General features: G+C 35.1%; 8 protein-coding genes across 24 annotated transcripts; 3 read left to right on the top strand and 5 right to left on the bottom strand.

Moving 5' to 3' along the window:
• Positions 1-10,768: 10,768 nt before the first annotated feature.
• On the bottom strand, positions 10,769-44,969 carry LOC106615526 (putative fatty acyl-CoA reductase CG5065). Of its 3 annotated transcripts, XM_014231776.3 has the most exons (9): positions 44,707-44,969; positions 25,490-25,774; positions 24,392-24,817; positions 13,331-13,529; positions 11,980-12,130; positions 11,640-11,728; positions 11,443-11,574; positions 11,260-11,385; positions 10,769-11,011 (listed from the first exon to the last, which is right to left on the bottom strand). In XM_014231776.3, the coding sequence occupies exons 2-9, from the start codon at positions 25,764-25,766 to the stop codon at positions 10,891-10,893; spliced, it is 1,521 nt and encodes a 506-aa protein (XP_014087251.2). In that variant the 5' UTR covers positions 25,767-25,774; positions 44,707-44,969; the 3' UTR covers positions 10,769-10,890. The 3 variants fall into 3 exon arrangements, with proteins under 3 accessions (XP_014087251.2, XP_036218432.1, XP_036218433.1); XM_036362539.2 differs by lacking the exons at positions 10,769-11,011; positions 11,260-11,385; positions 11,443-11,574; ... (1 more) ...; positions 11,980-12,130; positions 13,331-13,529 and adding exons at positions 15,654-15,856; positions 16,630-16,758; positions 16,831-16,962; positions 17,020-17,259; positions 17,392-17,590; XM_036362540.2 differs by lacking the exons at positions 10,769-11,011; positions 11,260-11,385; positions 11,443-11,574; ... (1 more) ...; positions 11,980-12,130; positions 13,331-13,529 and adding exons at positions 20,099-20,486; positions 20,585-20,713; positions 20,784-20,915; positions 20,974-21,213; positions 21,287-21,485.
• A 21,481-nt stretch (positions 44,970-66,450) lies between these two features.
• On the bottom strand, positions 66,451-68,951 carry LOC106615556 (putative gamma-glutamylcyclotransferase CG2811). Of its 3 annotated transcripts, none has more exons than XR_011395884.1 (4): positions 68,370-68,949; positions 68,085-68,312; positions 67,902-67,997; positions 66,451-67,838 (listed from the first exon to the last, which is right to left on the bottom strand). XR_011395884.1 is itself a non-coding variant. In XM_014231825.3 (4 exons), the coding sequence occupies exons 1-3, from the start codon at positions 68,693-68,695 to the stop codon at positions 67,925-67,927; spliced, it is 507 nt and encodes a 168-aa protein (XP_014087300.1). In that variant the 5' UTR covers positions 68,696-68,951; the 3' UTR covers positions 66,451-67,838; positions 67,902-67,924. The 3 variants fall into 3 exon arrangements, 1 of the variants encoding a protein (XP_014087300.1); XM_014231825.3 differs by having other exon boundaries at positions 68,205-68,312; positions 68,370-68,951; XR_011395883.1 differs by having other exon boundaries at positions 67,902-68,312.
• LOC106615555 (protein CDV3 homolog) lies at positions 66,577-67,884 on the top strand. Its single transcript, XM_014231824.3, has 3 exons — positions 66,577-66,780; positions 66,848-67,135; positions 67,251-67,884. The coding sequence occupies exons 1-3, from the start codon at positions 66,577-66,579 to the stop codon at positions 67,491-67,493; spliced, it is 735 nt and encodes a 244-aa protein (XP_014087299.1). The 3' UTR covers positions 67,494-67,884.
• Positions 68,952-70,589: 1,638 nt separating the features above from the next.
• Positions 70,590-79,492, bottom strand: Tina-1 (Troponin C-akin-1). Its single transcript, XM_014231768.3, has 3 exons — positions 79,206-79,492; positions 71,228-71,547; positions 70,590-71,152 (listed from the first exon to the last, which is right to left on the bottom strand). Exons 1-3 carry the CDS (start codon positions 79,218-79,220, stop codon positions 70,987-70,989), a joined length of 501 nt encoding a protein of 166 aa, XP_014087243.1. The 5' UTR covers positions 79,221-79,492; the 3' UTR covers positions 70,590-70,986.
• On the top strand, positions 79,475-99,808 carry LOC106615550 (LHFPL tetraspan subfamily member 2a protein). 13 transcript variants are annotated; one of them, XM_036362528.2, is made up of 5 exons: positions 93,148-93,549; positions 98,495-98,520; positions 98,586-99,078; positions 99,168-99,281; positions 99,344-99,808. In XM_036362528.2, the coding sequence occupies exons 3-5, from the start codon at positions 98,610-98,612 to the stop codon at positions 99,484-99,486; spliced, it is 726 nt and encodes a 241-aa protein (XP_036218421.2). In that variant the 5' UTR covers positions 93,148-93,549; positions 98,495-98,520; positions 98,586-98,609; the 3' UTR covers positions 99,487-99,808. The 13 variants fall into 13 exon arrangements, with proteins under 13 accessions (XP_069965261.1, XP_036218421.2, XP_036218426.2 ...); XM_070109160.1 differs by lacking the exons at positions 93,148-93,549; positions 98,495-98,520 and adding an exon at positions 79,475-79,604; XM_036362533.2 differs by lacking the exon at positions 98,495-98,520 and having other exon boundaries at positions 93,148-93,643.
• LOC106615530 (wnt inhibitory factor 1) lies at positions 86,500-88,794 on the bottom strand. The gene is made up of 3 exons (XM_014231779.3): positions 88,024-88,794; positions 87,843-87,950; positions 86,500-86,727 (listed from the first exon to the last, which is right to left on the bottom strand). Exons 1-3 carry the CDS (start codon positions 88,443-88,445, stop codon positions 86,610-86,612), a joined length of 648 nt encoding a protein of 215 aa, XP_014087254.2. The 5' UTR covers positions 88,446-88,794; the 3' UTR covers positions 86,500-86,609.
• Positions 99,548-102,224, bottom strand: LOC106615549 (dnaJ homolog subfamily C member 21). The gene is made up of 2 exons (XM_014231811.3): positions 101,464-102,224; positions 99,548-101,386 (listed from the first exon to the last, which is right to left on the bottom strand). The coding sequence occupies exons 1-2, from the start codon at positions 102,067-102,069 to the stop codon at positions 100,217-100,219; spliced, it is 1,776 nt and encodes a 591-aa protein (XP_014087286.2). The 5' UTR covers positions 102,070-102,224; the 3' UTR covers positions 99,548-100,216.
• Positions 102,225-104,575: 2,351 nt separating this feature from the next.
• On the top strand, positions 104,576-126,000 carry LOC106615529 (uncharacterized). Its single transcript, XM_014231778.3, has 11 exons — positions 104,576-106,384; positions 119,223-119,482; positions 119,597-119,945; positions 120,078-121,328; positions 121,883-122,096; positions 122,216-122,597; positions 122,741-123,043; positions 123,110-123,565; positions 123,629-123,826; positions 123,884-124,719; positions 124,784-126,000. Exons 2-11 carry the CDS (start codon positions 119,397-119,399, stop codon positions 125,044-125,046), a joined length of 4,338 nt encoding a protein of 1,445 aa, XP_014087253.2. The 5' UTR covers positions 104,576-106,384; positions 119,223-119,396; the 3' UTR covers positions 125,047-126,000.
• The last annotated feature ends 6,192 nt before the right edge of the window (positions 126,001-132,192 follow it).

The following is a 132,192-nucleotide window of genomic DNA, read 5'->3' as shown; positions in this document are numbered from 1 at the left end:
ACGGACGGACGGACAGAGAGACAGTCACCAGGATTTTAACTCGTCTCGTCATACTGATTATTTATACATACATAACCCTTTATTTATCTCGATTAGTTTTAGGTGATATATTCAACCGTTGGGTGAACAAAACAATTATTCTCGGTAGCAACATGTTGCAAGAGTATAAAAACGCTAACTTTGGCTGTACCGAAGCTATATCACCCCTTACATGAGCATATCTTATAACGGGTGTTTTTTGTTTAGAGGTATAAAACTTTATATTGCAGTAAAACAACGATTATTCGATTGACATGAATTTTATTTATCCGAAAGATAATCTTATGGCATTACATTTTAAATATAATTTTTGACAAATGACCGCCGCGGCTGGCTCGGATGTAGTCCAATCTGGACGTCCAATTTTCGATGACTTTTTCCCATATTAGTGGAGGTATATCGGCAATAACACGGCGAATGTTGTTTTCCAAATGGTAAAGCGTTTGTGGCAATGACTTTACATAACCCCACAGAAAGTAGTCTAGCGGTGCTAAATCACAAGATCTTGGAGGCCAATTCAAAGGGTTCAAAACGTGAAATTAGGCGGTCACCAAACGTGTATTTCAATAAATCGATTGTGGCACTTGAGGATTAGCTTCAGTTTTGTTTGTTGACGTAGCCATTCAACCAGAAGTGCGCTTCATCGCAACATACGATAAATGAACGTAGTGCGCGATATGTATTCCGCACAGACCCATTATTTTCGAAATAAAATTCCACTACTTGCATGGATTGTTTAGGCGTGACTCTATTCATGATAAATTGCCAAACCAAACTGAGAATGAATCAGACAGCTTGATTGATTGACAGCTGATAAATCGGTCGCCAACTTAAAATTCTATACCTCGAAAAAGAACACCCTTTAGCATACAAGGGTATAAAAAAATGTTGGTTTTGATTTTGATCGAGCAGTTTGTATGGCAGCTATATGGTATAGTGAACTGATTTCAACGATTTTTTTAGAAGATTCTAGAATTTTTTTATTTTCTAAAAATTGTCCACAAAATTGGTGTATTTTTGTAATTTTTTAACTGAGATCCATCAGCTTTTGAGTCATAGTCGTTTCCTGCTCACACATTATTGTTCTTAAAGTGAATTGACTCTGCCTCTGCAGCGTTTGTGTTCGGAACTCACGAAATCGCCATTGAGTCTATGTACCGATCACAGTCAAAGATATTTCCACTTTTTTCAGCTTTTATAGGCATACCATATATTTGTGTAAGTTGTTAGTGTATATATATAATCAATTAGTACAATTAAAAAATTAATATACAAAGTCTTACGCACTAAATAAACAAATGATAAAACAAAGTTATTTATTATTCCACAAAAGAAAAAGGAAAAAAATAAATAAAAGTTGTTTGACATAAGTCTTCTTAAGTAAAACATTACTTGTTAAGTTAGTTCGATTTCATGAAATGATTTATTTACTTTTTGTAGTATAAAAATAGAAATATATCTTTAAAAAACGGGCCTTGACTAATATCGTTTCTTGTTTGTTTGAATTTAAAAAAATAATTAAAAGCAAAAAATTGGAAAACATGTTTGAAAAAGTAAATTTTGTTAATCTCTCCCTGTGTTTACACTTTCTTATTCTAGGCGAAATTTTTTCATTGAAATGTGTCATTGCACCAGGTATCTCGATACAATATCAGCATATATGATATAATAAATCTTGCCAAACCACCTCATCAGTTGAAGTTCTTAATGTTAATTCAAAAATACTTGATTGGTTTGTTCTTCCAAGGCGACTAAATGACTTGAGAAGAATTGGTCAACAGTTATTCCGTCTGATTGAAAATGATTGTAATTGCAATCAGTTGAAAACATGGATCAGTTTATTGCTTGATTATCGGAAAAATTATAAAAGTTGCAAACACTATTTAGCCCTAGAAACTGTTCAACAAATGAATTCCTCCTTCATTCATTTTAAATTTCGTTACGATTTCTAATTCTCCTTCGAAGCATAGGATTTGATTGTAACAAAAATCGAAAAACATTGCGTTAAAAATCAGCAGAAAAAACATTGGTATTTTCGACTAACGAATTAAAAACCCGAAATTAAAAGTTGCAATGCTGTCTTAAAAAGTTCGCTTTATAAGGCCTAGCTTATTATAATATACCGTTATCTGGATGGTGGATGAACATATGGACCTAATTTTTCTACCCATTTTTATTAATACCATATATTATATTATAAAGTGGTCGACCCGTATAACGAACTTTCAAAAAAACGAACCATCAAAATTATTACATTGACATTTCTATATTACGAATGCAAAGAATTTATATATATTTTTTTATCTTGTACTTCGCATTCTTTACAAAAACAAAGGTTTCGTTAAACCAACGCTAGTTTAACTTTTGTATTTAGAGCATCTGCAAAAAATTTAAATAATTTTATTCAAGTTTCCATTGACCTTGAATTATATGTAATTAAGTCAGTTCAAAATACTTTTTTCGTGCGGTTGGTTCTATTTTACAATATTTGCTTTAAAAAGAACAACGGCAGATGGAACAGGTTTATGATTGGAAAATATACTAAAGATTTTGACCGAATCCACCAAGGGACTTTCAGTTAAGAATGTATCCGCGAAATATGGAGTTCCAAAGTCGTCGGTTTATATAATACTATAAAACAAAGAAAATTTAAAACCGAGAAACGGGTTTAAAAAGCGCCTCGCACGAAATCAGTACGTAAATCCCTACAAAGTGAATTTCCTAGAATGGAGTAGACCCTCTACAAATGACTTATGACTCTCCTCGAAACATAATCCTTATTAGTGGGGCCGTTTCAAAAAAACGAAGAAGAAGTTTCATTCTTCGAGGGAATTGGATTACTAAATTCAAAAAACGCATCGGAATACGTCTTCTTAAAGAATATGATAAAAAGCAGTCATCTAAAGTAGATAGTGTTGACCCATTTATAAAGTAAGTAAAAAAAAATTAGAAATTTTTCCCTCGAAACAATTACCAATGCAGATGAAAGTGATATTTATTGGAAATTGCTTCCTGAAAAAAATACGTTCTTCCGGAAGAAATATCTGTACCAGGAAAAAAAAACACCAAAGAAAGGTTAACAATGTTAAAGGTCCAATGTTTCGGGCAATAAGAAAAATAATTACCACTTTTAGTAATTGAAAAACCTCAGCATACTTGTATATCATAGCATATCTATCGTAAATAAATTGCTACACGTAATTGGTTTTCTCTGGTTTTATTGTAGGTAAATACAACTATTAATTTAAAGAATGTTTCGATTTTACGAATTAGATGTACAACTTTAACTGGATAAGACAAAATTATTAAGTTAAAGGTATCGGTATGTTACAAATTTTGTTTGATTATTTAAAGTTACTTGTTATCAATTATCAATGTGTTTTTATAATCATTTTAAATTTTATGACGTAATAGGTTCAGTTTTAAAAATACTCTTATATGGGAGTGGTCGTAGTTCGAAATAGTTAACAACTCTATAAACTGGTTTGGGCTTAATGACGGTTTTGATCAGTCTGAAGACTATTTACTTCTTTCTGAAGCTCAGGACACATTTTTCGGTTATACGTGTTCAGACACTAACACCTCTAGTAAAAGCAAATCACATGGATAATGTATAAATTCGATTTTAGTCGGCCGGCAGCTCGTCTAACAGAAACCATTTGTGATTTTCTACATTTGTTTGCTCTTAAACCTTACGTGTAGGATTGTGACTAGTATCGTCGGTATGACTAAATAATTTTATATCAAGTACATTGCAGTAATAAAAAACTAATAACGCATTAATATATATGCATGTGTACATGTGTATGTATGTATAGCTAAGGGCAGATGCGCGTGAGTATACGTATTTATTCGTATGTACGTGATATTATCTGTTTATACGATTGAGCTGAGAATGTACCATCATGAATGGGATAAGTAATCCCACACCCTATTGTTTATACTTATGAGCGCACTTATTCAAAGCCACTATGTGAAATATGTCATTTCGTAGTTGGATAATAAAGCGTCCCATCCGAAATCAGAATCGAAAGGATCGATAGCTTAAAAATTGAGGGACTAGTTTGTATATATACAAACAGACGAGCTTGGCTAAATGAAATCAGCTCGTCATGCTGATCATTTATATATACAATTTATAGGGTCTCCAACGTTTCTTTCTGGGTGTTACAAACTTCGGGGAAAACTAAATATATATATAAAGATGTATTAATCATGACTCTATCGCGTTCCTCATTGACTTTAACATTATGTTCGGCTTCATTTTCAAATCGGCGTCTCAACAATAGTTTGTGGATTATCATCACTACAATTACGACAATTTTGTTTATTAGAGCACGCATTCAACCAAAAGTGAGTTATATCACTGAACAAAATATTCTCTAAAAACTCACGTCTATACGAAAGGTCATGGTAACTATCCGATTTAACTTATTTTGAAATTATGTTATGAATAAGCTTATTAAGTTTAGCTGACAAGGTTATTGTAGTTTCTAACTTAAAATTTGTTAAAACTGTAAGAAATTCGGCTCGATAGATCTTACCTAGAATATTCGGATATTCTATAGAGGAGAATATATGATCCTGTTACCGGATATCGCAGTTTGGATTGAACCACATATTAAAAGATGGTTAATTTTGGATTATTCCGCGACCGAAGTGGAGTGCGTTTTACTTGCGTGCTTGGAGTACTCTCGTTAGAGAACTGTCTCGAGGTGTTAAAAATATGCATATGTACATGTATTAAAATTTACATTAGGCACGTTTCTCGTTGTTGTAAACATCGTTTGTTTATTTACTTTGTCATATGGTATTACTGAGTTAACTTTTCTTTTAATTGTTAGATTAATTTTATTGGTGTTTTGATTGAGCGGTAAGGATTTTTGTTTGCACATCTTGTTTGCATTAGAATTTCAGTTGTTTATTGCTGTACACTCTCTACTGATTTAATGGCTTTCAATAGTTAAGTCAATTTATGCGTATTGCATCCTAAAAAATCATGAAATTCTCACTAAGTAGCTCTTAGGGTTACCAATTCTACTCAAATTGATCGAAGAGCGCCAGTAGTTGTAGTTTGACCACTTGTCCACTTCCTTAATACCAATACTTTCATTAATATTTCATGTGGTCTGAACATAACCTATCATTTTATAAAAATCATTAAAGTATAAAATCTATAAAACTTTCTTATTGCTTAACGGAAATTCTCTTAATTATAAAAGTCTTAGTTGACTTATAACAAGTTAGGCACTTAACCCGTTATGTAAGTGCATAGAAAATTGGTTCAATTGGTCAACACTTTTTGACATAATCATTTGGAAGCGCCACGAGAAGCATTTGGTAACCTTAATGGATTCAGTTTTACACTTCATGCATTAGCGGCTCGGCTCGTCCGTCTTTTTCCTGCTACGTTTACCAAACGAGATCTTACGATGCCTAGTGGCAATGTATTTGAGTAAATAGACATAAGCTCTGTCACGCTCTGTGGCAATGATCAAGTGGCAAGTGTGTGCTTTTGTGATTATGCAGCAATTGCGTTTGTGCGCTTTGGGGCACTTCGGTAATTTACGCAAATATTTAGTTGCATCTTCATTTGTATCTCAAAATTGTTCGCACAAATACGATTTATGCTCTTATTTTGTCAACATAATAACGATGCAAATCAAATATGTGAATCAATAATTTTAAAAGTTTCTCATTTCCAATGATTTCGATACTGTGTTCCAGCTTTAATTTTTCAGTTTATCTCTAGAAAAAATGGAAGTATTCCGCGCATGCATGCAAAATATGCTCCACATTTGTCAGAAATTAGCCCCAAATACGATATGTTACCCAATTAACATTTCGATTGCCTAGAGCGATATCACATGCTCCAGCTTTAATTAATATTAGAGTACTCTATGGATTATCTACCGAATATTACTTTAGTGACTACTATTATTTGTCAAATTATTACTTAGAGTACAAAAATTTTATTTTATTCATTCCAGCACATATTTGGACGAATAATTGAAATTTTTCCACTAATAGTGTAGTTTAGTTCGTTAATTTACTAGTTTTATTTTTTTTTTTTACCGATTGTATCGTATACCTAAAACTAATAGGTTATATTTATCAAAATGATCAGAAAAAATTGCAGATCGATATCTAAAAAACTAAGGGACTATTTTGTATATGTACAGGCAGAGAGACAGACGGACGTGGCTAAATCCGCTCAACTTATCATGCTAATCGTTTATGTATGTATATATTTTATAGGGTCTCCAACGTTTTCTTCTGGGTGCTACAAAACTTCGTGGCAAACTTAATATACCCTGTTCAAGGTATAAAACTGCCTCACAAACCACTAAAGCCAAATCAACCTAACTGGACCTGAAAACTGTCTTCTCTCTGCCACTTCCTCCTATAGGATATGCGATAGCGCATTAAATGACGTATTTAGGCTTCATAAGAATCGGTGTAAAAAGTAGCCATTGCGTGCCTTTATCTCAGGAACTACTCGAGAAATTCTAACTAAATTTGGTGCATATTACTATTTTGACAGACATACTATAGTGGCTCTATAGTTCCCGCACATCACAATTTTAAGTTTCATCTGCTACTTTCATTTTAAAGTATATACATAAATCAAGCACCAATGACATTATCGGAATAAAACTTTGCAAAAATAGTACTATCTCATGTTTAAATTATGAAGTTCAGATATAATCTTTCTCTTATAATTACGTATCCTTGTACCCAAAAGATTTTCGACTTTATACTGTATAAATTGATCAATACGTTAGGCATCTTACGAAACTTATGAATCATATTTTTGTGGTAACAACGTGTAGTGATGTCAAAAATGAATAAAATTGGGTCAATTCTACCTCTAAACTCCAATATTCGTTATAAAAGAATTTTCAACTTCCAGTAGGCTTTCTACCACCGTATATATATGTGAATATGAAAGATATCCTCCCAAGCTTATTCAGTTTCCACGAAATAACTTTGCTTCCATATACTGTGAATAATGATTTTGGTTATTCTAGCAGACCATATGCCGATCTTGAGCCTATCTGAGTAATGCTCAAATTTAATGGAATAATTTTCTTTACCATAATACAAGTATTATATGATTTCGAGAGCATAAAATGTTTGGTTACACCCGAACTTTGCCTTACCCTACTTGCATTTTTCTATTCTTGCACCAAATCATATATTTATCACCTAATTAAGTTAAAATTTTTTTGTTATAAGGTATTACAATGTATCAAATTTAGTTGAAATCAGTCGGGATGTGTGTGAGAAAGTGAGTAGGACCGCGCTCACAATCCATATTTTAAACTCACCCACGCTTAAGGCTAGAGCATCATTCTCTCAACCTGCTTTAGATTTTCTTGAATTATTCCTTACAATTCACATGGTTGTACTATACCCAATTTTTGTTTAACTTAATTAGTTACATTATGATAGCATCATATCGGTTTTTAAATAATACGGTTTTGCGAGTGTGGCAGAAGAGATGATTTATTAATTATAAACTGATTCTAGAAATATAGTTATTTCTTGAAAGTAATGTTAAAACTTTTCACAAAATTAAAATAAACATTTGTTATATTTATAATATTGGATTAATAGAAGCATGGAACAATTGTAACGACTAATTTTTTTTCAACGAGTGCGCAGTTAGTTTAAAATTAGATGGCGCTGCGTACGCACAGGGCGACTCAGAGTCGTTTGATTTTTCTAAATTACAATTTTTGATATGCTTCAAATTTTACTAAGCAGAGAGTTCACTACATTCAATTATTTTCTTTGTAGCCATCAGCAGTTCTTTAATTTAAGGAATACATGAGATTTAAGAGAGACCCTCATATAACCGTCTCTTTTGATTTGTTTTAAAATTGCATATCTCACTATCCACAGTTTCTGTAGAAAAAGTCAGTCAGACCTAAGCAAAAGGCTGACTATTATAGTTAAAACTACTATTGTACGTAATACCAAAGAACTGATTTGATGATTCTTCTCATAAGTTCCTTCGGTTACCTGTTATGTTAACTTATAAGAAACACATATACAAGGCATAACGCTTTCCTTTCATCGGCAAATGCATTTTTCCGAAAAAGTAGAAGTCGCACGGTGCCATACGGGGAGTGGTTGATTGTTAAAATGTGATTTTTGGTCAAATAATCGGCCACAAGCGTCGATCGATGAGACGGCGCATTATCGTGCAACAAACGCCAACTTCCATCTTCGCGATATTAACTCGTCGAATACGGCGCACCAAACGCTTCTAAACTCCAAGGTAGAATACCGCATTAACGTTTTGGCCGGGTGCAACAAATTCTTTGTGGACAATACCCTTGGAATCATAAAAACAAATCAGTATTGTCTTTACATTTTTGGGTTTCGGCTCGTGCGGCGCCTTTAATTCAGCACAGTGGCGTTTTGTTTCGGGATTATATTCAAAACACCACGTTTCGTCACCAGTCACAATCTTGTAAAGAAGTTCGGGTCTTTTTTTGCCTTTTTAATGATGTCCTTCGAATGTTGAATTCTGAGCAATTTTTGGTCGTCAGTCAATTTATGCGGAACAAACCGTGCACACCCCTTTTGTAAATCGATGTTTTCGAGATGTTCAATTCTATTTCCATGATGATTTCGGCTGATTTTTTATGAATTCACGCACAGTTTCGTTGGAATTTTCGGTGATCACGGATTTTGGTTGGCCCACATGTTTATCGTCATTTATGTCCTCACAACCACTTTGAAAACATTGAAACCACTCGTGCACTCTTCTACGGGATAGGCAATTATCGCCATAAACTTGTTTCATCAATTGAAACGTTTCGGTTAAAGTTTTACCAATTTTAAAACAAAGTTTAATGTTGGCTCTTTGTTCGAAGCTCATTTTCGCACCGATGACTGTGTGTTTATACTGACATTTAAAACGCAATAACTTCACACCCATAGATGAAATGTCATGAAATTTTCCTATTCCTATTCCAATAATAATTTTATGCCATTCCTATAACGACTTTCCGGAAGCAAAATACATGTAGTTTGCAAAATATCCGTCTACGGCTGTAATAGCTTCTTTATTCGACAAAAAACGCCTTCCACGAATGAATTGTTTCAGGTTTCTGAAAAGGTAGATATCGCTGGGAGCCAAATCTGGTGAATACGGTGAATCCTCAAGCAATTCGTACTTTAATTCGTTGAATTTCGTCATTGTTAAAACACCTTTGTGAGCAGGTTCCTTGTCTTGACAAAAAATTAGATTAATAAAAAAATTAATAAACAATTTTTTTGTGCTGCAAACCAGGTCTCTTCTCATGAATTTTTTCATCCAGCTGATCCAAACGGCAGCAATAATACTCAGAGTTGATTGTACAAGTAGTTCTGCAGATATCCAATCAACAAAATTCCTTTTGCATCCCAAAAACTGATGCCATAACCTTTATTGCTGATCGTTGTGACTTCACCTGCTTCGGACCTGAACAACCAGTTTCCACTGTAAACGTTCTTGTTTCAATTTATGATCATGGTGGCAGATCCAAGTCTCATTCATAGTTATAAAACGACGCAAGAAATCGGTTTTATTCTGCTTAAAATGCTCTAAATTATGCTGAGAAATTTGCTTTCGATCCAGTTTTTGTTGAATTGTGAACGTGTGCGGCACTGACTTTCCAATCAGCTTTTTCATATGTAATTCTCCATGTGAAATATGAAGTACTCGTTTGCCTAAGATATCTATGGCATTAGCAATTTCACGCTTAATCAAACTTGGATCTTCACTAACAATATATCAAGGATTTCTGGTGTGGTTGCGGTTTTTGGTCGTCTTTCGCGTAGATCGTCTTCAAGCCTTGTACAACCACGCTCAAATTCACCAGCCCAAAATTCAACGGAGCGTTTTGAAAGTGTGTACTCCTTATACACTTCAACGGATTGTTCATAAATTTTCTTTGCTTTTAAACCTTTCAAAACAAAGAATCTAATCACTACGCGATATTCGATTTTTTCCATATTAAAAAAATACTTTGACACGTCAACTTCAAATGGATTGTAAACAAAGAATTAATTGACAGAATGACTTGTAACTTTGCATGTGTTTACACGATAGATGTACTAACTTGAAATATGAACAGTATTTTTACCCGAAACTCAAAATGAAATTGTAAAATTTAGTTTCACGTAGAGTTCTATTTAAATACTAAAAGTCTTTCAAGCCGGTTTGTAAGAACATATATTTAAAAATTTAGTGAACTGTGTGCCGAGATATATGCCCATATGTAATTTGTCAATAAAAAATAACTATCGGAATAACGTCAGCAATTGCCTGACGAATTTTAATTGAATTTGAAGTTATTATATAGTTTGAAAGTGAGAGAAATGGGGTTTAACTCAATCCTGGTTTCAATGTTAATATCAACACAAACACACAGTACTTCTAGTATAACGTGCTTCGGTTGACTTTACACCGATAATGTATGTAATTTTATATAATATATGTAATTTTGTGATATATCTTAGCTTTAATTACGTGGGGAGGTTTGGACCATGGAGCCCAATATGGACGTAATCAGCTCAGTCCATTACTCCTTCCTGAAGTCTTACGGTGGGAGATGTGTGAAACATACTTTAGATATATACTTTAGTATGTAGTTGACTAGGTAAATACCTATTATACGGTACAAAGAATGCGTTACACCCCTGGCAAAAAACGAAGATTTGAAACAACAAATTGCGGTGCAAACTAATTATTATTTGTTAAAGGCGCAGTAACTATTTTCAGTGGCATATTAAATAATATTTACATACAAGGACGAACATGATGTTTAAAACATAATAAAAATAATAGAAAGCTTATTTTAAATTTTCAATTGCAGTGGAACGTAGAAAGCCGAATATATCAATTTTCGAGCCCAACCAGTAGAGGATACCAGCCAAAAATGCAAATTTGCAAACTCGATCCAAAACATATAACCTTGAAGAAACAATAGACGTTAAAAATGTCTCACAAAAAATATATATAATCTTGTACTATTACGTATATATCGGCGATTATGTGGGAAAATTAGCTTGATTTGCGTGACTCATAAAGTTCGTTATTCATTATAATAATCATAATCATCATCTTTGAACTTAAATTCAATTTGTCTACATCTTCGACCTAAGCTATTTTTCCATACAACCACAAATTATACATACATATATTCAACTTCGCATTCTTACATTTTGATCTGAATCCTCGCCCGGGGCAATGAGGACAGTGGTTCTTTCATCACATATTGACGTCCGCCGAGAATGGACGTTCGCAAATAATCATAGTCATCGATATCATTCATTTCGATTTTAAACCTTTTTGAATTTACAACAATATAAGTTGAAGAACATGCGTTTCAAAGAAATACTTACATGATTTTGTCGCGTGGGTTTAACACCTCTTGGATTTGCTCAAAGTTTTGTGATTTGAAGTCCCAGTAACGCGTGGTGAAAAACTGCAGCATATCCAAGCCAGTGGCAATACGTGTCTGAACACGCACCATGCTAAAATAAATGTTAATTATAAATTTTTCTTAAAAGAAATATTATCATTTTAGGCTTTTACTTACAAACGACGTTGACCGAAAACAGTTAACAATAAATCCACAGCATAAGCTGGCAACCACATGAACATCACAACGCAGAACCAGTGATAAATCTGAGCAAAGCGAAATATAAAATATTTTGTAGCGGAAGTACTATAACAAGAATGATTGGAATAGAGATTACGCCAAGCATTTACCGTTAGTGTTTTTTTAATAAAATTACCAGAACTACATATAATATTTTTATATTAACTCGAACATTTTACATACTTGACGGAATTAACTGCTTTCTTTTCATTTCATATTACTACCCTTTAGACCTCTATCCCATATTTCACGTAAAATGTCTTATTTTATAAATTACCTTATTGGTAGTGATATTGCCATCCGGATACCAAAGCCCTACTTCGAATGGATATTTTACACCTAGATCACGTCCAACATCCATAATCCATTTCCAAGTGCGCTTTTTAGATTCGGGTACCGTTAGATTATAGACTGGTATATTTTGGGGCCTAAGTGACAAAATATATGTGTCAGATAATATAATATTAATAAATAAATATTAGAACTATATGAGGAAGTAATCTTACAATTGCTTAGATCTTAGGTTCAACTATCTCATAGAAAAATGTTCACACTCCCTTTTGTTCTGTCTTATTATCAGATAGAAAAATTTATATCTCGCTTCCAACTACTTGGAAAAGTATCTCGTTTCATAGATTTTGTAGAAGATTGAATGGTCTACAAAAAAGTCTCTTTCGATTTTTAAGTAAACCCAACTGTTTAAAAGAACGGTTGAAGTTTAATTATTTAAAGAAAAACTTTACAACTAAGAGCTCATACTTGGAGAGATTTTCTTACAGGTTTCAAAGAACCTATTTTTCAGAGTACCAAGCGAAAAAAAATATATTAGTTTACTTTTAACCCACGCTATTGTACACGCATGTAATAATTACATTATAAGTAGTATTATTGTTTCCAGAACTTTCAAATGAAGAATGTGATAAACTTAACTTTTTACCAATGTTTTTAGATTAAAGTTTTTCTCATTGAAGTCGCAAAGTATTCAAGTCATTAAGAGTTTTTGAAGTGCAACTCCTATAGTAAATCATATTTTTGGAGGGTTGCCACTTATATAAAAATTTTAACTCACATATTTGAATTGAGATAAACGAATTATAACAGTACCACCATAAAGAGTTTAAGATACCTTCCAGTTTAAAAAATATTTGGGTAAAATTTAAGTGTTCAATCTTAGAATATAATTGATGAAATTCATTATATATACACATTATTAAGTATATGTATATATACATATAAATTAAATAAGTGAAAAAATTTTCTGTGGAACTAATTAACACAAAATAAAAAAGCTTTCCATACAAGGACTTAATTTTGATAGGTCAGTTGGTATGGCTGCAATACGCTATAGAGAAACGTGGATGTGTGCAAAATTTCAGATTGATATCTCAAAAAGTGAGGTACTAGTTCGCGTATATACAGACACACGATCATGTCCAAATAGACTCAGCCTCCCATGTGTTACAAACTTCTTGGCAAATTAAATATTCCCTGTCTACTCCAGATCCTCAAATCTTTTGACTTTGATTTTGCTGGAGCAAATTAATTTAAAATGTGTACTAAATTCTTTCTTTATAAATACAGATATATATTAGTTTTTATAAAGCATGGAACATTTCAAATTATATTACCTCTTCTCCATAATATTGAAACGGAACGGTAATAGAATTAAACCGTTTATGGCTGTATCAATCGGCATTATCTCCGATTTCAATTCACCATTGCATAGCATTGAACGTATTACTCCTTTTCCAGCTCCGATCATTACACCAGTGGGCCCATTTAGATTGTCCACCCAACCGGGAAACGGTTCTTGCACAGCAGGCGTCACTATTCACAAAAGTATTATTGAGTTATAAGTAATATTTAAAAGCGAAAAAATGTACATTTCTTATCCCTTATACATATACATCATTTTTTCTATTATAATAATTGATGTGTAAAAAACGCTCAACCACAGGTTGTTTTATAACGAAATACTAACACGTTCGGCCAGGATTTTTAAAAATTTACTACAGAGGTCTTAGTTAAGCTCTGAATACATCCATTAATATTTCGCTTAATTAATGACCAGAACTACGCTTTATAAGTAATATCGCTTTATTTCTAGATACAAAGTGTTAACGGTATTTCAACATTTTCAGTTTGTTAAGGTCTGTATAAAAACGAAATTAATTAAATAATAATATATGTAAATATATAGAAAAATTATGTGTCATCAACCTGATTCGAAAGTCATCACATCCGGGCAACATGATGCCAGTAGTAGAGTTTTGAAAGATCTGTCACCAGTTGAATTTAGTCGCTTTTATAGGTAAACTAATCATCAACCATTGTTATTAATTATACATACATATTTTCACCTCCAATTAAAACAGATTTCTCTTAAATATACTGTTGAAATAATTGTTTTTGACAATTAAGATATTTTATGATTTGGTATGGTTTTTATTTTGTATATTATATTTTGGCAGGCTTTGCCTCGTTTAGATTTTTAGGGCCTGCTAGAAAATAATTATAAATTCTATATATCTATAGAATATACATATTGTTGTTTGCTGTGATGTTTTCCTAGAAGTGGATAATTTTTCAATTTTCAAATATCTTTTTGATGTTGGTCGGAAACTAAGAGCTAACATGGGTCATGGGGATTGATAATGCGCAACTCATAACGTTTCATATTATTGTAGACAGCTCGTTTCGTATAACGGTGGCGTTTATGTAGCTGGAACAAACCTGGTTTTTCAATTACTAAAATTTTAGACTGTACATAATACTCGAATCCATTTTTATACTCTCGCAACCTGTTGCTACAGAGTATAATAGTTTTGTTCACCTAACGGTTGTTTGTATCACCTAAAACTAGTCGGGTTAGATATAGGGTTATGTATATATAAATGATCAGGATGAAGAGACGAGTTGAAATCCGGGTGACTGTCTGTCCGTCCGTTCGTCCGTGCAAGCTCTAACTTTAGTAAAAATTGAGATATCTTTATGAAACTTGAAACTACCTACAGTGTAAAAATAATTGAAATCGGGTGGCAACTCCGCCCACTCCCCATATAACGGTACTGTTAAAAACTACTAAAAGCGTTATAAGCCAAGCACTAAACACGCCAGAGACATTAAATTTTATCTCTGGGATGGTATGAGATGACTTTATAGGAACCGCGTTCAAAATTAGACTTTTAGGTGAAAACCCATATCTTGGGATCTGCTTAACCGATTTCAACCGAATTCGGTACATAACGTTCTTTTCATATTTCTATGTTATATAGCGAAAATGGGCGAAATCGGACTACAACTACGCCTATTTCCCATATAACACCATTTTCAATTCCATCTGATTCTTTCACTTTCCACTATTCATATCAAGCAACAATGATTATATCGGGGTAACACTTTGCGTGAATAATACGTTTAAAGTATGCCACCTTGTGACCAAAAATTGTCTAACTCGAACCAAAACTGTTCAAGCTCCTAAGTACTAAAAATGTAGACCCCAGGGCCTATATTTGACCTTCTACCGAAAATATCAGTCAATCCACAAAGAAATCTCAAACGAGTATACCATTTGACTTTGCGAGAGTATAAAATGTTCGGTTATATCCGAACTGAGCCCTTCCTTACTTGTATGTTATTTTATTTATACATAAACGAGTTGTATATGTCCACATATCATATATTCACCACTTCAGCCTCAAATACTAAAGGTAAATAGCAAACTTTTAATATATGTATATATTTATTTTTTCATTTACTTTTGAATAAAACCCATTAGAAATCTTGATAATAAATAGCAGCAAAATTATATTATAACATAGGCATATTTTTTTTATTATAATTTTATTAGAAAACACGCCTTCAATAAAAACGCAAAAAAATCATTTAAATTTCATATCCAGTAATAACAAAGAAGAAATATACAGTTATTGAGTAAAATTATTTGAGGTAGGTAGAATTTTTCTATAATTGGCAGGCAAGATGAGGTTATTAAGTACACCTATATATATATATAATATATCTATATATGTATATATATATATTATATTATGCTATTTCCGGAAAACAATGCCAAAACGCCAGTCCACTTCAGTAGATAATATATGAATAGTCCTACAAAAACGATTTTGAAAAATCGATCAATGCCATACATTCTGGAAAAAGAAAACAAAACGTTGATTGAATACAGCAAAAATATGCTTAACGATATTTACACAATTAATTATGTTGCGGCATGATAGAGTATTTGAGGTCTAAGCCTAGCCGCCAATTAAATTATAAGTTTTCGTAACTCACGTAGGCATTCCCAAAACGCTATATTTCTATTATGAGAAGGATCTACATTAAAATCTGACGCTGAGTCACCTACATTAGTTTGTTGTAAAAAGCTTTAAAATGTACTCTTTGTATAAGAACCCTCTTAAAAAACTGTGCTGATTGTGCCGTCAATTTAGAAGGACATTTTAAATTTTCAATGTTTTATATAAATCTAAATTCATTAATCGACAAATGCAATATTTACTAAGTAGTACCGTTCTCGATATCTCTGGCACAAACAAGATTAAAGACATAATTTTAAAATCAGTTTTTATAGTTCACACTTTGGAACTTTTCAGATTTTGAATACATACCATATTCAAACATATTACTCTTTTCATTTGTGGTATTGAACCTAATGTCCATCATCCAATAACATCCCACAGAAAGACTACAAGTTTTGCATTAAAATGCCTAGTGATGAATAATATAATACTTTACAGCTCATATACTATTTTCAATTACTATATAAGGTTGGCGCTGGTGTAGACGGTCAAAATACTATATTGTGAACTCACTTAGTTGTGGTTTTTGCCTTCTGATCATAATGTGTTAATTCATGCTTTCAACTAAATTTGCAATGTATTTTTTTTTATTCATTCACACTTACATCTTCTGGTGGAATCTGGCCTTCGGCAATTCTTCAAGCTTTTCTTTCAAAATGTACTCGCGACCTCCCTTAATGCATCCGATGAGATACTCCTCTTCACTGTAATCGGAATGCATGTCCATATTGAATCTAGATTTCGTTGGGAAAATAATCCAAAATTTTTTAAGTTTTTGTTATTCCAAAAATTATCACAATACTTACATTGCCCTGTCCTCAGTTGTCAGGTTCCGCCACAAACTGGCAAAATTATCTGATTCAAAACACCAAGGATGGAGGGTGAAGAATTGCAAAACGTCAAGACCCGTGGATATTTTATTTTGAACACGCACCATGCTGGAAAAGAGTTTTGTATTGATTAAGTGCAATTTCGAAATTGTAACTTCGACTTACAATCGCTTCTGCCCGAATATCAATAGCAAAAAGTCCAAAAAGTATGCGGGTAACCAATGGAACATCAGCACATTAAATTTATGATATATTTTATTGGTAGTGACGACAGCATCCGGGTACCAAAGACCCACGTTGAGGGGATACTCGCGCCCCAAGCGTTTGCACATGGTAATCACATCGCCCATTTTCGTTTTGCGGTGATCGGCATTCGTGATGTTGTAAACGGGAACATCCGCAGGTCTAAGAGATATAAAATTATTTATCGGCAATTATGGAAACAATACATGCAGTTATCCTTGTTCCAAGTAGTTAATTTTTTTAAGGACAAGGGCGACTTTTTCGCTAAGTTAAGTTTAAGTAACATTTGCTAACCGTTTTTGACTTTTGTAGAACTGGTAAGGTATCACAATGAGTCCGTTTATGGCATAATCGACTGGTATAACTTCGGAGCGATTTTTCTCATCGACGAGTACCGAGCGTATGACGCCTTTGCCAACGCCAATCATCAGACCGGTGGGTCCATTCAAGTTGTCCACCCAACCCTTCTGGGGCTCAAATGCGGCGGGGGACACTAAACGTAATTTCATCGATTAATTTAAACATTTTCTATCTCGTATTTACTAAATATAAGTATATTTACCGGTTAACCGCGCCACAATGACTGTATTAGTTGACTGAGAGTGTATGTGTGTTATATATGTGATGTGTGGCTGTGTGAGTAGGTGGCTTGTGTTAAGTGTGAGTGTGCGTGTGATTTCTTGCTCTTTTGTTTTATTTTGAATAAATTTCTTATGTAAATATTTAAATGTAAGTATTTATTGTTGTAGAATATGTAAAGTAGTTCTATATGTATGTGTATAAATAAATTTAATTATGTGTAAATTTTGGTTTTTTTAAGTTATGGTATAATTTAGTGTACATGCTCTGGTAAGTAGTAATTGTGTATCTGGGATAGTTGCTTGTATTTTATGTTTTGTGTAGCCAACTCGACGACGAAGATTTTGATTTCACATTTCAAACAATCCGAAACAAGACGTCAAAATGCGTGGACCTTAAATTTTTTCCCGAATTAAAACTGTGATGACTGTAATCGACAAGAGCCCTTAAAATTAAGTACGAAAACTATGACTTCACAAGAAAATTATGACCAGATAATGTCAGATCTTCATAAAGGTCACGTGATATTCCAATGATTCTTAAAAATATTTTCGTCGATGTTATTGGTTACTTAAGACTATTAGAATTATTTTATTGAAGAATATATTCGAAGCGATTTAAATGGCTGTCAAAAAATATTATCAATTTTAAACGTATAAATGATTATATAAATTTGGTCTATCCGCTTGTTTTTCCATTCTTTGAAAGTTAATATTGTTTTAAATATTTTTATTATCTTACAATACTTGTAGGTTATTCAGAATTTTTTATCATTGTAACTATAAGTTTAATGGTAATAAGAAACATGAGTTTAATACTTAATATCCTCTAAATATCATTATTCATTTTTAAATTAAAATTTTCCGAAAGAAAAGTGGTTAACCGCTCTGATATTTTATCAGCGAAGTTGATGTTGAAATCACCAGCCCAGATAAGTGGAAATTTTTTACCATTGATAATCCGATTGAAATACCAAATTTTAATTTTATTGCTTAATTCAAACGAGATACTGTTCCAAAAGGTGGGGTGGCTATTTACCGAAATAATAATAATATAATATTTAATACTTTATTTTTTAAAATTAAATTTCTATTAAATTCTATATTATTATTTGGCATTAAAAATTGTGTCTTAAATACTATTATTTTTGAATCACCCTCATCTTATGCGGAAATACGCCTAAAAGTATGCGCTTACTTTGTGATCGTGTTAGGTTTATTTCCGTTACGGAATTTCTAGATTCAGTCCCCGCGCTCCAGGCCCTCGATAGAAGCTATGCAATAGCTTAAACATTTTCTATACTTATAGAGCCATTATTTGAACCCACGACCGAGTATGCATAGGCAAATATTTTGGATTACAGATACGATCCCATAGAATTTAACGGTTTTATATAGTTTATAAATCAACGAAATAGAAAATAACTATCCTACTCGTTTGAACAATTTCCACCGAATATTTTTAGTATATCGTGATCTAAAAGAATTTCAATAATTTTATTAAAAAAAAACTACTATGAACGATTTAACATCGCGCTCTGCTATAAGCATGGTCACAAGTGCTATAAGCAAGGTCAAATTAAAATATTTCGAATGGGTTTTTTGAAGGATAATTCGAACAAGGAACTTCGGTTACACCTAAGCTAGAAACCCTTCACAAATAAAAAAGTTTCCATACAAATTTGTAAGAAAGACAGACTGACAGACGGGTATGGTTAAATCAACTCAGGGCATCGGTTCTCCGTTTTTTCTTTCTGGGTATTACAAACTTCGTGGCCAACTTGATATTCCTGAAATGTGTACTGTCAAAGAGGTCAAAGTCCTTAGCATAAGATCTGTAGGAGTGAAGTTTGTTCGCAAAATGCATAAAACAGCTTTCTGGAACTGGTCGCACTAGATACGGTAGTAGTTGACATATTCATGCAAACATTTTCTGTGGTTTGCCGAAATATGACAGAGACAAAGCTTTAATAATAATAATAGTATGATACCATTCTTAATTTGAAGAATATTATAACTTGGAAATTGAAATGATAGTTTAAGTACTTTCTCCTTAAGTTTACGTTGTTCCAAGTTTAAATACTTAAAAAAAATCTATACTTTTACTGTAGTTTTACATATTTTAAAAGGTCTAATTTTGTCTACTGAGCTAATTTTCCGTAAATTTTCAGATTTCATTAAAACTCCAGCTATTTTGTATAAATTTAAACATAATTTACTAAATTAAGTTCAGAAGGGAGAATATGTAGTTCATAACTGCAGTTATTTTTTTTTACATACGGAAACCCTCATTTATACTAACATTCAAAAAATCATTTCATATTTTTAATGTATTGAATAGTAAATACTTCCGTAATTCTGTCTCTCTATTCCATAATGATAACACCCTGCCTGGAGCTGTTGAAGAATAAAATCCAGAAGAATAAATTCGCATAAAAATATGCATTTTTATTTTATTATAATTACAAAAGCATCGCACAAGTATTATATGAATATATGTACATACATATGTACGATGGAGTGGCTTAGAACTAAACAATGTAACCTATAAATATACAAACAAATATTTTATAACCATTAGGTACTTTTCGTGCATGTAAAGCGAATTGAAGCAAAAAATTCAAAATTCAGCGCTGTAAATATAATTTTAAAAAATCCGTTCATTATGCTCCTTGCTACATGATTATAATCTCACGCCACTATAAAGAAATACAACTTTAAACGGAGATAAATGACGCTATGCGATTATAAAGCCAATAGGCCAACATGCCGATTATCACTATCTTACAGAACCGATCCAAAACGTATAAGCTGTAAAAGGTAGAAGTATATACAAATACATAAGCAAGTTAGACTTTCAGGTATTTCACGAAAGTGAGACTCAGTCCACTTTTATTTCTATCGCTCACATTTTTAGATTGCGACGTGCACGTGGCAGTGACTCCGGCGTTTCTTTCATGAGATATAGACGTCCGCCATGCAGGCAGGAAAGCATATACTCTTCAACCGACTCCTTGGGGTCCATATCCATGTTGAAACTATATACAGTTATTATTATTTGTTTATTTCATAGGTTCATTTGCTGTTTATACTTTTTACGTTACGTACATTTTCTTATCCTCTGGCGTGAGTGATTTCCACAGCCCGTCATATGCTTCTGACTTGAACACCCACGCGCGCAACGAGAAAAATTGTAACACACTGAGGCCTATTTGGATACGTCGCTGCACACGTAACATGCTAAAATTTTGAAGTGTCAACACCACTTTCGATTTCCGAAAAATTTCAACACACTTACAATCGCTTCTGACCCAGAAGAAATAATATAAAATCAATAAAGTATGCCGGTAGCCAATGGAAGAGTATAACGTTAATTTGGTGGTGCAATCGATTTGTGGTGATGCAACCATCCGGATACCACAAACACAACTCCATGGGGTACTCATAGCCAATTTTCTTACCCATCTCGATCGCCTCACCCCACTGCATTTTACGGTGTTCCGCTGCGGTGATGTTGTAAATAGGCACTGAAGCCGGACTGTGACGGTAAATGTAAGAGTTTAGAGATTTCTTTCGGATTTTATACAAGAATATGGGAGGGGTATGCATACCGCGTTGGTTGTGTATTAAACTCGTAAGGCATAACAATAAGTCCGTTGATAGCATAATCAACCGGAATAACTTCAGATTTGAAACGCGTATCGATGAGCATCGAACGTATAACACCTTTACCGGCGCCCACCAAGAGACCAGTGGGCCCATTCAAGTTGTCAACCCATCCGGGTACGGGTTCATACGCCGATGGCGACACTGTATAATTGGAAAGGAAGGAATGAATTATAGTTAACAGGAAGACAAGTAGGGATTTTTCGTACAGGATAGGAAACTGTTATAGAAAGGATGCTGGCATAATAAGGAATGGTTTACGGTATGTGAGAAGGAAATTAATGTATGCAAGAAAAAAATATGATATGATATAGAACCTGATATGTCATAGCTAGTGATAAATGGAATAAAATTAATAAACACTAGGGGTATACAAATATGCAGACAGTAACCCGTAGAATACATAATTGAGACCTCGTAGTGTGAACGAAGTTTGGTAAGAACCAATTGCTTGGAATTGGTTGGTTGAATTCAAAGAAACTTTAATTTTGGTTCTGAAAACTTGTCCTCGTTCACCAATTATTGCTAGACTATTTAAAAAAATTTAAGTAATTTATAGGATATTTTTTCTCGACTACCAACCAATTCTTATCTTATTTAAGAGGAAATATTGGAAATACAATTTAATCGCCTAGGGGTTTTGGTAATTAATTTTTAAACCAAACCACTTATTCAACTTTTATATAGTTCCTAGCTTTGGAAGTACATTTTTGTCTTTTCATACAACATATTTACAAAAGACTAGTGCGAGAAAAACGGAAGATGAGTGGGTTATTTTCAGATTTCAATCTAAAGTCTGAGTACGGATGAAACTACTAGACTGTAATCTATAGCACTGTTCCTAATATGTTAAAAATATAATGAAATAAAAATGTGAAAAAATTGTGGTAAACAATAAATTAATTTAAGGAAAGAGGGGTATGTACCTTTTTAAAAATTATCAAATAAAAACAAATATGATGAGAACGAAAAAATATTTGAAATTAGATACAAAAGAGAGGAGTTTAATAAAGAAAAAAGGCATGATTCGTTGGTATGGGTGAAGGAAGCATGGTTCGGGATCTCAGGATGAGAGTATTTGTTTTGTCTTCAACTTTGATTTGCAACATACCGTTATTCACATGTTACTTTTCTCTTACTTTATTAAAGAAAGCACTGCATTGGCCTTAGCAAAGCTTTACAACGACGAGATAGTGTAAAATGTTTCAGGACGTGCGAGTCGGTGTCGGTATCGAGTTATCAGCTGGATATGTTTAGCGGTGACATTGCAACATCTCATTAACACTTTTAACTGTTTCACTCAAACACGTTTCGTGTTTTTTTGTTTTTGCTTTTTAATAACGACAATGATAAATTTATGTGGAGGCGAGCGATTGTGAGGTATTTAAGCTTGAGTTTGTACAATGAACAGAAGCTGGCGGCAAATAGATCCGCTTGTAAGCACATTTTGTAAGCAAATAAGGAGTTCGTTAATAAATGTAACTGTGTATGCATGTTGGCGATGTGTAGCAATGGCGGTTCATTTTTGTTGTATACAATTTTTTCTTTGTTTTGTAAGCATGATTTTCACTAGTTGAGGCACGTAATGGATACATTATATATTGTTTTTTTTTTTTTTTTTGTTCATTATTTCTTTTTGTAATTAAGGATTTTTTTTTCAATTTTCAATTTAACTTCTAGATTTGTGTTGAACAAAATTTTGATAAAAGCACTTGTCGGGTAATTAATACATGAGGAATGGGGGTAGAAACCAATCGATCTCTAGTTATGCACATTTGACTTTTGTCACATGTGTTGAGGTATAACACTAATAAATATTTGTTTTAGAATATTCGTACTTTGTTTATGTATTAGTTACACAACGCAAGCGAGCAAGAAGCCTGAATATCCGAAAAGCGTTTAACATTGAAAGCACATAACTTAATTCCATATAGAATTTAGTTAACGAATGTAAAGCGAGACGAAATTAAGCCTTAAAAGAAGAATAAGTATTAAATAAGCTTAATAAGTATCCGAATATAACAATAATGGTTTTCAATTAGAATATTTCTGAAAATATTATTTCAATTATTTTTACAGCTATAGATATTATATATCTTAATACAAAAATAGAAAATAAGAATATAAAAATAAACTGAGATAATAATATTCAACAATTTATCAGCGATAGTGGATTACCTAAAATAAAGTATTAATTCAAAGGGTACAAGATCCAAAATTATAGGGCTTAACACTATCAAAAATAGTAAAGGAATATAAGGAGAGCGTATTTCGAGTTCAAAACTCATTTGCAATCAAGATGAAATATTTGCAAATTGTTCAATAGAAGATATGAGTATTTTATCACATAGTTTTTTATGTTTTTTTTTAAATAAATTTAAAATTTATTTAAATTTTAATTTTAATATTAAAGTTTTTATTTAGTTTTAAAATTTAATAACATTTTTAAGCAAACAACTTCATTTGCTTCCATATACAACATTTCCATGTTCCGAAAAAATCAAAGCAATAAGGAAATGTCTAATCAAATATATGTATGTCACCGAAAAGCAATTACTGTATTTACAGCTCTTTAATTTGCTAATTTAGCTCAAAGTGCGACAATGTTGAGCGACGTGTTGCATCGAAACTGTTGATACAACAGACTGAAATTTATGCAAGTATAACATATGTATATGTGCAAGTATCTATGCTGCCGGAATTTTCTACTTGGAAATTACTCTAAAGTAAAGTTTTGGTAAAATTGCCAATGATTGGTTATATAAAAAATATTACTATATTGTTATTAAGTACAGCAACTAAGTTCTGAAAAAAAAGTCTTGAACATACTTAAACTAAATTAAATGAATTGTTAATTAATTACAAAGAATTTATTGAAGCGTTAACGCATATTAATTATCTTACAGTTACAGTTACGAAAAGGGGAAGATGAAGCAAAATGCGCCACGCCCGTTTAAAGATCGCATAGTTAAATATACATGGTATATAAGTAATTAATATTTAAATGATTATTTCTGTATGTATGTAAACATTTTTCATATAGCACTTACCGATACTCGGACGCGCTATAATCACCGGCATAGTCTCGTAGTGATCACGCACCAAAATCTCAGCCAAACGCTTTGAGTAGGTGTAAGTGTTTGGATGGGGTTTGAGCAATTCAGGCGTGATGGACTCTAAGGTCTTAAGGTCCATCCATTCAACCATGCGCATGAGATCCTCTGGTTTGTGTGGATATTCATAGACCTTCTCATACATAACCTCCTGATCGCAGTTACAGAAAGCAGTAGACACATGTACGAAAGCCTCAAGACCCTTCATTTGTTTGGAAATATCCAGAGCGCGGCGCGTGCCTGTTGTATTCATGTCAATAGCGTCCTTCAAATTGCCCTCCAGCTTGAGAGTGGCCGCCATGTGGAAAACGATATTCGTGTTGTCGGTGACATATTTCAAGTTTTCACCACTGAGACCCAGATCTATAATTAACGCAGACAAAAATCATTGGATTCACACAAAAATTTAATAGCATCAAATAATTTTTCTCGCTGTAGTCGAAACACCTGTCTTGAAAATCGCATTTTGACTGTTTATCTATATTTGCGTCATTTAGTTTTACATAGTGAAAACTTAGCATTATTCTTTATAAAAGAGTTATATTGTAATGAAGTAACTTATTCGAAAGGTGATTTAGAAGATATTTTGACTCCACCGCCAAATATCGGACGTAAATATGGTCCAAATATTTCATGTTATATGATTAAAAAGAGATCCAAAGATAAACTAAAGCGAGTAGTAAAAATGTTTTTAGAAATATTTTTGACCTACTAATATATCTCAGGGATAATTTTGATCCAAATATGATTCTACTATGAGGTCAGTTAAAAGAAAAAAGAAAGTGGTTTGAGTATTTTTTAGCAAAGTCAAGAGTTTCCTTAAAATTGAATACTATAGAAGAAATGTAATTAGAGAATGCGCTTTTGATTAAATAAACTGTAATTTTGCTTGAAATTGGGAAAGGACTACAATCAGCAAAAAAAATGGAATTTAGAAAATTTTATTGGAAAGTTTAAGGATTCTGAGTACTACTATATATGGCTGAGATATTAGTTAAGAATTCTAAGCACTTAAATTTATTTAATAAAACTTACTTTCATAAGTGACATCGCCATTGAAACTAGTGACCTTCTTCAGCACCTCCGGCTTCTCCTCTCGTATACGCTGGAAAATCGGCAATTTGAACATCTCCTCCAAACGAACTTCGGGGCTCTTTCCGCGCTTTGGACGAACAATGATAATGATCTCCTTCAAAGCAGAGCATGAGTACAACAGTTTTTCGACTAAAACCTTGCCCATAAAACCAGAGGCGCCAGTAATGAATATGGTCTTGTCCTTATAGTACTCCTGAACTGGTGTCAACTCCGGCATCTTGATTACTGCAAATAAAGTAATAAAAAAGGAACTGTTACTAGACGAATCTATATCCCTGCTGGTAACGTTATAGATAAACATCTTTTGACAACGCACCCTCAAGTAGTAGAATTCGGAAAGTATTTTTGGGTTAAACAAAACTCCATCGAAAATTAAAAACTTCTTTAAAACTCCTATAACTCAGCACGAGGAGAGAAGCTCCACCTAGACCAAAAATCGAACAAAGAAGTGTAAGCCCCAATCATAGATACATACTTGTATGAGAGTATGTTAGATTAGGTCATAGAGTTGATCCAAAAATCTATGGACCTCACTTGGACAGATACTCGTCTTTGGGTTACCCATAAACTACTAAAAGTGGAATACTATATTCTCATAGATCGAAGAAGCCTTTTAAGCTTACCACAGTTTTATTAAGCCAGTTAATATCAATCCCAGCCACTTCGCTAGGCTCGCCAAAGGTGTGTCTACCGAGATATTTCAATCATAATCTGCCATAAGTCGGGCAATAGAGGAGAAAGTGACAAGATTATTTCTCCTCGCCTTCCTCTATACAGCTTTGGGAAAGAACCGCGTGTGAACCAGTCGGAACACCTATAATTGCAGCGAGATTGATTTCGTTAAGAGCAAGTAGTTCGGAGGAGCTCTTAATGTTCACTCTGGGCTAGAAGAATCTCACAGTTGCACAAATTCTGGTTATTAACCAGCGCTTGCTGAGCTCACTGGAGGTCCATAGGTCCAATGTCAGATCACAGGAGGATATCGGGAAACCGGCTCGCTTCCAATCAGATTAAATTACGGAAAGGGTGTTCTGCCTAGCAAGCTCATCGGCTTTGCAGTTTTCGGTGATTCCGCTGTGACCCGGCACCCATACAAGTTTAACATGGAAAAAACTTGAAACCGTTTCAAAAGAAATCATGTACTCCTTGATAGCCTCTCGGCTATGGAAACGAATGTACACCTTGCTGAAGAAATCTTCACTTCGGAACAGTACACTACTGTTTTATTGATGGCAGTGTATAAAAGTAAGTAATCTCAATATAGATTTAATAATAGAGGTCTGAATGGTGTCGAATATGGTTAGTTGAATACCAAATGTTGAGGTAACCAGGATTATTCCGTTAATGTTATAAAAACTATCTTAAACCTTTGCTAATAAGTTGCAGCATTAATTTAAAAATAATTTAACTGTCAAACTCTGCCAATAATACTGTATTGAATAAGAGTTGCCTGGCGAAAAACGTTTTGTTAGTGCCACTTGAAGAGGGGTTCAAGTAAATGAGTAATTGCCACAATTGTTAGCTTAAAGCATTTGAACGTGAACGTGTGTTGTAGCACAATGATTAATTCCAAAGCCAAACCAAAGCTTACATTCTCTTGCGAGCAGTTAATATTTAAGAGTTCTAGGCACTAGTTCCAATAAATAATATTCGATAACATATAGGGTTACTTGCAGTAACTCAAATATAACTCTAGATCATCTCTCGCTGATGAAGGAGATGTGAAAGCAAATAAGAATAGCAAAATATTTTTATGTCATTAAAGTTCAATAAAATCAGTGTGAATTGAATCAATGAAGTTCGAGTGTTTTGCTCCACACAAGCACACTTGGCTTCGTTCTAACACCATTAGTCCCTACTATTGCCAGTGGCTCAGTATTACAAGCACAAAATATGAGTGGCAGTGGCTTGACAGCTGGCTATATTTTGTTGTAATAACAATGCTTGACAACAAAGACAAAGTGCAACACACCATAGTACTTGAGTGGCGGTGTAGACGGGCATTTGTATTCATTGCTCTATTATAATTGGAGTGTCCATTACAAATGTTGTCATACATAAATATTTTTCTTAGCTGCGCGTATTGCTGCAACAGCAACAACACCATAAATATGTACAATGAATGTTGTAGTAAGTAGTGGTAGTGGCGGAGTTTCGAAATGTTGCAATGCATTTTCCTTTCGAAAATAGAGAATGCGCTTGCGCATGCGTCGTCGGAGCAGTCGAGAAACAGGTTGCAGCGTACGCGAACGAATACTAGTAACATACAGCAGTGGCGGATTGTTGTACGCGCGATTGCCAATATCCATGCCACATTTACGGCATTGCATTTACGCCGCAGTTATGTAATGAAAGTAGCGCTCAAATAATGAAAAAGTAGCCGCTATTGGTGATAGAAGTGAGCTCACCACCACACTTACATAGTTATGTAGGCAAACCACAAGTGAATTGGGTGAACAACTGTTGTTGTTATTGTTGCCAATTGTATGGTCGGTGGTTAGAATTCATGTGCAATGGAGTGTGTGGGGCAGGCAATTGTTTGTGGAAGAATTAGCTGCCTAAGTGACGGCAATTGTGTGGCAGTTGCACAATAAATGGCCAATTGAAGTTACAGCTAAATGTGGTCGAAGAAGTAATTGCAATTACGTAGCGCTTTCCGCTTTCTCCTTCTGTGGACTTAGTAGTTGCATATTTAAAAAGGGAAACATATTTGCAGTAAAGAAAATTTCTTAAGAAATTTCTCTATTATGGGCTCTTAATTGTAACGGGAAGTCCCCCCACCTTACAGTATTCTATTTTCTTCTTATTATCCTATATGCATTTATCTCCCTTTTAACTACGTGAAAAACTATCACGTTTCATAGATTTTGTAGGAAAATGAATGCCCAACAAAATGATCCGCCGGATTCCGCCCATTCACAATATGACATAGGCGGGGTTATAATCCAATTTCATCCATTTTCACACTATCGATAGGAGTTCTTATAAGAATTGTTTCGACTAATGCCATTTTGTAGGCTTGGCAGTGGTCTGGTTACACCAGCTACGAAGTTGTTCTCACTTTTTTGCCAAGGAACACGTGTACCAAGTTATATCCGTTAGGTGAACAAATCAATTATACTCTGTAGCAACATGTTCAAGAGTATTAAAATATATTTCAAAGAAATTGTCAGTGATTGTTTTTCAGCAGAAACCTTTTACAAAACAGAATAGTCTATAATGTAATCAAATTCTCCATATAGCACACTAGTGGAAATATGAAAACAAATGTTTGATTAATGTGTACAGCATTATATAAAACAAAACCTGATATATGGAAATATCGTACAGTAGAAGGCCGGGTTTGCTTCATTCTAGAAGTATCACTGCAATTAAACTGTGTTATTATTGCCGGTAATTGCGATGCCATAACTATAAAAACCACTGTTGTTACAGGTAAGCGAAAACATTTAAGTGAGGTCATTGCTCTGCCCCGTTCAAAGTATAATTTTGCCTTTTTCACACACACACTTATATATATATATAAAATCGTAAGTGTTTTTACAAAATGTAAACAATGCCTCATTGCCCGCACTGGTTAATGTAATGCTGGCAACCATTGAGAAGCAGCAAACCGGCTGCCATCTAACACTTTCGTTAGTTTGTGCCGCCGTTCCCCCTCTCGGCATGCTCCAATTGCGTTACGTTGACTCAATGGAATTTGTGCGCATTGTAAAACCGCTAGCAAAATGTTGTATGTTTTGACGAGACATATATAATAAATATGCAATGCTATAAAAAATCTATATGCAATTTTAAATATATACATAATACAGTGGTAGAGTAGAGGAGAGCAGCTGTCATAATTTTTACAAAATTGCTTGCGTGATTTAAGAAATTGATGGGAGTTAAGCTTAGCTTTTAATTTTAAAATTCCTTCGTGGTCACAACTACAACTACTGCATTTTATCGCTCTTGCAACAAGTTGCATGGTGTAGTGTCTTCACCAAACGGTTATTCTTAACAACACTAAATAATCATAGTATGTAAATATTAGATAATTTCAATTTAAATTAATGATACTTTCAAAAATACATAAAACAGGCGAAACGTTGACGTCAGATAATTTTAAACAAACATTAAACTATATCGAGAACCGATAATCATGTGTGTAACATAAGTTATAGCACTTTCAAACCAACTTAATGAGTAAATAGCGGGGGATTGCCTATGGGGTTATTGAGAAAGCGTAGTTACTACGAAACCTTTCGTATATAATAATTTTTGACATCTAGTTATCGTTATAATATTATATATATAATAAATAAAATAAAAATCTAAGAAAGAAATACTATACGTCCACCTCCCATGATATGATATATAACTTTCAATCAACTTCAAAGGTAGCAATAAAAATAATTGAGTACAATTTTTATAATCTTGCAACATGTTACTACCCAGTATAATAGTTTTGTTCACCTAACGGTTGTTTGTGTCACCTAAAACTAATCGAGACAGATATAGGGTTATATATATGGTATATATATGCTTAGAATAATGAAACGAGTTGAAATCTAGGTAACTGTCTGTCCGTGTAAGTTGTAATTGGAGTAACTATTAAGATATTTGAATGAAACTTGATACACATATTCCTTGACGATAAAGTAAGCACGAGTTTGTAGATGGTCGTAATCGGACCACTTCCACGCCCACCAAACACAGAAAAAACAGAACTAAAATCGGTTAAAAAGAATTACATTTAGAAGGGGCCCCTATAAAGTTTATTGTATATACCTTCCAAACCAATAAAGCTGTGTCCCCAAACTTTTTGACCTTTGACCTTTTTTATGATAGTGTGAAAACAGGTGATAACCCAATAAATTTTACATCCAGGATGGTACGAGAGAGCTCTATAAGAACCGGTGTCACTTTCCAGTATACAAATAAAGCAACAATTAATATAACGGGACAAAACTTTACACGACTAGTGCCTTTGAAGTATGACCAAAAATTATATAAATCGATCCGAAACTGTTCAAGTCGTTTGGTACCGAATATGTGGACCCCAATACCTATAGTTGACTTTATTCCGAAAATATCGGTCAATGTATGAGATATAAATTGAAATTCAGAGCAGATCTTTTCCTGATGATAGTATCACTGAATGTCAAAAATGTCAATACTTGCCTTGGCCCCCATATACCCAATATAAAGATTTTTGAACTTTCGGATGTATCGGCCAATATGTGAGTTATCTCAATGAAAATTGGGGAGCGTGTTTTAAGTATGTATCTTTGTATCTAAAATGGATAAAATTGGACGAAAACTTTACCTAGCCCCTATATAACTAATAACAGGGTTTTCGAACATCCGGCTGACTTTACTCCATGTGCATGAGTATTATTTATGCATAAAAATTCAAAATATATTCTAGAGTATACCTGAGCAATATACCCCATAAAATGATTTCCGTCTTTTCACCTGTATTCAAACCGTTCAAGTTGCTCAAAATGTGTGATATTTTAATAAAATTAAATGGATAAGTTTTTAAAAATTATTTCGTTTAGCGCTGAATTAGAATATATTTAATTTAGTCTCTTTGGTCGAGTTGATATCACATACATATATCTCATTTGCTCATGTTGTTTTTAATATAATTTCAGCTGACTCGGTGGACCGGCCTCCTAATAAATTTAATGTGCATATTTCCTAAACCGCTAAAGCTATGATAACAAAATGAGCAAATGTTTTTAGCACCAATATCAACATTGTGAAAATGGGTGAAATCGGGTTACGACCCCGTCCACTCCTTATATAACGGTACTGTTAAAAACTTCTAAAAGCGCGATAAATCAATCACTAAACACGATATATGAGATCACTTTATAGGAACCGCGTTCAAAATTAGACAGTGGACGTGGCACTGCCCACTTTTAGGTGAAAACCCATATCTTGGGATCTGCTTAACCGATTTCAACCAAATTCGGTACGTAATATTATTCTCATATTTCTAAGTTATAGTGCGAAAATGGGCGAAATCGGATTACAACTACTCCTCTCTCCCATATAACACCATTTTAAATTTCATCTGATTTTTTCACTTTCCAGTATGCAAATCAAACAACAATGATTTTGATGATGAGTTTAAAGTATGCCACCTTGTGACTAAAAATTTTCTAATTCGAACCACACTGTTCAAGCCCCTAGGTACTGATAATGTGGACCCCAGTGCCTATCGTTGACTTTTTAAATAACTCAGCCAACAGTTCCTACTTATAATTGTTAAAATATATAAAGAAATCTCAAACGAGTATACCATTTGACTTTGCGAGAGTATAAAATGTTCGGTTACATCCGAATTTAGGCCTTCCTTACTTTTTTTGTATACATTTAAATTTGAATATTTTACAAGTATTTGGATATCATTACAGATTAATTTGGGTGGAAGACGAATTCAAAATATCAGAGTTGAGATGAAACATAACCAGATTATATAAAGCTGAATGTAATAAGTGCAGGAGGTAAGGAAACATGATCGGATTCACAATCAAGCTTGCTCAATACATTATTAAAAGTTGGACTCATTAAATTAGAAACAAATCAAATTAAAATTTTGTAGTGGACTTGGTTTTGCTTGAGGTCGAAATTCATACTGAATGATATACTAAGTGTTAAACGTCTTACTTCTTCACCACAGGAATTTTAACCATAGACGTGTAGTATTATAGAGAAGATTATCTATTAATTAACACCTTCATATCTACCACGATGAAGTGATAATTTTCCCCAAAAAACGTCATTCTCAGTTACAACTTTTATCACCGAATGAACGGAGTGAGCTGCCAAAAACTTTGCGCACGTGTCAAATGCTACCGGTTTTACCTTACCGAATGATAGCAGCGTGGCTTGGCAACTTTAACACCATATCATGTACGTGACGTTGCGTAAGTTGTTCTTTTGCAACAGCATTTGCAGTTTACTTGCCGTCACTGCCTTCTAGTCGAGCTTGCAACATAAGAGTCAAGTTTACATTTGCAAGTCCGTATGGCAAGGAAACCGATGCATGGAAGCTATAGAAGTGGCAATATATTTATTTTATTAGAATACACACATACACATTAGCGCATGTTTGCTTTGAAGATACTTGCCAAGAAGCATTTTGTATTTGGCCAATTTAGTTTTTTCAAATTCGATAATATTTAATACAAAAACAGAGTTGTAATGTGGGTACATAAAAGTACTATAAGCTGGAGTGAAAACTTTGCGCATGAAAAAATTTTGCAAATTTCAATAAAACTCGTTTACGGTCAGTATTTTTCCACAAGTTTTTTGATGCGGCATTATCAAGTTAAACTAAAATTAATTTATATATATTTTACGATTTCTCTTCAACTCTTGAATAATATGTGATGGTAGCGTTTACTATAACCAACGCTGCATAATAATAAAAACAAAAGTGTTGCCTTTACTTTAAAAAATACTCTAAAAACTTTTAGATTTTTGACTGGGAAGCCTTTAAAAGAACTACATTTGGAACATTCGATATTATCGGGGGGTTAAGGGGTAAGACCTAACGGAATAACCATCCTCCTAAATAAATTTGTCATATGTTTATCCTATTTGGAAACCCTTTTAGAATTTGCCGCAGATATTCGACACATTATGGTTAACATATATCATACGTAGTTGATATTTACAACTTTTATTTGAGTGAACTCTCCTTAGTTGCGATAGCTTACCTGTGTTAAAGTTCTTCCAAATGGCTTTTGAGTTTTAAAAGAAATTTCATAGTCAAATTAAGATATTGTTAATAACTTTGATTTCGTATATGAAACATTTGTTTGATTATACCAGGTATTACCTAGGGCTGAGCAAAACTCAGAAAACATAATATGCGTGTTGATCTAAACGCGAGAGGAATGAATGTTCTCTCAAATTATAATCAACATTAATTACATTTCTACGATTTTAAATGTTTCACACATTCTTTCTATTATCAAATTTCTTGAACAATATAAGCTATTGAAAGTATTTTTAAGTATTTACATCAAATATTTATCGAATACCATTCATTTAATACAAATGTAATTTAAACCGGTGACAAATCTCTATAGAAACTTGTCAACTGAAAGTATTTTTAAACCCGCATTCTAATAGTCCTGTTAAAATGTCGTCTTATTAAATGAAAAAGGTTTAAGAGATGATAATCCTCCACAAAAATTCAATTCCAGTTAGAATTTTCTAAAATCTCTGGAGTTTAATACTATTGCTTATATATCTTAAAAATTTGTTGACTTATAATTATCAAACAGATTGGGATCTTCTTTCTATATTAGTCGATAATCGATATTTTATTTCTTTGGCTGAATAACTTTCACCTCAAAAGGGAAAAGCTGGGACGCAAACAAAATGTACAACACCCAGATATGTGACAGAATTGCTCGAGAGCGTCGTAGCTTTTAGGTCCCGTTATTTAATGGTCAAGTCGTCAAGTACAAATATATATACATAAATTTATAAGATATTATATAAATTTTCAATAAAAAAATAAATGAATTTCACCAATTCATTATAATTTAATATCACATTGGACATTTTTTCACCAATACAAGTATTATTTTCTATTTCGGTTCATTATGTAAACCTGTTACATTACTTTAAAGAAATATGCGAGCAATATATAATATAAGAGCAGACTTCATTTGTCAAAATATTTACAAAAACATATGCGCAATTTACTATCCATAACGAGACGAAGCCAGATTTCGCAAAACGCTTTGAAATAAGCATGATAAAAAAATCATTAACTGTAAAATTTGAAAGAAAGAGAAACCTGTTAGCGTTTTTGTGTAAATTCAGGTTTATTATGGATACGAATTAATTTTGGTAATATTTTAATTATGCAAAATAGCAGAAAGTGAAAAAGAAAGAGGACAACCAGAAAAAACGTAAACTTCGGCTGCGCCGAAGCTATAATAATATCCTTCACACATTTCTTCAGAGATTATAGCATTATCTACAATAATGTGGTATATGCCAAACTTCGTAAAAGGTATCTTGTCAAAAAGAAAAGCTTTCCATACAAGGATTTGACTTCGATCGTTCAGTTTGTGTACCAGCTATATGTCGTCCGATATCGGCTTGACCGACAAGTAAGCAACTTCATGTGTAGAAAAGGACGTGGGCAAAAGTTCAGAGCGATGGCCCAAAAATGAGGGACTAGTTCGCATATGTACAGACAGATAAACGTACATGGCTAAATCAACTCAGCTCGTCACGCTGATCATTTATAAATATATTTAATAGCGTATCCGAAGTTTTCTTCTGGGTATTACAAACTTTGTGGCAGACTCAACATACCCTGTTTAGGGTATAAAACTACGGGAACAATTAAATAAGATAAGCTGGCTAGCTGGTCAAAAACGAAAGTGTAGGTTGCATGGCGACAGACGAAATAATAGCATGAGTGATATCGTTGGCGGTTTTTCATTCACTCCGAAAGCGACTAATTTTGTAATGCTACATATGTATGTGTGTGTGGCGAAAACTCGATCTCTATTTTTACCAAACTGTTTTATTGTTTTTAACTTTTCGCTTGTAATTAATATATGATCGAAGGAACGGTTTTTAAACCGTGTCTGATGTGCAGTGAGTTGCAAAAAATTACCGTTAAACTGGAAAATAAAATACAAATATATTTATGCTGAAATTAAAATATATAATTAAGAGATTGTGTAACTCCTCGAAATGTTCGAATGTAAATTATTTTTGATTTCGTTAACTGAAATTAATTGTTTAACATAGCAAACGGTTTTGCAACAGAAGTTGTTGCGAAATTATACTAAAAGTATAATTAGATTGTATAAACTGCATTTAGAATTTTTATTGTTTTCAAAAATTAGTAATTGCACTTTGAGTGCTTTTAATATTTGCTTATTACTATTTCTCACATTTTGAGCAATGGCAATATATAGCACAAATATTTGGGTCTGAAAGCAATTATATTAGAGTGTTTGTTTACTTCAATGTCTTGTGCATATTGTCACTAATGGACTAATGGAATTAATTGCATGCAAACGAGTGTTCACAATGATTACGAAGTTAAAGAGAATCGTAAAGCTAAGCTTTACCATACCCGAAACGAGCACACTACAGACCCCATTGCGATGGTGCAGTGCAAAAGACAATAGAAATAAAACATATAAAAAATTAAAACGTCCGCTTATAACTAATTGAAAGCTCAGCAGTGACTGTGTGGTGTGAAATGCATGAATGGAGGAGATGAGTATGTAAGCAGCGCTTGTGCGAGCCCAGAAGATTTAAGCACTTCGGCATTTGTGTTGCTCCGAATAGTCTCATTTAGAATGATGCAACGTTGTGGCACAAGTTCATGGTCTGACCTTGTGCTACTTTTTGTAAATTTTGTTAGATATTGGGTAAACAAAACTAGCAAAGAGTACGGGCAGGTTTCGAGTGTAATGGAGGATTTGGGCAAAATACTCACAAACATAGTTTCCGCTGAGGTCTGTGCGAAAAAGTGAAACTAGGTTCCATGTCTATGTCGGAATCCGACTATTGGTTGGAATGAATTGCCATGGATCGAATCTAAAGCATAGAATAATGGAACGGTCAGCTATGGCGTCAATAGTTTTGGATGTGCAAAGTTTAATTTTCCGCAGCTGTCTTGAAAAAAAACCGACAATGAAGACAAGAATATTGAAAAAAAACTTTGAAAACAACTTTAATTTGAGCGGCACTGAGGACATATTTGTTGAGACTGAGAAGTATTTTAACAAAAAGTATTGCCTTTTTTGTCAAAATACTTATTAAATAATATTACACAATTTATATAAAAAACTTGAAAGATCATTATAATGGGTTTATTCCTGCCTGGTAATTGCGTTCTTATATTAACAATGCCAATGAAAATTTACATAGATCTTTTCATTGATTGATTATTCTCAAGACTCTGAACCAGCGGTTCTAATATCATGTCAATATCTTTAAATCACAAAATTTCTCTACTGGGAATATATGGCATACAACAACAACACCGAGCTATAAAAAAGTTTTATTTATAAAGTAAACGAAGCGCTTTCGATTTTAGTTGGTTAAAATTTGTGTGCATTCGTATAAACTAAATTACCTCAGTGCCCTAGTGCTAGATGCCCCTTGTCATATACCATACCTTTATATACTAACTTACTACCAAATATATACACACATATCTAAATATGCCCGTAAGCCGTTATTGGGGTATCTTCTCATTTATCTTATTGTTGTTTACCGCCACCTACTTTTTTTCAACTTCAACTTGTAACATTTCGTTACAAAACATTTTAATGTTGCTGTCGAATACGATTTCGATTATATTGTGTACTTTATTTCCATTTTTGCGTTTTTATACTCTCGCAACCTATTGCTACAGAGTATAATAGTTTTGTTCACCTAACGGTTGTTTGTATCACCTAAAACTAATCGAGTTAGATATAGGATTATATAATATATATATAAATGATCAGGATGAAGAGACGAGTTGAAATCCGGGTGACTGTCTGTCCGTCCGTCCGTCCGTGCAAACTCTAACTTGAGTAAAAATTGAGATATCTTTATGAAACTGGGTACACATGTTTCTTGGTACCGTGAGACGGTTGGTATTGCAGATGGGCGTAATCGGACCACTGCCACGCACATAACTAAGCTCCGCAATAAGATGCAAGACTGTTATTTGGTACACAGGATCACATTAGGGAGGGCATCTGCAGTCAAAATTTTTTTTAAGTGGGCGTGCTCCCGCCACTAGTAGGTTTAATGTGCATATCTCCTAAACCGCCAATGCTATAATAACAAAATTCACTGGAAGCAAATGTTTTTAGCACTTCTATTGACGGTATGAAAATGGGTGAAATTGGGTGAAAAGCCCGCCCACTCCCCATATAACGGTACTGTTAAAAAATACTAAAAGCGCGATAAACCAAGCACTAAACACGCCGGAGACATTAAATTTTATCTAAGGGATGGTATGAGATGACTTTATAGGAACCGCATTCAAAATTAGACAGTGAGCGTGGCACCGCCCACTGTTAGGTGAAAACTCATATCTTGGGATCTTCTTAACCGATTTCAACTAAATTCGGTACATAAAGTTCTTTTCATATTTCTATGTTATAGAGCGAAAATGGGCGAAATCGGACTACAACCACGCCTATTTCCCATATAACACCATTTTCCATTCCATCTGATTCTTTCACTTTCCACTATGCATATCAAGCAACAACGATTATATCGGGGTAAAACTTTGCGTGAATAATACGTTTGAAGTATGCCACCTTGTGACCAAAAATTGTCTAAATCGAACCAAAAGTGTTCAAGCCCCTAAGTACTAAATATGGTGGACCCCAGTGCCTATATTTGACCTTCTACCGAAAATATCACTCAATCCCTTCCTTACTTGTTCAATTTTGTTTTGGATGCTGCTCTTTCATGTATTGAACAATTCCGATGACTACATTATATTACTCATATAGTGAGTAGGATTTTTTTAAAAATGAATGCGTAATATTTCAAAAATTTTGTGTTTCAATTTCAAGCCTATTGGAGGAAAATTTACGAAATTTTGAGTATTTGCGTTTTACATCACATTTCCAATCTTTAAAGAGCCCCCACAACTCATATTTTCAAAGCCAGTGTCACCCACATCTTCAAAACTACTATACCGATCATTTTAAAATTCTGAACAATATTTCTATACATAATAATTACTCAATTTCAAATTTGTGAATATTATATTATTAATTTTATAATAACAAATTAATCGATTTTTTCACACAAAATCGCGTTTTTTCCTTCAAAAAAAGTGAAAAACTGAAAATTCGACAAACCCCCAGCATTATTTGAGCAAAGTGATTATTTAAGGATATATTTTTAATTTTTTAATTTCAAATGATCAAGAACCGAGTTATGAGGGGCACCGCAATTCAACCCTTTTCCGAGTCGCGCCTAGGTAATTCTTTTTATTTTCCTTGCTTCCTTTGTATTTTTTAATATTTCTCCTTGGACATTTAACGAAATAGTTTACAAATGTCAGATTATAAAGTTTTAAAAAAAAGTTTTAACTGATTCATCAAAAAAAAAATCAAATAATAAATAGGCCTTGTTATAGGCAAATTAACCCTACTCCTCTAAAAGAGCAATTTGAAAAAATAACGAACCTAGCGAATTATTTATTTCTCAAATTCTTCTTCTTCCTTCACAAGTAAGTTTTGCATATTAGAACTCCACCTATACTTTGTTAAAGAAACAAAGAAGTTCTCCATTAGGAGAAATGCGTAATATTAATTAATACATGATTCGAAATACTGACGTTAGCATTCAACGTTTTTTGTTTTTTTTATTGGCTGCACAAAGAAATTTATTGCGAAAAACTTTGCATAATTACCTTACTTTTACAATTTCATTTTCTTAGCATGAAAACGTATAATAACGCAAGCCGATTCAGTAATTACAATTAAGACAATACGAATAATGTTTACTCTTTAAATTTAAAGACACATACTTTTTAGTTAAAAGAAAATTCCAGGTCTTGTATTCAGCTAGATTCTTTATTTCAAAAAAGGGAGGTCGAAATATCTTAGTAATACTTCACAAGTTTTTTAAAACAACCGAAAGAACTCAATTTTGTAACGCAGAGTTTGCGTATAGGGATAATAACCTAAAATTTCAATACGACCAACGTCGCAATTAATTAAGGTAGGCTTCAGAACTACATTCTGAAAAATGATTGAAGGAAATATGAACTTTAAAATTTACATTATCCAAAATTAAAATAATAATTGCTATTAAGTTTTTTGTTAAGTACCTAAGTAAGTGAACCTTTTGAAGCAACCACTCAACTGGTAGCCCAAGTAAAGTTGATAGCTATTGCTAGATGATACAATACTTTTACCTAAGGCTTTAATACCCGGACAGTGAAGTTTGAAGAGCTCGTAATATAATTTAATTGTTCCCCGCTTGCTTTTGCAATCCTTGGTCTATTTTGTATGTGTTCCCGAAAACTCTACAATCTAGCGAACACTGTACGAGATCGCAAAAAGCTAAACAATGATTAATTGTCACTTAGGGTTAATTGTATTTTCTTGTTCCCTTTTTTACTTTCGGCAGTATAATTGGAACTGACTTTCGTAAATTAGTTAAACTAAACCCACACTTGAACAACTTTATATATATCGCTTGTTGACCAAAGTTACGCTTTCGATAACATTACGAGTATATTAAAATCAATTTAAGCTGCTGTAGCGGGAGCGGCAGATATCTAGCTTGATTGATTTAAAAAAAAAATTGTAAACAAAAAAACACGTTGCACCGAAGCTGTAATACCTTTTACAAATACAAAGGTTGTTTTCGATTGTTCAATTCATATGTCAGCTGTATGATATAATGATCTGATCTGAACAATTTCTTGGAGAATACATTGTTGCCTTAAACATTTCATTTCATGCAAGCACTTTATTCCGATCGTTAATTTTTTACGGCAGCTATATGCTACTAGTTCCTATATATACAGACAGACGGACAGACAGACGGACAAGGCTAAATCAACTCAGCCCATCATGCTGATCATTTATGTATATATTTTATAGAGTCTCCGACGTTTCCTTCTGGATGTTACAAACTTCGTGGCAAACTTAATATATCCTTTTCAGGGTATAAAAAGAAGATATCTAATGAAAATATTAAACGGAAATAGATACAACTTTTTACTCACTGAATTTCCTAACGGGCAGCATTTACTGCTATTAATGAGATGCTGTTAAATACTAATCTATGATCTTTAATAGGAAATCACATATATTTGTGTTATTTAATCTTTAAAAAAAATACATATATAATCGAAACCGAGTGTCCGGTAAATCGACTATTGTGTATTTAAAGGATATTTTTTCGCCACAAAAAATGATTTACTTTGCCTCTATATAGGATATAATAACAACAAATAAAATTAATTTATTGAAACATAACAATAGCTTCGATCCAATACGTTTAGTAGGTCAGACATGAGTGAAATAATACATGTAACACTGCTATTAATTGAACAAAATACCAGGTCCACAGGCTTTAATTAGTATCTACCATATATAAACATATTTCAACGACCGACGAAAAACTTTTGCAAGCTCATCATCTTTAATTTTCTATGATTGCTTTTTGGGAAGGCACTCATATAAGCCTTATCACGAATCATCCAATTAAAAATTAGGCTAAACTCTCCGTAGCTTCTATTAGCGCGCAGTCAATGAGTTAAACTCAACACTATTAAAAAATGTTTATATGTAATAATAAATTAAATGCGAACAAAGTTCAGTTAGCAACAACTTCTACAATTGGCTGTTATTAGAAGCGGCCCTAATTACATACATAGAAAATATAATGTCTTTAAAAGCACACACGGGTTAGCAAAAACCCCCCCGCTGAACTCTCCCCGAGGGTGCCGGTAATAGACACCAAAAAATACTGACAAAGTCAGAGCTGGTAATAGTTCGCCACTGTTGCAGTTAGGAGGTATCTAGCTAAAGTCTGATTTGTTATCTGGGTGTTCTTTGCTCCTCAATAGCACAGCATTCAGATGGTCTTACTATACGGATACCTCGCGCCCTCCGTAGTAAGATAGCCTTATTTGCGTAACGGGGTTTATGCGCAAGAGGTTATACTTTCCTCTATACTCGTGGGTTCAAAACATGAAGCAGCTCAACAACAAGAAAGAAACAAAGGAGTCTGGATCTCTTATAAAAAAGCCGCAAGGAACTAGTTTCGAAAAGATGGCAGTGCTTGTAATGAGCTCGAAAACAGCCAGTACAAATACAGGAGCAAAGCTTGATCTAAGTACAAGGGAGGGCACTAGCAAGGGAGTTGAGGCAGGGAGGGAATGGAGATATCCCAAAAGTGTCGTTGTTGGCAGTGCGTCTGCCAGGGAATGGCCTAGTTTTAAAGTGATGACCCATCGAAGGCTAGGTATGCGGAGAAGCTGCCTACCTACTGAGAAAAGTACAGCTGTAACCGCCAACCAATGAGAAGCTTACGAAAGAGCTCCAGGAATCCATTGATTGCGCGAAAGCAGTCTTGCCTAAATATAAACTGGAAGCAGTGGCAACCAAACGACAGAGGTCAGCTGAAAAGGCTAAGCCGTCAGCCAAAAAACCGAAGACAAAAAGAGTAACGCCCACAAAATCGTTTGCTGATGTGGCCCGAAATCGCATTATCATTGGGGTGCTAGATAAGAGAGATCTATATATATAGGTAGGTAAAAAAAAAGTATTGCTTGTGATGACGAGAGATCGGTCCAGCTTAATAAGGCCACAAAAGCCAAGGTTGGGGAGGTATACTCCAGAGTCAAGTTGGTATCGGTCGATAATGCAGCTCATCAGAGCCTTTAACCCAAATCTGCCAACTAAAAGGTAGAGATTCGCCTTGGAGGAGAGAGAGCCTTGGAGGACCCCGCAGCAGAATCTGGCGAGGAGACTAAAAAGGCAGATCCTACTGCTACTAAAAAGTACTAAAAAGTCCATAGGACTGCTGGCAAAAAGTGGCGGGGAGATAAACTATGAATTCACGAAGGTGAGATCATGATATTCAAGTCAGACGCCGATGCTGCTGACTTAACATCAGAAAATGAGATGTGTGAAGTCGAGGAAGATCTTATGGAGTCCTCCAGTGATGTAGATAGCATTGTGCAAGGTGAGTGTTTTTCGGAGTCTGAGCTTGTTGACAGACTTTCTAAATTATATACTGAGAGAGAGTTTCTGAGCGACTCTGAAGAAGATGCAGATAAGACAATTTAAATGCATTTATTTTAAATTAGTCTCTACCATTGCAAATTAGCTTCTCTATCTCTAATTGACCGCATGGCGATCAAAGGCCTGAGTTCTTCTTCATTCAGAAGCCATGAGTTAATGTAGGGCGCTTTTGCAGAAAATTGATTGAACAGATGCTCACGAGCAGGTTAATTATTTCAACGCTGGGAGCTTCAACGAAGTGCAGATCTGTTCAAAGAGCAACAGCTCAAGAAGTCTTGTTATATCCATTTCTCTGGATCTTAACAATGAATAAATTGTTGTAAGGTTCAGAAAAGAAGGGGGTACATGTTGGGGCTTACGCTGATGATGGGGTGGTTTCGGTAGGAGCTAAATTCCTGAATACCCTCGCTAACCTTATGCAAACAATATTAAATGACATAAATCGTTGGGCCGCATCATGCGGTCCAAACCTAAATGCTAGTAAGATGGAGCTAGTATCGTTCACTAACAACACAGTTAGTATCGTTCACGAAACACAGTACTCCAGAAGTTATGCCACAATTATTAAATGGTACCAGGCTAACAGTAGGAGATAAGGCAAGCTACTTACTTCACTAGAGTGAAAAAAGCAGCTACAGCACTTTACAATTGCAAAAGGATGGTGGCCCAAATGGGGATTAACGCCTCGAGTAGCTTATTGGCTCTATACAGAAGCTGTTAGACCGATTATAACATGTGGTTTATTGGTATGGTGGCCAATAATGGAAAGCATACAAAAAAACGTGGAGCTCTTAGAGGAACGCTAAGTCAGGCACTAAACATCATTTTACATTTACTGCCAACAGACTTGTTCTGTAACCAATTGGCAGCAAAGTCAGCTCTAAGATTAAGGCAATCCTCCCAATTGGTCGTCTGTACTAAGAGGCAAAGCTCCTATTTCTACCCATTACCACGGATTTGCGGCCAATATTGCCTTCATTTCCAGAAAGAATAGGAAAGAGCGAAGTGGACAAGGACACAAAAATAAGCATCTACACGGATGAGTCCAAACTGGATAATCGAGTGGAAGGTGGAAAGACAGCCAAATTAGAATACCAAAATCGCCTTTCGTTTACCAGACCAGAATAGAGTCTTCCAAGCGAAGATCTCAGCAATCAAAAAAAGTCTTATAGTTCTGACATGGAGTGTAATCACAACAAGGAATATATTTATATATACAGATAGCCAAGCAGCTTTGAAATCACTAGGGCCTTCTAGGGTTTTGTCAAAGATGGTGAAAAAATGCCTTGATCTCTTAGTGGACCGAACATCCTATTTCACGATAAACTTGCAATGGGATCCAGGGCATAGTGACATCCCACCACAGACAACACTCTACAATTGAACTCCGGAAAAGAAAGAATATATATGCCTCTGGCCACTAGTAGATATTTAATATACGAACATGTTGTAAAATTAGCTGAGTCTCAGTGGAGTCAATCAGTGACTTGCTCAACAAGCAGACAAACGTGGCATGCTGACTATTAAAATTCAAAAGGAATGATACAAGAACTCTAATAGGGGTGCAAACAGGTCACTGTCTAATTGGCAGACATGTAGCAGACTAAGTGCCCCATACAATGACTATTGTTGAAGCTGCATGGAGGTAGAAGAAGAGAGGTAAAACATCTTTTATGCAAATGTAAGGCTCTTTACAGGAAAATAATCGCAATTATCGGTCGACGCTTTCTTAACGCACGTTGCACAAATAAAACTTTTTGTTCTAATGAATTTCATCAGAAGCACCGGGTGGTTCAGAAGGGAGACAATAGAGTAAGGGGATATTTGGATTTTATCACAATTGGTCTCCTAAAGGCCTAGGGGCGTCGCCAGACGTATATTGACATTTACCCTTTTACAATTAGCTAAATTGCGAGAAATTATAAATAATCTGTAAAAGGCCATACATGTAATACATGACGCCAAAAAAAGTGTGTACTTTCCTATATTCAACAAAAGACTTAAGCGACGAACCGCGATGTATTTAGAAATTTACGAAAAAAAAAACACTCGTTGTCTTCAAATCAAGCTTTTCAATATTTTCGGCATCGACGGCCGCAAATAGCCTAAAAACAAAAGAAAAATTATTTGTTATGATTTGTACACTATATCGGCAAATATGTTCTTCGGCTTCATTATGACTACAGTTAAATTAAACCTTTTGAGGCAGCATAAATTGCACAAGGCACACATGCTTAACCACCATCCAACACATTAACCAGTACACGGGGAGAGGGTGTGACAAAATAAACACAAATTAACAAAAGTAAATAGCCATAAATAAACTTATAAATATGCAATAAATTAAGACACTTGTGAGCTGTTGTCTTAAATTAGGTTTGTACATACACGTTCGACGGACACTGCGTTTGCTCGACTGATGAATTGATGCTGTGCAATTATATTGTAGAAGTTACACACAACTTTGTTTCGAATGTGTCAAAATCTGCTGGCAGTAAATTAATTACAAAATTTTAACCCTTCACAAACCCAGAATGACTTAAAACCAAATGTTGTTTGCTTTTAGTACAACTCCACTTAAGAGCTTTCACGTTTATTTTTGCGATTTGCTGGCGAAAGGCGAAGACTGTGCACCGAGCAACGTCCGATTGGATACTGAGTCCCAGCCACTGCTTGCCGGCTAATATGAATGGAACGGCCAGAGCAGCCCGAGGCGACGCCGACGTCGCCAAGCGCCATCGCAGCACCAACAAAAGCAATACGGCAAATTGTTTACTAACAGCAATCACAAGCAGGTTGCGACCGCTGCGCGTCAATGCAGCACACTCTCATTCAAAGAGCTATACACCAAAGCTATACTATGTATGCGTATGTGTGTATGTGGTTGCAGCGTCACACTTGCAAAAATATAGTTGCGCTTTTCGGTTTGTAACATAATTGGCCCGCTTAATGGCTGCGCTACGAGTGGTTTGAGTTGAAATTGTTGCCATTAATGTTATTGCTCTATTAGAATTAGGCCTGTTGTTGTTTTGCGCTTTAAGTTGTTATGCTTGCACAATTAGCTGCTTCTAAAGAAGAACGAAGAAATGCGCATGCGAAATAATAATATCTATTTAGAAACTCAAAAAGTACAAGCTTGAAGCTGCCTACTTTGCCTTTTACTTTTATTTTATGAGAAAACAAGTCGCACACCACAATCTTCGATCGGACGCGCATGAACGCCGAAATTTTCAACGCCGTCCATCAAGAGAACCAGTTCAGCTGCAACGCCCTGCCGTATAGGGCTATCATTGCGTTGCATGTTGCTCCACCGCTTCGGCCGGTTTCGAGCCACACTTTGTTTCACCAGCGGCAGTTCACTAATTAACCAGCGGATTATTGATTTTCAGCTGCAAGCATTTTTAGTCGACTGATATTTGATTGCTTTGTTGGTTTTTCTGTCAAATTGTTTACTTTGTGCTTTCCTAAATATGAAAAATTTTAGTTAGTTGCAATCGTTGCTTTATCTTAGAGGATGTACTTGGTGGACAAGTATGAGTGTGTAAGTATGTGTGAGGGCAGAGTGCAGACCTGGTTAAGTGTCTTTTCTTGTATCGCGCTCCGCTTACTGTTATGCTTGATAGCAGGTTCAGATGCTCTAACATTGATTTTATGTTGTTTTTTTATGGGTTGATGCTTTGAATTTTGTATAAAATTACTTAAAATTATTGAATTTTTTCTTTTTGACCTCACGTTTTCCTTGCATACAGCTTGTGAAAATAATGGAAACCAGTGTTAAAAATCTCAAAAACAGTTCCGACTTTAAAATATGTCGAAAGAGGTGAGAATGGTTGGCCATTAGATCTCCAGCAATACATTGGTCGATATTATATTAAAACAAGAAAAAACGTTAAATTCGGTTGCACCATAGCTATAGTACCCTTAAAAAATACAAAGAGTTCCATACAGGTGTTCCATATCTTGTCAAATAAAACTATATTCTTTAGTGGTTCCGATAAATGAGCAGCATAACTAAATCGACTCAGCTCGCCACGCTGATTATTTATATAGATAGGTTTCATAGTGTCTCCCAATCTTAACATACCCTATTCAGGGTATAAATATAGTTTAAACAAGTAAGGAAGGGCTAAGTTCGGATGTAACCGAACATTTTATACTCTCGCAAAGTCAAATGGTATACTCGTTTGAGATTTCTTTGTGGATTGGCTGATATTTTCGGTAGAAGGTCAAATATAGGCACTGGGGTCCACATATTTAGTACTTAGGGGCTTGAACAGTTTTGGTTCGATTTAGACAATTTTTGGTCACAAGGTGGCATATGGTAAACGTATTATTCACGCAAAGTTTTACCCCGATATAATCATTGATGCTTGATATGTATAGTGGAAAGTGAAAGAATCAGATGGAATTGAAAACGGTGTTATATGGGAAATAGGCGGGGTTGTAGTCCGATTTCGCCTATTTTCGCACTATAACATAAAAATATGAAAATAACGTAATGTACCGAATGCTGTTGAAATTGGTTAAGCAGATCTCAAGATATGGGTTTTCACCTAAAAGTGGGCTGTGCCACGCCCACTGACTAATTTTGAACGCGGTTCCTATAAATTTATCTCATACCATCCCAGAGATAAAATTTAATGTGTCTGGCGTGTTTAGTGCTTGATTTATCGCGCTTTTAGTAGTTTTTAACAGTACCATTATATGGGGAGTGGGCGGAGTTGCCACCCGATTTTAACTATTTTCACACTGTGAGTAGAGGTTCTAAAAAAATTTGCTTACAGTGAATTTTGTTAGTATAGTATTAGCGGTTTAGGAGATATGCACACTAAACCTATTAGAGGCGGGACCACGCCCACTTTTTAAAAAAAAGTTTTAACTGCAGATGCCCCTCCCTAATATGATCCTGTCTATAAAATAACAGTCTTGTATCTTATTGCGGAGCTTAGTTATGGCAAGTTATTTGTTTTTGATTAATGGCGTTTTGTGGGCGTGGCAGTGGTCCGATTACGCCCATCTGCAATACCAACCGTCTCACGGTACCAAGAAACATGTCTACCAAGTTTCATAAAGATATCTCAATTTTTACTCAAGTTAGAGCTTGCACGGACGGACGGACGGACGGACGGACAGACAGTCACCCGGATTTCAACTCGTCTCTTCATCCTGATCATTTATATATATATAACCCTATATCTAACTCGATTAGTTTTAGGTGATACAAACAACCGTTAGGTGAACAAAACTATTATACTCTGTAGCAACAGGTTGCGAGAGTATAAAAATTTAAACTATGGAATGAAATAAAAATATCTCACATGATAATAATTAGTTATTTCAGAGTTGTTAAATTTTAACAAGTCGATACAACATATGGTGCACCCTGTAAACCTAATATAATTTCATATATCATCTGAAGTCATTAATTGTTGCATTCCCATCTCTAGATTCTTATTGTATACTTAGTAAAGTCGAAAGCACCAGCCATGAAGGTGAGCGTCTTGATAAGAAAGCTGCGATTAATGTAAGTGATATATGGTTGACTGAATTTATTTTTAAGCCTGCAACTTTACTTGAATTACATTTGACATTTGTTTATGGTAGTACATACATATAAATATGTGACTACTGCTATCTAAAGTGTAGTTCAGATTTAGTCTGTTATGATGGATACTTTTTCCTATATAGGACATATATTGGATATATAAAGTGGCGGACAAAAGTCTATGTCCAACTTCTTTTTTTTGTGGTTCGGTTATTTGGACCCGCGTTGACATCTATAATTGCTTGAAGACGTCATGTTTTAGGGTTGATACTCAGTTCTTCGGTGCAAGCACAGTCTGGGTTTTGCTTCAAACTTTGTTTCTTCCATAGCTACCAAAAATATTGAACTTCGACTCATTTGGAAATAAAACCTTTTTTAATAAAATCTATCCCATTTTCTTTATGACAAAAGAATTCTTATCGAAACCGTCTAATTTTAGAGCAATTACAGCTTTCTGAAATGACCACTGCTTAACTTCAGTAGAACCACAATGTCTGAAGTTTTTTATAATAGTCTGTACTGTCGACTGTTCGACTCTTCCTTAAAATTTCACTGATATTTCTTTTGGGTGGTTGTAGCTATTTGGGTGTTCAATCTACAACAAAATTCAATAATCATAAAAATAAATAAACACGATAAAGAAAAAGAAGATAATATAAGATTAGAATAAAAATGTATCAACGCATTCTTTTATAAGATTTTTGTACTTTCGGAACCACGAAAACAAGGGGTATGTACATATATGAGGAAAATTAAATAGACAACACAATCATCAGAGAAGATATTTGGAACTCGCATTGTTCGCTCATACAAAAAAGTGAAAAATGCACTCCTTCAATCAAGAAAAAACGATCGATTAGGGTTTTTGAATCTATATACATCCTTAATCGATAAATATCACCAATTGAGTATTCTGTAACAGTAATTTTATTTGTCTACATATTAAGTCATATATTAAGTTTGCCACAATGTTTGTAAAATACCCAAAAGGAAACGTCAGAGACCTTATAAGGAATATATATAAATGATCAGCGTGATGAGCTTAGTCGCTTTAGTCATGTCCGTCCATCTGTATATATGCGAACTAGTCCGTCAGTTTTTTAGATATCGTTCTGAAATTTTTCACCGTTACTTTCCGCACGCAGAAGCTGCTCATTTTTCGTAACGCCAGGTATCGGACCTTTATATCATGTACTTAGCTGCCGTACAAACTGAACGTCAGCAATAAAGTGCGTCTATGGAAACAGTGCAATTTGTCCTTTTGTTCCTTTATTAAGTATAATATATAAATATTTTTTAAACACTCGTGAACGTATAGCCGAAATGAGATCTGAATATTTTATTTTTATAAATTTAGCTCCATAGAAAATGGCGTGATGAAAACTCTTCATGACTATGAACATATGTAATATTACTGTTCGAATATGTGAGACATGTTATTTAAAAATATTTATCACAATTTTAGTTCTACTCTCTAAAAACTGCTGATGTTTCTACGAAGTTTCATTTAGATTCGTAGTTTTTGTTTTGCAAAAGTTATCTAAGACCAGCATTAACTTTTTCTACTTTTACATTTTTACTCTACCTATAAAAACCAGCAAAGATATTCTTGTTATATTATTATTTCAATATGGCCAAACACTCTCATATGTTTTATATATCATGTATTACAATTTACTCGTAATAATCGATAAAGTAAAGTTTCCTACGTTTTGTTTACTCTCACAACGATTTCTTAATCAATTACTTCTGTTGTTACTATAAAGATAATAATAATTAATACAGGTGGAGTAATTGCGAGAGCGAGTTGAGATATACCTATAATATGTGTATTGTTCCTGCGTAATCGATTTTATTTAGTTGCGTGTATACGAGTACATATGTTATGATATAATATGTAAACATGAAACTGAGTAGTGTTAACATTAATGTTAGCAAAGTATTCGCGGGCGCTTTGGAATTTTTGAGACCAGGAAGCTAGCAGCAGCGGCAATTTCAAATGCGTTTTACTCAAAATTAACATAGCAGAATTCATTGATATTTATACAGCTTTTTGAAAACATCAAAAACTAGTTCCGTTTAAAGGACTTTTTATACTCTCGCAACCTGTTGCTAGAGAGTATAATAGTTCCGTTCACCTAACGGTTGTTTGTATCACCTAAAACTAATCGAGTTAGATATAGGGTTATACATATATAAATGATCAGGATGAAGAGACGAGTTGAAATCCGGGTGACTGTCTGTCCGTCCGTCCGTCCGTCTGTCCGTCCGTCCGTGCAAGCTCTAACTTGAGTAAAAATTGAGATATCTTTATGAAACTTGGTAGACATGTTTCTTGGTACCGTGAGACGGTTGGTATTGCAGATGGGCGTAATCGGACCACTGCCACGCCCACAAAACGCCATTAATTAAAAACAAATAAATTGGTATAACTAAGCTCCCCAATAAGATACAATACTGTTATTTTGTACACAGGATCACATTAGGTGGGGGCTGCAGTTAAAAATTTTTTTTAAGTGGGCGTGGTCCCGCCTCTAATAGGTTTAATGTGCATATCTCCTAAACCGCTAATGCTATAATAACAAAATTCACTAGAATCAAATGTTTTTAGTACTTCTATTGACGGTGTGAAAATAGTTGAAATCGGGTGGCAACTCCGCCCACTCCCCATATAACGGTACTGTTAAAAACTACGAAAAGCGCGATAAATCAAGCACTAAACACGCCAGAGACATTAAATTTTATCTCTGGGATGGTATAAATTGGCTTTATAGGAACCGCGTTCAAAATTAGTCAGTGGGCGTGGCACAGCCCACTTTTAGGTGAAAACCCATATCTTGAGATCTGCTCAACCGATTTCAACCAAATTCTTAACATAACGTTCTTTTCATGTTTCTATGTCATAGTGCGAAAATAGGCGAAATCGAACTACAACCACGCTTACTTCCCATGTAACACCATTTTCAATTCCATCTGATTCTTTCACTTTCCACTATGCAAACCAGGTAACAATGATTATATCGGGGTAAAACTGCAATTAAAGTATGCCACCTTGCGGCCAAAAATTGTCTAAATCGAACCAAAACTGTTCAAACCCCTAAGTACTAAATATGTGGACCCCAGTGCCTATAGTTGACCTTCTACCGAAAATATCAGTCAATCCACAAATAAATCTCAAACGAGTATACCATTTGACTTTGCGAGAGTATAAAATGTTCGGTTACATCCGAACTTAGGCCTTCCTTACTTGTTCAAATTCGTTTTTTTATAAACAATTAATTGCTGATTTTTTTCCGAAAATCTTGGAAACAAATTTCCTGAGGCCGCAATTTATATAATTAAAAACGAATTTCGATCAGGCACTAGATTATCTATTAATAAAATTAATTTTTTTGTCCAATTGATTTTAGATGAATCTTCGAGGATTAGTGATGGGCACCGCAAGGAGTTTCGGTTGGAACTAGATCAACACAAATAGCTATTACTTTTAAGATTATTAATTTTCTTACAATTTCTGTCAAGTTAAAACCTTATTTAATGCAACCGAGTTTTACTTTTATAAAATAAATTAATGTACTGGCAAAAAAATATTTAAAATTGTAATATTTTCATGTCTCTGATTACACCTAATCCCTTAATTTTAGGTGTTGCAAAAAACCATGAGGTCATCAAAACTGCTATATTCTGCGAAAATAGAAATTATCAGTAAATTTAACACAAATTTTCAATAATTGGGCATTCCATCAGATGAAATAATCTTACTTACAACAGAAATATCAATAATCAACGAAATCATCGAAATATAACATAGCATGATTAAAGCTTTTAAAGCGTTTTAGGCGTGGTAATAAATGTGATATTCATTTTTCTTCAATAACAAAATATATACAAATATTTTACATATTTTAAACGTCTACAAATTTCAGTAATATATTAGTTAGGTTGTTCCTTATCTTAGCTCTCCCACAAAATTTGTCAAATGATAATGAAGTTTCAGGAATGAAACACAAACAAATTAATTATAAGAAAAAATAGTATGTCTAAAAAATTGTATTTTTGGAGCAATAATTAATACTAGGTTTATTAACAAGATTCACGTATGACAACGATGTTACTTTCTCAGTAGCTCCGTATAAGTTGTATTTTTATTTAATTTGCTATGTATATCTACGAGGACGGTAGCGATAACATCCTCATTTGAGAAAGAGTTCGTAGCCTAATTCGATCACTTCTTCGGATCGTCCCGAATGATCTTTGGTCTTAGGAGTGTACCAGTGTATCCAGTCTCAGAAACTCCTTCGGATTGCGCTTAAAGCCATCATTGCTGTGAAATGGTCTCATGGTAGCACTTGTTGTGTGCGAGAGCGAACGCAGCAACTTTCTTTTTCTTATACCCAATATTTCGCAAACTTACAGTCGGCGGGCTGTCAATACGTGAACTTGAATTATGTCACGTTATTCAACACGGCATCCGTTGTCGGATGCTGGACGTGGCTTCTCAAAACCCAAGGGCGGAAGAGAAGACTCACCGTAAACGAGTATAGCATTTAAGCGTTCATACCTCGTACTGCTATTTTCTCCAACTTTCATAAATGAGAACACCTTTTAGTAGCCAAGAGACGATAATGGCCTTAGAAAGCCTTACCGAACTCTGAGCATAAAAAGTGTTTCGAAAATTAAGTCAATCATTGGCATAAGTGTGTTACATTTGGCGGGAGTTTTCTGAAGAGAAATGTATTGAGAACAATACTCTTGAATTTTTAATTTTTTATCAGATATACCTTACAAGTTCGTTTGTAAGTCAGTCAGTCCATAGTTCGCGAAACTGGTTCAACGAAATTCCCTGGAATTCATATCAACTTAAATAATAACTTCGACCATACTAAATTCTAAACATCTTACTTCGCTTAGTTGTAAAATAAAAGCAATACGGCAGTCAACTTGGTCTTTCACTCGGATTCGATCAATCTATGAAGAACTGTATTGATTCCAGATAAGGTGAATTAATGAGATTTCAAACTTTGTTTGGTATTTAAAAGAGGATTGGAAGGTAGAAATATTCATCTACATCGACTTGAAATTTCGACAGCCTGCTTGAGAACAATATACATATTATAGTATAGTAGCGTAAGGAGAAAAGTCAAAAGTCAGATGACACTACCGTCTGATTTAATTCATTAAATTAGCGCAGCTTATATCTAAATACATAGCGATTTATTTAACGTCGCGCCTATTTGGTTAGGTATATTGAAATCAAAAAAGAAACGAAAAGAAACTAAATTTCTTTCTTTTTCATTACTATGGTATATCGAAGATTTAGCCAGAGATTCACCAGTCTGGTCAAGCAAGCAAGCACGGGTGTATTTGTATTTGCATATTTAGTTTCTGTTGCATCATGTGTGTACACATGTGTGCGGCTTCGATTGTGTGAACTTGTTCCGTTTTTTTTTGTTTTAATTTTCTTTGTTCGCTTTTCGCAACTGTCTCGATTTTTGCAAACTTTTGACAATTTCCTTGGCAAAGCTAATATGCAAATCTTTGAATCTATTATTTATGCAATATTTGTGCTTAATTTTTTGCAAACAAAAAAGCATCAAAAGCAGCCAGTATTCAGCGCGCTCAGAGGAAAAAATTTTATGTTTTTAGTACCCATTTATTTGTATTGGTGAGTGGTTTTGCATGAAATTAGCAATTTGTAGGAAACCAATTATGGATTTTAAATAATATTTCATTTACTGGAGATTATACAGCGTGTTCGTATCTTCCAATATTTTAATTTATTATATTATATAATATGCACATTTTTGATCACTACTTTATGGAAAGTTTATTTAACGCGACGAGATAACTTTCTCAGTGAGGCTTCACTTCCACTTTTACATATTTTTACGTTCCGAGACTACTGTTGTCAATGTGAACTTCGGCTGCACCGAAGCTTCAAAGGTGCACTTTTTATGGCTCGAAAAGGTTTAGAAAATCTTTATTCTGATTTTGAATCGATCTAAGCAATATGTTCGGAGATTGTAGCCATGCCTTGGATAGTAATCTATGCCAAATTTTTTAAAAAAGGTTTACATTCAAGGACTTGAGTTTGATAGTTATATTTGTATGCAGCTATATGATGTAGTTGTCCTATATCGGCGGTTCCGACAAATGAGCTATATACTTTATATCGGTAGCATTGAATATGCTCTGTCGAGCAACATTGACTATGTGGGTCAGATTTGGTGTAACATTTGTCATGCAATTACTTTGCATCAAAAGTGCTTCTTCCCGTCAGGAAGCATTTTTATACTCTCGCAATATCTTGCTACAAAGTATAACAGTTTTGTTCACCTAACGGTTGTTTGTATCACTAAAACTAGTCGAGTTAGATAAAGGCTTATGTACATATATATAAATGATCAGGATGAAGAGACGAGTTGAAGTCCAGGTGACTGTCTGTTCGTCCGTCCGTATGTCTGTGCAAGCTGTAACTTGAGTAAAAATTGAGATATCTTTATAAAACTTGGTACACATGTTTCTTGGTACCGTAAGACGGTTGGTATTACAGATGATAATCGTAATCGGACCACTGCCACGCCCACAAAACGCCATTAATCAAAAACAAATAAATTCGAATAACTAAACTCCACAACAAGATAAAATACTTTTATTTGGTACAGAGGATCACATTAGACCATATGCAGTGTAAAATGTTGTGGGGTGGTCCCGCTTCTTATTAGGTTTAATGTGCATATCTCCTAAGCGCTAAAGCTATAATAACAAAATTCGCTGAGAGCAAATGTTTTTAGCACTTCTATTGACAGTGTGAAAATGGATAAAGTTGGTTGACAACACCGCACACACCTCATATAACGGTTCTGTTAAAAAATACTAAAAGCGCGATAAACCAAGCATTAAACACGCCAGAGACATTAAATTTTATCTCTGGGATGGTATGAGATGACTTTATAAAAACCGACTTCAAAATTGGACAGTGGGCGTAGCACTTTCAGGTGAAAACCCATATCTTGGGATCTGCTTAACCGATTTCAACCAAATTCGGTACTTAACATATTTCTTTGTTATAGTGCGAAAATGGGTGAAATTGGATTACAACCACGCCTATTTCCCTTATAACACCATTTTCAATTCCACCTGATTCTTTCACTTTCCCCTGTGCAAATCAAGCATCAAATGATTTAAAGTATGCCACCTTGTGACCAAAAATTGCCTAAATTGAACCACAACTTTTCAAGCCCCTAGGTACTGAATATGTGGACCTCAGTTGCTATAGTTGACTTTTTACCAAAAATATCGGTCAATGTGTAATATATATAAATGTAATTTATATAATAAAATAAATAAATGAAACTCTTGATAATAGTATGTTTTGTGTCAAAAAGGGGTTGAATCAAATCAATACTTCCTTTAGTATAAGTTGGCAAAATTTTATACTAAAGGAAGGAACCTGAAGTAATTTCCCGTTTTGATCCTTGCAAGTTGCGAGAGTATAAAATGTTCCGTTACACCCGAACTTAGAACTTCCTTACTTGTTTTTATCAAAACTCGAAATCCACTTTTTTTGCTTCATAAACAAAAATAGGGGATAGCGTCCCTTTGCCACCAATAACTTAAGAACGATTGAATCAAATGTCATGACACTCTATGTACAAGTTTTTATTCATAAGATATCTCGCTCAGACCAATGTGACACTTAGTCGCGGTCAAATAAATACGATATAAACTTTAATATTAAGCCACCCTTGTTGAAACACACCGATCTTTTCAGAGTATTGGCAAAATGTTCTCTGGATAGTTAAGTTTTGTCAAACATATTTTCTGGTTGTTAGGCTCTCGAGTTATTCTACAAAATATTTAGAATTACCTTTATTCATGACCTACATTACATTCATGCGTTACTAAAGCAGTATGTTTGTTAACAAAGATGCGAATTAGTGTGGGAAGTATACTGCATTTAAGAGACTGAAATTCAATAACATAAAACAAAATTTCAAAAATTTTTGATGAAAAATATACGTACGTTAATACCATATGTTAACATCGCGCTACTTATCCCGAAGCAAAAGCTAAAAGAGAGATACAAAAACGCAATGTAGATGCATCAATGAATAAATTTATATATTTTTTGTATACTTAATTGGCATTAGACTAATTCAATAAATAAAACTTGAATAAACTAGTTGCATATAAAATGCATCTGCTAAGGCCTTGACAGAGAAAAAACATATATGCGCAATTTAAGCAGAGCGTTGTTTATTTAGCTTATTTAATCGTTAGTAAAAACATTAAGAGATGCTCTGAACACATATTTGATTCATTTATTTATAACTTAAGGAAATCCTCGGAGTTGTTTATAAGTTAAAGACTAAGCCATGTTGATTGTGATATCGCATTTCCAAATCCTACATTTTTCGAAAAATCGAAGAGCCCAAGCTTTTCAAATACACTTAATAAAAATAACTGATGTTCCCTTGAAAAATCCCTTGAAAATAAATTTATCAATTAACAAGAAAAATCGTTAACTTCCGCTGCATCGAAGCTAGAATATCCTTCACAAATAAAAACGTTTCCATAGAAGAACTTAATTTTGATCATTCAGGTTGTACGCTAATTATATACTATGCTAGTCTGATCTGAACAATTTCTTCAGACATAGTAGAGTTGCCAAATCTAAACCAAATTTTGTGAAAATATCTCGTCAAATAAAAAAGATACGTGCGGCACTCGGGGACTGCCGCATCAAAGCTATTGCATCGCATTTTTTATCAACTTATACAATTATAATTATTTATTTATTTATTATGCAGTTTTTTTTCTTTGATATTAATTCCAGTTGCACTTTTTGAGTGTGGTTACCGATAAGTTAACAAATTTTTTCTTCTATTGAAGAAATGAGAAGTTAATATTGTTTAAAATATTTTTATTATTTTACAATACATATAGGTTATTCAGGAATTTTTATCATTGAAACCAGAGATCTCTGATTGAAACTATAGATGTTTAGTAATGGTACGGTAAAAAGTAAGAAACATAGGTTTGAGAGTTGATATTCTCTATATATCTGGAAAATATCTCGTCAATGGTGGTCCCATATATTGATGTGGATTCTTGTGGAGCATTATTCATTTTCAAATTCCCATATATTGATGTGAATTCTTGTGAATCATTATTCATTCTCAAATTAAATTTTTCCGAAAGAAAAGTTGTGAGCCGCTCTGATTTTTTATCAGCAAAATTGATGTTGAAATCGCCAGCCAAGATAAGTGGAAGTTTATTACCATTGATAATACGATTAAAATACCTAATTTCAATTGTATTGTTCAATTCAATCGAGATACTGTTTCAAAGGGTGGGGTAGCTATTTACCTTTGTAATTGTATATTATTTTTGAATCACCCTGCTCTTCATACTGCACATATTTTGTGATCGCCTTAGGTTCATTTCTGTTACGGAATTTCTTGATTTAGCCCCGCGTTCAAAGCTCGCAATAGAAACTATGCAATAGCTTAAAAAGTTCATACACGAGGTCTTGAATTTGATCATTCAGTTTGTATGGCAGCCATATGTTATAGTGGTCCGATGTCGCGGTTCCGACAAATGAGTAGCTGCTTGGAGAAAAAACGTGTGCAAAATTTCTGATCGAAATCTTAAAAACTGAGGGATTAGTTCGCATATATACAGACAGACGAACATGGCTAAATGTTGATCATTTACATATGTATGTATACAAGTATGAGTATATTTTATTGGGTCTCCGACGTTTCCTTTTTACGTCGTTTACAAACATCGTGGCAAACTTAATATATTCTATTTATGGTAAAAAAGAGCTATGTCGGAAGCAACCGAATGTTATACCCATACTCTCGCAATTTCAAAGATATCGAAGTAGTTCCAAAAGTCTTCAAAACTTAATTAAAAAGTTATCGAAAGCAACCGACCGAAATTAGGGCCCCATTTTCCAAGTAATCGTTCAGTTTCATTTGACGTAAATTATAGACATATATTACTCATTTTTAGTGCAGAATATGAAATTTCAGCTAAAAGGGCATATGTATAATTAGGTAAAACTCAATGTTCGGACCATTTTTGATTAACTCGACTCAACCAGTTTGTGAGATATTTAGATTAAATGAAACGTGGAGAAATGTGGAAATTTTAAATGCCTTCACCAATGTAATCCACTGTATTAAATTCTAGTTTTGCAGCGTAAATTAGTATAACACGTCGTAAAAACCGATTCTGTTCATCTGCAATAACATAAATCAGAATACCAAGGAATGCATGTTCCGAGTGTCGATATGTTAATTTTCATTTAGCTTATCTAACTAACTAAAAATTAATTCCAAGGATTAAAGTAAAAAACTAAAAGATTATAGGCTACAAGTAATTCCTATATATTAGTGAAGACGCTTCGTTCAATATACACCTTCCTAATCTCATCTCGTTATGGAAGGTAAAAACCCGCAATCAATCATGACAAAGTATGTCGATAAAACGAAAGAAAGCATCTCGCAAGTTTTTATGGCATATATCCAGTACAATATTTTCATTATAGTAAAAGTTTGATCATTAAAATACTTATAGTGAATTAAAGTAAATATCAGTTTTTATATCGAAAATTTTCAGAACCGTGGTATGTACATATGTATATTAACGTAGACATCCTATACATTTCAAAACCGAAATGGAGCTACATAAATTTCCATTTGGTATTTTATTATATTCGAAAATTAATTTCCTACTTCCGAGTTTCCGAATAAAAAATGTTCCAAAATACTGCAGGCGTTTTGAGAAGACTGAAAACTTTCGTCAAAATTTCTTTAAAGAGCACTCGGACATAAAAAATCGATTTTCGTTCTAAACTAGTCGTCGTCTTACAGAAATATTGTATGCTGGGGTTTCAGACTAGAAGTTGTTCTTTTGAAATTTTGATTATTGCATAAACAAAATAACTCGATTTTGATTTGCATTAAGATTGACTTAAATTTTTATTTTACACAAGGTCGTTATGCAAGCTAGCTTTCTGTGGTTAAGCGCTTCCCATGTGAAGTAGTTATTATTTAATACCGCTCCGCTGCACATGGAATTAAAGCGGAAGCCGCGCTGTGATCGGCGGCTGTCTTTAAGGCAAACAAGTGACACACATTTTCGTACATATAAACGTGCACACATATGCACGTATGGCTTATGAAGATATGTGTAGGTTGAAGAAGAATGTCTTGTCGGTTGCTGCCATAAAGTTCTGAAATGTCGCAACTTAATCGATTGCGAAATTTCATTCGATTTGTTACTTTAATGTGTATTTACTGAAATTATAGTTTATTTTTCAATGTTGTCGCATTGAGTAAACATATGTACATACTGGTATCCTCAATTAGTAATTCATTCACAGTTGATAACGTTCATTTACTACTTACTTTTAACACCATTTTCGTAATAAAGAGATTTTAATTCCTAATTTTAGATTTAATTTATACTTTCTTATCCTAATTATAAATCCCTATTATGTATGTAGACTAGCACAAGTATAGTAGCCACTAGGCAAGCATACACCCAAATGAAACGCCAGTTGTCATTTTTTGTTTATCATCTATTGCCACTTTTCATAAATATAATATCCAGAAATGTTAAAATCAGACAACGGCTTTAGTCTAGACTTTTGCGTATTTTGGTGCTTGAATATAAGGGAAATATGTATACGTACTTCTTTTTTTTTATTTATTTAAGGTTCTATTTGAACAAATTGCAAAAATTATTTGCTAACAATGGTTGCTCTTTGAATACTTTATAAATTTTTCAAATATTATTTACATTCGTACTTTTACGACTACTAGATTTCACGCAGAATATACAAACTATTTCAAATCCTCCAAACATAACGATTTTAATCCTCAATTACTTTATTGTTTTCTATTTCTAACTAAATAGAAGTTTTACAAATTTGAGCAATGCTCTTAAATCTTGTAAATATTGGTTGTTATTTGCATTTTCGAATTTACTTTCTTCAGTAGTCATCTGCAAAGCAAAATAGTGTTATAGTAGCCAGCGTAAGTAGACTGACAACGCAGTAGGCTTACAATATTAAATATTATTTTAACTATCATGAATCAAACACCACACGAACTTCCTTACAACGCCATTTTGAATTATATCAAAACATAAGGTGATCCTGCTAAGGGTAAATGAGTAAATTCGATACTAATACTCGGAGCATCTATTAACCGATATCACTAATTTGTATACTGAATCAGATTAAAATTATTACAACATCTCCAGAAGCATGTCGCAAAAGACCATATTTCGAACCCAATTGTTAAATACCCACAAGTTTTGCTCATTTCTGGTTTGGTACCTTTATTAATGCGTAAGATATACATAAATATAGGTATGAAAAAGTAAAAAATCTATCGCGTTTCCAAATAAAGTTCTATGGGAAAATATAATTATAACCTTTTAATTCGGGGCAAAACTACATCTACTAGCGCGATAAATTTATAATCGTTTGAACATTACACATACACAGCGTACATTTCGCTGTTCCCCTTTTTTTTTTGGTAGAAACCAGAAATGTAAAATACAATAAATCGAAAAACATACTAAGAGAATCCGAGTGTTGACTGACTAACAATAAAACTGGTCCATACATTCGGTATCTGGAGACTTAAAAAGTCCGTATAGTCCGTGATTATTAATGTGATTTATGCACAAAATTTAGTTGGAATTGAACACGTAGTTCCTGAGGTATAGGATTTTATTCAAAGGTGGACGGTGCCATGCCCATTGTGAAATTTTTTCACCAGCTCCTATAAGCCCTTTCGTATCATCTTAGGTGCAATATTTTATGATTCTGACGCATTTACTTATTGAGTTATGCACTTTTAGTAGTTTTCAACATAACCGTTAAATGAGGAGTGAGTGTGGTTATACCCCGATTTCAACCATTTTCATACTGTCGGAGGAAGTACCGTAAGCACTTATTCTCAGAAAATTGTAAATTGAACTTACAAGGAGCCGGGGCTACGACTGCTTTTCAAAACTATTCAGCCCACAGGTGTTGCGATCTATTGAACCAAATTCCAGTGTTTCGTTATAGCACATCATTCGCTTAAGGTCGTTTTGTGGATGTGGCAATAATTCGATTACGCCCATCAGTAATTTCAAACCTCCTTAAGTGCCAAGGAATATGTGTATCTAGTCTCATTGAGAATTTAAAATTTTTACTCAAGTTATCGTTTTCTCAAATGGACTTACAGACAGTCACTCGGATTTCAACTCGTCTTGTCATCCTGATCATTTATATCCATATGGACATATGTATAGGTACTTCCATATAACCCTATATTTATCACAATAGGTTTGAACAAAACTACAAGTATTGTATTATATTATACACTGTTTCAACATGTTGCGCAGCATGTTGAGCAAATAAACATAATACTGTCTAATGTGTTACTGTCTAAACAATAGTATTTCGGTACAATGTGTAAACAAATGTAAGTGAACGAAATTTACTTATTTTTATTTTATTTTAATCAGATATCAAATAAAACAATCATTATTCCAAACTTTTTGCTATATTATTGTTAACTGAAAAGCGTCAAATCATGCGACGATGGTATCTACTAGATATCTTATGTGTTGCTTTACAGTAATATTATCTAGTAAACTGGTGGACACTTTTTTCTTTAAAAAATTGCCGTCATTTTTTCGGCTAAACACTCTAGCTTTTCTACAAGTCCACCATTCTACGAAAAATGTATGTAAAACTAAAAACGTACATAGTATACTAGCAAGTATTATATAGATATAGATCCCATATTTGATTTTGTTTTACATAGTCCCTAGAGTCATCGTCGCCCGTCGGGACCCTTCTTCCAGAATAAACTGTTAAACTGCCTTTTTCAGAGCTTTAGACTGTCGCAACCCGCTAAATAATGACTACCCCTAAGCATTTCAATTCACTACAAATAAAAACATTAATTCATTCCATCTGTATTTAAAATATACTTTATATTTAAAAAGAAGGATTAGTTTACACTTGTAGCTAAACGATGCAGGAAAATTGAAAATCCTTATTACACCCTGAACATATACCCTGTTAAATTAAACACGAAGTTTATAACGCCCTGAAGAAAATGTCGGAGACGCTATGAAAGATATATTAAAATGACAAGCTTGGTCGATTTAGCCCATAGACGGATATGGGACTTGTAGCTGCCATACAAACCGAAATCCGATCAAACTCAAGGCCCTGTATGGAAAACTTTTTTATTTGAAAATGTATCTTCACAAAATTCCGCATAGATTACTGCCTAAGGAGTCCTACAATAATCGAAGAAATTGTTCAGATCGGACTACTATAGCATATATCTGCCATATAAATTGAACAATCGAAATAAAGTTCTTGTATGGAATCTTTTGTATCTGTGTAGGGTCTTATTGCTTCGGTAAAACCGAAGTTAACGTTTTTTTTTGTTTTTCAATCCATTTGATTAATTTCGATAAATTTGCAAAAAAAAATAATAATATGTGCTTAAGGAGTTCGACGATGTTGTTGTTGTTGTTGTTGTAACGATTATCTAATCCCCGTTTGGGTGATAAATTCTAGATTCGTTGTCGTCGAGGTCATCTAACGGAAGGCCCACGAAACGAGCTGTTTCGACGGGGTCGGACCATAGGGAGAGGGGTGTTAGATGAGTGGGGTTTGTTGGGCATCCAAAGAGGTGGTTAGTGTCATGCGGAGACTCATTGCATGCAGGACATGTGTTTAGTATGTCAGGGTCAATTCTGGATAAGTAGGAGTTTAACCTGCTACAGTATCCGGAACGAAGTTGCGCGAGGGTCACTCTGGTTTCGCGAGGCAACTCGAGCTTTATGTCTGCTATGGGTGGTGGTTTGACTCCTATTACGCCATTCACTGAGAGGGAGTCTGTGAAGGTGTTGATGGCTCCACTGTGAATGGCGGTCAGTGCCTGTCTAAAGTTAGTTGCGTCCGAAGTCTGGTCGGCGTGCTGTCTGATGTCGTCGACGTAGTCAAGGAAGGACCTCTTGATGTTCCTAGGAGGCTGCTTCGCTGCAAGCAGGCGTCTGCAGGGGTGGTTTCTGCGAAAACCTTAACCGGAAGCATACGGGCCTCACTATGTAGGTGTTCGATTGGAGACATCAAGAGGCATCCCGTGATAGTCCGGAGTGCAGTGTTCTTACAAGTCTGTAGCTTCTTCTTCTGCGTGTCACTGCATCCAGGCGACCATATTGGGGCTGCGTAATTTAGGACCGGCCGGCCGATTGCCTTGTACGTTGCCAACAACGTTTCTTTGTCTTTTCCCCAAGAGCTGCCGGCAAGCGACTTGAGGATTTTGTTGCGGCTCTGTACTTTGGCAGTTATCGCGGTCGTATGAGGAGTGAAAGAGCACAGACTGTCCAAAGTGACGCCTAAAATTTTAGGGTTATTTACTGTCGGAATTTTTGTGCCATCGACTGAAATGTTCAGGTCCAGTCTGTACTCCTTCGTCCAATTGGTGAAGATGGTCGCTGTGGATTTAGTGGGGGAGAGTGTTAGGTTCCTTGCAGAAAAGAAGCGAGAAAGATCGGTGAGGTAGCCGTTTACTTTTGAACACATGCCATCGATTCCATTGCCCGACGTCAATATCGTACAGTAATCTGCGTACGAGGTCATTGAAATTCCCGCTGGTGGCTGGGGGAGTTTTGAAATGTAAAAATTAAACAGTAGCGGGGAGAGGACACCGCCCTGCGGAACCCCCTGTTTAATTTTCCTCAGTTTGGAGTTTTGACCTCGAAATAGTGCGGAAGAGTGTCGACCGCTCAGGTAGTTCATGGTCCACCGCTTCAGCCCTGGAGGGAGCGTTGATTGTTCCAGGTCCTCAAGTTGCGTGATTGACTGTGTGGAAAGCTTTTGACAAGTCCAACGCTACGAGGATCGTCCTCTCGCAGGGTGGCTTCTGGTTCAGGCCATAAACTATCTGGGCGTTTATGACGCTAAGTGCTGTGGTGGTACTGTGCACTTTACGGAAGCCATGCTGATGGTCTGCTAGGCTCAGGTGGTGGGTGAATGACGGGAGTAACAAGGCCTCAAGTGTCTTCACTACTGAGGAAAGGAGAGTTATCGGGCGATAAGACTCCCCTTTGTTGGCGGGTTTCCCAGGTTTCAGCAGTGGGACCACTCTTCCGACTTTCCACACATCGGGTATTTGAAGAGTGGATATCGACAGGTTGAGGACCTTGATGAGGTAGTTTACTCCCGTTGGGAAATATGTTTTAACATCAGCATGCTTATTCCGTCAGGGCCGATGGATTTAGACGACTTCGCCTTTTTGATGACACTCTGAACCTCCCCATCGGTGAAAGTAAGTGGTGCGCAGTCTTTTGGCATTTTGCGCAGCCGTCGGGAAACACATCGTTTGGCCTTGTCGGTCGAAGGGTGCAGTATAAACTGCCGGCTAAAGTAGCTCGCGCACTTCTTCGGGTCCGAGGAGGCATGGCCATCGAAATGAATTTCAACCCGATCGTCATGTTTCCTCGGATTTGACAGGGCCTTGACAGTAGTCCAAAGCTTACTCACACCGGTGGAGAGGTTGCAGGACTTCAGGTGCTCTATTCATTTTGTCCGCTTATGATGATTTACCATTTGCCGAATCTCCAAATTGAGATCCCTTATTCGGGGATCACAGGGATCGGCATGGCGTAAGGTGTCGCGCTCATTTGCTAATACAGCTGCTTCGGCTGGGAAATTAGGGCGGAGTTCCGCTATTCTTCCAGCCGGTATGAAGCGAGCTGTAGCAGCAGCGATCACCTTGCGGAATTGACGCTCGCCAACGATGACGTCCGTAGGAATGGATAGTGCGTTGAAGGTGCTCTCAGTAAATTCTGTGAAGCCGACCCAGTTAACTTTGTTAAAGTTAACATAGGTGCGGTTATCCACAGAAATAAAGTCAGGAGGTTTCTCGATCGAGATAATTATGGGCAGATGGTCTGATGCAAGAGTTAGCATAGGTCGCCAGGTTATACTATTTATCAGACCACCGCTAGCGATGGTAATATCTGGCGAGCTATTACAGGTGCCCATAATTCTGGTGGGGGCTTCGTCGTTCATTGTGCAGAATGTCGAATCGTCTATCTGTTCCGCCAGCTCCATCCCCCTACGATCGTTTGACAGGCAGGAATGCCAAAGATCGTGATGCGCGTTAAAGTCGCCTAGCACCAGACGGTTTTCACCACGAAGTAGCGCATCTATATTCGGGTGATATCCTGTTGGGCAACATGTAACTGGGGGGATGTATATATTAAACATTTCGAGCTCGACATCGCCTGACCGGACAGCTATACCCTGACATTCTAGGGTGGTGTCCCTGCGGTCGATGTCAACATCGATTAGACGATATTGCACGGTGTTGTGCAATATGAAGGCTAGGGCTCCACCATTATCCCGCTCGCGATCCTTACGTAAAGCGTTGAAACCTGCACAACTCAGAAGATCTGAGCGGCTGTTTAACTTGGTTTCTTGGACCGCAGCTATCGTTACGCGCTCCCGGCTCATAAATGCAACTATCTCCTCGATCTTGCTCTGGAGTCCGTTGCAGTTAAATTGTAAGAGTCGCGTTTGTCGCGGGTGTCCAGTCGTGATCCTAGGGGTGAGTGGGGTGCGTGTAGGTGGGGGTTGTTGCAGCTGTGCTATCCGCATGGGCGGTTGTCGCACTGTGGTGTTGGTTGGCGACGCCACTGTATGTGATTGCGGGGGCAGACTCCTACAGAATGGGGCAACATACGACGCACTCCACTCTCGTGTGGTGCGCAGGCCAGAACACGACAGAAAGTGACACCAGCCAGTACAAGAATTGCACTTGACTGATGTGACATTCCGGCGTATTATGGTCTGACACACGGAACAGATTGTGCGAGGAACCAGGAGTTGCTGTGTGGTTCTCGCACGAGGATTGGAGCTGGATGAAGGTTGGGGGAGGGAGGTTGGTCAGATTGGGAGTTATGCTGTCTATGTGAGCTCCTTAGGACCGTGGTGTGCAGTGCGCGAACATTGTGCAGGTTGCACGGCCGTTGAGGCAGATGTCGCATTATTGCGTTGACAGCATGAGGCCACGTAACTCGTGGTCCACTCCCTGTGTGTCTTAAGGCCCGAGCAGGTATTAAGATGGCTCCATCCATTGCATGTATTGCACCTAACCGAGGTGGAATTTGGATGGAGCCTTTTTGCGCATACGCAGCAGTAGAATACCTCGGTACATTTACCCTTCAAACTATTTCTTATAAAATTTTTTGTACAAAAGTAAAGCTAAAAAAAAAATATTTAAAATCCTTCTTTTTTACTTATATAATAACTACACTATATATCAAAAAGCAATGAAAATATTAAAAAGCAAATGCGGATCACCCTAATATATGGAAAGTTTTCCCCCTAAGTCTTTTGCAAAATGCAACACTGTGATATATTTACCCACCCGCTACTCGTTACTTTCGCCAAATCGTTCCGAGTTGACTCGTTGTGTTTGGGATATGTCAACTTCAAAGTAAATTCCTTCTTTTGTAAGGTCGCAAGTGGTAAGTAATCATTTGCACGCATGCTGTTTTGCAAAAACTATCATTGAGTGAACTTTATTTTTGAATTTCATTAAATTGTATACAGTTGACGGAGGCAGCGACTGCTTTGGCGTTTGCAAGTGCACAAAAACAACACAATGGCGGATTTGGATGATTTTTTTGCTAAGAAGGACAAGAAAAAGTCCAAGGCCAAGCCCAAGTTTTTAACTGCTGAGGAGTTGGTAAAAAATTTAGAAAAGGAGGCGGCAACGACCGCCAAGTCAAAAAAGGTGGAACCAACCATACCTGCGCCAACAATTGCGCCTGGTGCTGTTGAAGAGCCAACTGAAGTAGTAGAGCAGGTAAGTAACGAATGGTAATATAATATATTTGGGAATAAATATTATAAAAGTGCTTCTCTTTTTGTAGGCGCCTGAAGAAGAATGGGATGATTTTGAGCAAGAACAACGTAAAGATTATACTGGTCTCAAAATCGGTCAACTGACTTTGAATGATGATGAAGAAGAAAGTCCCGGTGAAGGTGAAGAAGATGATGTGGACAGTGATGGCAATGTCAATACTGAAACTAATTTCTCGAAACGTAGTGGAGGCGGTCCTTGGAGAAAGGTTGTTCCCGCCGAAGAAGTGACTCAAATTCCGATGGAAATTGAAAAACCCACATCAAAACTTTATATATCACCTGCATTAAGAGCTGCTGTAAGTTATAAGGAAATAAATGCAGTTATAAAGATGTTAATGCTTGCCACGTCAATTATTTACAATTACTTTGTTTACAAATATTGACTTATTTACATTGTCATTATGTGTTTAGCAAGCTGGAGCGGCGCCTGGACCACGTCTAAAGCCTCGTAACCGTGCGGCGCCCGATATTACAAATGCAGAGTACTTCCCCTCGTTGAGTGCTGCTCGCCCTGAAGAACAACGCAAGAAAAAGAATGAACCAGCTTTCGAAGAGGTTAGACACGGAGGTAGGGTGCAGCGCATCCATGAACCAGTTTTGGCGCCCGTTTCCATGGCGAATCGATTCCAGTCGCTGGACGAGGATGACAGCTAGAAAGCGATCGCCGCCATTCAAGTGTCACTTCTATGTGGATTATTTTTTTTTTTTGCTACATGTTTTCTAAAGAACAGGATTTAGAAGTCCGTCTGTATTGTATGTATTGTACGCTTTGTATCTATATTTTTTTGTATTTTCCTCAGAGCTGTTTATTTTCACACTTTTTATACTTTTTAAAATGGAATACGGAGTTGTGGTACCTTATGTGCCGCCACTTTTCATAATTGTCCGAAAACTGCCGCTTCACAATAGAAATGATAATATTTAAATAATGGTAGGGACATATTAGTATCCAACAACCAAACAATTCCCAAAATGGTATAATAAGTATATAAGGGAATACTATAAAATGAAATAAAATATAAATGAAGTCAACTGCTAACAAAAAGTCGTTCTATTTTTTACATCACTTTTTATCTGTCACATTTTCATTTGGTCTCATCTTTAACGTGATTTAACTCATCCTGTACGTACATATCTTCTTTGGAGCTGTCCAAATAACTGCAAAAATTGAGTACATCGTTAGTAAGGAATGAAACCTATTGTCCAGTCTTTGAAATACATAGATAATATCAACATAGATGTTACCCAACAATTAAACACTAATTAATAAGATGCTATAAAAAATCGGATATCTTAGCCAACGCTATAATTATAACTCAATAAGTCATATCATCTTTAGCTTTTACTTCAGGCAGTCTTTCTGACCTTTCGCAGTAGGGGAGTGTCTCTGAATTATTATACTTTTCTAGGTAACGCTTGAATAGTAGCTGATCCGGGTATTGCTTGATCAAATACAGCCAACAATCAATATATCTGGAATATAGACATATTTATTTATTTTGAGTTAATACTTTGTAAAGAAGTACTTACTCATTTTTCTCAGTTTTTATTTGCTGTATTTCTCGGTCATAGTAATTGGGGTAATCTTCCAGCACATCAAGATTTGCGAACATTGTGTCGTCTACCTCATACACTTCCCCATAAACATTGTAGCCAACTCCAGGTTTGTTGAGTAAAAATGGAATGTTGTAGCGTGTGCCTATGACGAGTGGAAATTTTACTACCGTTTGCGCTTCACAGAGAAACCGTGAGTGGCCATTTTCGGATCGTGTTAGCCAATGGTGATTAGGCTCACCCCGTTTAAGTGTACCGTAGACGAATACTTTTATTAAATTGCCAGACATTTTTGTAGACATAATGTCATTGAAGTACTGAGCAGGTATTTAAGTAGCTAATAGAAGTTATCTGAGGGATTGGAGTAAATTGATAACAAGTGATTAAGAAATAAAGTGTGCCCGGAGGTAAATAAAAACAAAAACTGTCACAAGTTGTTTCCGTAATATTTAATGTGAACATTAACGCACATATTTAAGGACACATGCATTTAAATTGATGATATTAATATTATTTTTTTAGCATATCGCTTATTTTCGGCCTTTGCTATTATTAATTATCTTTGTTTTATGAGACCATCCACTCTTGTTGCTTACATATGGCAACGCTAAATATTAACCGATAGGGGTTGATATAAAAATGTTGATGCAGAAGTGACCTCATGTATGAAAACTAGCGAATTCCAGTCTAGCTCAAGTCGAAATCATTTGATGATTTGGAACAATTTAGTGTGAAAGTGAATAATCATTGTCGTTTGTTGAATCAAACTAGGTCTTACCTTCAGATTTGTTTTCCCAAAAATCCAAAATGTTTAAATCGCGGAAGAAAATATTGCCCACATAATTTTGTAGGGTGCTGCAGAATTGGCAGTCCTTGGACAGATAAAAGCCTGGGTTCATTCTGGTTACGTAAAACTATTGTAATGGGATTGATTTCTATTTTCCGCCTTTCCTTTCGATAGTCTGTCAGTACAACCGTTAGCTTAAGGAAATCTTTAAAAATTACGTACACATTTTACTGATACTCTGAAGAGGTAGATATCGTTGGTCGACCATTGCCACGGTAAAAAAAAGTACGTGTCGCACTCGATGACTACCGCGGTAAAAATTGCATAGCTTTTTTTATCAACTTATGCAATTATATATATTTATTTTTTATGCAGTATTTTTTTTCTTTGATATTATTTCAAGTTTTTTCGTTGATATTAATCCAAGTTACACTTTTTGAGCGTTGTGATCGATAAGAAAACAATTTTTTTTCTTTTATTGAATAAATAAGAAGTTAATCTTGTTTAAAATATTTTTATTATTTTACAATACATATAGGTTATTCAGGAATTTTTATCATTGAAACTATAAAACTGAAATGAGAATCATAAGTTCGAGACTTGGTATTCTCTAAATATCTAGAAAATACCGCCAGGTATTTTGGTGTGGATTCTTGTGAATCATTATTCATTTTGAAATTCAATTTTTCCGAAAGAAAAGTTGATGTTGAAATTGCCAGCCAAGATAAGTGGGAATTCATTACCATTGATAATCCGATTAAAAAGCCTAATTTCGATTATATTGTTTCGAAATACTGTTACCAAAGGTGGGTAGCAATATAAATATGCTAAATAATAATATATGATTTATTTTTTAATAATTAAATTTTTAATATATTCTATATTTTTATTTGCATTGAAAAAATTGTATCTTAAATATTTTTGAATCACCCTGCTGTCACTTCAATTGATTTGTTCCGCTTGAGATATGCGATAATACACCTAAAAGTAAACAAACATTTTGCGCATACTTTGTGATCGTGTTAGGTTTATTTCCGTTATGGAATTTCTTGATTCAATCTCCACGCTCCAAGCCCGCGATAGAAGCTATGCAATAACGTAAAACTCAACGTGTATTTGAAAGTACGTGAAGTGAAATGTAACAATAAACTAATTTTTGTACCAGAGGGTTTCAAAGTTCAAAGTTTTTAATATGTAGAAGCGACCTCCCATTTCAATTAAGTACCAAAACGATATTGAAACGGCCAATGTTAGACTTTAAGGTTTGACTTTTAGGATATTTTAAAATAAGGAAAGTCGGTTCAACTTCCCTTATCTATTAATTTCAGTGTGCACAAAATGGAGATTATTTAGAAACACCTCGTTAATGCCCTCAAGGAACGAGGTTAATTAGGAATAATTTATAGATCTATGCGTTTCTTATCAAATGTTTTATTCACAAAATTCTTAATATTACTGCTTTATAATACGTACTAATTGACATTATTATGCTTACTCGAAAAATCCTTTATAAATTGATTTTAGGTAATATTATAAAGACCAGGTGTTGATTAAACATAAAAGTTTATACATACATAAAGATGTTATATGGCTACTTTAAAAAATATACAATAGTTCAGCTAATATTGATATTAGAATTTTTATAAGCTGCACTCCATTTCTTAAAATTGAAACCGAGGAAACAATGCAAGCCTTCCATTCAATACAAGTTCACAGTAAGTAAATGCTAATCACACAGTTGACCAATTATCTATTGCTTAGTAGTAAATAGATCAATGACTACCACACTATAGAGCTCGACACAATTTAGGCAGCAGTGTAGGCAAGGTCCTCTTGAGGTGGATGCTTGTGTGTACGACGATTACGCATGACATAGGGGTGAGCGGCGCTGTTCTGATAGCTTGACAAATATTCCAGAGAGAGCAGCTTTTCGGGATACTTTTGCAGTAAATACACCCAACAAGGCACGGTGCTGAGGAGAGATCAGAAGGAAATAGATGAAAAATATTAAAAAATTAAAATATTTTGGAATTCTCTACCAACTTACCCTTCACCAACACCGATATTCATGTCATGCATCTCTCGTGTGAACACATCCTGGCAATCCTCCAAATTATCTAGCGATAACAGCATTTTGTCGTCTACCTCGTAGATCTCACCCAATACATAGTTACCTATACCAGGTTTGTTCAGCAGAAAGGGAATATTATAACGTGTAGCTATCACAAGCGGCAGTTTTTCGGTGGTTGTGGCGCGGCACCAGAATTTTGCATAACCATTGCCTGAATTGGCGAGAATGGAGTGACCAGGTTGGCCATATTTCAAGGCACCGCAAACGAAGAGCTTTTGCAAAGAAGAAGCAGCTTTCTAAAGAGTAATAATGAATAAATAAATAAATTGCATAAGAACTTTTTCTCTAAAGAACAAAATTGGCACAAAATTAATGAGATGGCAGAAGTACTTTAACGATTCTGCTAACAAAAATCATATAAAGACAATCAAATAAAAAATTATTTGCCTAGAATTTAGCTAAAATTGAAATGTACCATATATTGTACCTTATTCAAAAAGTGATAAATGATCAGTATAACGAGACGAGTTGAAAACTGGGTGACTGCCTGTAGGGTCATGCAAGTTGTAACTTGAGTAAAAAAAAGTAGTAAGGCGGAATGGGACGACTGTCACGCTTATAAAATACCGTTAACGGAGATACAAAATTATAATTTGGTATAGCAAGATTATAAGGTCTTACGATAGTGCATCCACATAGCGCATCCAGCGCTAATTGAGCCCATTAGGGCATCACTCCTACCTACCTACCTGGTATAGCGAATGTAAGTGGGATGGGGCATCTGTGGACCGAAAACTTTTATGAAGTAGCCGCGGACACGCCACTTACGTCGTTTAAATACAAATGTTTCACAAACCACTAAAACTATATCAACCAAATTTGCTCAGGATAAATATTTTCTTCTGTACTCCCCATATAACGGTTATGTTGAAAATTACTAAAAGCGCCATAACTACATACGTTACACCGATGCGCTTCATAGCAACCGGTGTAAAAATTTAATTTTTATTTCTTAATCCCGATGTTGGAACTAAAAATTAAATTCTATTTTTTTAATCCAAGATGTTTGGATTTAAAATTTGAATTATAATTATAAGCTTAAGGCAAAATTTTTTATTTCTCAATCTGGTAGTTGGGATTACAAATCCAGTTTTTGGGATTAAATATGTGTTTTTTAAATTCGGTATATGGGACTAAAATTTTTTTTAAATGTCGTATTTGGGATTACAAAATAAAAAAAATTTAATTCAAATATTAATCCAATTATTAAGATATTGCATAGCTTCTATCGCGGGCTTTGAGTGCGGCGACCGAATCAAGAAATTCCGTAACAGAAATAAACCTAACCCGATCACAAAGTATGCGCAAAATGTTTGCATATTTGTCGGAGTATTTTCGCATATCTCGAGCGGAACAAATCAATTGAAGAGCAGGGTGATTGAAAAATAATATACAATTACAAAGATAAATAGCTACCCCATCTTTTGGAAGAGTATCTCGTTTGACTTGAACAATACAATTGAAATTAGGCATTTTAATCATATTATCAATGGCAATAAATTCCTACTTATCTTGGCTGGCGATTTCAACATCAACTTCGCTGATAAAATATCAGAGCGGTTAACAACTTTTCTTTCGGAAAATTTTAATTTGAAAATGAATAATCATATTTAGAGGATATTAAGTATCAAACTTATGTTTCTTATTACCTTTAAACTTATAGTTTCAATGATAAAAAATCCTGAATAACCTACATGTATTGTAAGATAATAAAAATATTTAAAACAATATTAACTTCTCATTTATTCAGTGAAAGAAAAAAATTTCTTATCGATCACCACGCTCAAAAAATGTAACTTGAATTAATGTCAAAGAAAAAACTTTAAATAATATCAAAGAAAGAGAAATACTGTGTAAAAAATAAATAGATATTTATAATTGCATAAGTTGATAAAAAATGCTATTCAATAGCTTTACCGTGGCAGTCTCCGAGTGCCACACGTAGTTTTTATCGTTATCGTATTCAGTATTCAGTCAATATTGAATGGAAACGTGTTCTCGAGTACGCTGGAGTAATTGCATACGATAATGGAATCAGTTAAGACTTTCCACTTGACTTCGAACCATTTATATCTGTATATAACCATAATATTTTACTGAACTTAAGTGGACATGTTTTCTTAAAAATAATGTGGTGTAGCGATGAATATGAATGAAATTGGGCTAAACCTTCGCCTAAACCTATTTCCTAATATACTGAATTCCGATCCAATATATTAGATTTAGCCAATTTGGTTGAGTTCATATCACACATATCTTGTTTCATAAATATTTCGGACCCAGAGAACAGAGTATAATAGTTTTGTTCACCTAACGGTGAATAATAATCGAATTAGATATAGGGTTATATATATATATTGGGTGTAGTAAAAAAAAGTTAGAATGATTCGATTTAGATCAAATATGCGCCGTTTTGTTCGATAACTTGTTGCCACTTTAAGGGTAATTTTATTATGTCTCTCTCTATTGTCAAAAAAAATTGAGACAGTCGATTTTCACAAGCCTCTCTTGAAGCGAATATATGTATATAAATGATCAGTATGATGAGACGAGTTAAAATCCTAGTAACTGAATGTCTGTCTGGCTGTGCAAGCGATAACTTGAGTAAAAATTAAAATATCTTAATGGAACTTGGTACAAGTATTTCTTCGGAAAAAAGTAAAGACGAGTTCTTATATTGGCGTAATTGGATTACTGCCACGCCCACAAAACGCCTAATCGAAAACTTATAAAATGGCATAACAAAGCAGTAAATTAAGATATAAATCTGTTATTTGGTACAGGCGATTTCAGTAGCAAGGGGCATCTTTGGGCACGATGGGCCTTAGCCTTTTGTTTGACGAGATATCTTCACGAAATTTGCCATTAGTTATTTCCTAAGGCAACAATGTAATATTCGAAGAAATTGTTCACTCACTAGATATAGTGAGCATATACTGTCATACAAACTGAACGATCGGAGTTAAGTTCTTGTAAGGAATCTTTTGTATTTGTGAAGGGTATATTTTGCCAATACCTATTGAATACCAAAATATCTTCATGAAACTTGTTGTACTTTCATTTTTAAATCTCAGATCCTCTGAATTTATTAGTGAGATTCTGAAATTCTTCCGGTGATGTACAAACCCAAAATTTGGCATCTCTAGGAAAGAGCTAGGAATGTTTGTTCAGCCGTAGTCTAAATATTAACATTCGCGCTAAAGCTAAGCGTCGCTAATAAGTTGTCTTGAAAATTTTGTAATCAAACGTTATCACATTGATTGCTACAACAATAAAAACCAACTATTCTAACCGACTTCAAAAAAAAATTGAATTGAATCGGATTCACTCATACTTATGTACATAATTATAATGTAAGCCAATACCTAGACTAATTTTGACAAATCATATAATTTCCGAAGTTAATCTAAACAAACATTTATTAATATGGGAAGTAACTGTACCTAATATGAAAAGATAATATTCAAACTTGAGTGTTTTGTGTGCTCATTTATAAGTAATTGTACATTTTGTTGGATATACGTACATAACATACATACATATTTACGTTCAAACAAATATGTTTTACAAATTCGCCACTTTCATGCACATAATATATTCATACATACATATACTTGTATATATATGTAAATATATTCATGCAATACGAATACATGCATACTCGCCAAAAGTAACACGGCATTAAAAGCTATCGTTCCTCATGTCTTCAAGTTATACATATTTATTTCGTGACGCGCCCCTTAAAAAACCATAGCAAAAACACTAAAACCGAACAAACCAGTTTTTCATATCCACATATTATTATATGCATTTGTTTTCGATAAACCAGACGATCTTCGTGCAAGTACAACGAAACCACCGAAGCAAAGAAATGTAATATAAATTGGCTAATATTAAAATTTATCAATGATATTATATTTTGGAAAATTCAGTATGGTGTGACACAAATTGCTAAATATGATTTTAGCGTGTTTTTATTTAACAGTAAATTTCAGTTAATAATTAAATACAATAATTTCTTTATTATTATAAATTTATCAGTACACATATTTAGGATTAAAAGTGTATATGCCGTTATGGGGCTATTTTACATTTAACTGACAAAAAATAAACTGTTGGTAAAAATAAACAAAATGCCATATTTTATATGAACCGAAGGATCGTTTTTATATAATACAAAATATAAAAAAAACTTTGCAACAAATTACCAGCTTTTGAAAGTAAATTAATTCACAAAATTATTCGTCGGGGTTGCTTTTATTTAATGCATCACTATGATTAACTATAATATCACACTCTGCTTAAAATGTGATGTTTTCTATGAAGTTAAGATTATCTATTAGTGTTTATAAATTGAAAGCTCACACTCTCCATATATGCCAAAAGTTCCTTATAAATATGTTATGAAAATATATTGAATTTGTCATTAGGGTCATTATGTGTGCTATTTATGTGATCGCTACTGTACATTAGTATGAAATATCTTAGCAGATAGGTAAGTGCAACACTAATTTAACATATTTAAACAAAACATGTAAACCGGCAGGTAATGCAAGTATGTAAACACATATGTACATATAAATACATATGAATATGTGTGAATCGAATGTTATTCATCTGCTTGCCGCTTGGGCCATGAGTGAATGGGGTTTAACAGTACGGGAAAACTTTTAACAAAACCTGAAGAAAAAAGATGATGAGGACAACCTTCCTTTCATGGTATACATACATATGTGTACATACGATTGTAGACATACATATATATGGCTTTTGGAACGCATTAAAGTAACCGAGTTTCTCCGAAGGAATTTAATACTTTTACCGATAAGTAAGGAGCGCTGAAAAACAACTACTTTTGTTTTTGTTAAGACTAGAGGGCGGATCGCGACGCGAGGTAGTTTAAGGTTAGCGAAACGGTTTTACAATAGTTGGTCTATGTTCGTCAAACCGTTTTCTATAAATGCGAGAGCGACATTAAGCGATTTATTTCATTTAGTTATTTCCTATGAATTTTCAAACCTAATGCATTTAATTATATTTGCACAAAATTTATTTGATTTTATTGATTATAGCCTGAACAGGGTATATTAACTTTGCCATAAAGACGAAGTTAAGTTTATTACTTGTATATCTCAATTGAATGTCTTTGAGTTCTTCCTTAACCAATTTTCAGTTAACAATTTCTTTTGAACAACCGTTCCTCTGTTGGTATCAAAATGATTGCGCATATAGTCTAACTAGATACTCATATTTTCTCCGACTATCTTGCAGTTTGTCAGCATATTTTGCGAAATTTCTGCATCATTTACTGCTTTGTGGTTACCTATGAAAATTGCGACTATCAGCATTAAATTGTATCAAGCTTCTCTTTCCTGAACAGTCAAAACTATAATAAAACTGTATCTTTGATGAATTACAATATCTGAGGACCAACAAATATCCCACCTTTCTTGGCAAATTGTTTAATCGTTCCTAAATTGATCACGTATAAAATATTTAAGTTCATTTTGAGAAAATAACTTTGGCGTAGATGTTTTAATCTATCTTTCACGTTCACTGACAGATTGTTACGATTTGGAGACATCATTGCTTTTGAGCGCATGCGAAATACTTTTGAAACGCAAAGGGAAGGGAAAAGGGTTTTTATTGAGTTAAACTGGGTATTTAGTAAACTGTAGGTTTAGATATCTGCAAGTTTGGAATGCATAATAACGGTAATTTTATTAAACCTTCAAACCTTTCGCATAATATTTCGGATATTTTCGGTAAAGAGCCTGAGAGTGGGGATCACGTGAAGCTTGTATGCGCGAAAAAAGGCCGCAGAATCCTAAACATGACTAGAAAAACAAATTTTATTATTAGCACGCCTATAATTGGTCAAAATATGGTAACATATATTTTATGCAATTAAAATTAAAATTTGCTAAGATATCCAGGGCAACAAAAAGAGATAGTTTTTTTATATAGCAGTGTATGTAATCAGCATTAGGACCTAAGTCGATTTAGCTTTGTCTGTCTATCTATTTTTCTCCTCAAAAAGCTGCTGATTTGTCGGAACCAACAATATTGGACCAGTATAGACTATAGCTAACATACAAACTAACCGATCGAACCCAAGTCTTTGTATGGAAAACTTTTTTATTTGAAAAGGTATCTTCACCAAATTTGGCACATATTATTGTCTAAGGCATCGCTACAATCTCTGAATATGTTGCTCAGGTCGGATCGCTATAGCAAATTCAAAAAAAGATCTCTATTTATGCCCTATTATACTATAAAAATGCACATGTGCAGGGTATTAATGCTTCCGTGCGGATGTAAAGTTAACGTTCATTTTTATTGATTTATTTTATTTTAGTTTAGTTTATTCATTTATTACTTAAGTGGCGTTATTTCATTGTGTTATCTTGCTTTGACTATTATCACAAAAGGAGGGCTTACTATATCTATGAATGGTAGATCATAGCAATAGAGATGGTCATTTACAATAAAAATATGTAATTGTAAGGACAGACGTAGACTTAGTACAGACTGCAATCGTGGCAATCGGCATGGTGGCGGCAATCGTAGGAGGGAGAATTTCGAGAAGCACACGACTGTCGTAATACATATAACACACGCTTTATTCATAATAATTCTTTTTATAACTAAAGGTTTTTAAATGTTGTATTATTTCAAAAAATGTATTCAAATACAATAATTTCTATTTCCAGCAGCAAATAATGTTAAACCACATGAATTATTCAATTACCATTACCATGCAATCAAAATTATCGCCAGTTCATCTTCACAAAATCATTTCAAACTTTAATCACAGCCAATACACTTATCTACTTAATGTCAACCGGAATTTATGGGGAAATTTAAATAAACATTTCTAGATAAGTTTGATTTAAAAGAGCAAATATACATATATGCTATATACTTACATACATATACTAAAACCGTGCATGTGTGTGTGTCTGATTGTTGCACAAGCGAAAACGTCAATTCCTGCAATTTTATGTCATGCGATATTTTTTAACATAACAAATCAAATGCGTGAAACACGAACTGCATTTGCACACAAGTGCATGCGAAAGTCTGTACATACTTACATACATATGTATGTATGTTTGTATTTTTACCACAGAATTGAAAGTTAATAATATGAACATATAAGTAATTGCAATATTTAATTAAGAAAACATACATACTTATAAGGAAACATCCACAATGCATCAGTAATAATAGTGAATTATGGCGAGCAATTCAATAAAGGGGCTGCTGAGTATCACCTGACACCACGACAAAGATACAAATATAAATACAAGCATACAAATTTTTTATGTACATGTTTTCTTGTAAAATATAAAGTTTGAAATTTGAAAAATTTATTTATTCTTAACAAAATACAGCCGTGGCTTACTTTTATCACTATGAAGATTGTTCTTCATGTGATTACGTAACAACTTGCCAGCTCCATGCCACTTTTGTCTTCTCGCCAGCGCAAAGCACCGAGAATTGCATGTAGACAATAAAAATAATTTATTTATTTATAAATAAATGTAAAGTCAACAAATGTCTTCGCCAGACGGGTGTAGAGAAAAGTCACAAAGCACTTCACCATTCACTTCACTTGCACTAAAAGGCTGTGTATGTGTGTGTGTGTACAGGCATACATACGAATCTATAGAAGGCTCATAACGAAGCGTGGAAGCGCTAAGGCTAACACCACTGCATTTCTTTAGTTTCAATTTTATTTAAATTTTACCTATATGGACTATAATTAATTATAGTCATTAGCACAAAATATTTATCAATAAAATTAAAATATGAAAAAACTGGAGAAACAAATATAAAAGTTTACTTCATATTTATTTATTCAAGTTTTTCAAACACTCGATTCACTTACCCTGATGTTGGTCATTGTTGTTGTAATTGTTATATACACGTAAAGCTTTGAAAATACAACGAAAATTACAAATTCAGCAAAAAAAAATTGCAAAAAAATGCTGCCGTCAGTCTGGCTAACCAGACACCAGTTTAAAGGGGTTGTTTCTATTTGCTGAATATCCGTTTTGTGTCCAACGGACTGGAATCATGCGGCAATGCAAATGCACTTCGAAAGACTTTCGAACGACGAAATGAATGAGCTCCAGTAGAGATAGCAGATGATGCGAATCGGTGAAGAGCAAAACTTCAACTGAAATTCAGAATCCCACGTAGCGGCTGCAGGAGTCGTTGCGGACTGGCTGGTTGGCCGCTGTAGCTGTCGAAGCAAATGGAAGGCGGCGGTTGGAGAACGCAACAAGTATGTATGTAAATAAAATATTTTTTAACTTATTAAGGCAACAGCGTCAAGAACTAGACCGCCAGCGCGCAAGCCATCGTCGGCAGCAACAACAACAATAGTCATAACAAATTATAATTAAAGTGTAAAAATAAAAGCAATAATAACAAGAAAAACACAAAGTAAACACAACAACAACAAATATAAACCACTGAAGTTATAGCAACACCAGCAATAGCTATCTGATAACAGGCCGCAGTCATACATACATACATATATAAAAAACTCGCTCAATAAGAGCTAACCGGCTTGCTATTGTCAATTATTAGCTACGTGCGCTACAGTTGACCAAGTCGAATAACATAAAGTATACATATTGTACATAGGTACCTAAGCTATAAGTTTTTAATTTGATTTTAGCTCTGGTATTTTCACTGGTGAGTAACGCTTATCTTAAACTATACCAGATGCTCAAACAAACGGGCAGCACTAGTGGTGCAACCTGCGCTAAAATGTCTTCTGATGTCTTTTATAGTAAAAAAATTTGGAGATCAAAACTGCAATCGCCTGAGTTTATACTGATTATAGTATATTGTTGGTGCCCACAAAAAAGGGTCAGTCGCGAAACAGCAGAGATAGAGCTCAATTAGGATATTTTAGCTGTCTTCGTTTCGCCATTTCTTTGCTAGTTAACTTTGGGCACTGCTCTTTTGTCAAAAAAAAAAATAAATGTAAATGCAACAAACAAATTTATCGAGTTGTGGTGCACCGCGTTTTTTTTGACGCGAAAAGAAGAATTTCTCCACCATTCGTCAGAAGACATGTTAACGCAGGGTTGCACAGCAAGTGCTGTCCGTTCAAATCGAAAACAACTTTTAGTCAGTTGTTAAAATAATCGCAACTAACATCGCCAAGGGTGTTATGCAGTCGACTATTTCCAACATTTAAATGCAATGTTTATCGAAATAAAAAGCGGCGCGTGTGAGTTTATTAACACTCTCTTTTAGGTTGGTTTAAAAAACACGGGCCCAACAACAAGTAAAACGAGTGCGAGTATACTAATGCTATTGTCATAAAGTTGTTCATAAATACTTAAATGTTGTTATTGTAGACATGCTTAAGAAGCAAGCTCTAGCGGTGAGCATTGGTCACGTAGCCGTATTGAAAAATCTTCTGGAGCATTTTAAGTATCATTTTCTACTTTAGGACAACACGTGTGAAATCGAATTTTATATATTTTTTCTTCATTTGGGTCTAAGACTATGTACAAATGTATTTATGCCAATTACATCAAATGCCCGCAATTTTGCTGTTTTGATAATTAATCACAATGTTTTTTGTTTACCAAAACATGTGTAAAAATTTCGGAAAATTATTTTATATCAAATACATCGATACACATGTATTTATCTATACAAGACTGTACATACATATGTACTATATGTATGTACATAAGTATTTCAGGTCAGGTATGATCAAATTTAAAATAGCCCAAAACGTAATCGATATTTTTTTTCCATTTAAAAACCCCTAAAAGGAGAAATTTACGGTTTTTATTGGATACGCAATTTCTTTTCGTTTATTTGCCCACAGTTTTCAATTGTTTTGGCAATTTTCTCCTCAGTGCTAATCAGTAAATATTTACAGTATGTATGTATATGTGTGTGTGTGTGAGTAATTGTGCGATTTTCTTCTCGAGCAACTAAAAATTATTTGGTGGAGCTGTGTTTTGGCCCCTCTTCTTAGCTGCCACACGACAGGCCTGTGAATTGGACGCCACGGACGTTATCGTGACGATGATAAGCATTTTAAGAGAAGAATTTAATTTTAAATTTTCAACAAATTTGTTGTTGTGATTTTTATAGCATATGTGTAAATTACTGAATGCGTGTGTGAATATTTATAGCGATTTTATAGCCGACTTATCAGTTCGAATTCCCTTGGCATCAAGCGCGCGGGAGAGCGAATGAGTGAGTGTTTCGGAATGAGTTTGAAAGGAGTGAGACCTATTCATTGACTAAGTGAGCGAATGAACGGTGTTTGTAGTACAGTGAGGTCGCAAAATGTTTGTACATCTCTTTCAAATAATTCATATTTTAGACCTATCGTAATTGAAAGATAGATTTTATGAGATCTTTTTAATTAATTATTTAATTATTGATATAGTTGGAACGACTTCAATTTTAGTGAAAAATAATGTCAGAACGACACAGGTTTTGGGTCGGTTCTACATGAGATAAATAATATACATTGCTGCAAAGAAGTTCTTCAACTTTATTGATTAAGCTCCTCTGAGATAACTATTGCGCCTATTCGTTTAAAATTTTGAACACTATTCTGTACACGCTGGAGATTTATTTTCAAATGTTTTGACAATTTTTAGAATAGCAAATTGTCCGATTTTCTCGATCGCGTTTTTCCCCTTCAAAATATTAAAAATAAAGAAACATAATTAACTTTCGAAAAACGCTCTGGGCGTTACCTCGGGAAACTATTCCCTAACGAATAAATGTTGAATTTTTAATTGCAGTAGCAAGGGGCATCTTTGGGCTAAAAATTTCAAAAAAAATGGGCGTGACATCGCCCTCTAAGAGGTGTAATGTACATATATCTTCCAAACGATTCAAGCTAAAATATCTAAATTCGCTCAGGATAAATCCCTTATGCGCCCCTACCGACACTGTAAAAATGGAATAAATCGAATGATAACCCCACCCACTCCCCATATCATGGCACAGTTAAAAACTACTAAAAGCGCGATAAATCAATAACTAAACACGCCAGAGACATTAAATTTTACCCCCAAAATGGCATTGGAGGGCTTTATAGAAGCCGTGGTCAAAATTGGACGATGAGCACGGCTCCGCTCAATTTTAGATGAAATCACATATCTCGGGACCTGCAAGACCAAATTCGATATATAAGATTCTTCTCACATACCTATGTTACAGTGCAAAAATGAGCAAATCTAGTATGCAAATAAAGCAAAAATTAATGTATCGGGATAAAAATTTGCCAAAAGTACCAAAAGTATTTTAAAGTATATCGAATATGTGAGCCCCAGTACCTATAGTTCACTTTTTAATGATAATATCGATAAATGTGTGATATATATAAATTTCAGAGAATATCCTTTCCTGATAATAGTATGCCTGAAAGTCAAAAATGGGATGAATGGTGTCAATACTTTTCTTAGCCCCCAACTAGTATCAGAATTTTCGAACAGCCGGCTGACTTTACTCCATAAAGAATGGTGATGGTATGTGAGGCACCTGAATGAAACCCTGGAAGCATTTTTATTAGTCTGTGGCATGTTAGTAGTATATGGTATTGTCAAAAATGGATAAAATCGGATCAATACTATCCCTAAATCTCATATATAACACATAATTATTTTCGTTTTTCTAACAATTTTTATGGCGAGTACGCCGTTTAGTATATAAGTTATGTATTTAAAAAATGCTTGAAAATATGTTCTCAAGTACACCAGAACAATGTCCAAATTAATGCAATCAGCCTGTCCCTTTCTCTGCCCCGAATGTACTCCATATAATGATTTCCGTCTTTCGACTTGAATTTAAACCGTTTAGGTTGATCAAAATGTTATATATTTTTTAAGTTATGTGGGTTAGCGCTGAATTAGAATGGAATTGGTCTAAACTTTAGTCTAAACCTCATATCCCTAATATAATGAATTCCGACCCTCTGGTTGACGTTTTGCACTTCAAAGTAAATTTAGCTTTTCCGGTCGAGTTAATATCTGAATTTATTTTTAATATAATTTTAGATGACTCGAACTAAAAAAAAATGAAACTGATTCTAAATTAATGATCTTCAATATAAGTCAAGAAAATACTAAATTTGTTGGTCTGTTCGTCTGGGCACTTGAGTAAAATTTAAGATATCTTGACGAAACTTGGTACACATGTTCCTTAGCGAAAAAGTAAGGACGTATTAGAGATGGGCGTAATCGGAATCGCATAAAGTGCCATAACTAAGCCGTAAATTAAGATACAGAACTCATATTTGGCACATCGATCTCCTTTGAGAAGTGGCAACTGTTGTTTGAAAACCTTTGAAAAGTGGGTGTGGCCCCGCTCCTAATAAGTTTAGTATATATATTCTAAACCAATAAGGCTATATCACTAGCATTTGTACAGGTAAAATTTTTTCAATCCTTCTTGCGATAGTGTAAAAATAGGTAAAATCAGATGATAACCTCACTCACTATCCATATAACGGTTTTGTTAAAAACTACTAAAAGTGTGATAATTCTTTAACTAAATGCGTTGAGACATTAAATTTTACATCCGAGATGACGCAAGAGGACTTTATAGGATCCGGTGTCAAAATTGGACGATGGGCGTGCACTGCCCACTTTTAGGGTAAATCACATATCTCGAGACTTGCTCGACCCATTTTAATCACATTCGGTACATTATATTATTTTAATATTCCTATGTTACAGTGCGAAAATGGAGAAAATTGGGCTATAACCACGCCTACTTCCCATATAACACAATTTTAAATTCCATCTGATTCTTTCACATACGTCGAAAATTGATTGAACATATACATACATATATTGGTGATGGTATGAGAGGTACCTTAATGAATGTAAGTAATAAGATACAAAGGTGATTGTAATCCATTCACGATTTCGTGGAATAATTAATGTTGAACTCTTTTGCAACATTTAATCTAAAGCTTCCACAACACCTGAAGGTATTTATCCGGCTTTGATCTTTGTAAGTTGCGGGAGTATGAAATGTTCGGTTACATCCAAACTTAGCCCTTCCTTCCTGTTTTATTTGTTTCTTTTTGCTGCCATTGCCGTATTTTTTCTCATTCTTCGAACGTCATGCTTTAATTTATCCTGAAATTTCATAAAGAGATTTTAACTCCTTCGTCACAAAAAATTCAGAAAAACTTGTGTTCTTTTGCACGAGTTTGGGAAGTATTTTTAAAATATTGTGATGATATACGTACGTACCAACACTAGTTTTGAAATCTTCTCTTTTTTATATTATTTTATAAGCTATTGTATTCTATTCAATCCGTTATTCACATATGTGCGGGTCTAACTCTTATCCAATGTATGAACCTCTTCGAACCGACAACACATATCCTTTTGAATATCGGAAATGTTCCACTTTCGTGGAAAGGATATCGCATGCAATAACTTACACAATGTTTAAAAGCAAATGACACATTGAGAACTCATTAATTATGTAAAGCACCGATATTGAATAGAAACCACAATATTCTAACTTGACGTATATAAAAGATGTTTTTCCAGCCACGTGGTTTTCAAGAAGAAAAAAAAACATAATTAACATTATAAAGATAAGGGTTTTAAAAAATATTTCGGGCAAGTGACCGCCAGAGCTGGCTCGACTAAATTGCAGCCGTGAGGCCCAATTTTAGATAAATTCTTGCAGGAATTTGGGGCCGTACGTCAGCAATGACTGCCTATAGAGCACACACAGCAGTTACTTTTTAAGGTTGTAACGGCGTTTTAACATTGGTTTTTTGGTTTAACAATTTTGTTTATTAACGTACCCATTGAACCAAAAAGGAGCTTAATCGCTTAACAAAATTTTCTTGTGAAAATCGGGATCGGTGGCCATCTCGTTTTTGCGCCCACTCGTCCAACAACTTCAAATCTTCGGCTTTAAATTTTGCACGAGTTGGAATTCGAATTACCGACTCTGATGGGCATTTATGTCGACAGAATAATGGTGGCGAAAGCAACCATTACATTACAACTTAAAAGTTAGTTTGTTCACGAAAATAATAGTGCCTATTTTGTTGAAAATGCTTTTCGATTGACTATATTAGTATTAGTGGTTGTAAAGCCTTTATTCTTTAATACACTGACGTTGCAGAGAGTTTATTATATCCTTACAACGCTTCATACGGATTTGAGTCCATGCCTCCTTGACCTTAATCGAACCGATTGCATTCAAGTCCAGTGTCTGCGCTAGCTGGGAATTTACGTCGATCTTTTCCGATGAAGTGATTTACTCCTTATTACTCATATGCTCAAACATCCTTTCCAGCTGGCGAGTGGTAACATAATATCCTTCAGTAGGTTTACATACACTGTTAGGACCATGATGCCATAGATTAAATGCATAGGACCGACATCATGGTACGAAAAGCAAGCCCATACCATAATTCACATGGTGGCCCATGTTTAAAAGTTTTAGTACCTGGAAAATTAATTGTGTTTAGTAGTAAACGACAAAAGAGGTATTTTCCGGGGACTTTTTAGTTTCAAGTTGTTTTCAAATATTCTCCTACAATTTATAAGAGTAGTAACCGACAAAATAAAATATTTTTTTTATCACTTTTGAGGATGCTTAGGTCTTGTGTTTTATATATCGTATAATTTTTCTGCCCTATAATTTTGGGATTTCTACATTTTACTCCAATTTTTCGTTCTTTCATTGTATTTAATACCATTGCATATCATTGTGAAGTTATACCTCTTTATAGCTTCGATTCCATATAGGTTCCGTCTGGTTCCCTTGGCTTCATTACACGTTTCTCGATAGAACCATATCATCTTCTACTCACTGAAAAGAGAAGAGCACTGGGATTTCAAAATCTTTGATCAGAAAATTATTAAATCTCTTAAATACACTTATTTATCGCAACTATCTAATCTTTTTTTTTTAATTTACCGACCCCAAACGACAACCACTACTAGTTTACTTCATAGATAAACCAGTGGAAGCAAAAGTAACGGGATTGTTTTGGCTTCATCAGGCTTCTTGATTTGGCCAGTCAATATATTATATTTTATGAGAGCTCTTTAAAGATAAGAACATGTTGCACTACTATGTTCATGAATAAACTATATATATGTATATATTGTATATACTACATATTACAATATGTGTTTCCTGAGTACTTTCACCTATCAAATTATCTTTATTTATTAGTAATAATTTACATGCGTCCTACTTAATTTATATTTAAACTTAGACAAAATAAAACATTATTTAATTAATACTCGCATTATTGCTCCAGATGTATGTAGTCCGCATGACATTCGCCATCATATTCGTAGTGATAGCCTTTCTTTCGACAAGCGCACATATTCGGTAGAAAGCAAAAACCATATCTACCACAGTTTCTGAAATGACATTAGAGGAATCTGTTATATTTGATGTAAATAAATACACTTAGCGATAACAGAAAATAAAATGATCAATGGACTTCTTATGCGGAACATTTACGAACTGATCTGATCTAATACATAGCATCTGACCAAAATTGATGCAAATAGATTCATTAAAAAAGTCAAACTGGTTATATGTAGATGTGAAGTTTGATGCCAAAGAAATCGTTTTTTTTTAATTTTGTGTTTTTCAATAAGCGGTATAGTATATATAAAAGCGGAGAAGTATACGCCCGCCATCATAAAATTGCCGGTTAGAGTTTAAGTGAGTGCACATTTTACTTATAGACTCAGCTCATTCTTATGCTATCTTAGTTATGATACGTATTACCGCCAAACGTGTATTACCGCCAAACGTGTATTAATGGACTTGAAATTATAGAACACAGAAAATTGAGTACAGGTTATAAGTTCATGCTTTCAGATGGAACACAAACAAATTTTACAATTTACTGGAATATTTTAATGCTTTTGAAACTCAAGTCTTTGTCCGAGGTCTTTTCATAGGTATTCGTTTGACTATTTTATTAGACCGTTATCGACGTCTTACAGATCTGAAGAACATCTACAAAAGCTTTCCTTATTGAAATATTGTTTATTTATCGCATAAAAGTGAAAAGTGTGTGACACATGTTTCGCACTCGCCCCACATATATCAACCAAAAGGTTTATTTGGGGCTAATAGAAATTGGATTTTCTCCAGTCAACAAACCAGTTAATAGTAATGGCCCAAGAGGATAGTTTCTACAGTACATGGCTATTAACTCTTCGAAAAATCGTCTTTGACTGGCTGTCGTCCATTTAAAATATCGAAACTCATAGTTGAATGAATTTCTACATTATATTTGCCTTAATTATTTTTATAATTGAACTCTAGCAGATGTTCCATTGTCATTTGATCGTTGTGAGAAGACTCTTTTTCCATGAACCATGAACTCTGTTGGGGACAGCTTTATTTTTTTTAAAGATAGTCACTTAATTAGTAGTAGAAGTCAAAGCCCTATGAATTATCCCGAGGAACCCATCCCATCAGGAGAATATCCTATCAATTCGATAAGGTTTCTACTTACTGTATGCACACGGGAGCGCACAGTTGGCCGAACAGAGTGTCTTGGGAGATATATCCTTGTGCACAGGTGCACTCTCCATTTGTGTTACAATTTCCATACAAGCACCGCCTAAAAGTGAAATGTATGATATTAAATAGGATAGGATAGATATTACGAATCCATAAGTACAACACACACTCACCCGAAACAACGATCACTCAAGCTATGGTATATGCGGCAACGGCGCGCCACCACATCAAAATAATAGCCCTCCTGACTACAGAGACACAGATCGGGCGCTGCACAGAAGCCTCCAGCACTATGGCAGCCTGGTAGACACTCGGCGGCGCACACCAGCTCTTCCTTTTCGAACGAGGTTTGATAGTTGTCGGCGCACGGGCAAACGCCATCCTCAAAGCAGCTGCCATTTGAGCAACGGATCGGACAGCGAGAAACGCAGTAACGCGTGTTGATAATCAGCATCTCATAGTCGGAGCAGGGCGTCTTCGATGGGCGCCAGTGGAGTGAACGCAGAGAATTCAGTGGATGTCGCGACGCAGCACTCAAAGGAGTTGGTATGATAGCAAAGAAGACATACAGCAACGAAACGAAAATGGTCGACATGTTGTACTGAGTTGATATGAATTCCGCGGTAAGCCACGGCCACAGATGGAATGAGGCTGCGCAGAACTCCCTTCTTAGATGCAGCGCGTGCGATTAAGAAGCGGATCATTGGTAGTGAAAGTGCCAAGCTGTGTACTTAAGTGATTTGCGCACACGCACTAGCAATTGCATTACATTACTCAATATTTGATTATACTCACGGTAGTTATGAAGTAATCGACAGCGTGTTGATAAAATCTCCGGCAAAAACTAAAGCAAATACATACATCATATATTTATGTATAAACAAGATCAAAAAGCGCTGATGATTCAACGAAAGTGAATTAAAAATACCACTGCAAGTATACACACATACATGGGTACAAATATAAGTATATAAGTGTTTATAAATGAAGTAATCGATAGCGAGATAATATTGAATGGATTGATCGAAAGTGTGAAAACATCAAATTGAGTACAAGAAATTGCCATCCCAACAAGAACAGTGACAGAAATCTGACTGGTAATATGACAGTCACAGCTGAAATTCTATCAGCGCGCAGAACAAAGTTTCTATTATTTTCTTAAGAGCCTTGTGCAAAAACTGATGTAAATAAACGTATGTGTGTGAGTTTGCATCTCTCTTTAACACATGGGCATTCGGAATTGATTCACTATATATCTATACTACTTACTTTCATGTCTTTTTCTGAGTCATTGCTGACCATAAATCCATCATAGCTGAAAATTGTCAGTTATGACTGAAACACTATCATAGCTGTAATTTTGCTGTAAATGTAGCACAAGTGAAAAATTCTTTTACGCAGTAGATAATATAATTTTTATTTCTTTAATAAATTCAACATATAATTAAAATTGGTTATAATAATATACATATACATATATAAAAATGGAGTGCAACAAAAATATAATTTTATGAATATTTCGGAATTTTAAAATGCCTAAATAAAAATGAAAATTAACTAAAAATATAATTATATTTTAAACTTAATAATAACTTACGTATAATATATTTGAAAACTTCTTCGTTATTTATTTATTTTTAATAAAACAAAAATTGTTATTGCACAGAAGCACCCAACACTTTTGGATTATCGCACGGAATAACAACTACATAAGTATTTCACAACTTCTCGAAACTTCTATGTAAATGTGTGCCGTCTCTTTTCGACGTTTACAGAATTTGCTTTTGAAAAAATCTAATGACATTGACAGTCATTTTAATGTTCATATGACTGTCAGTACTGACATAGCAAATATGAGTGTATTGGTGAACCCATCAGCAGTTTCTTATAGGGATGGCAATGGGTGTAAGATAACATATTACCACATACATAAATAAATACCATATATGCATAGCGAACACGGTTTATATGCGACTTGAATGTTTAACCCATTACTTATATGTTAAGTACACAGGGAAGGTGCTAAGAGCGGAACGGAAATTATAATGCTGTCAAGCCGCATTCTGTACTCTCAAAGAGCCTTGAATGACTAGAATACTCGAAGCAAAACAAAGAACAGGTAAAAATCGAAGCAAACAAATCAGTGAATCAGACGTAGCCCCAGCCGAAGCCGCAACCACAGAATGAATACCAAACGTATGTATTTATATACATACTTATATAAGTAGATGCATATATAATATATGTATATATGTTGGTTTTTCTAAGCAAAGTTTACATACGCGTGGAAGCAATAAGTATAAAAGTCATAGGCGTCGTACGCAATGGCAAGCTAGGGGATGAGTAGGCTTCTTATGAATATCTCGAGATGATATTCTTTCCATGTCGATTAATATTTGCCATTGATGCCTTCTTGGTGCAGTATTTAAGCAATATCGCGCAAACCTCTTCTTATATCCCATCATTTTAATTGGTCTTGCAATAGCTAACTCAAAAGTGAAAAAACATATCCAAGCAAAACTAAACACGGTTAATATCCTCGATAAAAGAGGGACCGTTTCAAAATGGATGAAACCATTTCGTATTATATATTACCCTAGCTCCCACTTGTATATGCATATTAATGTGATAATTTCGATCGTTTCGGTTAACTTTATACTAATTGTTTTGATATCTCTCATTAAATGACTTTCTTTGGCAAATTTATTAGTAAAATTATCTCATGATACTTTACTTAGTACACTGGGACTTGTAACCTAATACGAGGTGTGTTCAAAAAATTATGGGAATTTGCATTAAAAAAAATATTTATTCATTCGTCTACATTAATGTTGTCGCCTTCAAAATAGTCCCCTTCCGATATTATGCACTTATGACAGCGCTTCTTCCAATCGTCGAAACACTTTCAGATTTTTGGGATAGCTTTTCTTTCAGCGATTTTCATCTATCTTGTAAAACGACGACTTTTAAGGTTTAAGGTAAAGACACCGTGTCCGTGGCTGGCGAATATGGAGGCTGAGGCATCGTTACAATAATGTTTTTGGCCAAAAATCATTAATTTCGTTTCACCAAGCTCATAAAAACACGTCTTATCTTAGCGGTTGCTACAGACAAAGTAAGCAATGAAAACTGCTGAAAACCTTATCGTACTTTAGGCGCATGCACATACTTATTTCAACATAATAAAAAAAATTTGACAATTGGACTCTCCAAACCCGCGAAATTTTAAGATTCCCGTTATTTTCCGAACACACCTCGTACAGATGAAATTGTTCACAACGCAATGTATCTAATAAAGTAAATATAACTTTTTTAGGATATCTCAGTGGAATCAATTTACTACTTTTTATATAATTTCTTCTCTTCCTTTCTTCTTCACCTTATTTCAATCCAATAATTGCTTGAAACCACATCACAATAAAAATTGTGCAAAATACCCCTCTTCAACTTTTTTAGCCCATACGCTACAGTTACCTACTCATGACTTTTGGTAGTTGGTATCATTCGCGAAAATTAGGAGTCGCACCGTCTTTTAATAGTGCCAAATACAAATACGTGTAGCGTTCCATCACAATTGTATGCATCTGAATTTAATTATTAGCCAACTATTCTAGACTTTTTGGTGCTGATGTGGTACCCAAGGAAACGCTCGTAATTAAAATGAAATAAAATATTGTAGACAACCAAGTGTATGCAGTAGAAAACAAAGTAAAATGACTTTACAATGCAAATAGAGCAATGCATCGATTCGCTACGCTGGAGTTTCCTCACCTGGTTCGATTAACACTAACCACCGGTTTTGTCGATCAATTTTGGGCTTAGGAGGAGTAAGCGCAACGGTGGCATAGTAAGCAGCTGTTGAAGCGAATATTCGAACATATGTGCCTGTGAGTTATCATGTGGGACAACACCCCGATAGCTAAGCATACAGCTCACTAGCCGGTTAGCGAAACAAGCCACCAGGAAACACACATGCCTGTTGTTCGGATGAGAGATATGTATGTTGTTGTAGTAATATAGTTTAAAAAAGCGCGTATACGTCCTCTCGAGCCACCCGCTAACGCATTACCTTTGCACAGTGACCGGCACTCAGAAACCGATCGAACATTGAAGCAGTCAAGCTCCAAAGAAAACAGTGATTATGAGTTCAGCGGGTGAGTAAAATGCGGGGAATTGCTGGAATTACATATTAATTTTTTATGCATTGCTCATTCAAATTTCGGTCAAAGTTAGTCAAGGAGTGTTTAAACTCACTAGATATGGATATGTAGTAGCTACGTTATTATCAGATTCGACGCGAAGTCAAACAAAATGTTGAGCAACTCTCATATTTTTACGCTTTCCAAAGCAACAGTCGCTATTTTTTACTAGAGAGAAACACTGAAAGCAAAGCGTTCATTATGGCATACCCTTTGGTTTCTTCGCTTCGTTGTTTCAGTATGAACTGTCACGCAAAGCGAGAAAAGTTGTACTTGAATGGCCCTTTACCCCGCTCACATCGAAATGGGAACAAGTTGGATTCCCCTTGTCATCTTGCGTCCTAGCACTGGACCTATGGACCTCGAGTGTACTAAGCATGTGTTGGCCGACGACCAGCCTCTGCGAGATCTTTCTGGTCTAGAGTAGAACGTAGGAGATCTACTGAACCACTTGCCCTTAGCAAAATTCTTCTTACCGCCATAGTTGAAATTCTGGACATTGTTCAATAGAAATTCATGCTTTAAAGCTAAAAATCTTGTCGGACGCAAAATTGTCAAAGTTTTATGGAAGAACATGGGATGGAAATATCCAGGCACTTTCTCTTCTATTATTAAGTTTTTGAAAGACTAAATTTGAAACATCACGTCACTGATACCTTCGGCCAACCAGGGTATACAGCGAAACTGTTATTAGCCGCCTCAACAAATATGTGATCGGCTCAAAGCGCTTCGTCGAATCATTAGGGTATTTAAGAACAATATTATGGGAGTTCTAGGTACCACAACGGACCAACGCTATAAGCTTTACAAGGATCGACCATTTAACCTAACCTTACCCAGTTAGATAGTATAAAGTTAGCAGCTGAGCTAGTTTCGAATACAAAAAAAAATATTATAAAGAAAAGTCTGATTATACCAGAATCATAATCTAATAATAATTCTGGATATTTTTTCAGCAAACGTTTCGGTAAAATTTAATTGTGAGTACATATGTACTTAAATGAATATTTTTGTATGTCTATACGGCAACACTGCTTCTATCTGTTGCGAGCGATGACGTTGTCGACGGGGTGGTTGGTGGCAGACCGGCTCTTATGTTCTGCCGCATGAAAGTTCGCTGCCACTCCGGTGCCCCCACCAGCGATTCGACATTGCGTGTATTGACGATGCGCCACCAAAAGGCGAGCAATTTCAGTCAACTCTTAGCGCTCAATGTGGCAGCAACAACTTTGTTGAGCTTTCCGTTCTCTACGCTTCGGTCGAAATCGTCGATCCAATACAAAAACGAAGTTTCGCGTTGGCATTGCTTTTATTTTGTTGTCTTTTCGTAAATCTTTATACTGTTGAATGTGTTCTATTGTGTTGTGCTGGGGGATCTGGCGGATTCACTTTTTTGTATGTAGTTTGGAGCAGCAAGATTTGCTCCAAATTGCGCGATCAGTTGCCACTGTTCGTTAGTGTTGCAAAGGCGTAAAGTTGAAAACAAAAAACATAAAACAAGTACGAATTTCCCAAATAAAAAAGAAACAAAAAAAAATCCGTGAAAACAAAAGAAACGATAGGAGTGACAGAGTCGGTGTTAAGAAGCGTTGCTGTACGAACAAGCAAAAATATTTCAAATTTTTGTTTTTTTATGTAAAAAATACTACCTAAGTCTCAATACTAACGGACATACATACATATTTGAGGGTACATCCATAAAAGAAAATATCCAACTTATAAAGTGGTGTAATTGAAAATATATTGTTTATATTTATCGGGAATATATTTTGGTTAGTTTTTTAAACTTTTATGTCAAGTCTATTATGAAAATAACTCTACCCAAAGCTTAACTTTCGATTACCTGAGAATCAAGAAATCAGCTATAGTTAAGGGAGACAGTACTACTCTAAACGATGACAACGCCGAATTCATATACATTGATCTTCGTCAAGTGTGTTCCAATCGACTTCATTTAAGACAAAAAAAATTAAAAACCCTACTCACCCCTTAATCACAATGATGCACAAGCAATTTCGTTAGGAAAAAGACTCCCTGTTGGTGGTTCCATACAATTATTATCGATTTCTAACAAATAATTTAGATTTTTTTCGACCGGAGTAGATTGCAATAGATATTTTTTCAAATTTTCACAATAAGATACAAGTCTTAGCAAATATCCGTCATATAAAAAACATACAAATATTCATTTGTTCGATTAACTTTCTATTAAATTACTCAAACAATATGAAAATATATTTTAATAATATTCACAAGTTCTGCAGAACTTCAAGATATTCGGAATCAAAAATAGTTTAAGTAATCAACTAGCGTTCGCCTCTTGGAATACTTCTAAACTAACGGAAGTACCTAATGTTTGGTTCCGCGAAAACTTAGCCATCCCTTACTTGGCTACGTGCCATCATATGATCCGCATGGATATTTGCCTGCTTTTCGATTATAAATTTCGTTACTTCATTTTATTTGTTTCCATATTTGTCATACTACTGTTCCTGTATTTTATTGGTTTAATTTTATTGTATTTATTCGTATTATTTTTTTTGAGTATGCTTTATTCGCCATATTAATGTGGTAAGTAACAATGAATTCAACTGTCCGTCCGTCGACTCTGTGATGCACACGCATTCATATGCACATATGCCATGCATACTTGCACACACACTTCATTTTATTTACTCCCCGTTTGGTTTATTCGGTTTGTTTAGTGTTTGGCAGTCAACGAGCGTCGACGACAGCGTCAGCATAAACAGCCGCACCCCAAAAACTAACTATCAACCTAGACGCACATTCCACTTTAATTGCCACAGCACTCTTTTCGTGTCCACAAGTAATGTGCGATGCACACTGTAATATTCGTCGTCGCCGCCACCCGCGCCGGTTGGTGTGCGGCAATTGGAGTTTGGCGACCTCGAAAGCTTCAAACATCCAGCCATCCATACAGGCAACGCGCCGTTTGACTTTAGTGAATACAAAATTGGGCGATATCGGATTTGTTGTTGTTAATTATAATAATTATGTTATGATTACTTTGTTGTACATTTTGAATGAATGCTTATCGCAGAAAACAAAAAAAAAAAAAAAATTTAATCTCAGACACCGCTCTATTCTAATTTTTAATTAAAACATACGTATCTGTGTTCGAATTTTATAGCATCGGTATCAATTGCATTGTGGCCTCCCTTTCTTTCGCTTTCCCGCATCGGTCAACAAAATCACTAAAGCTGCAACCGCCGCGTTCTCAGTATTTCGTTGTACCGAACTCTTGTTCGTACCAGCTGCCAGAACACAAACATCCAATAATGAGCAGCCAGCCAACGAATAACAACAAAACCACTGAAATTGTTTTGTAACAACAATACGATGCATGTAAAACAACTGTTGACGAAGCGCTGGCGGCCGACGTGCACACGCCTCCTGTTTTATCATTAGTGATGTGGTGCACGGATGTCGGCAAGATTATTCGAAACTCTAAACAAATTAAATCTTATCGAGTGAGCTCCAGCAGCTAAAACGTTAGGCAGGTTCTTCTTTGTAAGCCCAGTCAACCAGCTTGTTTACAAAGTGGTTGACTGCTGCAGCTTTTCTTAAGTTCTCTTTACCACCGACGGGAAGCACAGTGTTATGAAGCAGCCACATACTTTAAAAAGAGAGAACTATTTAGTAGAAGTTTTTGTGCAAGACACATGATATTGTCCACTTTGAACCACTAATGGGTTTTAATATCAGGTCGTAAATACAGTCTTAGGTGATCAATATTCAATGAAATCACCGAAACCAGATCCTTAAGTAATAAATTCTCCAAAATGTGGGTTCTGCCGTTGTAGCAAATTTAAATTTAATACTGATAAAGTTGCAATAGATAAACTTATCTCCAAAATATACTCAATGGGAGTTTTCGGCGAGTGCAAGCTCTACCGTTAGTTTATTTGTATTTCTTTTTTAGCTTGTTCAAAAATGGATTTGAGAATATATCATCACGAAATTTGGTATGGGTTATTACCCAAGACAAATCGACAATTTCCGGACATATTTTTTATATCTAACCACTATAATATATATAATATGTAGCTGCCATACATACCGACTGATCAATATCAACTTCGGGTAAGGAAACGTGTTTATGGTATTATAGCTACAATGCAACTAAATTTGACGTTTCTTCTTGTTTTTTTATTCCAAAAATTACATTGCAATTTTATGATTTTGCACACTGTGCGACAATACAAGTGCCAGCGTACTGGCCATGGAACCGCCTGCACACACTCACAAATTTCTGTTGAAGTTCAGCCTACACGTGGGAGTGTAGTATGTTGTTAAGTTAGATGAGCATATGCTGTGCTGCTAGAACGACTGTGTCTGTTGCAATTTGTTTATAGCTTCCGCGTTGGGAGTCATCATCACCATCATTACAAATACAATAGTCGTGGGGCAAAAAATATATTAAAAGGCAACAGAAAATTTAGAATAAAACATTAAACACAAGACCGCGTATGTATGTATGTAAGTCGATATGTTATGTGCAAAGATACTACAGCGCTAGAAGCTCTCACTATGCTCAGTGGGCGGAAGTGCATGGCAAAAGCTGTTTGGCGCCCCAAACAATTACACTGTTTTTATTTGTGTTTTAATTAATTGTGTCGTTAATTGTCGGCTTAATGCGCCGAGCATGTTTAGAACAAATACTTCGCGCCACACCAACTGAAATATCAAATGGAAATCACACTGTCAGCCGCTTGTTTATTACATTTGAATTAGTTTCGCGCTACCGGCGCGTCAAAAGCTTTAAATTACCTCAAACAGCTATAATTTCATACTCGGCATGTATGGCTGTGTATCTGGCATATTTCACCCAAAGAGCGTTCAGCGGTTTCCCCCCAGCACACCTTTTACATGCCCTTGCCCTTTCTAGCTAATTTGAAATCATTTACAGGTCAATGTGCCTCACGCGGTTGCACTCGTAAGCTATGTATGTATGTATATACATTATATACTCGTACTTATATATGTGTCTCTTTTATACTGTTGTAAAAAAAGCTGGACATACATACATACATATTAGATTTGCTGGCATGAATGAAGGTGTGCCCTTAGTGATGGATATGCAAATTCGCCAGTCGGTAGACTTTAGGCGTAACGATAACAAAATTACATACATACATACATACATATGTAGTAAGTGATTCAATAGATAGATTATGGTAACTGTAATTGAAGACATCGAATACTAATTTAGCGGAAATTACTTTTAAAAGCATGATTAGAAAATTAACGTCAACAAAAATTCATATGTATGTATGGATTCGATGACGTGGTACATACACACATATATAGAGTTGCTGTCAAAATACTAGGAGTGGGTCGACATTAATAGCAAATTTTACCTTGAAAAATTATAATTCAACTGAAAATAATCTCAGATTTATGCTTTTGAAACAAGATAGAATCGATCAAACTAATACGGATACTGAGATTTTATTTAAATACTTATTAAATAAAAGCCAACAGAGGTCATATAAAGACAAAAAAAATGTAATTTACAAAATTTAATATTTCGTTGTGTGGATAGGAGCCAGTAAAATTGTTTCTGCCTCTTTCAGGCAGCCACTATATCTACTGCTTCTATGCTTCTACGGACATTCTCTGACGCAATGCGATATAAGGTTATTGCTTTAATTGCCGCTTGGCTGTCGTTTCAACTCCATCAGCCAATTTTTATCCATCGATTAAAAGTTCAGCTGGTGGGTCGTGTGCCCCTGAGCCATCCACCCTCTTTTAACTATAATATAATTATCGACACGGCTAACCGATATCTCGTTTTTTTACTTAATTTTACTTTTCTATAAAATAATATGTATACTTTTATATAATATTTCATAATGATATATTATATTAGGTACAATTCTATCAAATCCTCCTACTAATCTTACCACAGCTGTACTCGTACATATGTACTTTTTTTCACAAAATAAGTAAATCCAACACACTAAAATCATATTTGTATTTGGATTGACCCATATTGTATAGCATTTTGTTACTACAAAATGTGTCTGGAACCAACAGACAGTGACGTCATTTTCAGCCGATCACTGATAGCCAATGTGCAGCGATTTTCATTTTGCTCTTTGCTGCATTGTTATTGTTCTGTACAAATGAGTTTTTGTTTTGCATTGAATTTGCTTACTCACAAGCAATGTATATATTACATATATATGTGGATCTTTATACATAAGTACATAGATATCTACATATGTTCGCTGAAGTAATATTTAGGTCACACATTTTGGGCAATGTGTGCCCAGAACTGACTCTGCCTATGGTATATTCCAAGCGAATCCATTCCAAGTAAAATACTTACACATACAAATACTTATAACTTGGTATTAGGTGTTCACAAAATTAAAGATATTTTTGCTGAACGCACTTCTTTATTTTGTCTTCATGCCAGTTCAGCGTTCAAATGCATTGAGCACGGTCAGTGGCAAACGCAAGCGGCTCTAAGAGTATTGGCTGTGAATTTAATGGCAACATTTTTGCAGGAGCTGAAATAAAATTTACCGACTATGTGTTACGTCATCATAACCGGCGGCAGTTTGGTCTGGTTTGTGCTTAGCCTGGTGGCCGACATGCTAATCGCATCGGCAATAGTCACACCTAAATGGTTGATCGGCCCGAATCCTACGTTCGTCAGTGTTGATTCGAGCACTTCCTCGCGCCTAACAAGCACTGCCATCCAAAACGAAACGCAATTAATGTTACCAATACCCACGGTCCGTTATCCGTCCGTGGGTATTTACACTCGCTGCAAGGTGATGCACAGCTATGGTTACCACTGCGGTCCCTTCGATTTGGATGGCTTCGCGACTGACAGCAATGTTTACCCAGCCGCTTGGAAAGCCACGATGTTCTTTATGTCGTTGGGTTTTACTGTGCACTCCATAACAGTGGCGTTGACGCTGATAACCTTTTGTCGACAATCGGCTTTTGGCAAGAGCATACATAACATGACTGGTTGTGCACAAGTTGTATCAGGTGAGTCATTCCATTCTAGGCATTTTTAAAATATCGCAGGACGAAATTTTAGAACCATGAAAGGCGGTGCTAAATTAAACTTTTTGCAGCAATAAGCATTATGTTATCACTGTTTCTACATCCACTGGCTTGGGGAGCGCCGCGTGTGCAGTTCCTATGTGGCGCTGATGCTGAGCCGTTCTATCCAGCGGGATGTTCTATTGGTAAGGCTTAGTTAAACAATAGGCGTATGTATTCCCTATTATAGCTTAATAAATTCTTTCAGGTATTTCCTTCTACTGCGCTGTGGTCGCTGCAGTGCTTTGTTTCATTTGCGCCGGCATCAGTTTGAAGGCAGAGTCATCCAACATGCGCATGCGCGTAAAACGGCGAGTTGAAGAGGGAAATCGTTTGGTGTGCATTCCATAAAACCATAACTTTGTACGATGACAGTCGCATTTCGAATTTATCGAATAAAATTACTGTGGTGTAAATTATTTAATCTATGTATATTTTAATAGTGTTAAGTGCCTTTAATTTAGTTTAAACATTGTAAACTATTGCTAATACAAAATCAAGTGACATATTTTTTGTATTGACATATATACATACATAAGTGTACTTACATTGACAGCATCACATGTGCTACTCATTTTTAGATAAACATACATATTTATGTACATGCAGGTTATAAGAAAAGAAAAAGTTTCGAATAAAGCGTCATACAAAGCATGCACCTTCAATTGTATAATTTTCAAGTCCTAAATCCAACCTTTTGCCATATACTTGTAATACACACTGTAAATAGTTTTTGATAGTTAATCAAAGTGACTTGACCTAGATATCCTTTTAAAATAGTCGGTTCCTTGAACATTGGAATCGAATTTAGTTATTTGTTACAATACATAATTTATATGTGTAAATATTATAGTTATTATGTAATTTTGTTTCTTCAGGTCCAAACATATTCACAAATCTTTTTCTACAAATAGAGCACCGAATTACTTCCGTATATTTGTACAGAACAAATTTTTAAATTACAAATAAATACAAAAAATATTTAATTTAAATGTTCAATTATTACAATTTCTTTAACAGAAATTACACTTTTTACAACAGATAATGACGTATAACACTAAAATTTACAATGGATTTGTCTCTACTTCCGTTTTATTTTATTTTTTTTACCCTTACCGTCTGGTGCTGCTGCGTTTACTTTCGTCTTCGTTTTTGGTATGTAGACACCATGGTTGGTTATCTTTAGATGAGCAAAAAGCTTATTTTTAGACTGAAAATTTGCATGGCAGGTGACACACACGTATGTTGTTGCAGACGAATCTATGCTCTCTTTTTCCTTTATGTTGTCTGATTTTTCCTTTGTCTTGGGTACAAATTTCGGAAAAGGTTCATCAGTTTCAATAGTTACAACCGACGTATTCCCTTTGTCTATTATTTTCGCATCTTTATCTTCCACAACAGTCTTTTTCCCTTGTTTTTTATTTTTTCGCGTTGATTTTTTACTTCGGTTGTTCCAGTCCTCTTCATCACTTGTATCAAATTTTACATGTGTCAGAAAACCAGATGACAAAGTTTCTACCTCATGGGTTGGTTGCGGCAGAGATTTATTGAGTTTGTTACTTTTTCGTGTCTTTTTATTCTTTTTAAACTTGACGTTGCCCAATAATTCTTCCTCTTTATTGGAATCTTTTTCTTCTTGATGGTAATCTGTTTGAACATTTCCAGATGAATCTACTTCTTCTGATATATCTTCAATCTCTTTATCATCTTTAGAATTGTCAGTATCTAATTCTTCAATTTCACTATCCTGTAATTCGACACTATGTTCTTCATCTTCATTACTGTTTAGAAAAGCTACTTCTTCAGCTTGCATTTCGAGCTTCATACGTTCTAAGGCTTCCCGGTGCTTTTTGCTCGTTTCGTGATTTGCATATGCATTCTCGTTCTTAAATGCTTTATTACATGCTACACAATAGAGATCATCCAAATACAATTGCTCTTCCGCGGACTCTAGTACATCATCTTCATTTTCCACTTTTCCTTCATCCTCAGTTTCGCTTTCCTCTTCAGCGCTGCTGTCCCCATAATCCTGTGCCAACTGCTTCAGCTGTGCTTCATACTCATCGTTATTATTGTCGCTCTGCTTCTGATTTTGACGCATCTCTTCCACCTCACGTTGTCGCTTGCGTATTTGCTCCAGTCTATTCTGCTCTTGCTTTTTACGGTTAAGCTCAGCTCGCTCCTCCAGTAATTTTTTGTATGCTTGCACACGTTTATCTCGCTTGCGCACAAATGACACTAAGTTTTTCACCTAAAATTGTAAATATACAAGTGAAATGTCTATGTACGTGCTTTAATAATTACATCAGTTTTTTAATGATCACTTACCTCTTCATTTCTCTCTTTTCGTGCCTTCTGTACAACCTTTTTCATTTCTTTTTCAACCTCACGCAATATTCGACGATCCCTTATGTCTTTCACATCATATGGACAAAGCCATGTATATGGTTTCTTTGTGCAATATGACTGCCAATAGGCATAGAAAGGTGCAACAACCTCCTCATAGCTGCTTTTAGAATCACCAAAGGCGGGAATTTTTTCGATTTCACCATCGTCATCCATAAATTCAGCATCCTCTGCAGCAAGTTTCGCGAATACCTCTCGATAAACTGCATAGAAGCCATTTTCGTCATCCTCGTATCCACGGAAACATGAGGATGAGAAATATTCAAAAACGTCCAAACAGTTTTCAGTGTAGTCAGAGTTTTTGCCTCGCAATATTTGATCGCGATGATTATCATACCATGCCCGTTCCTGTGGGTCAGACAGAACTTCATAAGCTTGTTGTATCAACTGGAAACGTTCTTTGGCCACATCTACAGCATTAAGATTTTTATCCGGGTGCCAACGCAATGCCAATTTGCGATATGCAGACTTTATATCACCATCGGTTGCATCGCGTGCGACTCCCAATTCTTCGTAATAGCACCTCATTGCTAAGTTTTAGTAATTTTCCACAGACGTTCGCTTGAAATTTTCCAAATCTCCTCAATATACTGAAACTAAATTGAAAAATTTATATGAAATTAGCAGTATGTAAACGAACACATTGCAAGTTCACTTTGGACAAACTTTTGAAATTAGCTAAATACACCACGCATATGTTAGCTGTCAGACTAACAGCTGTCTTGGTGGTGTTACCTTATCACCTGAAACATATTTATACCTATAATTTAGTCTGTTACATATGAAATATGTATATTTAAAGAAAATGTCTCTTAAAACCAAAAATAAACAAATTCTTTATTTATATCGTAGAGTGAGTTTATTTTTTAAAGTTATTAAATTTGATAGTCGTTTACTTTTACTAAATAATATCTCTTATTAAGTTTCGTTTTTGTATTAAATTCATTAAATTCGTTGTGGATGTCTGGTATTTGTTATTTTCAAATTACTCATAGAATCATATGGTTTTTGTCCGATACATATCTACTTTGAGTTTGTATTTCTAGGACAGACATATCACGACGATTTAGAACATGGACATGGTTGTCTGAAGAATTGTCCACTTTGATAATAATTCAGTTTTAATGAATTACTATCATACTAATGTAGAATTTTAGAGAAGCTATGTGATTCCGAAGTCTTCATGTGTATTATAAAATTATTACTATGTTTTTTGAACTGACCACTGTAGCTCGAAAACCGTGCGGTAAATTACAATTAAATTTATAAATTTTTAAACAAAACCGTCATTTTGTTAATTTAAAAAAACCTTCGATCAGGTACAAGATTATATTTTAAAGAGCAAATATTTTTCTTCCGATTAATTGTAAATAAAGCTCTAATGTTTAGTGATGGTCACCGCAAGGAGCTTCGGTTAGAACTATATCAACATAAACAGCATTTACTTTTAAAATGATTAATTTTTGTTTCCAAATTTCAGTCAAGTCGAATCGTAACCTTACTATTTAAATTGTAATTTTGTCAGGTCTCTGACTACACTTAACCCCATAACACATTAGTACACTTTCCGTAGAAAAAAAAAGTTTGGAAAAATAACTTTAGTTGGCATACAGTAAGTCCAATTATTTTTTGAATTATTGCCGGAAATAGTCAGTTGTATATATTGTATTGTATGATTAGTTTGAAATAAAGAGATTATGATATCAAATAAAACGATTTTTAATTATAGTCACCATTATGCTGATATATTTTCTTTTTTGCTCAAACATGTTTTTTAAACCGATACTTAGAATTCCCCGTCATTTCATGAACATGATTTGGATAAGCTTAATAGATGAGTTCAATGGAATATTGGATTAAACAAATTTTAGGTATTTTAGGTCACCTCCGATTGGCACTAACAAACAGTAATGAACTGAAGCCCCCTATTTTTAATCTGTCCGCTCCAATAACATTTTCTACACATCAATTAATTTCAATTCATTCGCACTTGAACTCGGATTTTCAATTAGTTTTCGAATGGGTGCATTAATGAGAAATAGATGGATGGGGGTTGCTTTTCTGCTTACGCGGTGACTTTTTTAATAATCCGTTATTATCAAAATTTATTGCATTCCTTAAGCTGGCTATTAAAAACACCGTTAACGTTGCAAACTCATCGTCTACAGCTAATTTAATTTAATATGCAAGTAAGGTCGCTTGCATATATAGCGAGACCTTCACAATGCGCTTGCGCCAAACCGAATCCATTGTTTAGAGGAGAAAAATTGTAAATAAATGACAGGAGCGGATTTCAGGGACGATTTCTATAGAAGGTTGCTTTGTATATTAATATATAACAGTGTGGTTTTACTAATTAATAAAATCAATATAAAAAAATTTTATTTTTATATTTTTTTGTTTGATTTTCTAAGTCTTCGGAAGTTATAATTTTTTCCTTTATTTTTTATCTAACATTTTAAGAAAACTGATTGGATTCACATTTGTTTTACTTACTTATACCGTAGTTGCTATTGTAGCTGATTTGCACTAAACTTACTGTTAACAAGTGTTATATTGGATATCTCTTCAAGAACTGCCGCAAAAGACAACAACTGAGTGGATTTTTTTAAATCTTTCCGATCCGACTCGGTTTTCCCGTTTTTTTCTCTCCCCTATTTGGTGATTTACATTGTCGCTGGCGCCTAAAAGTGTGCTTTGAAATCATGTTAATAGCATTAAAATACTCATGATTGAGGACCCACTGAAAGGAGTTGTATTATTGGTAAATTCTTAAAATATATTTATACATATACTCACTGTTAGACCTGACTCCCTAAAAATAAAATATGTACACTTTTTTAGGTGTTTTAAAAGTTTTTTGTACAATATATGCCTTAACGATTTTAAAACTTAAATTTCACGAAATTCGTGTCTTAGCGCCCCATATTTTGGTAGGCCCGATTGCCACATTTAGTTCATGAAAATGTGCGTGTGCTCGTGCGAGAGAATGCATACAAGTGTAGGAAAATTTGGCGCTCCAACGCAGGGGTTGCGAATGTCAACAGTCGCCGAGTCAGTTGCTTGGTACATCTCAAACGTTGCGGACGCATTTCCGGTTAACTGAAGTTAACGGCACGTAAGGTAACTACATCACAAACAATTCACAAACCAGAGACACAAGTATACATATAAAGTCGCCCAGCGAAAGACGACGAAGGCGGGCGGTGCATACATTGAGACTGAAAAAACTCGAATCCATTGTCAGGCTACAACACCACTAGTTGGCGGCTGGCCATCGTCGCGGCTATTTTGCATATTTTCACGCTTTTTAATTGATTTATTTTATAAACAATTTCCATTTTATTTGCGAAAGACGGGCGAGACGAAAAGGCGAGAAAGCAAAGTGTGTATTAGTGTGCGAAAATCATGAATGAGTGGCAGCGAATTGCATTACAACAATATGAAAGTGCTATACCGTTACATAGAAATCGGCTGGAATATTTAGTAAAGCGATGCAATTTTTTTTCGTGTGGCTAGACGCCATTTACAGTTTATAAGTATGTGTAGTACGTAACGGCAAATTAGCTGGTGTTGAAAACGGAAACGGCAGTTGGGGCGCGTATAGGCAGCTGGTGTAACGCATATGAATCGGTGCGAAATAGTGCCAAGAAAATTTACTAAAAGCAAAAATAATGAAAAAAAAATAATTAAAATAGTGCTAAAAATTCAACAAAAGCAGCAATAGTTCGTAAAACAAAAATATTGTATTATAAATATAAAGCAATTCACGAAGTAGTGGCTTGGAAAAAAGTGTTCACCAAAAAGTCGTATACAATTCTCAAAATTATTATATATGTGCTTGTATTGAATTGCGCACGTGTGCGTTGATAGACATACATATGTGTGTGTACTTAAGTGTGTAGGTGAATGCGAAAAATTGATACAGTACAGAAAATTCCGACAGAATTGAAAATTTCTGTCAAGAATACGAAAATTTCACTCCGTACAACTACAATAACAACAAGAAGCCAACTTACACCACCGCTATCATTGCCAACCAAACAACAGAGCCAAATAATTACAACAATAATAATGAGAATAACTACAGTAGCAACATTAAAGCACCAAAAACAATTACAACAACAAAGGAAAGCAAAGTACTAACAACGACCCACCCTTGTCGCATACGCAGTCCCTCATAATCACAGCCAGTCCACACCTCCACCTCCACCACCACCACAACCAACGACTTTTGCTTGAACGTGTCCACCAACAAACAGCCACCCACCCGCAACCGCTCGCCACCTCATTGCTGCAGGGGTATAGCGCGCATCCTGCGTGTGTGCCAACAAACAGTCAATCATCGTGAGTAACCCTCCCCCACCAAATAACGTAGTTGAACCGAACAGACAAGCCGGCACTCGAGGCTCACGTACACACCGTTGAACGCTCTCTCATTCTCTCTGGCGTTCGAGTGCTCCAGCACTCTCAATTGAATTCTAGTGCAGTCACAACAAAAATAAACAACCGAATTGTGGAACAAATTTTTTGCACGTCAAACGGTAAACAAACAGTACACCGACAGTTTAGAAGTTTTCACACATCGAATAAGCCGAGCGGGCGATAAGGTTCAGCGGGAAGCAGGGGCAGGTGGAGTGACGAAGCAGCATCTATAACGGCAACTATTAAAGTTGTTGCTTTTGTTTTTGTCTTTGATTATCTTGTTGTTGTTGTTGTTGTTATTGCCCACATTTCCGCTTTTTCACTGAAACAATAAGCCAAAGGATATGAAGGATATACTGGCGGCGTTGATGATGATGACGCTGCTGCGTCGGCAGTTGCAGGATTCACAAAGGATAAGGTAAATGATGCCACATTCCGGCACAACATAATATCGTACAAAAACAAACAACACATTCACACAAATACAACGTACGTTAATATGAAGGCAAGCACAAAAACAACGGGCACATACGATTAAACATATACATATACATTTGTATTGGCACACAAATGGATTTCTGCAACGTATCCTGCCGCTTAGGCTTTACTGAGTCTGTATACCATACATATGCAACAACCTAAACACATATATATGCGGCGATAGTGTACTAGAGCATTCTTGTAACTATGTTACTATCCAGCATGCGTTAGGCGTGTGGGGCAAGCGGCGCTTTTTGCGATGTACACTTTCGTAGCACTGCAGGCGCTCCTTTAGTGGGTCGTTAAGAAAGGGGCGCAGCTGCATAGCCAAACGGCGTGGTTTGCCATGGCATGCCAGCTCTTGCATTGAATTTCTCTTATCAGCATAAAATGCTCCCTGGAGGCTTTTCAGCTTTTCTGCTTTTCAGCTACAACATTAGCAATGACAACAATAACAACAACAGCAACAACTTTTAAGAGTTGTCTACATTTAGTGTAATTTCGCTATGAAACGCTCGCAGGCTCACATTGTATCCCTTTGTGTGCACCCCCCGCCCACTCCGACCCACCACACCGCCTTTCGGTCGCCTTCAGTGAACTTCAGCTTGTACTTTTCTATTCGTACATTAATTTGAAATTTCGCCTACACAAATAGTAAATAAAAATGTGAAACCTCTCCAAACCAAAGCGTAAGCGTAGCATATTTCTAAGATTTCATTCTGTCATTCTGTCTTTCTTGTTTTATTTCTTCAATTTCATGAGGTTTTAGTGCCATTTCTCGAATGATCTCTTGCTTGGTTGATGATTATGCCGGGATTTGAATGGCAACGGATAATGATGGCAAACAATTGCAAATGTGCCCCAATAGTGTAATCAATACCCACCCAAAAGTCGATGATAGTTAGTCGGTGTATGCAAATATACGAACACAATACTTAAAGAAATTCATCTTTAAGGATAGCTGGGTGCATAGTTCGAAGTAGGCAAAAAATTCAAAAATAATGTATAGTATCGGAATTCTTTTGCAAATTTACCTTCAATGGGTTTTATTAAAATTTTGAAACTAACAAGAAATAACGTTAAGTTCGGTTGCACCGAAGCTATAATACCCTTTACAACAACAGAGGTTACATACAAGAACTTGATTTTGATCGGTCAGTTTGTATGGCAGTTATATGCTATAGTAGTCAAACACTAAATGAGCAACACTTGGGGAGAAAAAGACGTGGACAAAATTTTAGAACGGTATCTCATAAACTGAGGGACTAGATCGCGTATATACAGGCAGATGGACAAACAGACAGACGGACATGGCTAAATACCATAGACTCAGTTCGTCATGCTAATCATTTATACGAATATATGTATATGTATATTTTATAGGGTCTCCGACGTACTGGGTAACTGGGTACTAAAAGGGATTTTTAAGATACCCATATTTGCACAAGCTGGACCTAGAAATACACAATATTGATATAAATGACGACGCAAAATCTGTTTCGAAAAGAGATTGATATTGATATTGCACATAGGCTACGATGGGTTGATGCTAATGGTGGGTTTAATAGTTGTGCGATTTAAAACTTCTTGGAAAAGTATAATATAGTAATCTTCAGTATTAATATAGTAATTTTCATATCTCATAAACTTTTGAGGAAATGTAGATCGAATTTGGTAATAACATTGACTTTCACCTTTTCATGAAAATCTCGGTTAATAACTCATACATAACATAAATCATATTGGGTATTATGTTATACCCCTATTTGCCTTTAGACTGACTTATAGTGAAGACCATAAATTTAGACTTATTGCTAGATTTCAGTTCGCGCCAGCTAAAATTATATTAAAAATATTTATATATATGTAGAGACTAAATTTAATATAGGTATAATGAGTTGATGTGGAAAACGTTAACCAGAGGAACGGTGTTCATTATATCAGGTGTAATAAAAAGATATCCATTATTTTTCCAATCGATGGCGTTATTTATCTGTATCTCGCGTTGTAAAAGTCCGATCGGGTTCAGTTGGATGGCGTTAGAAAGATGACATTTCGTACTAAAAAAGCTTTTCTGACAGTTTTCTTAATTCAGTTTTGTTTGAGTGCGCAACAAAGATGGACACATTCTTCGATAAGGGCGAAAACGCAAGCCAGGCGGCTGAATACCGTTTATGGTCCTGATACTGTAACAGCCAATCATGCGCAATTTTGGTTTCGTCGATTCCGTTCCGGTAATTTCGATGTCAAAGATGCACCACGCTCTGGAAGACCTCTTATCGAAAAAAAGATCAAATAATGGAAATCATTGAGTCCAAACATCGATTACGATTGTCCAGGACCAAAACATTGCACAAAAAGCCGTTTGGAATCATTTGAATAAGTCTGGATACGAAAAGTAATAATTAAAGCATTCAATTTCATGCAAAAATAAAGGATTTCTTTTTACTACACCTAATATTAGGAAATATGAGGTATAGACCAATTCTATTCTAATTCACCATTTTGCCCAACCTGTACGGTTTAAGGTCATGGGCATATTGGAGGCAGAGAAAGGGATGCAATCAGCCCGCATTAATTTGGACATTGCGCAAGTATACTTGAAAACATATTTTCAAGCATTGTTTTAAATATATAACTTACACATTCATTATATATAGTATTTGAGAGTTGGGGTTAGTATTGATCCGTATTTATCTATTTATACCATATACTATTAACATGTCACATACATCACCATCCTCTATGGAGTAAAGTCAACCGGTTGTTCGAAAATTCTGATATTAGTTATGTAGGGGCTAGGTCAACTTTTCACCCGATTTTATCCATATTTAGTACAAAGATACCCTGTTTGTGTTAAAATACGCTCTCTCATTTTCATTGAAATTACTTGGCCGATATTTGTGGTATAAAGTCACCCTGAAGTTCGGAAATTTGTCTTTAGGTAAATGGGGGCTGCGGGAACTATTGAATGATTCAATCCATTTTTACATACACACATACTACTATCAGGAAAGGATCCTCTCTGATCCTTATATATCACACACATTGACCGATATCTTAGGTAAAAAGTCAACTATAGGCACTGCGGTCCACATATTCGATACGTAGGGGCTTGAACAGTTTTTGTTCGATGTGGATTATTTTTGGTCATAAGTTGGCACACTTGAAAAGCACTACTCGTGCAAAGTTTTCTTTCGTTATATTAAATGGTGCTTTATTTGTATACTGGAATGTTAAATCGAATTTAAATTTATGTTATATGGGAAGTAGGTGTAGTTGTAGTCCGATTTCCTCCATTTTCCCACTGTAACATAGGAATATTAAAAGAATGTAATGTACGGAATGTGGTTGAAATCGGTTGAACAGGTCCCGAGATATGTGATTTCACCTAAAAATGGGCGGTGCGATGCGCATCGTCCAATTTGGCACTGGATCCCATAAAGCCTTCTTGTGCCATCTTGGCTGTAAAATTAAATGTCTCTGACGCATTTAGTTATTGATTTATCACACTTTTAATTTAACAAAATCTTTATGTGGGGTGAGGGCGAGTATATCATCCGATTTCACCTATTTTTACATTATCGTATGACAGGCAGACAGTCACTCGGAATTCAACTCGTGTCATCATCATGATCATTTATATATGCATATATAACCCTATATCTAACTCGATTAGTTTTAGGTGATACAAAGAACCGTTCGGTGAACAAAACTGTTACACTCCGTAACAACATGTTGCAAGAGTATGAAAATGGTTAATAATCGGAACATTCATTAGGCCATTTCTCTGACTTTAGCCGCATATGTACAGGTATTGCGCTGAGTATGAAGACGGGAAGAGGGCCCAAAATCGATAAAGTCACCTTTGCAACATTTTTTACCACATGCATAAATGCATATATATGTATATATGTATATACTATAAACGTTAAACTCAAAGTTTGTTCGCTTAAAATTGCAAATTTTCTTGCTGCTTTTCTTTTTATTTTACTTAATTTCAATGAACAAAAATTGTTTACCTATATATTCATTATCTACGAGTATAAAGTCACAAAACCAGTAAGGAATGGATTGAAATTAAATTTTCATCTTATTAACTTATACAAGGTACAAATCAAAAGTTCCATGACTTTTTAAACAACGCGGCTTCTAGTGGCGCCATCTGTCTGAAATGGTTATCCCTCAATTGAGTATTCTTTAGTGCTGCCGTATAAAATTTATATAACAGCTGACAGCTGAGATATCGCGCTACATGTGAGATTACATTTGTAGTGTCGGTCGGAAAATGAGCATCGAACAAAAAGCCAACATTAAGTTTTATTTTAAACTTGGTAAAACTTTTACCAAACCTCATCAAATGATTAAACAAGTTTATGCCGATGATTGTCTATCCCGTAGATGTATTCATGAGTGGTTTAAACGTTTTCAAGAGGGACGGGAGGACTTGGAAGACGACGAACGTTCGGGCCGGCCTAAAGATGTTGTGAACGAAAAAAACACATTGTGCGTGAGCGATCATTAAAAAAGAGCCGAAATCATCGCTTAAATATATGGAATCGGAATTATCAATATCCGCAGCGTCGATTTATCGTATTTTGACAGAAAATTTGGGCCTCAGAAAGGTTTGTGCTCGATTTGTCCCGCACACTTTGAAACAACACGAAAAAGACCTCAGAATTCAACATTCAATTTGACCAAAAATCGCATTCATATCATCAACTATTCACCCTATTCGCCTGATATGGCACCCTGCGATTTTTATTTGTGCGGAAAACTACATTTGGCCATGAAAGAAAACCGCTATGCTGACGTTGATGCCATCCAAAAGGCGACGACCGCCATCCTCGACGCTATACCGACAAATGACCTAAAAAAGTCATTCGATAACCTTCTTGAACGTGCAAAACGTTGTATTCAGGCGGAAGGAGACTATTTTTCAAAAAACTAACAAACAATATTCGTTTTTTAATAAAAGTCCTGAAACTTTTGAATAGCACCTTGTATTATAGGTCAAAGACTAAATTACAATAGTTTTATAACTATATTTTACTCCCTGTCAGCGAAAATTAAAGTCAGCCGGTCGTTCGAAAATCTTTCTATTAGGTATATGGTGGCTAAGGGAATTATGAATCTGATTCAACCCATTTTTGACAAACAGGCATACTATTCAGAAAAGGATTCTCTTCAAATTTCTATAATATATCTCACAAGTTGACCAATATTTTCGAAAAAAAGTTCGCAACATGAACTAGGGTCCACATGTTGGGTACCTGGGGGCTTGAAAAGTTTTGGTTCGATTTGGATAGTTTTAGGTGATAACGTGGTACACCTTAAAGCCACTATTCGTGCAAAGTATTATCCTGATACATTGATTGTTTCTTTATTTGTATACTGAAACGTGAAAGAATCAGATGGAATTTAAACCAATTTTACAATTTAATGTAGGAATATTACGTCAAGCACGTCCCGAGATATAGAGTTTTTACCTAAATGTGGACGATGCCACGCCTGTCGTCCAATTGTGATACTTCGCATATGATTCTAACGCATTCATTTCTAGATTTATTGCACTTTTAGTAGTTTTTAACAAAACCGTTATATGGGGACAGGGCGGGGTTATAATCTGAATTCATCCATTTTTGCACTGCTGGTATCGGTTCTTAAATGATTTGTCCTGAGCGAATTTGGTTTTTATATCTCTATTGGTTTAGGATATATGTACATTAAACCTATTAGAGGGCAGGCCTATTTTTTTTTAATTTTTCACGTTGGTTGAAAAGTTTCTGCTCTCACCAAGAAATAGTACTACTAGCTCCAAGTTTTTTTTTTTCTCAAGCGAAGGATGACCAAAAACTGCAACCACACCAGAAATCATTGATATATTGTTAGTGAAGATCCAAGTTTGATTAAGCGTGAAAATCCTAATGCCGTAGATATCTTAGGCAAACGAGTATTATTGCAGCCTTTTGGATCAGCTGGATGAAATAAATCGTGAGAAGAGACCTGGTTTGCAGCACAAAACAATAATTTTTCATCAATACAATGGACCTGTTCACAGGGGTTTTTTAACAATGACAAAATTCAAGGAATTAAAGTATGAACTGCTTGAGCATCCACCGTATTCACCAGATTTGTCTCCCATCGACTACTACCTCTTCAGAAGCGTTTATTGTCGAATGGAGCTATTTCAGCTGTATACGGGTATTTCGCAGAGCTTATAAGTTATTATAGGGATGGCATAGAATTATTGGAGGATCGTTGGAATAAGTATATTGAAGAGATATTGAATAAAAAAAATTCATTTCGTATCAAAAACAGTATTTTTTCATTTCGAGCGCAGAAACTGTGCAACAATAGTATTGTTGATGGTAAGTAAGGTACCTCAATGAAACTCAGAGAGAATTTTTTTCTGTTAGTAATATGTGGTAATGCCAAAAATATATGACATAAAATCGGGTCAATGTGAGATAGGAATAGGATACCTAATATAAGTTTTTCAAACTTCTGGCTGGCTTTATACCGTATATACCAGTCAATATATAAGATATATTGACAAAATATACAAAACGGGTAATACAATTGGACTTACTAGAGTTTAATGCCGAAAATATGTGATATTGGGTCCACAAATTACACAAAACCCTCACGAACCACATATTATGATTTTCGTTATTATAATTATGTAAATATGAATATTTCGGTCAGTGTTTGAGTTATAAATTTATAAAATTAAATAATCGAAGTAGTTTCCCTGGATTTGATCCTTGCAAGTTACAAGAGTATGAAATGTTCGTTTACACCCGCAATACTACTGATGTATACTTCAAATTTAACCCCCAGATAGGTGTGTATTACATTCCAATGTGCTATATGTATACGAGGTCCTACAGAAGAAAATCGATCCAATGGTCCGATTTCGGTGGTTTTGGTTCTTTTCCCACGTCTTGGGGAAAAAAGGACGTAGGCAAAATTTCGGATCGATAATCAAAGACTGTGGGAATAGTTCGCAGACAGACGACGCTTCCTTCTTGGCAAGCTTAATACATCTTTATATTATACGAGTACCCTGTTCAGGGTATAAAAACGAGACTATAATCTTTCCGGCGTTTGGACAGTCGAACAACTCCATCGGATATTTCGGATCGGATTTCTCTTTGCGATTTCCTTAAATTTCTCTTACGATTATGCTGATGTAGTGGGGCTGAAGCAATATTTATATTCTTGCAACATGTTGCCAAAGTATAATAATTTTGTTCACTTAACGGTTTTTTGTATCATCTAAAAGTAATCGAGATATATATAGGGTTATAAACCATATATGTATAAAAGATCAGGATGACGAGACGAGCTGAAATCCGGGTGACTGTCTGTCCGTCCATCTGTCCGTGCAAGCTGTAACTTGAGTAATAACTAAGATATCTTGATGAAACTTGGTACACATGTTCCTTGGCAGAAAAGCAAAGACGAGTGTGTAGATTCAAATTTAGCACAATGAATCGCATTAAGAAGGGGCATCTGTGGTTTCAACATCTTTGGAAAATGGGCTTTGCTCCGCCCCCTAATAAGTTTAAATGTGTATATCTTACAAACCAATAAAGCTATATCAACGAAATTTTCACAGGACAAATATATTCGACCTTTCTTACGATAGTGTGAAAATTGATTGAATCGGTACATTGCATTCCTTTAATAATCTTATCTTACAGTGGGAAGATGGAAGCAATCGGCGTACCACCAAGCCTGCTTTCCATATAACACAAACTCGATCTGATTCTTTCACATTCAAGTATACAATTAAATCAAAGAATATACTCGGATAAAACTTTGTACGAGTATTGCCTTTGACGTGTGCCACCTTATGACCAAAAATTGTCAAAACCGAATCAAGCTCCGCGGTATTTCTAATAATGCTGTATCTTTGGGCCTAAAATGGATCTAATGGGGTGAAAACTTTACCTAGCCCTCATATAACTAATATCAGAATTTTTTAAACATCTGGCTGACTTTACTCTATATAGATTGGTGATGGTATGTGAGGCACCTTAATGAAGGAACCCAGGGCATATTTTATTAGTACTTGATAGTACATGTAGGTACATATAATAATTTTCGTTTTTCTAACAAGTTTTATGCCAAATATGTCGGTTAGTGAGTAATATCGCCGTTCCTCTGGTTGACGTTTTCCCTTTCAACTCAATATATGTATATTAAATTTAGTCCCATCGGTTGAGTTGATATCTTATACATATATCTCATTTTAAAATGTTTTTAATATAATTTTAGCTGACGCGAACTAAGATATAACAATAAAACTAAGTCCAAATTTATGGTTTTCAATATAAGTTAAGAGAATACTAAATATGATTGTATTTATTATTTCATCGAATAATGGATGCTTAATTCTTTCTCCAACATTTTTATACTCTCGTAACATGTTGAGTTGAGTATAATAGTTTTCTTCACATAACGGTTGTTTATATCATCTAAAACTAATCAAGTTAGATGTAGGGTTATATATACATATATATAAATGATCAGAATGAAGGGACGAGTTGAAATCCGGATGACTGTCTGTCCGTCCGTTTGTCTGCCTGTGCAAGCAGTAACTTGAGTAAAAATTAAGATATCTTATGAAACTTGGTACCCATGTTTCTTTGTACCGTAAGACGGTTGATATCGCAGATGCACGTAATCGCACCACTACCACGCCCATAAAGCGCCATTAATAAAAAACAAATAAATTGCAATAACTAAACTACACAAAAAGACACAAAACAGTTATTTGGTATACAGGATCACATTAGGGAGAGGCATCTGCTGTTTAAAATCTTTTTAAAAAGTGGGTAAGGCCCCGCCCCCTAATAGGTTTAATGTGCATATCTCCTAACCCGCTAAAGCTAAGATAACAAAATGAACAAATGTTTTTGCACCAATATCGACATTGTGAAAATGGGATAAATCGAGTGACAACCCCGCCCACTCCCCATGTTACGGTACTGTTAAAAACTTCTAAAATCGCGATAAATCAAGCACTAAACACGCCAGAGACATTAAATTTAAAGGAACCGCGTTCAAATATAGACAGTGGGCGTGGCACCGCCCACTTTTTAGTGAAAACCCGTATCGTGGGATCTGCTTAACCGATTTAAACCAGACTTGCTATATAACATTCTGCTCATATTTCTATGTTATAGTGAGAAAATGGACGAAATCGGATTACAACGGTGCCAATTTCCTATATAACACCATTTTAAATTCCATCTGATTCTTTCACTTTCCACTAAAGAAATCTCAAACAAGTGTACCGTTTGACTTTGCGAGAGTATGAAATGCTCGGTTACATCCGAACTTAGTCTTTCCTTACTTGTTTAATATAAAGTTTTGTTAGCTCCCTAACGCCTATACAGGCTCCTATAAAAAAGATATAGATGTAATTTTTACGCCATCCGTCTATGAATTACGTGTGTGAGCGATGCCGGATATCCTCACACTGCTACACGAACAATACTTGGCGCGTTCAACGCCTATTGGTTCGAAATAGTGTTGCAAAAAGCATGTAAGTATGTTTGATGCATATGAATAGGGGGGTCTAACTGGACCCCTTACAGGCAAATATTCATACATACGCTCATCTCCGTTTGTCGGCCACTTGATATGAAACGTTGACAGAACTAGAACAACTGGAAGTTATTGTTACAAACTCAAGCAAAAGAGTATGTGTAATGAAGTTAGTGAGGGCGTTAAACCAAATACCCATATATGTATATGCACATACGTACATATGTAGGCACATTTACCCCATCGCTCGCATTCTGATTCAAAGAAATTGAAATTCATTTCGTTAAACTATTTGACGGAGAGATTTGCATGGAGAACATTGATTGCGAAAGACCCTACTGAGATATCCAGATGGTGTCGGGAAGTATTGCATAACTTAAATTCGCAATATTCATTTAAAAGTTAGGACGAACAGGAAATCGTATTTGAACAAGTAAGGAAGGGCTAAGTTCGGATGTAACCGAACATTTTATACTCTCGCAAAGTCAAATGGTAAACTCGTTTTAGATTTCTTCGTGGATCCTGCCGCCTTGTTCTATGTTAACCGATATTTTCGGTAAAAAGTCAGCTATAGGCACTGGCGTCCACATATTCAGTACCTAGGGGCTTGAACAGTTTTGGTTCGCTTTAGGCAATGTTTGGTCACAAGGTGGCATACTTTAAACGTAGTATTCACGCAAAGTTTTACCCCGATACATGGGAAATAGGCGTGTTTGGGCATTTTTGTACTATAACATAGAAATATGAGAAGAATCACATATATTGAATCTGGTTGAAATCGGTTAAACAGATCCCAAGATATGGGTTTTAACCTAAAAGTGGGCGTTGCTTGGGTGGGTCCACGCCCACTGCCTAATTTTGAACGCATTTCCTATAAATTTAATGACCGCGGACGTGTTTAGTGCTTGATTTATCGCGATTTTAGAAGTTTATGGGAAGTGGACGGGGTTGTCACCCGATTTAACCCATTTTCATACCGTCGATAGAGATGCTAAAAACCTTTGTTTCCAGTGAATTATTATAGCTTCAGTGGCATAGGAGATATGCACATTAAACTTATTAGGGGGCGGGACCACGCCCACTTAAAAAAAAATTTAAACTGCAAATGCCCCTCCCTATTGTGATCCTGTATACCAAATAAGGGAATATCTTGTTGTGGAGCTTAGTTATGGCAATTTATTTGTTTTTGATTAATGGCGTTTTGTAGGCGTGGTAGTGGTTCGATTACGCCGATCTGTAATACAAACCGTCTTACGATACCAAGAAACATGTGTACCAAGGTTTATAAAGATATCTAAATTTTTACTCAAGTTACAGTTTGCACAGACGGACGGACAGACGGACTGACGGACTGACGGACAGACCCTATATCTAACTCGATTAGTTTTAGGTTATACAAACAACCGTTAGATGAACAAAACTATTATACTCTGTAGCAACAACTTGCGAGAGTATAAAAATGGGTGTGTAAATCGTTTGTTGTGAGGAAAAATATTTTATTGAAGTAGCGAACAAAACTGATTGAGTTGAGATATATCTGCCAATACGATTTGTGTGTCTTCGTCTTAATTCCAGAGTTTTGCCTCGTTTTATTTTTATTTATTTATGGGAGTTTTTACATTTTAAAAAATATCACTGCCCACGAATTCATCATTATTCCCAATAGTTATGTGAATTGGCTCGACCCTTGCCTTAATAAATATCCTGCGATCCGTTCGTACCCATGTCATTTATAGATTAATAATATCCATTGTTTTATACGCAATTAATTCAACGTTATTGGTTCGACTGGATGTCAAGATCAAAGTTTCACAAAAGACTGTTAAGCACAAGTCAGGCATAGAAGACTAATACCTGTAGTCATGAATCTATTTCATAAACATTTGATAAATGTAGGATGAGCACTTTCTTTTAAGTTTGTTAGGGAAAGTAAATATATTCAGTTTTACACGAGTTATCGGTATAATGACCTGTTTATTTATCAATTAAAATTTTGTTTTTAAGAAGCGAGTATTTTTCAATAATAATGAACAGAATTATGCCATGTTCGAAACATGTTATATAGCCATAGTGCTAAAGCGTGCTAAGATTTTTAGTGGCATGAAGTATAATTTCAGGTAAATTTTATGGGTACTATTTATATATAGTTCTTTAGTAGTACTAACAATAAAAGCGACGGTAAAGTGAATCAAATTATGTAGCCTAGGTACTTGGCAAAGAGGACCTCCACTAATTTACAAATGGAGATGGAATAATTGTTATGCTGGATCGAAATACCAAATATCGTTTATAAAATTTCTTTCATGTTATCTCATTATATCCTGAACAGGGTAATTAAGTTCGCTACAATGTTTGTAACACACAAAACGAAACGTCGGATACCCTATAAAGTGTATGTCTACATAAGAACACAATAGACCTTCGGTCGCGGTGCATACCACATTTTCTAATCTAGTATGTTTGTATATATAAATAATCAACGTGGCGAGATGAATCAATTTAGCCTTGTCCGTCTGTTTGTCTGTAAATACGCGCACTAGTCTCTTAGTTTTTGAGATAACGTAAGATAAGGTAATAATGCAATATCCGCAGAAATTGTATAGATCAGATGACTGTAGAATAAAGCTGTCATATTAACTGAACGATCGGAATAAAGAGCTTTGCATGGCAAAATTTCGACAAGGTATCTTCACGAAATTAGGTACGAGTTATTGTTTAAGGCAACAATGTATTCTCCGCAGAAATTGTTAAGATCATAGTGATAGATATATAGTAAGTAACCTTTGTATTTGTGAAGGGTATTTCAGCTTCGGTTCAATCGTAGATAACGTTTTTTCTTGTTTCTTGTCTGGTTCTAAGGATAATGTGATGTTGACTGTGCAATGACTTTTTCGGAGCAAATTATCAGTAGTTGGTTCCTATCACACTACAAGTATGTTGATTGTAGTCAGTAATTTTTTTGCTGTTACGCGCAGCAGACACGTATCATCTAAATTTTTTTAGAACATAACTCTAATAATGATTCTTTGTCGAAATCATTGCCCTGGTTAGCACGATTATCATACCCTGGTGCCAGATATCCTAGGTATTCAGATTGTTCCTCCATACCATTGTATGTAGATATAACAGTCATATATTATTTCATTTACATGTATCTACTATTAGTAAACTATATTTCAACTTTACTTTTTTTCTTTTTTAATTTCTTGATGTAGTATTTGACGAAATCCGTCCATTGTTTTCAACATATACAGGAATAAAACCGAAATGATACTTATACAATTAAGCAATGTTGATGTCAATACTTAAGTAATAAGTCATAAGCGTATTATTGTAGTAATAAATATAAAAAAATTAAAACTCGAACGACAATTAAATTTTCGGACACGATGTTCGGCTCGAAATTGCGTTCATGGATGGAAAACCACATTGGGCGCCCGCGTAAGAAGGGCGCCAAAAATAAAACTACAAACAGGTAAAATAAAATTGAAATACTGGCACATTCAGAATCCATTCCAAGTTTGGATTTGTGTGCAGTTCTCGTATTTGTCTTTTATTCTTTTCTTTTTTTCCCGCATTTTCCTTTTAGCAATACTGTCAGTGCCGCCACTGCCGCGGGCTGCAGTCATGAGGCGTATCAGCATCACGGTGGTAGCAATAAGAAGATTTCCAGCACAAATTCGAGCTCTATTTTTACGCTTCATCACGCGCGCAGTAATGGCGCGTCTTCCACGTCACCATCAATCACTGCCAACTCGTCTGCATCCGCGGCGCCGACAATGACGACAATAATGGTTTCGCCCGGCACGATGTCCTCATTCGGTGCTAATCATCACAATGGTGGAGGTGGCGGTTGTGGCAGTGGTAGTGGAAGCGGCTGCGGCAGTGTCATTGCTAGTCCGGTCAGGCGGCGCGAAGTTTCGCCTATTCAAGGCCATGTAAGTTCACTGCGGGAATGTTGATGTAAAGTAGCCCACTTAAATCTCCATAAGGATGATTAACTATTTGGGTCTGTGGCGCGTTCTTTTTGTGTTTCATCTCATTTCTCTTTTCATTTTGCTCTCCATTAGACGCAGAGTCGTTACGGTTGGCAGTCACCGGACCAGGAGACAATCACCTCACCGAAATCCGACAATTTCCTATATGCGCCACAACATCGCGTACGCAGCCAGTCGCATCACACAAATCACCATCACCATCAACAGCAACAACATCAACAACAGCAACAACAACCTCCTTATACAGTGCCAAATAGCAAGGATAATTCAAGTGATGATCGTTCATTGCAAGCAAGGTCATGCACACAATCATACAGTCACCATATACTACCACAACAGCAGCAACACTCACAGCTGCCGCAGAATACAATACAACAACAACAACCACATCCCGCCGATTGCTCCTCGTCATCAATTTCGTCGCTATCGTGGTCCACTGGCTCTAAAGAGCCTTCTATGAACTCAAGTAGCAATCAAAACAACAACAGCAACAGTAAAGCTAGTTACAATAATGGCAATAGTAATGGTACGTTTACAAAACCTCTCCCTACACCCGAGGAACAAGATAACAGTACCACAGATTTGCGACATTTCGAAGAGGAGGATCCAAATACCGTTCACTATGAGGAGATACGCACTATTCTACGTCATCCTGAGCATTGTAGTTCTAGTTACAATAGCAACAACAACAGTAATAATCCTTTCCTCATACATGAACGTCCCAAATCGGAGCAGCTCATCTCGTTTACACCTGCGCGTTCACTCTACGCAGATCGGCGCTCGCAGGATGACGCTTCCACGCGCTATGGACGCCTCTTGCCGTCGAAGATTCAGAGCTGCAGCAACTCGAATGACAGTTTGAATGCGAATGGCCCAATGAAATATGTAAGAAGTGGCAGCGCTGAATATATATCACAACAATATCAAAGTTCGGGTAATGGTTATATGTGCAGTACCTCGGGCGAATTTTCTTCGAGTCATCAATCTGGTAACTTGAACAATTTAGCGGCCATGCACTGTCAGCGCGCACGATTGCGTGGCGGTCGCTTTGGCAATGGACATGTTTTAAACGGCACACAGCCAGGAGCAAGTGTGGCTGGAGTACCACTACATAGTCTCTCATCGCCGGAAAGTGCTTACTCTACTGGGTACTCCACCGACGGCACTTCGCCAGGCACCATTTACACTCCACCGGAATATTATATTAATATGCGTACCGGCACGCACTACTTTCCGAAGAGTGTAAACTCGCTGGCCATCGAGGCGCAGCGGTACAAATTTGGTCTGAATAAAATAGAAGAAATGTCACCCATAGACCCTATGGTAAGTTGAAAGTCTTTGAGTTAGAAGATTTAGTTTTAGAATAATGAATTAAAAATTTAAGGGTTAGTTTATCGATTATCGGTGAACATTTATCTCCTCTCCTAAGTTTAAGTGATTACCAAGTTTAACTGGTAGTTCATTTACTAGTTAATGTTCACTGGTTCTGCTCTCCGTCCTGTAAATAATACTTGTAATATATCCCCCAACTTAACAGGCTACGTTGTGATGTTTTCTCCAACGGGGAGTCGAGAAAACATGCTGAATGCCTCCAACAATAGTAAATCTACTATGTTCTCCCCTTAGTACTAAAATAACATAACATTTAGAAAACTGAAAAAATATTTATCTGATTTTATTTTTGAATAGATATTTTATAACGTTAGTTAAGGATTATTACAGTATTATTCCATGATTTTAAGAACAAACCTCACTTATTTAATCTTAGTTAATGATAATTTCATAACAATATGTATACATACAGAAGCATTACATATAAACACTCGAGTATATTATAAAAATTTAATTTTTGACATATTATTTGCTTCATTGTTTAGCCAAAGACATCATTCGCCAATGCATCAAATCTATACAAGCGTGCCGATTCGTATGATATGGGCCAAGGTTGCAGCAACAACAATGGCACTCATCATGAACCGTTCATACCATTGGATGCCCCTCATGCCATCCAGTATCCTGAAAGTGTTGGACGACATAGTCCCTTGCCGTTACGTAACACAATTGTTTTGCCCACCTTGAAGGGTTTTGAATGTAAGTCCTATTTAGTATATTATAAAAGTATAAACAAAATCATTGACTTCGAGGATCAATATCATATCTAAATGTCATTGTCACGTTTCGAAATGCTCCTTTTCTCTTCAATCGTACAGCACCCTCCCCCAGACAGCGTTGTCGCATACGTACGAATCCGTGGTATCTCACAACGGAAGCAAATGCACCAGCGGCGGGAAGTGTACAGAATGTATTAGCATTTTTGCCACCACCGCCAGCAACACAACCGCCGCCAACGGCGATGTCAACAACATCTGACACGTCGACGGTTTCTTCGTCAGCACACTCAACGAAATTGCCTGAGGCTGTCAACACGCCTCTACGCCAGCAGAAACAAGGAAAGATGACGACAAGTGGAGTTGTTGGAGATGGGCGAAGGGAACTTGATGCCGCAAGCACATCATCCTCTGGCAAGAGATCCAGCAATGCAACAACGGATGGACGCCGGGTAGTGCAACACATCCAACAGACAAGTGACATGTAAGTGGTCGAGTAGAACGCAGAAAGCGCAATCAAATACTTCGTCATAATGTGCTTTATGCCACACGAGTGTAGTTTCTCGGCAAGGAGAAAAGAATAAAGGTGGTTTCAGTTAAAATGCTTAATTTTTATCTGCTTTGCAGGAACAATGCTGACAAGTTGTCTGCAGGGTATGAGTCGACAGAGAGCTCTTCGTCTTTGACTGAAGTGGAAAATATGCAAAGGAATTATACACCCAACACTGTACGTCGCAAGCGTGCAGAGCAATTGCAAAGGAAGGTAGGACAACCTCTAGCTACAATGCTAGCGAGTGTTTGTGTAATAAGTGACGACCGTGCTGGAAGCAACAGGGAGCCGATATTAAGTGATGATGATGCTACGCTGAACGAGATGATGGGAAAGTTTGATGAGAGTTACGTGTATGAGAAGGAGACTGATATACTCAGGTGGATAGCAGCTTAAAATAATTGGTAATACAAGGTTAATGAGTATATAAATTGAACATTTTGCAGCAGTGATTCCGACCAAACAGATTGCCCATCAGACTTAGATACTGGACAGGATGCTGGGGATGAATGTGACACCGACGAGCTCCTCGACATAGACTTCATTGATAACTCATCCATGCAGGAGGTTGCCGAGCGTAGAGACTCAGACTGCAATTTGGACTGTTGTTATTACTACATCCAGAGTTCCAAGTCAATGCACCAGCATGGTGGAAAGCGTGCATCCATTCCCTCGCGCAGAAGTTCGCGAAGTTTGAAAAATGATCAAGAGGGCAGCAAACAAGTCGAGACTACTGTAAGCAGTTCACAGCGACGACGTAAGCGATTTCTGAAGACACGCAAGAAGAGTGCTGAGAATCGTAACGAACAACCGAATTCGCCACATAAATCTCGAAAGTCACGCAGTGTAGGTGGTACGCCGGTGTGCTTGCGCAGACAAAGACATATCACAGCGAAGAATAGGTAAATATACTACCATATATTAGCAAAAGATAAGGCGACTTAAATAATTTATGATATACTTAGGGTTTATGAGACTTCGCCCCTAACAAATAGATCCAGCTCACTGGTGTTTACAGACGTACGAGATACTAAGCGTTTTATGACAATCGCTGAAAGTGAACGGGCTTTGTTTAAAGCTGATTTGGAGGCTGACGTTAAGTACAGACAACTCATACGGGAAGCTGAATCCCTACTAGTCTCCATGAAAAACAGTATGCAAAGGTGAGTACTTTACTCTACAACAAGGAAAAAATTCAACTAACTTTTCACGCACTTTAGTATACCACGTGACACACCCGTCTCAAGTCCACGACGAGTCAATCCTCTAGCTAACAAGCGAGTAGAAATGTTAAAGAGCTGTGAAACAGAAACACGACGTGAACAGCTTAAGCAAACGCAACAACGTTCTTTGGATGCTATCCATTTAGAGAAACAACAGAAGCAGCAACAACAAGAGTTAGCGGCCGCTATTAATCGACGTATAGACCTACTGCGACATGCACCTGCTTCAGCACCAAATAGTCCACGATTCAGTTGCTGTAGCCCACGAAAAACCCACATAACGAATTTTATCAACCAAAATGTGCCCCCAGAGGTGCCGGCGCGCAAGTTGGTGGAAACATCGAAACCTCCTCAGTCACCACAGCTACAACTAAATGACCGATTATTGACACAGAACACAAAATCCACAACCATTCAAGAACGTCGATTCCACAGTCAATCACCGGTATCGCGATACAAGCTTGGTGCTAATTTGAGTCGTGGTCAAAACTTCGATAGTGACTCTGATTCCGAGTTTCAAAACAAGGATTATCACGAAAATCAACTAAGAAATGACGATTATAGAGAGCAACGGACCAAAACCCCAATTGCGGCCGCTGTGGATGCGGTAAACCACAATTACTTGCCAGAGTTCGCGCGAATTTCACGCTACGATGAAGCAGATTTGTCTAACCACAATGTGACCAACTTACAGGTAAAATCGGGCAGTTCAGCTGCTAATTGGCAGACTAGAATATTGCAAGCTTGTCCACAGAGCGAGCCACTGAAGAGAAAGGTTTACAGCGGCAGCTCGACATTTGAGCGCATCAAAAAAAGTTTCGACTTGGAGGCGGGTAAGTGCTTTTATAATTATAGGTTTTTGATTTTGCAAGAAGTTAACTTCAATCAATATTTTAGAAATCCCAAAACAAGCAATGTTGGCAAAAATTCATAATTTGAGGCGTCGTGAGCGTCAAAGCACGAATCCACGTTTAAACACACACACAAGCAGTCATGATTTCCATCAAGAAGTGGGAGAACATTGTATCGGTGATAGCGAGTTTGTTGTCACCAACTCTGATGATGTCAATAAAAAGCAAATGATCCTCAGCACAATTGCAGATCTAAAACGCAGTCTAGAGTCTCAGAGCGTCGAGTTAAATGGACTCAATGAGGACTAAAGATAAAAAAGAGTGAATTCTGGATCTCACATATATACGAATAGTACATAAAATACTGAACCTGAACCTACCGAACTTGTTCAGTCTTGTAATATTGTCCGACCAGCCAGAAGATTTAAAAAACCATCTCTGTAAATTAGTATCTTAAAATACTCCAGACCTAATTTTTTTTTTAATTTTTGTGAACTCAAAATTATTACACCTCGATTTAGCTATTGGCCATCATCGATAAATTAAAAATGTAACATTAGAATTTACACTGACTATAAGGTACATAAAGGGTGTTCTTTTAAACATGTGGTTTCCAAGAAGAAATAAAAAGCATATTATTTAAGGTTGTGGCCAAGAATTTAGCTTTATTATAATATATTATATTAACATATTATAATATTTTGCGGTTGGCTTCAATAAATTCCAGCTGAGAGGCCTAATTTTGACCACTGTTTGCAGCAATTGAGGCAATGTTAGCAAAGTCATCGAATATTATTTTCAAATTCGTCAATCGTCTCGGTATTATCGGCATAGACTAGTAACTCCACATAGCCCCATAAAAAATAGTTCTCTTGTAGGCCTCACCACAGGCCCACAACGGGAGATAAAGCACTCACCAAAAGTTTCCTTCAGTAAATTAATCGCTTCGTTCGCTGTATGGCATGTAGCGCTATCTTGTTGAAACCACAGGTCGTCCACATCCACATTCTCCAATTCAGGCACGAGAAAGTCATAAATCATGGTTCTATAGCGTTCTGCTTTGATTTCAACATTATGGCTGACTTCATTTTTGAAGAAATATGGACCAAAGATTGCTTCTGCCTGTAGGGTACACCAAACAGTGGCTTTTTGAGGATGTGACGGCGTCGCAACAATGACTAATACAATAGATTATCATCACTCCAAATGCAACAAACGTCCCCATTCAACCAAAAGTGAGCTTAATCACTGAACAAAATTTTCTTTGGGCCCATTCACCGAACATGCGACGCGCTTGATGTTCGTTCGTTTTGGTAATAAATTCCAATTGGAAAACCAAACTGAGTACAAATCAAGTAACAGCTGTCAAAAAGACCAACTCCGTAATAAATATTGCCTCATTGAAAATCACAGGTCCAAAAAAACCACCCGAATGTGCATTATTTTTCTACCATGCTACTATAATTCGTTTTATTACCTGTCAAAATGGTAATTGTTTTAATTTGTCCCCAATGTTCCACTAGGCACCAATCTGGACCTTGGTTAACTCCCAGCGCCCCATGAGCGCTCTTTGTAAGATTAGATTTTTGATTGAAAAAACTTCTCATAATTTTTATAAGCGAAGTTAGCGAAAACTTCCTATAAACCTATAATCTAAAGTTTTGTCAGAGAAAATTATGTCTAAAGTGTTTTTCTTTCAACATTCTTACTGATTTTGTAAGTCTCTAAATTAATTTTTTAAATTTTTTGTGAAAAGAAATTTCTTCGAAGCAGAACGGTTTATTTTTCTTGTCAAGTGCTTTCATGATTTAATATCGTTGTCAATTTATTAACGGGGACCCGTTAAATAGAAATATTTTATTGGATTTCATCAGGTTATATTGCCTGCTTCTAAGATGCTATTTATTTTCCTACCTGATTTTTAATTGTATTACTTATTTAATTACTTAATTTTAGTTCATTTCGGGAGCTTTCAAATGTTTGTCTAAAGGCAAAATTTTGTAGCCGACAAATTTGTAATAGCATAACCTAAATTATTGGTCCTTTCTCTTTACCTTGGTCTCTTTACCTAATGTCATTCATACAGTCATCATATCAACCACATCTTACATCACCTGTCATTTAAATAACTCATCCGCCCTTTTAATGCATCACCTTTTAGATTTGAGTTTTTTAATCTGCTCAGATTTGATACTGACTATATATTTATACTTGTAATTACATACGATGAATATATACCTATGTTCATATACATGTATGCAATGTGTAAACATACCTATATAGAGTAGCTACATACTTACATATACATATGTGTGTATGCGTTAATTTAATGTCATTGACTTAGAGCAACGTTAAAATTATTATAATTATGCAATTATTAAACAAATAATATATTAATAAGTAATAACAGGGAACGAATCGAGAGAACAATTGACAATTATGGTAAACGACGTCATCAGCCGATCAGAATATTTCCCATTAAACGGAAATAAATATTCTTAAGCATTTATCACGGTTTATTTAATCACATATGAGTACTTACCCAGCCACAAGCATACGCTGTTGAAGGTTACTCATACGACATGGCGAAAGGAAAAATCTAAAAGACAGCGTAAGAAAAAAAAAACTCACTGAAAAAGTATTACAATTAAAATTTTGTTACTAAATATTGATATGAATATGACCAGCGTAATTGCAAGCCATAAGATAGATTAAAAAAACTCAATTTATGATTATATTAAAGCAAAAACAATAAATAATTTAATTGAAGGACTGAAAGCATTGCCACATAGCTGTTTACCACATAGTTGACGAACACTATATCTATCTATGCATAAATATGGCAGCGTTAAAATAAAAATACGTGAAGATATAACTACTTGTATATGTATACAATCGTGCATTAGAAGTGCGAGTATATAGCAGATAAATGTTAAGCGAGAACGATTCATATTTTTTTAGACTCGGAAAAGTTATGATTGATATTGTAAACGAGCGTTTGTAGTAGCTATGGAACCATTATTTATCGTAGTGCTGAACAGACCAGAAAAATTAAATATATATGTATATGTATAACTACAAGTATATGTGTTCACTGCAATAAGTTAGGAGCGCACAACACACATATATATAGGGACTAGGGAAAGGGTTTGCCGCTTTATTTTTCAATTATCATGCAAGTATCCTGTTTATACAATGATCAAATCAAAACAATTTAAAAACGAACAATTTTACAAGGGTTCACAAACACATAATAAATAAGTTCTAAATTTTCTGAATATTTTCACTTATTCAATTTATTGATATAGGACAGTAGTTAACGCTGTTTGTGTTTCGAATTCTAAGCAAAATAGTAGAACTGAGTACAAGGGGATATTTGACACCGATGAGGAATTGACAGTTTCTGCAAAAAGAAATGTCGATTTGACAGATAACTTAAAGGTAGATGATTTGAGCTACCATTTCTATGACTTTGGGGTAATTGAAAAGTAACAATGACCGTACAATATGGGTTTTACGTTTTGGATCGCTATTCTGAAATAATTTGAATATTTCCCAAATACTCATTTTATTGGCAGGTTCTTCCAAATTTTCCCTAAAAAGTTGCTTATAAGCGTACTGGTACATAATCCCACCAGCAACTACTAGATTTCCAACGCCTTTAGATGATATGCATCCCCACAACATTATATGTCCACCTCTGTGCTACACTTTTGGTTGAAAGTTTCTATTTTGAAGCTCTTTATTCGGTTTATGCCACACTATAGTCCTATAGCCCTAGCCATCGCTGGCAAACAGATTAAACTTACTTTTTTCACGAAAATTACGTCATCCACCAGCTTTTATCCTTTTTTAAGTACTCTCAGGCAAAGTGTAATTCCTTATGCATAGCTCATTCCTAGCTTCTTTCCGACTGTAGCATTGACTCTTCAATATATTCGGCAGCCAATTTTGGAGCCTTCAATTAAGGGTTTGCCTTTATTTTCCTTAGAATTCCCTGTTCCGTCAGTTTTTTGGTCTGGCCTTTTTGCTTTATTGGAGCGCAGTATTTGACTCCATATATAATAATTCACTGATTTCCTGACATGTTTTGCTCTTTACATGCATTTGAAGAGCTAGTTTCCATTGTTCTATCGTTGAATTCTTCCGTTTGCGATATTAAATAACACTTCCATAATTTATTTTGAATCAAAAATTGTCAGGAAATTTGAACTTAAATATAATCATCCATCCTTTTTTCCATTGTTATGTCATTCGTTAAATTTGAAGTTACCTGAGAGACTTTTTTAAGGTTTTTTGAAACTATTTTCAATTAGTTTAGTAAAAAAACTCGAATATTAATGTTGCGTGAATTCTCGACTAGATTCTTATTTTTAATTTTTCTGTAGCTCTTTCTGTTATCTCAAATAAGACTTTACTTTGTCATTATTAAATTTTTGTTACTCATCTTGAGATCCCTTCAAGCCTTTTATTTAAAAAATAATGATAATCCCTTCAATGTTTGAAAACTAATACTATTTTTGTATATTTTTAAGGAAATTTAAATATCCAATAGATCTCCTAGAGGATTTGGATTGTTCTGCGTTTTGAGAAAAGGCAAAAATCTAGTAAAATTTGCAAATATTTACTTACATGATATAATGTAATATATACTAAATAAATATATATTGTATTACACTTATAGTTTATTGAAAATTGTAATACTTTAAAAATGTGAAAAGTAGAATACAAACAGTGTTCATATGAAATTTTTTAAGTATATTAACGGTATTTATCAAAAGTAATATTTCAAATCATTTTTAGAAGCTTTACGCACAATTAAATATGGAGGCATTTCTTTTTTATTTGCAAAGAAAGTAAAGTGGCGAGATGACTTGACTTTTTTCGTAGGAATCTAATTAACTACAAATTATGTAAAAGTCAATAAATGTAAGAGTAATTTATTTGTATTGTGCAATCAATAACAGGGTTGCATACAATTACTTATGGAAATTAAACGGTGCTTCAAGAAATGAGTTTTTTCAGGTGTGTTGGCAGTTGCAGCCTGAATTTATATAAGAATATACATACATCAATATCAATATTAATAATAATTGCGGAAGCCCTATATATAAGTAATATAACGGTACTAGCATAAGATACGTACACATACATAAATGCGTTGTTGATCGTAAAGTTAATTTGAAATCTATGACAAGTCAATGGCAAATAGCTGCAAGATTTAGAAGCGGAAGTTATTTAACACAATTATATATAATAATGCATATATACGTATGCATGTAAGTAGCAATAAATAGAACGCAAAAAAGAACTTACAATATGAGCTGTTACTCTCCATCGAAAGAAGCTATGAATTGCAGAAATATCATTCGATTTATGACATTAATTGGAGAGCCACAAATTACTCACAACCCTAAAAAGTATAGAAATTTAGTATTATCTTATACGCTTATCATAACTAAATATCATCTAAAATGGGGTTGTGCATTCAATTACTTATAAAATTAATTATTTTTGAATTACATGAGAACTTGCGACGAAACATAAATATTAATAATTTTACCAATTAACTACAGTTAAATACTTTTTATGCCTTGTTTTGAGGTCAACATTCATTAAATCGCTACGAAGCACATCCCTAATAAGACAACTAAAATAATTTCGGTAATTAATTCATATTAATTGTTCTCAATTAACCATACAATGATCCATTAACTTAGTTATTGTCCAAATAGTAAAGTTAAATTGAAATAAAAGCGCCTCCATTCAATTGTGTGATGTGATGAACATGTAGTGAGAATCCTAATTATCAGCAGAGAAGCCCAAATGTTTTCGGTTTGGAATGTTGTGAGTTATTATGTATTTTATTGGCACTGAAGTCTTCACACATAAAATTAAATAATGTTTTAGACAGCTGTCAACCCTTAATTGTTTAAACCAAATAAATATATAAATTTCAACTCCAAATAATTTCCTATATAAAAATGTTAACGGGAGACAATAATGCTGAACAATATCAATTATCTATAATGTTTGGCCCTACTTGAAATAAATTAAATGGAAGCAACTCTATTTTCTCTTTTGTTGTCGAAATAACTGAATTTAGTCAGAATACTGAAAATACAGAATTTGTACTGAAAGTTATTATTAGAGACCACAGCAACGGCGAATAATGTTTCGCAGTTTAATTTCTTTACAGTCCTGCAGTTGAAAATGAACTGCGTTTAAAAAGTGATATTGGTTTTCATTGATAATATTTAATAATATGTGAATGATTAAATATTAATTTCCGATATCATCAATTCTCATATTTGTCCAGTTGGTACCGTTTCTATCACTGAATAAAACTCCCAACTATTTCCGATTACTTTAAATTACTATGAACCGAAAAAGCCCGTTAGTCGAAACTGCGGAAAATTATTAACGATATACATATGTACACGTGAAAACCTCGTGTTTTTTCAATCTTAAGCTAAGGGTATTTATTTATTAATTTTTTTTTTCTTTTGAATACACAACCCCATTCCTAGTCATACCCTCTTAGAGTTGTACTCATACTTTGATTAGCATCTGAATAGCAAATAATTTGATATTTTTACAATATTATATTATGGGACTTTTAAACCAATTAAAATAAATTAAATATTTAATAATTTAGCAATTGATAGAATTAACATAATTTTGTAATGAATATTAGCACAATATTGAATTATAATTTTGTTTAAATAAAATTATATGTATCAAATTAGATTGTTTGTTTTCAAAACTAGCAGAATTTAGTTGTATTTGTTTAATGTAGAAATTAAATATTGTAATTGTAATTTTAAGTGTTATTTTCCTGCATTTGATTTCCGTTTCGCGTACTTCCGTGCGCTTTTACCGCATATGGGAAGAGAGAGTAGCGAGCAGCGGAAACTTTGTTTAAGATAAGAATTGGCTAAGTAAAAGCCAAGTAAAATTGAGTTGTTTTGAAAATAGTTTAGACACTGGAAATCTGAAAAACGAAAATATTGAAAAAAATAAATTAATACAAAGAAAATTTTTAAGAATACGAATGCGAACGGCACTTATCACATACAATATAATTGCATAAAAGTAGATTTGTATAATTATTGTTTGTTTGAATATTATTAGTCGTTTTCTTACCGTTAAATCATATGTAAGCCATGACCATTGCTACCAAATGATCTTGTAACTCTTTTCATTATCATTCAATTCGACTTACTTAGAGTTGTTTTTATTTTGTAGTAGAAATAACTCAGATTTTATATCAAAAGTCTATAAATATCATTGATATAAATGCAAAATTATGCAATTAATAATATACAGACACACATCATATAATATCTACAGTTATTATTGCATTAGCGATATTACATTTCGACAGTATTCTATGGTATATACTAATAAAGTGATAATAAAAATAAAATCAGTGAAAGAAATAATAAAATAAAA

The sequence above is a fragment of the Bactrocera oleae genome, chromosome 4 (genome assembly GCF_042242935.1).
Source record: "Bactrocera oleae isolate idBacOlea1 chromosome 4, idBacOlea1, whole genome shotgun sequence".
Classification (NCBI taxonomy): Eukaryota; Metazoa; Arthropoda; class Insecta; order Diptera; family Tephritidae; genus Bactrocera; species Bactrocera oleae.
This window is presented reverse-complemented; position numbering and strand designations above follow the sequence as displayed.

Excerpts from the sequence above, each read along its gene's own strand:
- LOC106615526 (XM_014231776.3), bottom strand. The coding sequence starts at position 25,766 with ATGCCGGAGTTGACACCAGTTCAGGAGTACTATAAGGACAAGACCATA. Across the intron at positions 24,818-25,489 it reads TGGCGATGTCACTTATGAAA|ATCTGGGTCTCAGTGGTGAA; the intron begins GTAAGTTTTATT and ends CGTTAATTATAG. Across the intron at positions 12,131-13,330 it reads TTCAATATTATGGAGAAGAG|GCCCCAAAATATACCAGTCT; the intron begins GTAATATAATTT and ends TTTGTCACTTAG.
- LOC106615555 (XM_014231824.3), top strand. The coding sequence starts at position 66,577 with ATGGCGGATTTGGATGATTTTTTTGCTAAGAAGGACAAGAAAAAGTCC. Across the intron at positions 66,781-66,847 it reads CAACTGAAGTAGTAGAGCAG|GCGCCTGAAGAAGAATGGGA; the intron begins GTAAGTAACGAA and ends CTCTTTTTGTAG. Across the intron at positions 67,136-67,250 it reads CACCTGCATTAAGAGCTGCT|CAAGCTGGAGCGGCGCCTGG; the intron begins GTAAGTTATAAG and ends TTATGTGTTTAG.
- Tina-1 (XM_014231768.3), bottom strand. Across the intron at positions 71,153-71,227 it reads AATATCGGTGTTGGTGAAGG|CACCGTGCCTTGTTGGGTGT; the intron begins GTAAGTTGGTAG and ends ATCTCTCCTCAG.
- LOC106615530 (XM_014231779.3), bottom strand. The coding sequence starts at position 88,445 with ATGTCGACCATTTTCGTTTCGTTGCTGTATGTCTTCTTTGCTATCATA. Across the intron at positions 87,951-88,023 it reads TTGAGTGATCGTTGTTTCGG|GCGGTGCTTGTATGGAAATT; the intron begins GTGAGTGTGTGT and ends TTTCACTTTTAG. Across the intron at positions 86,728-87,842 it reads TGCGCTCCCGTGTGCATACA|AAACTGTGGTAGATATGGTT; the intron begins GTAAGTAGAAAC and ends ATGTCATTTCAG.
- LOC106615550 (XM_070109160.1), top strand. The coding sequence starts at position 98,610 with ATGTGTTACGTCATCATAACCGGCGGCAGTTTGGTCTGGTTTGTGCTT. Across the intron at positions 99,079-99,167 it reads TTGTGCACAAGTTGTATCAG|CAATAAGCATTATGTTATCA; the intron begins GTGAGTCATTCC and ends AACTTTTTGCAG. Across the intron at positions 99,282-99,343 it reads TCCAGCGGGATGTTCTATTG|GTATTTCCTTCTACTGCGCT; the intron begins GTAAGGCTTAGT and ends AAATTCTTTCAG.
- LOC106615556 (XM_014231825.3), bottom strand. The coding sequence starts at position 68,695 with ATGTCTACAAAAATGTCTGGCAATTTAATAAAAGTATTCGTCTACGGT. Across the intron at positions 68,313-68,369 it reads ATAAAAACTGAGAAAAATGA|ATATATTGATTGTTGGCTGT; the intron begins GTAAGTACTTCT and ends TCTATATTCCAG. Across the intron at positions 67,998-68,204 it reads ACACTCCCCTACTGCGAAAG|TTATTTGGACAGCTCCAAAG; the intron begins GTCAGAAAGACT and ends CAATTTTTGCAG.
- LOC106615549 (XM_014231811.3), bottom strand. The coding sequence starts at position 102,069 with ATGAGGTGCTATTACGAAGAATTGGGAGTCGCACGCGATGCAACCGAT. Across the intron at positions 101,387-101,463 it reads GAAAAGAGAGAAATGAAGAG|GTGAAAAACTTAGTGTCATT; the intron begins GTAAGTGATCAT and ends TTACAATTTTAG.
- LOC106615529 (XM_014231778.3), top strand. The coding sequence starts at position 119,397 with ATGTTCGGCTCGAAATTGCGTTCATGGATGGAAAACCACATTGGGCGC. Across the intron at positions 122,097-122,215 it reads CACCTTGAAGGGTTTTGAAT|CACCCTCCCCCAGACAGCGT; the intron begins GTAAGTCCTATT and ends TCAATCGTACAG. Across the intron at positions 123,044-123,109 it reads AAGGAGACTGATATACTCAG|CAGTGATTCCGACCAAACAG; the intron begins GTGGATAGCAGC and ends AACATTTTGCAG.